Genomic DNA, 137421 nt, shown 5'->3' on the forward strand with positions numbered 1-137421 from the left:
TGTACATTCAGATCATTTGCCCATTTATTGATTGAATTACTTACACTCTTGTTAACTTTTTGATACATCTTGAGTGTAATCCTTTGCCAGATGAGTGCCTAATAAAGATGATATTTATTTTTTTAAAAAAATCAATCTTAGGGGGCTGGAAAGATGGCTCAGTGGTTAAGAGCATTTGTTGTTCTTGCAAAGGACCCAGGTTCAATTCCCAGCACCCACATGATAGCTCACAACCATCGTGGCTCCAGGTTTAGGGGACTTGACACCTTCTTCTGGCCTTGCAAGGTACCAGGTATGCACATGGTGCACATACATACATATAAGCAAAACACCCATATACATGAAATAAAAATAAGTAAATATTTTTAAATGTTCAAATCAATCTTAGGACTCAATAAAAAGTTTTCTTTTTTATAAAAACTATATCAATTTTTCTGGACTCAGGTCAGTGCTAGAGTGCTTGTCTAGTATGCATGAGGTCCCAAGTTGGCTCCCCATGCTGCAAAAACTAAAATCACCAAGTCTAGTAACACTGGCTTAGATATCCACCACCCCCTCTCCCCGCTTACAGAAAGACTTAGTTCATAATGGATCTTTATTTGCTAAAGACACATCTGGTTATGTAAATACAGATGGAATCATTGGTGTCCCAGCTGTAAAATACTGTTTGCCATTTATTTGCAGCAGATAAGAACTCCATCTGGGCTCTCTAAACAAAGCAAAACCTTTTATCTTCTTAGTAGGTTGTTCCCAACCCACAAAAAGAATAATACAAATGATGATGACAAACTCACTGAGTGGTATTTAAAGGGCCAGCTCCCTGCTGAGCTCCTTACACTGTCCCACTCACAGTGCAGAGAGAAAATGATGTTCTGGAGAAGGTCCTGGCTCTGGTTGTACATTAGAGTAGGTGTCCTTCTGGGACATAAACTGAGCAACCCTGAGCAACAAGGGAAAAATAACTGCTATCAGCTTAACAGGTTGTCCTGCAACTTCCAGGAAGCAGAGACTTACTGCCACAACCAGAGAGGACACCTGGCTCACACTTGGATCCCAGAGCTTCAGGCTTTCATACAAGGCTCTCCAAATAAAGAAACAATGTGGTGGGTCGGGAGAAACCTACTGCCACCACCACCGAGAAAGCATCAAGAGACATTCTACCCAGGTAGGGCTCTGGTGTGAGTTTGAGGAAAGAAACGTCTTATGCCTTGTTCTTGGGCAGAAGAAAGTTACTTTAATCTTTCAGCTTTTATATTCAGGAAAAAAAAAAAAAAAAAAAAAAAAGCTGTGAACTTGAGCGCCATCTGTCTCTTGGGTTTCCACTTTCACCTTCATTCCTCTCTATAGAACAATGACACACTTTGTCAGCGCCTATCTGAAGTTTGCTTCTCCATGTTCATGTAGATGCAGTTTTGCTTTGTTTGATTTGGGGTGTTTGGGGTTTTGTTCAGTTTTGCTTTGCTTTATAGTACAGGATTACCTGAAACTTGGTATTTAGCCCAGACTTCCTTCAAACTCTCAATCCCCCTGCCTCAGCCTCCTGAATACTGGCTTTCCAGGTATACAAACTGGCTAATTTTATGCTAGATCCCAAAGAGGAAAATTTTTTTCAATGACTTTCTTTGTTATCCTTGCTTCCACATTTTCTAAAACAGAAGCTAGAAGAGAAATTACCTATCGAGTGTCTTTCTTAAAAAATTAGGTACCATAATCTTGCAGTTGTAGAGGCAAAAATAATCCAAGAAATTATTATATCATCATTTCCCCATTAATGTCTAGATCAATTAACTCTAAGATCTATGATTAAAAACATATACTATTGGGCTGAAGAGATGGCTCAGAGGTTAAGAGCACTGGCTGCTCTTCCAGAGGTCCTGAGTTCAATTCCCAGCAACCACATGGTAGCTCACAGCCATCTGTTATGAGATCTGGTGCCCTCTTATGGTGTGCAGGCACACATGCAGACAAAACACTGTATACATAATAAATAAATAAATAAATAAATAAATCTTTAAAAAAATCACTTATGGCCTATTTCACTTATGGACAGGCAATGGTGGCACACGCCTTTAATCCCAGCACTCGAGAGGCAGAGACAGGCCAGCCTGATCTACAGAACGACAACCAAAGCTACATAGAGAAGCCCTGTATACATGGAAGCAGAATGTTGTATACATAATAAATAAATAAAATCTTTAAAAAACCATATACTATTAAAAATAATCTGGAATATGTAGGGAGAAGTCATAAATTTTCATTTGTTGGAAGCCAGACAAATCGGGTTTTTGTGTGAGTACATGTGTGCACATTAGTGCCACAGTGTTGGTGTGTGTGTGTGTGTGTGTGTGTGTGTGTGTGTGTGTATGCTGGAGGCCAGAGATCAATCTTGGGTATTTGTCCTCGCCTTCCACCTTGTTTGAGGAAAGCCCTTTTAGCTAGCTGGCCCATAGGTTTCTGGGGATTCTCCTTTCTCTGACTCCTATCTCACCTAGAAGTGCTGGAATTACAGACATGGGCTACCATACTTGGCTCCACAGGGGCTCTGGGGATTTGAACTCGGGTCCTCAAACTTACCCAGCAAGTGCTTTGCCCACTGAGCCATCTCTCCTGCCTGATTCTGAAGAATGAGACTTAACTGAGTCTGGTGTCCCTCCAGGAGTTGTTGCTGACCTCAAGATAGGAAAGTGCACCTCTGTGGTCATACGCTCTAATGACGTCATCCCAACAAAGGACCAATGCTCAAACAAGCATCACTTCATTTGCCAGGCTGGTGAGTGATGAAGCTACATCAATTTTAGCTTCAAAACTGACTTCACATAAGGAAAGCACACCAGAGGATTTATTTTAAATAGTCTGTAATGGATCACAGGGTAGATACTGGGATTTCTATTTTTAATTCTCTTTTTAAACTTGTTTTTGTGTGCCTGTGGGGGTGGTGGGGTTGCAGGTGTGCCACAGTGCACATATGTAGGTCAAAAAACAACTCTCCTTACACCATGGGGTTTAAACTCAGGTCATCAGGCTTGGTGGCAGGTGACTTTACCCTTTGAGCCATCTCTTCAGCCTGCAATTTTTTTATTTTCATGCTATTTATCACAAAAAAACCACTGCACTTTGGAGTGAATGATGTCTTCATACATCCCACTGTGTTAGTTGCTACTTGAAGTCCTCTCATGGTTGACTTGATTCAAGTTCAAGAGAAATTGAATTGGTAGCTTTCACTTTCTGAATGTGCACCCCTAGCCTGGTCAGCACTGGGCTGTAGAGACAAAAGTGGGAAAACAAAGAGAATGTGACATGTGAAAATGAGAAGACAAAAGAAGCCATTATCTCTTTTCTAAGATAATCTTCCCTGGAGCTGGAAGATTAAAATGGTCAGTCAGTACACACGTGAATTCAGGTTCCTGTAGAGGCCAGGGGGAGAGAGACATCGGCTTCCCCTTGAGCTGGAGTTATAGACAGGTATGAGCTTCCTGGCATGGGTGCTGGGACCCAAACCCAGCTCCTCTGCAAGAACAGTGTGCACACGTACCCACTAAGCTAACTCTCCAGGATAATTATCATTGTTTGATTAAGTGATACTCCTGGCGGCGGCATCTGTTTTCATAAAGCATTTAGTTGTGGCCCCGTAGATTCTTGCAGTCTTTACAATATCTCAGACAATCTAGACAAAATTTCATTCCACATCTTTTTTTTGCAGTCTCTCACTTTGTAGCCGTGGCTGTCCTGAAACTAGCTCTATAGAACAGGCTGATCTCAAACTTAAAGAGATCCTCCTGCCTCTGCTTCCATAGTATGGGATTAAAGGTGTGTGCCACCATGCCCATCCACTTTACTCTGCTTTTAAAATTTACAGATATGTTCTTATTAACATATGAAGTGTCTGTGACTGACAAAAACAATTCACTGCAGTCTCTTTCTCTGTCCCCATAGAAAGATCACCTTCCTCAAATAAGAACAGAGAAGTCACTCATTGTCACAATGTAATAAGCGCCTGGCTTCAGCCCCTCAGTCTTTGCCACTCTTAGTTCTTTGTGCCAAGCACTTCTACTTTGCCATTGCAGCTCGCTGTTGTTAATGAGGTGAAGGCAGTAAGGCTGACTCCCTCACCAGTCAGCAGCCACTGTTTCCTCTTCCCAAGCTGCCTCCATAATGTTCACCAGCTGTATTAGCATTGTGACTCACCGGTAGTCATTCCGGAAGGTTGCTCAGCAAGCCCACCTCCAGGTTAAAGAGGCAATTTTTAATTCCCAAGTGCTGGGATGACAGGCATGGGCCACTAGGCCCAACCTGAGGCCTAAACTTCTGTGCTTACTTAGACTTGCACATCTCTGACAATTGCAATGGAATTACCTCTTCGATATAGGCACTCTAGTGGGAAATGAAGCAAAACAAAGACTATAATGTATAGAGTGGGCTATTTTTAAAAGACAGCATGAATGTGTGTACTACATACACTCACACATACTTATGAACATAATGGAAAATTTGGCACTAGAGGTTGATGGGTAGGAAGGAAACGGCAGAAAGGGCAGGTCTCTGAACCTACTTTGTCTTATAGTCCCATCACTGGGCCGATAAATGTCTTAGGTAAGTATTGCTGTGTTGAGTGAATCCAAATCCAGATTCTACTAATGGAAAGTCTAAGAAGTAGAACCTTTTAGAGGTTCCTAGGCCATCAGTTCCTCTCCCCTGTGACCGGGATTTGGTGACAGGTCATCTCATCCCCTTTTGCCATGTGAAGCCACTGCTGTCCCCAACTCTGGAGGATGCAGCCCTACCAGACATCTGATGCCAGAGTGCTGACTTTAGACTTTTCCGGCTCACAAACCCAATAAAACTTATTTCTGGTTTGTTCATTCTCTTTTATTTTCTTTTTCTTCTCTCTGCTTCCTTTTTCTTCCTCTTTTCTTTCTTCCTGTGCTGTAACGAAATCCAGGGTCTTGTTCATGCTAACCAAGCACCCACAGCCAAGCCACATCCCAGCCCTAAGCTTCCACCCTTCATAAAGTACTGAGTCTGTGATGCTCTGTCAGCACAAAACAAACTAAAAAGATGATAAAATGCTTAGATCAAGGATTTAAAAAGCAATCCCCCCAAATAAAAAAGATGTGTCAGGGGAAAAGTGAAGCTAGCAAATCTGAACCATCTAATAATTTTCTCAAAATATTTTTTTCTCACGATCAGAAAAGAACCAGAAGAGTGCTCCACAAAGGCAATAAAAGCTGCTGGTTTTTTGTTCTTGTTTTGGTAACAGGTGGCTGGAGCAACAGTGGAGAGCTCACATCTGCCTCCAACACAAGTCAGAGAGAATGCTAACTGGGAATAGCATGGGCTTTTAATACTTCAAAGTCCACCCCCAGTGACACACCTCCTCCAACAAGGCCATACCTCCTAATTCTTCCCAAACAGTTCAAACAACTGGGGAGCAAGAATATGAGCCTATAAGGGTCAATCCAACACACACACACACACACACACACACACACACACACACACACACAGAGAGAGAGAGAGAGAAATAAAGTAAAAATCAAGTTGTCAGCTGCCCTAAGGAGGATATAGAAGGCTCCTAGATGCTGGAGACTGAGTAAGGAAATAAAAAAGAGTCATGCATGAACAGTATTGAATAGACTAGACACACCGCTGATTGCCAGACAGTGCAGATCCAAGCTGAGTAGGATTGTGGTCCTAATTTTAAGTTGAGATGTAGCCATTACAGTTAGATGATTTTCTCTAGTGTTCAGTTTGCATGTGTGAGGAACCTGTGTGTATGTATGTAGAAAATGAAGCATTCCAGGATGTCACTGTTAGGCTGAGAGTGTGGCTCAATGGTGAAGTACATGTTGCCTAGACCATCACAAAAGCCTCTCCTGCCATTTCTGGACCCTGAGCTCTACTGGACCAAGACACAAAACTGAAAAGGAAGATGTTTTGTTTGGCATGTCTTTCATACAAGGAGTTTAATCCTCTGTTGCTCACTTGTTGGCCCAAATAGACCCAATTTTAGGTGTTCAGTAGTGTGCTGTCAGATGTGGCTATATGGTCAGAGAAAAGGGGATACTTCAGAGTCCCCACATTGATATCTAATGGAAATGATTAATAACCTTTGTTTTTCCCCTGCTTGTCCTCTCTCTCTCTCTCTCTCTCTCTCTCTCTCTCTCTCTCTCTCTCTCTCTCTTCTCTCTCTGTGTGTGTGTGTGTGTGTGTGTGTGTGTGTGTGTTGACCATTTGTGAGCTTAGAGCCAATGCTATAACCAAAAGATAAACCTTTGTGTTGGTTCCACACAGATGCCTTTCCCCAGCATGGTGCAAGCAATGGGAAGAATGAGCATGGTGCAAGCAATGAGAAAAATGAACATGGTCCGAGGAGACCCAAGACAAAAAGAGGAGCCCAGACACAGACAAATGTGACCTCAGGTAATGTGTTCTTCCTCTAAGTGTGTGATCCAGATCTCCCTGGAGGTGCCTAGAGCTGAGGTAAATCTGAGCCAAGGAAGCACCTGCTTGAGTCTGCATATCTGATTTCAATACTACAGTCTGTACACCTTTTCTTTCTTTGTGGGGCTGGCAGTCAAGCCTATGGCTCTGTGCATACTAGGCAACCACTTTATAACAGAGTTATACCCCCAACTCTTTGCTTTCAGTGTGTGTGTGTGTGTGTGTGTGTGTGTGTGTGTGTGTGTGTGTGTGTGTGTGTGTGAACCAGAAGTCTCCTTCTATTGCTTTGCACCATATTTTTAGAGATGGAGGTCTCACTCCAAGTCCACCATTTGGGCTAAACTAACTGTCCAGTCAGTTCTGGGGATCCCCCAAGTTTCCACCTCTTAGCACTGGGGTAACAGGCCTGCGTAAGTCTGTACCACCAGGCACAGTTTTTCATGGATTCTCACCTCCGAACTCAGGAACTAGCTCTGTAGACCAGGCTGGCCTCGAACTCAGAGATCCGCCTGCCTCTGCCTCTGCCTCTCAAGTGCTGGGATTAAAGGCGTGCGCCACCACCACCCAGCCTTCATTGCTTTCAAACGAGTATTTTATTAATTCATTGAGAATTCCGTACAGTGTATTTTGGTCCTATTCATTCTCCTCTCTTCCCCCAGTGCCTCCCAGATCAACTCTCGCCTCCCTTTGCACCCTCAACTACATTCCTTTTGTTTTGTTTTTTATTACCCATCAAGTCCCATTTGTGCTGTCCACATACTCCTGGGAGAAACATACACTGGAGCTTGGCAGACCTATTAGGGCCACACTTTTAAAGAAAACTGACCCTCAGAGATGACTTCTCTCTCAGAAGTCATCCACTAGCCATAGTTGCTCAGTTAGGGGGAGGGGATTAAAAACCTTTCCACCTCCATACTAGAATGTTGACTGGCTTGGTCTTGGGCAGGTCTTGTGCTGGCAACCACAGCTCATGAGTGCAGTGTCATGTCCAGAAGACACTGTTCCGTTCCAGTCATCCCTGTCCTCTGGTTCTTATAGTCGTTCTGCACCTGATCCTTGCTGGGTGGTGGGGATGTAGATGCTGGGGGTGGTGATGTAGATGCTGGGGGTGGTGATGTAGATGCTGGGGGTGGTGATGTAGATGCTGGGTGGTGATGTAGATGCTGGGGGTGGTGATGTAGATGCTGGGTGGTGATGTAGATGCTGGGGGTGGTGATGTAGATGCTGGGTGGTGATGTAGATGCTGGGTGGTGATGTAGATGCTGGGGTGGTGATGTAGATGCTGGGTGGTGATGTAGATGCTGGGTGGTGATGTAGATGCTGGGGGTGGTGATGTAGATGCTGGGTGGTGATGTAGATGCTGGGTGGTGATGTAGATGCTGGGTGGTGATGTAGATGCTGGGTGGTGATGTAGATGCTGGTGGTGATGTAGATGCTGGGTGGTGATGTAGATGCTGGGGGTGGTGATGTAGATGCTGGGGGTGGTGATGTAGATGCTGGGGGTGGTGATGTAGATGCTGGGTGGTGATGTAGATGCTGGGGGTGGTGATGTAGATGCTGGGTGGTGATGTAGATGCTGGGTGGTGATGTAGATGCTGGGGGTGGTGATGTAGATGCTGGGTGGTGATGTAGATGCTGGGTGGTGATGTAGATGCTGGGGGTGGTGATGTAGATGCTGGGTGGTGATGTAGATGCTGGGGGTGGTGATGTAGATGCTGGGTGGTGATGTAGATGCTGGGGGTGGTGATGTAGATGCTGGGGGTGGTGATGTAGATGCTGGGTGGTGATGTAGATGCTGGGGGTGGTGATGTAGATGCTGGGTGGTGATGTAGATGCTGGGTGGTGATGTAGATGCTGGGTGGTGATGTAGATGCTGGGGGTGGTGATGTAGATGCTGGGGGTGGTGATGTAGATGCTGGGGGGTGATGTAGATGCTGGGGGTGGTGATGTAGATGCTGGGTGGCGATGTAGATGCTGGGTGGTGATGTAGATGCTGGGTGGTGATGTAGATGCTGGGGGTGTGATGTAGATGCTGGGTGGTGGTGATGTAGATGCTGGGTGGTGATGTAGATGCTGGGTGGTGATGTAGATGCTGGGTGGTGATGTAGATGCTGGGGGTGGTGATGTAGATGCTGGGTGGTGGTGATGTAGATGCTGGGTGGTGATGTAGATGCTGGGGGTGGTGATGTAGATGCTGGGTGGTGATGTAGATGCTGGGGGTGGTGATGTAGATGCTGGGTGGTGTATGCTGGGTGGTGATGTAGATGCTGGGGGTGGTGATGTAGATGCTGGGGGTGGTGATGTAGATGCTGGGTGGTGATGTAGATGCTGGGGGGTGGTAGATGCTATGTAGATGCTGGGGGGTGATGTAGATGCTGGGGGTGGTGATGTAGATGCTGGGTGGCGATGTAGATGCTGGGTGGTGATGTAGATGCTGGGTGGTGATGTAGATGCTGGGGGTAGTGATGTAGATGCTGGGTGGTGGTGATGTAGATGCTGGGTGGTGATGTAGATGCTGGGGGTGGTGATGTAGATGCTGGGTGGTGATGTAGATGCTGGGGGTGGTGATGTAGATGCTGGGTGGTGGGGATGTAGATGCTGGGGGTGGTGATGTAGATGCTGGGGGTGGTGATGTAGATGCTGGGGGTGGTGATGTAGATGCTGGGTGGTGATGTAGATGCTGGGGGTGGTGATGTAGATGCTCCATCTGTGGCTGAGCACTCCACAGTCTCTTGTTCTCTACACTTCAGCCAGTCAGGGTGTCCTCATTAACCTCCATCTACTACATATGGAAACCTCTCTGATGACGCCTTTTTTTTATGCTGAGTGTTTTGCCTGCATGTATGTCTGTGTACCCTGTGCATGTCTGGTGCCCACGGAAGGTGTTGGATCCCTTGAGCCTTGAGTTATGGACAGTTGTGAGCTGCCATGTGGTTGCTGGGAATCAAACCCTGAACCTCTGGAAGAGCAGCCAGTGCTCTTAACCACCGAGTATTACGAGATCATCTGTAGTCTGTAAGGTTAAGATATCTTTATTTAAATAAACACCAGCCAAAGCATGCCAGGGGCAGCAAGGCAGGCAGGCCAGAGAGAAGGGGCTTCCGTGTGCCTTGCAGCCCCTTAAAAACCTATTATGCATCATCCTGACCTCACCTTGACCACACCCTGACAGGCATGGTCAGGCACACCTGTAGCCAGCTTCTAGCAGGGGTGGCTTACTGTCCCCTACAACCGATCTGTGAGGCTCCCTTAGTAAACCTTTAAAAGACAAATTCTTAACTAATCCCTAGAGAGACTTCAACCAGACTCCAGGTGGAGGCTCCATTCACTCTTCTCGTGTCCCCTTAACATGCTCTGCCTTTATCCCATCTTACCACCGAGATGTTAATCCAGGAAAGCCAGAAAAGAGAGTTTGCATTTACTCAATAACAAGCCAGGAGAAAACACGGAAGACAGACTCTAGCTCACAAACTCTCTGAAATGGGCAATCCTCACTCTCAGCCTGACTGGGTTAGGGTATATCTGTACCAGTGTTGCCAGAGAGCATGAAGACAGCAGACAAGATCCACCTATAATGTGGGGCGACACTGTCCCTTGGGTGTGGGGCTTCTCCTCTGGAGAAAGCCAGAAAGTTCTGACCTTCTCCCATCTAATTCCTTATCCTCCACAATGAGACTACTGGACTGGGTCTGCCACGCCCACACTGCAATGATGAGTCCAAATAAATGTCTTCCTCCCTTAATTTGTTTATGGCAGCCACTCTGTCACAGTGACAGGAATAACTAAGACTCACAGTGGGCCCTACGACTTCATCTGGAGCCATTAGCTACTCCTGACCACTAATTGCTGTCATCAGAGCTAGGAGCCTCAGTAGAGAAATGCCTCCATGAGATCCAGCTGTAAGGCATTTTCTTATTTAGTGATCAATGTGGGAGGGCCCAGCCCAAGGTGGATGCTGCCATCCCTGGGGTGCTGGTCTTGAGTTCTATAAGAAGGTGGGCTGAGCAAGCCATGGGGAGCAAGCCAGTAAGCAGCACCCCTCCACAGCCTCTGTATCAGCTCCTAACTCTGGAATCCTGCCCTGTTTGAATTCCTGTCCTGACTTCCTTCATTGATGAACAGCAATGCTGAAGTGTAAACCCAGTAAACCCTTTCCTCCCTAACTTGCCTTTTGGTCATGGTGTCTCATCATAGCAATAGAACACTAAGACACTGCCTAAGAAAATTTGATTGAAAGAACACAAAGGCTCTCTTACAAAGGGAGTCTGTGCTGTTCTGACCCCTGCCACTGGTCCTCTAACAGCCATTCCCTGACTGGCTCTGTAGGCGGTCTAAGCTACCAACACCCCCAAGCTCTGAGTCACTTGGCTGCTTCGGGTGATGGCTATCTTAATGGAAACTGCAGGAGGGGAAAGAAAGCAGTAGTGAGTGGTCTGGGGACTTAGCTTAGTGATAGAGTACTTGCCTATGATGCAGGAAACCCTAAGTTCAACCCCAGCCTCTGATGAGACATGCCAGTAAGCAAGCAATAACGGTAGCCAGATAAAACTTTATAACTGATCTTTTCCCAAATGATTTCAAGTTAATCATGCACTGTTTTGCCTTCTCATTTCTCTAGGAGATGCCCATCTGTCAACCATATGTCACCAGCCTGCTCCTCCTGCTCTTGTGCGTACTATAGTCCAAAGACACGTGTGAAGTACTACCCTCTCCTGTCAGTGGGTCCTGCAAGGGTTTTACAGTCTCTCAGAGTGTGCCAGGCACAGCTTTCTAGAAAGGAAAGCACAGGGAAGAATTGGGATGGGGGTAACCTGAAGAAGGTTCTAGCAACTGGTCCTTGTGCTTTTATGCACATATGGTGACTCCCTCCCTGCTGCTGTGTTGCTTGCCCTTTGATTCATTCAAAAACTTGTGACACCTTTTAGAAACATATGCAATACAATAAAATCTGAAAATCAAAGAGGGAGAAGAGGAGTCAGAGGAAAGGTAGGCAGCAGCTATCAATGCAGCCACCAGAATCTCAGCCTTCTCCCCTTGGTGGTCTGCATGGTGACCTTTTAGGACCTACAAATTGCTTTGTCTCTTTGATCCCATGTTAACTGGAGAAGTGTTTCTAGAACATAAAAGAATCAAAGGCAAATTCCCTTCTTGGCATTTGCCAAGCTGACATCTCTTGAAATGCTGCCAGGAGAAGAGACAATGAAGCCTGAACTGCTGCATTGGGCCCCTCAGCTCTCCAGTTTCTTTGCCCCTCCCTTCCCTGTCTGACCTCAGCACTGGAGCCAGAGGGATCCTGATTGCTGGTATTGGACATGCCCTCATCCCCTCTGCTCAATCCACCCCATCCCCCACCACCTTGCTTTTCTGGCCTCTTGCTTCCTCCTCATACACACCCAGCAGGCTTTGGCCCCCTCAGATGTCTGTCAGACATGCTGGCAGATCCCACTTTTCCCCTGTCCCCACTCTCACCTCTGACTTCCGGTCTGAAGCTCAGCCCTCCTCCCCTATCTGCTTCCCTAGTTGTTCCTTTACAGCACACGCTCAGTACCTGATACAGTTTGTCAGTCTCCACTCCCAGGGAGGCCCTAAGAAGCCAGGCATTAGGCTCATTTTGTTCTGTACCCCCAGTCCTCTAGAACACAGTCTAGTGCATAGTAAGTGTTTAATAAGTTATTGAATGATGGGCGGTAAATCCATTGTCCTTAATGTACAGTGTGGATGCTCCATGCCCTCTGGGAGGCCCAGAGTGAAAACAGAATACTGCCCCAATGATGCTGCACTTAGTAAAACAAGATTCAGCCTCTTCCTTTACATGTTTTTATTTTTCAGTCTAAGACACTGTGCTTCCCCATCCACCCATTTTCCTCGGTACTTCCAAAAGCCACACCACAGATGATAATCACATCTCCAACCAGAAGCTCAAAGGTGACATCAGCCACACCTGCACTCAGTAGCTCATCACAGGTGACATCAGCCACACCTGCACTCAGTAGCTCATCACAGGTGACATCAGCCACACCTGCACTCAGTAGCCCATCACAGGTGACATCAGCCACACCTGCACTCAGTAGCCCACCACAGGTGACATCAGCCACACCTGCACTCAGTAGCTCATCACAGGTGACATCAGCCACACCTGCACTCAGTAGCCCACCACAGGTGACATCAGCCACACCTGCACTCAGTAGCTCATCACAGGTGACATCAGCCACACCTGCACTCAGTAGCCCATCACAGGTGACATCAGCCACACCTGCACTCAGTAGCCCACCACAGGTGACATCAGCCACACCTGCACTCAGTAGCTCATCACAGGTGACATCAGCCACACCTGCACTCAGTAGCTCATCACAGGTGACATCAGCCACACCTGCACTCAGTAGCTCATCACAGGTGACATCAGCCACACCTGCACTCAGTAGCTCATCCCAGGTGACATCAGCCACACCTGTACCAAACAGCCCACCATGGCTTGTCATGACAGAGGTCACCAGGCCTGAATCCACTATTACTGCTGGAAGATCTTCGGCAGACATCACTTCAAGCCCAAATGAAGACTCTCACCCAGAAGTCATCTCCGCCCATCCACAAATGTCATTTCAGAGTACAGCCAATCAGGTAAGTCTGGAAACAGAAGATAGCTGGGTAGCTTCATGACACTGAAAAGCACTTACAGCCCTGGGTATACAGCTCAGTGTTAAAACACTGGCCTAGCATGTGCATGACCCCAGATTCAATCATTAGTGTTTAAAAAAAAATAGTCATGAAAAGAGCACATATATATGTTCTTCTGTCATGACATCTCCAGACTCGTGATTTTTAAAAGCATTTTAATGGTTACCTTGTTACCTCCCAGGAGAATTGTACATGTCTAACCAGTGGGTTATGTGCCCATTGCAGCACTTATTGGCTCATTCTTATTTAGGACTCATATATTCACCACTGGGGGCGAAGAACCTATGCTAGCCACTCCACTGTATCAGAGATGCTAGAGAAAAGGAAAAGTCATTGAGACAGGTGACTAATAAGAATCCCGTTCTCCAGTCCTACTTTTCAAAATGCAAACCCAATGGGGGTCGGGGAAGGGCAAAAGAGGAGGATGGATGGGGGATGGGAAGAGGTACATTAAAGCACAGATAGTAAATACTCAAGACTCAAAAAATTCAAACTGAGTTTATGTGCAGCCTGCCACTCTCCCATCAAAACATTCCATTGGCCCTGATGAAATTCACATGTTCACTGGTCCCAGCAAGGACCAGCCTGCAATAGCTTAAACCAAGAATGGGATTGGTTCCTTTCCTTAAACAAAGAGAAACATATAACAAATATCTGGTAGTGTTTACAGATAAATTACTAGAACTGTTAAGAGAATTTAGAAACGTTCCCCAAGTCCAGATATGTGTTAGAGCTAAGTGTGTAACACAGTCAAGTGGGGTAACAGACACCTGTAATTCCAGTACTTAGGAGGCTGAGGCTGGAGGATTTCAGGTTTAAGGCCAGCCTGGCCTACAGAAATGCTAAGACGTGTCATGATGTGCCCAACTGGTTTCTTTGGGTTTTGTTTTTTAGGGTTTTTGTTATTGTTGTTTTTATTTGGTTTGGTTTGGTTTGGTTTTTCAAGACAGGGTTTCATCTCTGACTGTCCTGGAACTCACTCTGTAGACCAGGTTGGCCTTGAACACACAGGCCTGCTCTGCCTCTCGAGTGCTGGGATTAAAGGCATGTGCCACCACCACCCAGCTACATTTATTATTTTTTTAATTTAAGTGTATTGGTATTCTGCCATAGGTGTCAGATCCCCTGGAACTGGAGTTAGACAGTTGTGAGCTGCCATGTGGGTGCTAGGAATTGAACCCTGTCCTCCTGAAGAGCAGTCTTTGCTCTTAACCACTGAGCCATCTCTCCAGCCCCCCATCCTGGTTTTAAGACAGCATCCAGAAAGCCTAACCTCCACTGGGTCATGGGGTGTCAGCTACAGCTCACCTGTATCTTCACCCTTTCCTCTCTGTACCTCAGTTGTCAAAGCCACATTGCAGTGATTCTCAATCCAGGGCCCTTTTATAGGTGACCTCTCCCACAAAGTCAGGTGGCCCATGAGGATGGTGTGCTTTGACACTAGAGTTATCTATAAGGAGAGAACCTCAATTGAGAAAATGCCTCCATAAGATCCAGCTATAAGGCATTTTCTGAATTACTTATTGATGGGAGAGGTCCAAGTCCATTGTGGGTGAAGCCACCTCTGGGCTGGTGGGCCTAGGTTCTATAAGAAAGCAGGCTGAGCAAGCCAGTAAAGCAACACTCCTCTATGGCATCTGCATCTGCTCCTGCCTCCTGGATCCTGCCCTGTTTGAGTTCCTGTCCTGGCTTACTCCAGTGATGGACTGTGATGTGGAAGTGTAAGCCAGTCCTTTTGTTTGCTTTTAGCCACAGTGTTTCCTCACAGCAATAGAATCCCTCACTAAGACAAACAGGATCATGACCCACCAACTACACTCTTCCCACCTAACGTAGCATCTACAGAATGCAGTAGAGTCTTGGTATATGTCTCTTGAAGATGTGTGTGATAAGTAGGTTGTACTCCAGAACTCAAACAAGTAATTGGGTTTACATGGAAATCGGGAATGGTTAGACTTCAAGTATAGAACCTCGGAAGCTTGGGCTTTCTCTGTTTACTCGGTTTGTCTGGGGAAACGTTGGGAACCTCACCTCCTGCTACAACAGTACTTTGAGAGTTTTCCCTTTTGAACAGGAACTCTTTTCCCCAGTTTTAAGGCTTCAACACGGGACCTTGTACTTGCTAGATAAGTACTCTGTGAACTAATTACTGTAATCTTGCCAGCAACCTCTTCTGCCTTTGGAGAATTCATTCTGTAAGATTCTTACTCATCTTCTCTCATGTATGAAGGAGGTGAAAACCAATTCCACTTACTTGCTTCTCAAAGTAATGGCCCTTTCGGAGCCTGAGGTTCATAAAACTTAGAATGTCACCCTTGGTCAGTGGCCATTGACATAGTATACTGAACTCCAAATGCATGACAATTCTGTATTAAATAACTTTGACAAAATATTATCTTTTAGTTTTGTATTACATGTATTTATTTGTGAGTATGGGAGTGGGGGTGCACACTTGCTGTCCTACTCACATGAAGGTCAGAGGACAACTTGTAGGGATCAGTTCTGTCCTTCCACCATGTGGGTTCCAGGAATCAAACTGGGGTCCTTCAGTCTTAGCAGTGAGTGCCTTTACCTACTGAGCCAAGTCTCCAGCCTGACAAAATCTTTTCTTCCCAACAGGTCACAGATCAGACAGCAGGGAAGTTGATCCCAGAAATACCTGCTGTTCAAGCTCATAGTGAATTCCAGAAAGCTTGTGACATCCTCCAGAGAGTGAGGAACCTCCCTCCAACATTTCCTACATCAGCTCAGGTGATCAGAAATCACCTGAGGCAGCTAACATGGTGGCAGGAAGGGAAGGGAGGAGGTGGAGACTGTGCCATCAGCAGAACTGGCCATCATAAAAGTGCTTGATGGAAACAGTGCTGGGTATCAGCAAATGCAATCGTATCTAAGTCTGAAATGAGTGCCTTTACTGGCGATGGTATTCTCAGAGCTCACTGATCAGGTTACTTCATTTTAAAATGTTTGTTAGGAGAAATCATGTGACAGTAGATGTGCAGCTTGCCGTAGAGACGGTAGAATAGTCTTGGGGCAGACATAGAAATCGGTATGCTCCTTACCTTGCAGATTTCTGCACCCATGCTTGCTTCTTCATTATTGATCAGGCTGCTTCTTATGCATAAAGAGGTGGTAGCATAAAAATTCAACTTCTTCTTTCTATTATTTTACATTTGTAAATACACCACAATAAGCGTGTCTCTGCAGTTTTGGTTGTTTGGTTGGGTTCTTTGGTTTGTTTGTTTGTTTGTTTTTTCTTGAGGGGGGTTTACTTTGTTTACTCTTTCTATTTTGAGACAGGGTCTCCAACTTGATGTGTAGCCTAGGATAACGTGAAACTGTTGATCCTCCTGTTTCCACCACCCCAGTTCCAAGATAACAGATATGTGCCACCATACCCAGGTTATGTGGTGCTTCGGCTCAAGCCCGAAGCAATTGAGCCACCTCACCATTCTGTCTGGGTGTTCAATTACAGAAATAGGTGCTTAGGAAGAAAACCAAAGAGAAGCAAATACAATCATGAGGAAACAACCCATACTCGCCCCTTTTGACCTTGCAAATCCCATTAGTGAGATGTGACCATTGTTCCCTTTGCCCTTGACTGTGTGTGTGTGTGTGTGTGTGTGTGTGTGTGTGTGTGTGTGTGTGTGTGTGTGTGTGTTGTTGTTTCCTAAGTCACAAACATTTTTTAAATGAGTTAAAAGATATACAGGTATTTTTAGACCTTTGGCTTTTTTTTTTTTTTCTCGAAACAGGGTTTCTCTGTATAACCCTGCTGTCCTGGAACTTACTCTGTAGATCAGGCTGGCCTCAAACTAATAGAGATCCTCCTGCCTCTACCTCCTGAGTGCTGGTATTAAAGGTATGTGACACCACCGCCAGCTGATGTCTTTGATTTTCACAGAAGTGTTTAATAAATATAACTTTGAAAGGAAACAACATTTCAAAATAAAAAATAGTAGCACCTACAGTGGGTGTCCAGTATCCATCCAATCAAACTTCCTAACATTTCCTTTTGGTAGTTAGCTAAGTGGTTGGCTGGTTTGGGACAGGGTGTCACTATGCAGCCTGAGCAGTCTTTAAACTTAACTTGCAATCCTCCTGTCTCTGCCTCCTGGATGCTAGGATTACAGGCATGCACCACTACACCTGGCTGCTTAGCCTTTTTACTCCATTTTTTTTTTATGTGAGAAAACCTGCATAAAAGAACTGGTGTTTTCTGTTGTATTTAGAACTTCTTGGTCTCTGTTTTTTTGGGTATCTGGAAACTTTTGATGCTGACACCCATGCCTTCACAAAGAGTCCACCTACTCAGCATTTGGCTGGGCATTGCTCTTTTTCCCAAGTAGCCCTCTTTTAGCTACATTTTGTTCACTTAAACAGCTTGTCTACTTAGCACCCTGAGTTCCTTAGAATAACATTGAACACAATCCTCCCCCATAGGTGGTATGGAATCATATAGTTCCCTTGCCTGCCAAATGGTGATGCTGCTTCTTATAAAATACATTTGAACTATGTAATGGATATTGGTGTGGGGCTAGGGAATAGCTCAGTTGATGAAATCCCTACCCACAAGCCTGAGAACCTGAACACACATCTGCAGCACCAAAGTAAAAGCCAGATGTGGCCCTGAATGTCTGGAAACCTACTGACAGGAAGGAGGTTGCTGGTAGGCTAGGCCAGCCAGTTGATAAGACCCCTGTTCAGTGAGAGACCCTGTCTCAAAAAAACATGTTGGAGAGCAACTGATGAAGACAGGTGACATCAATATGACCCCCAGATGCACTCACACCCACCTGAATATGTGCATGCATTATACACACATATACACATACTCGAAGAGAAGCAGGGAGAGGAGGAGAAAGAAAATATTGAGCTGCTTAGGAGAAGGCACAAATAAGTTTAAACAGTCACAAGCAGCCACATGCGTTTCCTTCCTGGCATCCCTAGGTCAGTGTGGCCCATTTACTCATGGACCTGAGTGAACAGTTGCTGATGATCCCACGTCAGAAAAATGACAGTTGGAACTTCAAAACTCCCGCAGTCACCTGCCCCCTGCAGGATCTTGGAAGTACAATAACGACCAATCAGAAGATTCTTCAGCAAGCCCCCCAGCAGGTAAGTGTGTTACATGCAGGTGGCCTGCTCTGCCAGGAACTCTCACTTATCAGTCAACCACATAGCCTCTCTGCAGTCTTCAAAAGAGAACTCTGCTAGAGAAACTGCTGACTCCTCTCTGGTCTCTTTCTCTACCCCACCAAAGCACAGAGACTACTGAATGCTCACTTAGAGCAAGTGAAACAGACTTAGTAATCATATCATAAACCATCAGTGAGATAGTCAACACCCTTAGCTATTAGGAAAACACAAACTAAAACTAAGAAGTTGTATATAGTGTTATCCCACCATGAGGGAGGCTGAGACAGGGGAATAGCAAGTTCAAGGCCAGCCTGGACTTCATATAAAGCAAGACCTTGTTGGAAAGGGAGAGAGTGGAAAGGAAGGAAGAAAGGGGAAAAGAGGGTGATAGCAATTCACACCAAAAAATATGGGCAAGCCAGGTATGGTGGCACATGTCTGTGATTACAGCCCTCAAGAGGCAGAGGCTGGTGGACCCGAGGGATTCAAGGTTACCCTTAGCAGGACACTGAGTTTGAGGCCAGCCTGAGACTCTTTCTTAAATCTACATCAGAGAAAGAAAGAGAAACAGATGGGCATAAATACTAGCAAGGATGCTGAGAAATTATAACCATTGTAAATTGTTGTGTTGGGAAATAATTCAGCAGCTCCTCAGAGTGTTAGGAATAGTCTGGCTGCATCTCCCAGCAATTCTGCTCTTTGGTATTATGTACAGGAGAGAATTGTTCAAAGAGGATTTTTCAAATAGAAAAAAACCCAAAGTGGAAACAGTCCAACTGTGTGTGATCTGAGGGGTGGATAAAATGCAATACAGTATGTTCACACAACATGAAGGAATGAAGTACTGACACACAATTCACCATGGGTAACCCTTAGGAACATCACGTCACACGAAAAGCCATCTACTGTAGTTTACCTTGAGAAATAGCCAGAAGTATCAGGTCTGTAGATGTCGAGTTGGCCAGTTTATTTTAAGGGGATGAATTTGAAAGCTCAATTGCGGTATTGGTTACATATGTAGATGTAAAATGTATATACTCTGAGTGGGTGAGTTCTACCACATTTGGGAATTTCATCTCAAGAGAGCTGTTTTTATATACTCATCATGCTGCTGAGGCAGAAGCTCACTGGTAAAGTGCTTGCCTGTGCTGCGAGAAGCCCCATGTGCCATCCACAGCTCCCCATAGACTGAGCATACACAGCATTTGGGATGGCAGCAGGAGGATCCGAAATTCTAAGTTATATTTGGCAAAGAGTGAGTTTGAGGTCAGCCTGGGTTACAGGACACCTTGTCCTCCCACCCCACGAAGAGCACGTAACGTGAGAACATTGAGGGGAAACTCGTATCAGGGATGTGCACAGAAGCTCCTCACACTAAACCATCTACAGGGCTGATTAACCAGTTAGAATTTCCGTGATTGTGAGGCATTTGGAATGGTACAAGTTCAGAGCGGAGTTATCTTGGGCCATCATCAGCCCTCTTAATAACCATTTGTTGTGTATATGTGATCTGCCATCTATGTGACCATTGGGTAAATCCTTTGAAATGTCCAAACAGACATGAAATATCCAAACAGCTCCCACTAACCAAAAAGCTGAGAATGCTATCAGACAGCAGCTGAGGCCTATAAAATAGAGTCCCCTAATTTCTTTAACCCACCCATCTCATGTGTCCATCAATGTATTTGAAAACTCCTTCGTTTAAGACTTTGTTCTGTTACTATAAAAACTTCATCCGACTGTCGCCATGATGGAACATGGAATTTGGGTAACCTGAATCTGTGTCCTGAGCCTTGGCCACTCATACTTAACCCAGAATGAACTCTCTCAGTCCCTTTGAGATAAGGGCTATTTCTTTCATCAATATAGGGCAAATACATGTATATATATATATATTTTTTTTCTTGGCTGGCACTCTTAGTTGATGCAAAGTTGTCAGTGAGACTTTGAACATTTCTATGAGGTCCCAAAGTCCATGTCTGCACTGTCCCCTTTCTTTATACCACTATCAAAATCCCTGTCCCCCTTGTCACCCTATTGGTTCCATTTCACTGACAGTCCATGGATCACAAGGAACCTCACTCTAAATGCAGGTTGAAGACATGCTGGAGATGTCCTTGATGGCACTGGGAGAGATCCACAAAGCATTTTGCCAGCAGAGCCTGTCTCCTGAGTTGGCAGTGACCTTGACCTCTCCTGTTGCTACTCTGGTGCTGAGCAGGTTAACTGGCTGGAGGACTGGGGACGTTTCATTTTGGTTTTAACTTTTAGAAGGCATGTAGAGACTGATTTGCATTTCAATTCTTTCAGCCAAAATGTATCATCTTTGCCTCTGAGCACTTATACTCTGGGTGACCCTGCTCCCTTGAGGTTAGGTTTTCCATCAGCAGAAGCACTGAAAGAACTCTTAAGTAAACACCCAGGAGTGAACCTTCAAGTGAGTATGAACTTGACTGAGATGAGGATGAAAATGGTATATGATGACTGTGTGGGAATATAAGTGGAGAGAATACACACCGGCTGGCCCAGATAAGGAAGACTGTGGGCACTAATTTAAATTTCATACTGAGAAGAGAAAGGTCTCTTAAAATTATCTAATAGGGGCTGGGGAGCAATAAAAGGACCCAAGTTTGAATCTCCAGCACTCATATAAATGTGGGCATGGCTGTGTGTGCTCATAACCTCAGCATTGGGGTGTAGAGACAGGCAAATGATGAGAGTTCATTGGCCTGCTGGCCTCGCCAAAACTACAAGCTTCCACTTCAGTGAGAATCCTAGGCAAAGAGCAGCAGAGGAAGATTGCTAGTGTCCTACTCTGGTCTCTACATGCCTACTCATTGCCATAAGCGCTTGCACCCGCAGACTCACACATATGTAACACACACACACACACACACACACACACACACACACACACACACACGCATACACACACCTACACCTGGTATATAGCTAGGTTTGATGGCAGGTGCCTGTTTTCATAGCACTTGAGAATCAGTAGCAGGAGGATTGCTGTAAATTCAGAGTATAGGGATAGCCTGGGCTATATTGCAAGTCTCAAAAAAATCAGTAAAGAGCTTGGGAACAGTAAATAGATATTCGGATTTATCTAAGTTTCTGTGTTGTGATTTGAATTATCTCAACTACTGACAAAGTTGGGATTATCTGAAAAATAACTGATTTAGAAAAAAAAAACACCAACAGCATTGGAGTATATAATACTTGCTTCCTACTACAACAGAGCAAATGTGTGAAAATGATGTTCAGGGTCCTAAGTGCAGCACTGTCTTTCATTGTTTCTCAGAAGCATTACAATGTTTAGCATCCCTTTTTTACTTAACACATTGTTGGGGGATCCCAGCACTTGGTTTATAGCTGCTACCTTGTAATCTGTTGGGAGGCTCCTTGGAGCAATTGGAGAACTAGAATTTGCTTCCTCTGCAGGTAACAGGTCTGGCTTTCAACCCTTTTGAGACTTTGGATGACAGGAACATTGTTGGAAGCATTGGAAATGTGCTACTGAGCTCTGGTTATCAATCGCTCCAAGTTCGTGATTTAATAGAAGATATTGAGGTACAAGTTTCTTGATGGGCAAGAGGACAGAAAGATGCAACAACTTAGCATTTTAGATTCATGTCAGAGCTAAGTACATAGCACACACCTTTAATCCCAGCACTTGGAGGCAGAGGCAAGCTATCTCTGTGGGTTCAAGGCCATCTAGGATACATAGTGAATTCTCTATGCCAGAAAGACTACATAGCAAGATCCTGTTTATTTTTTTTCTAAAAGAAAAAAGGATTCATATCAGAGCCAGTATTTCATTACACATCTCAGGAAGCTTCACACAGAGATAGATCTTACTTAGTCCCAGGAGAAGCCATTTAAAACGGTATCCCCTCCACTAATCCCTGGCATTGTGCTGCCTACTAAGACCCAATGAAGAAGCCTCAGGTAGTTCATTACCCCATCACTACAAGGGAATCAGAAAGGCGCATCTAAACTGGGAGGGTTAACTGTCTCTCTTTCCAGATCATGCTCTGGAGAAATGCCAGCATGGAGACCCAGCCCACCAGCCTCAACACAAGTACAGACCATTTCACAATCACAGTGAATATCACCTCCGTGGAGAAAACTCTCATTGTGACCATCGAGCCAGAAAGTCCCCTTCTAATGACACTGCACCTGGGCTTCCAAGACAAGCCTGACCACACTCTCTTCTACCTCAATACCAGCCTTCCAAGGGACCAGGTGTGGCAGAAAGGTATTGGCCATCAGATGTCTGAAACTTAACTGTTGATGTGTTTTTCTTATTTTTTAATTAGTGAGTGTGAGGTAATTGTAGGTTCACATGCAGCTACGAGATAAAACAGCATGCCCTTTTTTAAACCAGTACTCCTAATGGCTGAGCTACAAGTTCACAACCAGGAAGTGACCTTGACACAATGCACTATCAAGTAGATGTTCCCAGGATTCCAAGCATACACCTCTCTATATACGTGCAGCTTGTTTTATGTAATTAAAGATGGGTTGTGTGATGCATGGAAGGATGTATGCATACATATATGTTTTCTCTATATACATATATAGAGGTAGATCATATATATATATATATATATATGATAAAGAAAATTTTATAAAATGCTAATTGTAGAACCAATGATAAATAAACACTATAAAACTCAACATTAAGTGTAGTTGAAAATACTTATAAACACATTAAGGTAAGGACTGGAACATAGCTCTGTGGTACATCATGTGTTTAATATGACAAGGCCAGGATTTCAACGCTTAGGATGAAAAAAAGTTGAGACCAACTGAAGAAATAAAATTCTAGTGTCATGGTAAATATTTTAGGATTTGCAGGTCATAGGAGCCATTATTACAACTCAGATTGATCATCATGTAAAAGCAAAGATATGTGAACAAATGAGACTGACTATATGTCAATAAAATTTAATTTATAGCTTAATTGATGTGAAGCCCATAAATGCAGACCCTTGACCTAGAGTATTGTCAGTTTGTTAATAATAGCAAAAACATAAATATAACACATAAGATAGTATTATATAATAGATATGTACTTAATTCCACAGGGTAATGATAAAAAAATTACTAGAGTTGTATTTACAAACAAACTGCTTAAATTCCTTTTGTGGTGTTTTTGAAGAAGATCTGGATAAAGCATTAAGAATTTAAAAAAATTCTAGTGCCATGGGCCATACCATATTATTTCAAGCTTAATAAGTATATATGAAATACATATACCAATTTTTATTTTTGGTCTTAGATCCCAAACACCACTGGTTTTTTATTTTATTTATTTATTTATTTATTTACTTTTGGTTTTTCGAGACAGGGTTTCTCTGTAGGTTTGGAGACTGTCCTGGAACTCTTTTTGAAGACCAGGCTGGCCTCAAACTCACAGAGATTCACCTTCCTCTGTCTCCTGAGTGCTGGGATTAAAGGCGTGTGCCACCACCGCCAGGCAACACTGCTGTTTTTCTTTTTTAAAGAAGTTTTTAAAATAATACCAGTAGTTAAAATTTTCTGAGCAGTTGAGCATAAGGGTGGACCTGAATCCTAGCCCTTGAAAGGTGAAGGCAGAAGAATCAAGAGTTAAAAGCTATCCTTGGCTATATAGCAAACTAGAAGCTAACCTAGCCTATATTAAACAAAATTCTGAGAGTTTAAAGAAATAGCTACATGAATAAAATGCCTGATACTCAAGCATGAGAACCTAAGTTTGGATCCCCAGCACCAATGTGAAAGTTTAATATGGACATCCTTGCCACTGGTGGGAGACAACGGTAGATCCCTGAAACTCATTGACCAGCCAGCCTAACTGAATTGATGGGTTCTCATTCAGTGAGAGCAATAAAGTGAAGAGCAATCAAGGAAGACACCCAGAGTCAACTTCTGGCTCCCATATACAAAAACATACATGCACATGTGTTCACACATGTGAAGAAATATATACCCCACACACAAATATTTGGGATACATAAGTGATGCCTAGATTCACTTCACCCACCATGCTCTATGGGTATAACTTTGAAATGTATTGGGAAGTATCAAAGTCATTTAGAGTTGGAAGGACCTTTGTTGTAAGGATGAGGAAACTGAGACCAGGGAGATAAGGTGACTTGTCCTAATCCTTGATGGCCACCAGGACAGAACACAGGGTCTCATGGGAAATCCAGATGCGACTACTGCATTTGCATCTCTCCTTTATCCTTGAATTTGTCACCAAGGTCTTCAGTCTACCACCTCAGAGGGGTGATGGTGTTTTCTTTTCAAATGCCTGTATGTAGTGGGAGAGGAAGCTGTGGAAGGATCAGGAGGCTCCTGACACTGATGTTGTCTTCATCAATCATTCTTTTACCTTATTCTTTGAAGTGAGGTCTCCCAATGAGACCCAGAGCTTGCTAATATGACTAGTCTCGGGGAGCCAGCTTCCCTGGGGATCCCTCTGCCTTCCAAGGCTGGGATTGTAGGCAGGTTACCATATCCACCCAGTGCTTATGTAGCTTCTGGGGAATCTAAACTCTGATACTCTTGCTTGCTTGTTATACACTTCACTCTAACTGCTAAGCTAGCCGTTATTGCCCCCCTTTTTTAGTCTCTTATAGCCCAAGCTGGGCTCAAACTCACTATATAACCAAGGATGACACTGAACTTCTGACCCTCCTGTCTCCATTAAATGCTAGCTAGGATTACAGATTTGTGCCACTATGGTGGGATTATTTGTGCTGAGGATCAAACCCAGCATATATGTTAGGTTCATATGTTACATGGGCTACAGTCCCTTCCTGTCTTAGTCAGTGTTCTATTGCTGTGAAAGACATAACAACTCTTATAAAGTAAAGCATTTAATTAGGGCTTGCTTATGGTTTCAGAGGTTTAGTCCGTTTTCATCATGGCAGGGAGTATGGCAGCATGCAGGCAGACATGGTGCTGAAGAAGTAGCTGAGAGTTCTACATCCAAATCCACAGGCAGCAGGAAGAGAGAGACACTGGTCCTGGCTGAACTTTTGAAACCTCAAAGCCCATAACCAGTGACGTTTCCTCCAGCAAGGCCACATCTACTCCAACAAGGACATACTTGCTAGTCCTTCTCAAGTGTTACCATTCCCTGATGAGCAAGCATTCAAATATATTGGCCTATGGGGGCCATTCTTATTTAAACCACCGCACAGCCCATGCATGATTTTTCTAAAACTCATAGTGCATTCCAATTCATTAGGTCTAATGTGCATGTATCAAAAGAACATGATCCCTTTACTGGAATGGATTTGATGCGGAGTTCAGGATTGTGTTACTGGTCTTTTTTGCACATATTTCTGGTACTAGACTTTTGTCCTCATTTGTAAGGTAATAGTAACAAATAATAGTAGTTGTGGATCTGAAGGGATTTTATCCCATTGGAAGTATAACCCATGATTCTTCTTTGTCCTAAGACGAGGAGTACACATGGGTGCTGACACCAAAGAGCCTGCAGTACGGGATTGGTACCTACTACATTATGGCTGTGGTCAATAAAAGCACAGAGGCCACACAGTATACACCTATCCCAGTCTCAGTGGTAACAGCTGTCACCCAGTGCTATTTCTGGGACCAAAACAACAGGACATGGAGAAGCAATGGATGCCAAGTAAGAGAGGAGTGGGGGGCTCTGTGAAACCTTAGCTGCACCCTCCCCCTTCTCTCCTTGGGGATAGGTCAGAAACAACAGCACCTGAAGGAAAACAAAATCATCCTGGGGACAAAGAGGAGGGAGGCCTTTGGTAGTCTGGCAGGAATGTCTCGGCAGCTGTGGGTTTTTGTTTGCTTGCTTGCTTGTTTGTTTTGGGTTGGTTTTTTGTTTGGTTTTTTTAGTTTTGGTTTTTTTTTTTTTTTTTTGAGACAGGGGTTCTCTGTGTAACAGTCCTGGCTGTCCTGAAACTTGCTCTGTAGACCAGGCTGGCCTCGACCTCACAGAGATCTGCCTGCCTCTGCCTCCGGAGTGCTGGGATTAAAGGCATGCCACCACCCAGCCATGTTTTTCTAATTCTCATCTCAATGCAATTGTAGACAAGTCTGACAGTGCTGGACACTGAATGACAGCAGACAGCTGTAGACAAAAGGTCGAAAGCAGATGTGGACGCTGTTTGCTAAATATGCTGTGGCTAAAAGAAACAAGTCTCCTGCTAGACCGAAGGAAACTTTTCCAGTTGGGAATATGTTATATACAGGGGATGGAGAGGTGGTTCAGCAGTTAACAGCCTCCTGAGTGCTGGGATTAAAGGCGTGCCCCACCACTGCCCAGTTGGCCTCCAGTTCCTATTTATTTATTTATTTATTTATTATATATACAGTGTTCTGTCAGCATGTATCCCTGCAGCCAGAAGAGGGTGCCAGATCTCCTTACAGATGGTTGTGAGCCACCATGTAGGTGCTGGGATTTGAACTCAGGGCCTCTGGAAGAGCAGTCAGTGCTCTTAACCACTGAGCCATCTCTCCAGCCCGACTTCCAGTTCTTAATCCTTCTGCTTTGGCCTCCCTGAGTATGGAGGTCACAGGCATGTGTCACCACAACCAGCTTTCACATCCTTGATCCTGTGGGTGCTGGCCTGATCTAATGTCTACTTCAGGAACACCACACTGATGCAAGGCCCTGGTAATCGTGAAGCTGTTAGTCCAAGGTCTGAGACTGGAGCTGGGCGTGGTGGTGGTTGTGTGTATTGCCAGCACTTGGGAGGCAGAACAGGGAGATCATGAGTTCAAGGCCAACCTGAGATACATAGAGACTCTGTGTTTAAAAAAAAAATTAACTTGGCAAGGAAAAAATGAAATTCTCAAGAAAGCAACTGCCTCAAACGGTAATTTTTAGGTAGCTACTTCTCAGGTACATCCCCCAGCCAGGAGCATATTAAGAAGCAGGTTCTGCTGGGGTGGCTGTGGGTGAGCCAGGAAGTGCCACAATACGTCTGGGGAAACCATGCATTGAGGAGCAAGACTCAAGAGCATCTATGCTCTCAGGACACAAGCATTCATGACAGAAACATCAGGTGCTTCTGCCCCCCTGAAGTGCTCTGTGATGCTGTGTCTTTGAGTACAAGGAGAGAGGTTTACTTGGGACTGAGCAGCCAGGACTTAGCATCATGTGGCAGAATTAAGGAATTAGTCATAGAGGCAATATTTTCAGTGGAGGAGACCAGTCCCATGGCTTCACTTGCTAGGTAAGTACTCTACCACTGAGCCTATGTTATAGGCTTTTCATGTACCAACTAAAACATACATTGATAGCTTCCATTTATTCATACTTACTGGTACAATTTAAAAATACACATTATGAAGAAATGTTATACCATATGGAGAATTACAGGGAATAATTTAAAAGTTCTAAACATACCGTTCAGCTTTCTCAAAGTTATTATTTTTCTAATTCAGGGGGTTTTGTTTTATTTTTTTGTTGTTGTTGTTATTTTATTTTGAGACTAATTATGTAGGGCCTAATTGTGTAACCCAAGATGACCTGAATTTCATAGAGATCCACTTGGTTATGCTGGGATTATAGGTGTAGGCCATCACACCTGGCCTCATTCAGAGTCTTAAAAATAATAAAAAACACTCAGGAATAATAGAAGACACCTATGTATCCCTCACTGTTATCATTCCCTCTTTCCTGCTGAGGGCAGTCTCTGCCCTGGATTTGTTTTGCATACACATTCTCTCTGCACATACTCAATGGACACCTGACAGGTGAGGTGCCACATTAGAAACTAGAGATGCAGCCATTGATGGATCACCATCGAAGAAGATTCCACACATCCAGGGCTGCCAAGCCCAACAGCCTGAATGCAACCCCTAGAGCCTATGTGGCAGAAGGGACGAACTCACTCCGGCAAGTCGTCCTCTGGTCTCCACATATATTCTGTGGCACATATTCATCGTGCATATACACACGATATAAATGTGTAGAAAACAGTCTTCACATCCTTTCCCGACTCAAGGCTGCCAGTGTCTTCCATCTCCTTCCAGGTGGGGCTGCAGAGCACCATTCTGAAGACACAGTGTCTCTGTAACCATCTGACCTTCTTCAGCAGCGACTTCTTCATTGTGCCCAGGACGGTGGATGTTGAAAACACCATCAAACTGCTTCTTCATGTGACCAAGAACCCTGTTGGGGTGTCCTTGCTGGCCAGCCTTTTGGGATTCTATATCCTCTTAGTCACATGGGCGTGGAGGAAGGATCGAGCAGACCTGCAGAAGGTGAGAAGGCTCGGACTCCAAAGGCCATGGTGTCTTGAGTGTGTTGAGTTAGATAGGGGCAAGTAGGCATTGGGGGCCAGGGAGCAGAGAAATTCAAGTGGGGTTGTATTAAATCTTTCTGTGTATCTACTGCCTCAAAACAAAGTAAGTTGTTAGTTTCATTTTGGGAGGAGGCAAGATTGGATCATTACAGGAGTCATGCAGACTAGAAATAAACCAGAAAATACCTGTGATAGGAACTCAACTGAAATCAGACTCTTATTTTTGTTTGTTTGTCTGTTTTTTTTTTTTAATACAGGGTTTCCCTGAGTAGCCCTGTCTGTCCTGGAACTCATTTTGTAGACCAAACTGGCCTCAGAGATCTGCCTGCCCCTGCCTCCCAAATTCTGGGATTAAAGGCATGTGCCACAACTGCCCAGCTATCGAACTCATATTTATCTTCCCTTATACACTAGAAAAAGTTATGCTGAAGTAAAGTATAATTTAACATAACTAGAGCATACAGGAAACTAGTAAAGAATTCTTTTCTGGGACTGGTGACATGGCTCACTGGGTAAAGTTGTTGTCATCAAGCCTGACAAACTGAGTTTGATCCCCACTATACACATAGGGGAAGGAGAGAACAGCAAGTTGTCCTCTGACCTCCCTCCACTTGTGTGTCATGGCACACCTGTGTCCCCACGATGCACATACATAAATAAACACTAAAGTTTTTACAAACTTATTTTCTGTGTCTTGAGACACAGCCTTATACTGTCCCCCAACTTGATCCAAGAAACACATTGTATAACCCAGGCTGGTCTTAATATCACAGTATTTCAAGTGCTAAATTTACAGATGTGAGCCACCATACTTGGCTGGGTACATTTCTTTTAGACAGGGTCTCACTGAGTAGTCCTGGCTGTCCTGGAACCCACTACATAGCTCAGGCTAACCTCGAGCCCACAGAGATCCTACCTGCCTCTCAAGTGCCACCACACCTAGCTATGACTAGAAAACAACGTTTAAGGTTTATTTATTTATTTATTTATTTATTTATTATTTATAAAGTTCTGCCTGCATGCCAGAAGAGGGCACCAGATCTGATTACAGATGGTTTGAGCCACCATGTGGTTGCTGGGAACTCAGGACCTCTGGGAGAGAAGCCAGTGTTCTTAACGTCTGAGCCATCTTTCCAGCCCCTGAAAAAAAAATTAAACAGCAAAATTATTTGGCAGCTTTTTCTTAATTTCTATTTTATATATTACTTATTTTTTTCTTCAAGGCCTTATACACTTAAACAGCAAAATTATTTGGCAGCTTTTTCTTAATTTCTATTTTATATATTACTTATTTTTTTCTTCAAGGCCTTATACACTCTAAGCAAGGGCTCTACCAATAACTACACTGCAGCCTCTTGTTTATACTTGGAAGTTCTAGGAGGTGGAATATCTGTTTCTTATTGTTCTAGGTGAAGTGTCACCAGCTTTAGTAAATAAAAATACAAGACAGGCCATGCACTGGTGACACAAGCTTTTAATCCCAGCACTTGGGAGGCAGAGGCAGGCGGATCTCTGTGAGTTCAAGGCCAGCCTGGTCTACAGAGCAAGTTCCAGGATAGCCAGGACTACATAGAGAAACCCTGTCTCAAATAAACCAAAAAAAAAAAAAAAAGACAGCAGTTTAATTTGTATTTCATATAAACAATAAATGGATCTTTAGTAGGTCCCATGACCCTCATTGTTTGTCTGAAACTCCAGTTTCCCTGGGTGTCCTCTACATTACATACTACTCCTGCCTGAGTGGGAGGGAGGTGGGGGGCTTAATGCCCAAGGCCCATTCCAATGATCCTAAGGATGTTTCATTTTAAAGACAGCCTGGAATTTCAGACCTCATCCCTCTGTTCACTTTGCTGGCCTGTGTGTGCTTGCCTGGTGACACCACCTCACACTGCTTCCCATGGGATTTCCAACACTGCCTCTGAGAAGCCTGTTCCCAGCTGGAGCTCTATTGAGTAGACCTGGCAAGCTCATTGCTTCTGCTCTTCCTGCAGGTGAAGGTGACCATCCTGGCTGATAATGATCCCAGCTCTGCATTTCACTACCTTATCCAGGTCTACACTGGGTATCGAAGGAGAGCTGCTACAACAGCCCAGGTTAGCAGGACCCACGCTCATTACTGTGTCTTCTGCGATGAGGCACACTCTAACTTGGCAGTATCTTGTTGTCCAATAGTGCTTTAAAAGGAATCACGGGGGTTGTCACTGCCTAGTCCGGAAGTGTGTTATGAGGAACCCCCACCCCCACCCCTGACTTGTCTAACTTCCAATAGCTGCTTCTTTCTGCTTAAGGAAAAACCCAAAGAACAGTGTTACAGTACCTCATATTTTATCTTTCCTTGTTCCTCTTAGGTTGTTATTACCCTCTATGGCTCCGAGGGGCACAGTGAGCCCCACCACCTGTGTGACCCACAGAAGACAGTCTTTGAGCGTGGAGCACTGGATGTTTTCCTCCTCTCTACTGGGTTCTGGCTGGGGGACCTGCATGGTCTTCGGCTGTGGCATGACAATTCTGGCAATAACCCTTCTTGATAAGTACCTGCCCTGTGCTGGCTCATTTTTTTCTTTTAATTTTTTTCATTTATTTATTTATTTAAATTTATTTGTGTGTGTGTGTATGTGTGTGTGTGTGTGTGTGTGTGTGTGTGTGTGTGTGTGTGTGTGCCATTCACCTGTGTATGGAAGTTAAAGGACGGTGTGAGAGTCAGTTCTCCCCTTCCACCAGATGGGTTCTGGACACTCAGGTTGAACTCAGGTTGTCAGAGCTGGTGGCAAGTGCCTTTACCCACTGAGCCACCTCACTGTCTCTTGTTTCTAGGTCCCTTGTAGCCTTGGGAGAGACCAGCAAGTTACCACAGTAAACAATAAATAATGCTTTCAACCAAATCATAGCAAGTGGCTGCAGGATCCAGAAACCTAGAAAGAAAGAAAGAAAGAAAGAAAGAAAGAAAGAAAGAAAGAAAGAAAGAAAGAAGCTAACAGTACAGTTGGGGTGTATAATAGAGTGAGGTCCCTCATTCTTATTGTGTCATAACTGTGAACAGCAGATAGCAATGGTACAATAACACATGCCTCTGAAAAGTGCCAACTAGTACTCTGTGTGCTATTGTGTTGCTCTTCTATATTTTAGATATAATTAAAGGCTAAAACACTGTAGTTGAGGGGCTGGGGAGGGAGGTGGCTCAGTGGCTAAATTGCTTACCACGCAAGTGTGACAGCCTGAGTTTGAATCCCTATAACCCACACAAAGCCAGGTGTGGTAATATGCATTAGTCTTCCCAGAACTCCTACAGTAAATGGGAGGGGGAGACAGGAGAATCCCTAGTGGATGCAGCTGAGAGCAAGGGACCCTGTCTCAAACGAGGTAGAAGGAAAGGACTGACACCCAAGGCTGCTCTCTGATGTCCACATGAACTCTGTAGCATGTGCACACAGCATTATGCACAAAAACACACACATTTGAAAAAAAAAAAAAAAGAAAAGAAAATATAGTTAGGAAGAGGATCAACTCTAAGACCTGAGAATCTATAGTTCTGATTTGGCTACAGACTCAGAGGCGATGAGAAGTCGTTAATATAAATGTTTAATATGGATGAAAAAACTGTAAGTGTGTGGGATACTTTAAGGAGTAACAGATCATTATCACACTCGGAACACAGAAAGTCTAAATACACACATGCACAATCTTCTCAGGCAGTAAAGTTTGCAGTCATCATCTTGAGCATGAACTTCCTGAGGGCAGCAGGTGGGACTGGCTTGCCTGCCTATCATTCTTGCCTTGCAAAGCGTTAGTTGCTCACTTGGGTACTCGCTTCAAGTGCAAGATGCCCTCTTATCACACAGCAAGCAGTCAATGCCCACTTCCTAATGGTGGCCTTTATCTGACTGTAGGTATGTAAGCCAAGTGATTGTCAGTGACATGACTGTGAAGAAGACGTGGCATTTCCAGTGTAATTGTTGGCTGGCCGTGGACTTGGGCAACTGCGAGCGTGATGGGGTCTTCACACCAGCCTCCAGGAGGCAGCTCTCTTCCTTCAGGTACAATCGTTAGTGCAGACACTGATGCACACTTAGAAGAATACATCTCAGCTATTTACTCCTTATCGTCTCCCTGTCAATCTCTTGGACTCAAGATTTTGGATTCTTCTTGTCATTTCCCTCCTCAGAACAAAAGAAGTGGCTACAAGAGGCCAAGCATGTGAACTTACATAAAACACCTAAATGTCAAGATAAAAAAAGTGGCCCATAACCTCTCCTCAGGAATGTTCCCTTTCCTCTCCTTGTGTGGGGGGAACAAAAAGCTTCCATTACTTCTGAGAAGCCACTCCTATTCTGTTGCTACAGAAGAAGTCACCCCACCACCAAACATTCTACTTTTGTTACAATTTTGAGGGTCATAAATTAAGGGAAGGGCAGGGCTGGAGAGATGGCTCAGAGGTTAAGAGCACTGACTGCTCTTCCAGAGGTCCTGGGTTCAATTCCCAGCAATCACATGGTAGCTCACAACCATCCATTATGAGATCTGGTGCCCTCTTCTGGTGTGCAGATATACATGGAAGCAGAATGTTGTATGCATAATAAGTAAATAAAAATCTTTAAAAAAAAAAATAAGGGAAGGGCATACCTTGGTAGTGTTCCTTCAGATTGGCTGGATCTGTAGCCATCTGTGACTTCATGCTGGCACCTGCCATAGTCAGCAGGTGGTGATGACGGTCAACCACACAGCACCTACACATGGCTACCCAGCACGGCAACTTAAGGCAAACTGGGTGCTTTGTGACCAGCTTTTCCTAGACTGGCATTTCAGGAGAACTAACTAGTTCCTGTTCTTTGTGACCCCGCTCTACAGAGCTTCCCAGGGAAGAAACAGCCTACCATTTGATGGGAATAGTTCAAGTGAATCTTGAAAATGTATTCAAATTGCCACATTAACTTACATGAACATAAAGTCTATGGTTTGCCTGCCCAGCAAAGGCTATGCAGCTTGACTTTGCCTGTGTCCTCAGTAGTATTTGGTCACATTTGGTGTGTGCTAGCTGGTTACATAGGGTCTTCCTGGGTTACTTTGGCCCAAACTGAAACTCTTTTTTTTTTTTTTTTTTTGGTTTTTCGAGACAGGGTTTCTCTGTGTAGCTTTGGAGCCTATCCTAGCACTCGCTCTGGAGACCAGGCTGGCCTCGAACTCACAGAGATCCGCCTGCCTCTGCCTCCTGAGTGCTGGGATTAAAGGCATGCACCACCAATGCCCTGCCAAACTGAAACTCTTAAACAATGGCATAAGAGACTGGGTAAGATCAGCTTTGAATAGTCATGGTCCATAGCCTGGGAGAGTCTCCCCATGGTTCCTTGTCATTGCAAAGTAGGGAGTTGTTAGAGCAGAGGAAATAAATGACATGGGCTAGGTGACCGATAAGATTTGTCACTGTGCAGGGACTGTCTTGTACCTGACATGTGCAGAAATCCCTTGGACATCTGGAGGTAGAATTTCTGAATTGAAGGATATGCATATTGTGAGACAAAAGGTAATAAGTTGTCACAGTGAGATTCTCATTTCACTCCTTCTTTCAACACTCATTTTCTCTGTAATACCCATTATCGTAGTCTCTTAGTTGGTAAGCTATTTTCATTTGGGGTCTCATAACGTAATCTCCTTTAGTTCTTTGATTTAAAGTAGCTCATTAAAAGTCTTTGTTAGAGGCCAGATGTGATGGTACACGCCTGCCTCAGAGGCTGAGACAGGAGGATCATGAGTTCAAGGCCAACCTGGGCCACCAGCCTTTGTCTAGTAAATACAATGTCTTGGCCTCCCTACAGGCAATCTATTCACTGTCTTCTCCCTATGTACTGCCAGCATGCGCTCTAATTTGTTAATGTGTGTTAAGAACAGCATTTGTTATCACAGTGCTGGGGAACTCAGGTCTCTTTCTGCTCACACAAGCCGTGCTGTGTTTATCTCATTCTTTTTTGGCTCACCCATTGTCTAACAGCTGTAAAATTAAACAGCCTCTGAACATGTCTGACCTTGTCTCCAGCGGAAATGTGCTTTGCTCTGGGTGAACCCCCTGCTGGGTTAGATAAAGAATAGTTTGGGAAATAGGATTTATCCTTCCTGTTCTAAATTTTTACCACAATTCTTTTCATTGTGGGTCACTCTTCTTATCCTATGTGGCATTCAGAATGTCATAACTAAATTCTGAAACTCTCATGTAAATTCTGAAGAGGCTAATAATACTCTGCTGTTCTCTGGTTGTGTTGGAGGCTCTCAGCCATCCTCCGTGCTGTTAAACAGCATTTATGTATTTGTTCTCTTCTCTGTGGCTTATCTAACCTACTTGGCAAGCTCCAGACTAGTGATAGACTCAGTTTCATAAAGCAAACACACACACACACACACACACACACACACACACACACACACACACACAACAGCACACCTGGCTTTTTAAAAAACATGGCTTCAGGGAACCAAACTCAGGCCTTCATCCTTGCAAAGCAAGCTCTTTACCAACTGAGCTGTCTCCTCTGCCTGGGTGGATTCCAGTCCACTAATGTTCTCTTCAAACATATTTGTGTGTAATAATCTTTTTTTTTCTTGAGCATTTTTTTCAGGGTCAGCCTGTTATGAATGAGGCTGGGGGTTCCAGGCATAACCCCCTACAAACACACGTTGCATCTCACAAAAAGAAATCAAATTGGTTTTATTTCTGTGGTTTTCATAGTTTTTATTTCTCTGGGGGAATTTCTTTAGTGTTGGGGGGGGGTTGCTTTGTGGGGGAGGGTTGCATCCCTGGCTGTCCTGGAATTCACAGAACTTGCCTACCTCTGCCTCCAGCCTGCTCTTGTGAAGTTTAGTCAGGTGTTCTTAGTTCTTCCGTTTGACACACTACTTACAGTTCCTCCACACTTGGAATACAGAAGGTAATCAAAATGTGAATTTCCTAACGTATGTGTAATAGAAGTCTACTTTTGAAGAAAAGTAATCTACCAAAACTCGGAGATCATCAAAATGATTTTTTTTTATTTTAAAATTTCATGTGATACAAAAAGCTCATATAGGGCTGGAGAGATGGCTCAGCAGTTTAGAGCATTTGTTGCTATTACAGAGGAATCAGGTTCAATCCGTGGCACCCTCACGGTGGTTCACAGCCATCATAACTCAAGTTCCAGGGGATCCAATGCCTTTTTATGGCCTCTGTGGACCTCAGGTGTACATGTGGTACATAGACATATATGAAGCAAAACACCTATGCATACAAAATAAAATACATAAATCTTAAAATTTGTTTTAATCTCATACAATGCATATTATCTGAGAGCTTGATCAGAAAGGTGTTAAGTAGAGGTATATGTGTTTTGTTGCTGGACAAAACGTGCTTTAGTCTAGGTTGCTTCAAAGTGAAAGCTCAGGCTGGCAGGATGGCTCAGTGGGTAAAGGCACTTGCCACTAAGTATAATGACCTATATTCAATCCCTGGAACCCATATATTATAAGGAGAGAATTGACTCCTGCAAGTCCTCTGACCTCGCACTTGAAGTGACATATAAGCCCCCACACATGAAATTTAAAAATCTACAGATTGTGTCTTTTCTCATCTAATTTCTCATTTTAGACACCTGTTCTCCTCCACTATCATAGAAAAGTTCACTCAGGATTATCTGTGGCTCTCAGTTGCAACTCGACACCCTTGGAACCAGTTTACTAGAGTCCAGCGGCTCTCTTGCTGTATGACACTACTTCTCTGTGACATGGTCATCAATGTTATGTTCTGGAAGACGGGTGGTGCCACTGCCAAGAGGGGTGAGTAAAGCCTGATGTGGGCTGCCTGCAGGAGGTGCTGCTTTATTTGTCTTTCCCTCTTCACTTTAAGGGTTGGGAGCTGAGTCATGGTGTACCTTCATTTGCCTGGCCATTGCCCTGACATTATACGCTAGCACATTCTCTTGGTGCTCTCCCAGCCTCTTTACTGCCATGGACCGCTTTCTACCTCCAGATAGTTCCCACATAAGTAGCTCTAACCCAGGAGGGTGGAAACTGACGCCAGTCTTTCCTTTCAGTTGGTCCATTTGCTGTGACCTGGTCAGAGATAGCTATCAGCGTCCAGACCGCCATCATCCTCTTCCCTATCCATCTGGTCTTTGGACGGCTCTTCCAGTTGATTCATCCACCGGAAACTCTGACCCCGCTTCCTCCCATCCAGGCTACCTGCCCCTCAGGTCTTGCTTGGGAGTCCCCCTCTCCTACACAGGTGGTCACGGTAAGCTTCAGAGCTCATTTTTATTTGTGAAGTACCCTTCCCCTTCTGTGTGGTGGGAAAGCCATGGAGGACTCCTTGGAAGGCTCACACTGCCCTGGTCCCTTTTATGGCTTTCCCCTAAGCCCTGTCCACTGAGTTGTGCTCAGTCATACTCCTAGATTTCCTCCACGGTTATGAACTGCTCCGGAGACTGAGTGTGGGGCAGCGCTTTTAGTTTTTGATGTTTGAGCAAACAGTCCCTCTCTCATTCTATAGTCTCCCATAGAAATGGTTTTGAAGGCACTGTGGGGTAACTCTTCTCTGAAAAAAATTAGAAAATGAAGCTCTGGGTTTCTTTATGCTAAGCACGTGCCCTTGACTAAAAGAAACAGGCTTACCATCTGTAACTGCACCCAGTGCTGGACTAATGCAAGACAGACTGAAACCTCTCAACTCGGTTCCATATCCAGGAATTAAAGGAAACTCTGGGATTCCTGCTCAGGAGAAACACATACCTGCTCTCCGAATGTGAACAGTCTTGGTGGTGTTCTTGTGACATTAACGAGCTCGTGAAGCTTTTCTCTGGCCTCATTTACTCTCACTTAGAAGACCAAGGCTGTCACCAGCAGAGAGAGTCCCCACGGGAAGACGGTAAAGTCCAGATATTTTACTAACTCATCTAGCATCGCCTCCACCCCATGCATACCTCAAGTTCTTACTCATTTTTGCCTTTTGACACAAGGCAATTTAAGCTTATTTAATTTCCTTAAGATTTCGACCTTAGGCTGATAGCTTTGGTCTCTTGACTTCTAGATAATCTGGTGATAAAACTTCAGTACCAGTTGTAAAAATGTAAAAATATGTAGATGCCATATTCTATTGGCTGAACCTGTCATGTCATCTTTTTTTCCCCTTGAGTGGAGAGGTTGTATGATTTATGAATTTTGAATCCAGTGTGGGGGACTTGCTAGTCTAGGCTGCATGTACTGGAGCTCAGGTGGGAAAGCTCAGGAAGGTATTAAAAGTGTCTAGGTCGGGGCTGGAGAGATGACTCAGAGGTTAAGAGCACTGACTGCTCTTCCCAGAGGTCCTGAGTTCAATTCCCAGCAACCACATGGTGGCTCACAACCATCCATTATGAGATCTGGTGCCCTCTTCTAATGTGCAGATATACATGGGAGCAGAATGTTGTATACATAATAAATAAATAAATAAATAAATAAATAAAAATAAAAACTTTTAAAAAAAAGTGTCTAGATCAAAGTTCAGAGCTGTACAATGGTGAGAGGCATCTGCACCCTCAGGAGGGAGTAGTATGACAGGTGCTGGAGCCTGTCTCCCTCAGTACTGGAAATGTTAGCTTTACCGTCACTTAATAAAATACTCATCTCCATCACTGTTCCCTATTTATCGAAATCTCCCATTTGTGAACCTGAAATAAACCCTCAGTGGTTTCTGAAAACCACCACCATTTCTGCCGATACCTGCTCCACGTTCTACAGAGACTGAAATCGCACTTGAGTGCTCTCAGTGCTGCTCAGGTTCAGCAGCCCTGTGACTTCTCAGAAGCAGTGAGCCAACTTCAAAACCTCCAGGAACTCCTGGAAACACAGACTCTTCCCAGGGAGCAGGGGCCATGCAGGTAAGCACGCGGGGCTCTCGTCACTACCGGGAAGCTTCTTCCTGGTGTCTAGCTGGAGCTGATTCCTTCAATTTCTATTCTTCAGGTACTCAACCAGTTTCCCCATCCTGAGCCCAGAAGAAGGGAAGAAGTCCATGTTGTTTTGCCTATTCAAATGGTTGAAATACAGCTGCTGGCTCTTTCTAGGTGTCATTAGCCTGGCTTCAGCTTTTTTTATAACACTTTATAGCCTGGAGTTGAACAAAGACCAAGCCACCAGCTGGGTTATTTCAATGATGCTATCAGTACTTCAAGACATCTTCGTCAACCAGCCAATAAAGGTACCATTGGAAGAAGCTGGAGAAACTGAGGCCATGTGTGTAAACCCAAGTTTTGAAAATTAGTATATAGTAATCAACAGGCAGAGTGATATTTGTTAAGGATCTATGTTAAGGAACAATAGAAAATGACTAGCAGCTAATAGATTAGCATATGTATGGCAGAAAAAGTTGAAGATGGGGACAATTTTTTAAAAAATCAAACATTGTGCCAGGTGTTGGTGGCATGTCACTTTAATCCCAGCACTTGAAAGACAGAGGCAGACCCCATCTCCATGAGCTCAAGGCCAGTCTGGTCTACACGGGAATTCTATGAGTTCCAGCTCAAACATGTGGTGGATGAGATATTGAGGCAGGTAAAGGCAGTTGCTGTCTCACCCCTTAAGTCTAACAACTTAAGTTTGATCCCAGGAACCCACATGAATGAAGGCACACACACACACACACACACACACACACACACACACACACACACACACACACACACACGATGGTAATAACAACATTAATAACAATAAATAAAATAATGACAATAACTTTTTCAAAACCAACAACAAATCACTTTTTTTAAAGGAACACAATTGGGGCTAGAAAGCTGGCTCAGCAGTTAAGAGCACCTGCTGCTTTTGCAAAGGCCCCAGGTTTGATTCCCAACACCCACACAGTGGCTCACAGATATCCATAACTCCGGTTCTGACCTCTATGGGTACTAAGCATATAAGTGGTATACATACATAAACAAAGGCAGAGGACTCATACATATAAAATAAAATAAATCTTTTCTAAAAATTTTAAGAAACATAAAGATTTTTAAATTTTTAACTAAGGAAAAGTCAAAGCACACCAAAGTATAGAAAATAACATATGAATTCTCAAGCTCTGTTACCCAACATCAAAAATTACTAATGATAGCCAGGCAGTGGTAGTGTATGCCTTTAGTTCCAGCACTTAGGAAGCAAAGGCAGGTGGATTTCTGTGACTTTGAGGCCAGCCAGGTCTACAGAGCTAGTTCCAGGACAGCCAGAGCTGTTATACAGAGATGAAACAATATTGGCCATCATTGTTAAAAAGAAAGAAAGAAAAAATTTTTCCAATGATGGCCAATATTGTTTCATCTGTTTTAAAAAAAAGAAAATTCCAAAGTTCACATGATTTTTGTCTGTATATCTCTGAAATTTATATTTCTCTAAATCTTAAACTTTTTAAAACATAAAATGTTATTTTTGATTTAATAAAGCTTGCCTGAGGGTTCAGGATGCAAAGCCAGCCACAAGATACAGAGATCAGGCAGTGGTGCCCAGCAGCCATACTAGCAAGCCATAGAGCCAGGTGGTGGTGGCACACACCTTTAATTCCAGGACTCAGGAGACAAGCAGACGTATCTCTGTTGGTTCAAGGCCACACTGCACTATATGAAATTCATCTGGTCCTAAAGAGAAACAGCTCACACACAGATGATCTCAGCACTTGGGATCACACACTTTTAATCACAGGATTTGAGAGGTATAAAAGAAAGAAGCAACAGGTCTCATGAGGCATTTAGTCTCCAGCCACGCCGAGGACAGGACAGCCCTGTCTCTTTGAGGTAGAGGTAAGAGCTAGTGACTGGCTGCTTTGCTTTTCTGATACCTCAGGCCATCTTTATTACATCATAAATAATATAACACCATATAAAAATCATGAAAGCATGTAAATAAGTTAACAGTTTCTTAACATGAGAATAACCACACAAGGAGTTGTTCAGGTCATTCGTCTGTAAAGGAACCTGAGTTTGATCCCTAGACCCTACATGGTAAAAGGAGATAACTGACTCAGAGAAGTTATCCTGATCTCTACAGGGATGCCATGGCTACAGGCTAATACAAGTGTGTAAATAAATGTGATGTACTGTCAGTCCCCTCCTCCCCTGTATGTATGACATCATTGTCTGGGGCCTTCCAGTACTTGCTCATGGAGTTCCCCTGTGACTCTTGTCTCCAGGTGATCTTCCTCACATTCCTGTTCTCACTGATGTCGAACCAGATGCCATGGCTTAACAAAGACAAAGAACAACATGCCAAGAGAATCGTAGCCCTTTGGGGTAATTCACATAATCCCAACTATTGCTTAATTTTATGAAGAACAAACCATGTAAAGACAGTTGAATTCGAGCTACTTCGGTGATTCTGATTTACTCAGAGGCCACGTCATTTGGCTGATCTCTGCCCAGGAGCCCAGTGTCACAAACTCACACATTATCCCCCCTGGAAACCAGTAGGTCCTCTCAGTGCTTCCATGCTCTGTTCCATCTCTCCTCCCTCCTGAGCCCCAGGCAGTACTTGTACTGCCTGTCATTTCTACCTGAATGCCTTCAGTTAACTCAGACCAAGGTGTCTGCCCGGCCCACACACCCACTCTTGTATATTTTCTCATTTCTCTAAGGAGGAATCATCCCCAACACTCTACACATTAGAGTAGTCCTAAGTACTCTTACTCCTCACACTCAGTCACCAAGTCTGAGGGGCTACAGCCTGTTTTAAAAAAAAAAAACTGACTAAAAGCTACTCATATTACCTGGAACAACATTGCAGACACAGTGTTGAGCCAAAAGTGCAAGATACAAAAATGCTAGCACAACGTTATCCACGCGTTGGCTAGAGAATGTATGTGTGTGTCCCCTATAAATATAGCTGTACAAATGGGAATAATACCACATAGAGGACTATGCGATGGACATGCAGCTAGCAGTTGCTTACTTAACAGTGGCCGTGCTAAAGGCTAGGCACTCCAATCCTAGTGAGGTGTTACAAACTAACAATCTCACTTGAAATGCCTTTCTTGTCCTTATTTCATCTCTTACTCATTTGAACTATTTTCTTTATGTGAAGTGACTTTTTTCAAAGTTCTTGTCCTTGTCCATCTGAAGATCTATGACCTGCCAGTAAGACAAATGTTGTGTGGGGTATCGTTCAGGGTGAGAGTGCTTGCTGGCATACAAAAGGCCCTAAGGTGTGAGTCCCAGCACTGAGAAGAAAAGTCAAATTCCTCTGTGACACCATCTCCAACTTTCTTCGGAGAAATTTGTTTATTTTCCAGTGATTGTATTGCACTTGGCACATGTATGCTAGTAACGTTTCTTTGATTTCCCCTCTCTCTCTTTCTGTACCTCAGTCTCTAACCTTCCCTTTTGCTTATAAATCTCCACATCCTGCTGCTGTGTATAGTCCTCAGACCAGACCATTGTCCCCTCCTAGATTCTTCAGAAGTGTTCTGTGTTGGACCTTATCCCTGAATCTGCATTGAGTAGAACAATGTTCCCAAAGTACACTCCACTGAGTAGAAGCACAGGTATCTAAGAACCCAACAAATTCATTCATTCTATTGAATCTGTTTTTTTAAGATGAAAAGGCTAGGGATGAGCTCAATAGAGCACTTGTCTGGTGTGCATGGGGCACTGCACTGGATTCTCGGCACTGAGAGAAAACCCTTGTCAGTGGGTGGTGGTGATGCATTTCTGTAGTTTCAGCATCTGGGGGGCTGAGTCAGAGGAGATCACCAGTCTGAGGCCAGTCTAGGCTATGTCTGACAACAGAGGCACTGTCAGAAAAGGAGGAGAGAGGAGAACATGCTAGGGTTGTTTCTTTGGTATAGTACCAAGGTTCACACATGGTAGACAAGCACTCTACAGCTTAGCTACACTCCCATACTTGTGCTGAATTTCATTTTTCTAGGAACCACTTTGTAAGTTTGGTCCCCAATGGGTTGGAATTTTAAGAAGGAAAACCCAGGCCCTTTTCCCTTAGATGTAAAGGTGCTGCTTAGACCACATTCTGTCTGCTCCTCCAACATTCTCCAGGAGATGCTCACAGTAGATACTCAACAAGCAACTAACAACCATGTAATGAAATATAACACTTATTTGGCCTATATTTCAATATTTGACAGCAAAGTGTTCTTCATCGGCACCTGGTTTGAGAGATAAGAACAATCCCATCTATACTGCCCCAGTAATGACCAGCTCAGCCAAGCCCCCAAAGGGAGCCTGGAAGAAGCATCTCTTCAAGCTGACTGGTGGCACTCTGGGTATGAAGGGGTGGCGGCAGCATGCACCTCTGTACACACTGTCCAGAGGGGAGGGCAGGGGGGATAAGAAGAAGAACAGAGGAGGGCAGAAAAGTGTCTTTGAGAATGAAATCCAGCGATTCAGGTGATGGGATTGATGGAAAGAACCTGAGCTTCCGATCCTCAGGTTTCACTGAGGTGGTGGTCAGGATCTCCACCTACAAAGGGGAAAACAATATCCAATTTATATACTCCCTGCACTGGGGGAAAGGATGAAATTGCTTTGGAAAATGGCTCGTCTAAGTGCCAGGTTCAACATATTTAGCACCCTATTGGGTCCCCTGGACCAGAGAACAGAGAACAACTCTGTTGTTCTTTATTATTTTCATGCCTTCCCTTTTGTGAAGCCAGAATATGAAAGAGCACTTACCTCTAAGAATCAAAATACAGTATATTTATGGGGGTATTAAGTTTGAATTAAACCTCTGATTATTAGTAGGATGATTCTGGACAAGAATTATATATACTTAATATATGTATACACACATATATGAATATATTTCACACATTGGGTTGAACTATTTGAAATTGTCTATTTCAACTACTAGGTTTTTTGTTTCTTGTTTTTTGTTTGTTTGTTTGTTTGGGTAGTTTTTGGGGGGGGAGGTTGAGACAGGGTCTCGCTATGTAGCCCTGACTGTCCTGGAACTCACTATGTAGACCAAGCTGACCTCAAACTCTCAGAGATCCATATGCCTCTTCCCTCCAAGTGCTGGGATTAAAGGTGTGGTGTATGCCATTATGCCCAGCTCTGTCTTGACTGTTTTGACCTGCAAAAGTCTAAAGTGTAAGAAAAATGAAAAAAGGTTTACATTTCTAAAATAACTGATCATGAATTTTTTTTGTTGTAAACTAGTCCAAATCCTCTTTCTGAGCCTGCTGATGGCTACTGTCTACTCTGCAAGGGACTCCAGTCAGTTTCTCCTCCATCAAGCTATCAGAAAGAGGTTTTCTCACCGTTTCTCAGAAATCAAACTTCTGGAGGATTTCTACCCCTGGGCCAAGCACTCTCTCCTTCCTAACCTGTATGGAGATTACAGAGGTAAGAATGGTTCTGGGGCAGATGGGAGGTGCAATTAGCTCACCTGAACCCCTACTACAACCCATGGAAAACCAGAGAAAGGTCAGTGGCTTCTCAATGTGGCCACATCTCTGTGGACACTTCAAAGTCCCTAGACTCCATCCAAGAAGCTTCAGTTAATGACTCCTGGTAGCCCATGTCATCTGATTTTCCACTGGTACATGTCAGAGGAAGGTCACAGGGATAAGCAATGATCCACTTACAGCATAAAAAGTAACTGCAGAGACCCTGGGACTCAGCCACACACTGAGTACAGGAATATGGTCTAATAAGAATGGTCTTTCGGACTGGAAAGATGGCTCAGAGGTTAAGAGCACTGACTGCTCTTCCAGAGGTCCTGAGTTCAATTCCCAGCAACCACATGGTGGCTCCAACCATCCCTTATGAGATCTGGTGCCCTCTTCTGGTGTGCAGATATACATGGAAGCAGAATGTTGTATATATAATAAATAAATAAATAAATCTAAAAAAAAAAAAAAAGAATGGTCTTTCATGGCATGGGCCTTTGGCCATGTGTGCCATTTTTCCTAGCTCTCTGACTATGTAAGTTTTCTGTGTGCTTACCCAATTTAGTTCCACTAGCATGCATTGAATATCTACAGTCTGCAGGGACCTTTCCTAGGAGCTGATTTAAAATTAAAAAAAAAAGTCAGTTCCAGGTGGTAGTGGCGCATGGCTTTAATTCCACTGCTCAGGAGGCAGACGAAGGCAGATCTCTGTGAGTTTGAGGCCAGCCTGGTCTACAGAGTGAGTTCCAGCACAGCCAGGGTAATTTCTCTATTACACAGAGAAATCCTGTCTTGGGAGAGAAATGGTCATAATGGAGTCTGTGTCCTCAAAGAACCTCACCAAAATAGGCACTGCCAAGCTTCATCCTGCAGCATGTACAAGTGGCTAAAATTTTCTTCCCTCAGAGACACTTCCTATTCACTGTTGGTTTGATTTTGCCAGTTACCCAGCTCTACCATGACATAACTTTGTGCCCTGCTGAGTAAGCCAAATTCTGGGAATCATTTCCATTTGCCTCGGGGTTGGTGGTTTCATGGTGAGATTCAGGACATAGCCTATGTTCCTGAAGAGAATCTGAAGGATATGTTCATCTTAGCAAGTACTTTCAGTTTCCTGAGTGTGCACTTGGTGTGTGAACATTCTTACAGAAGGCAACTCCTACTCAATGTATGGTGATTTTTGTTTATGTACAATTTTGGATGATAACAGATTTAGGTTCAGGGAATATTCTTTGTAATACATAACTCTATGCTGAATAAAATATTGACAAAGTGATTAGAAGCCAAAATGGCAAAAGTTGAGGCCATAGAAACGCTAGTCTTGTCTTGGTCTCCTTGGATGCAGTATAGCACCACAGTATAAAGAACAGACCGAGAGCCTGACACCATTGTGGCATCCTGGGTGGATTTCTCAGCCCTTGCTCTGGTTTCCCCCATTCATTGGGGAGAATCTCAGGCCCTGCCCTATGTGACATATCCATATGCTCAGAACAGTGTCTGGCAGGCAGTACTGACAGAGTAAGTGATGACTGTTACCACTGGGGAAATGGAGCCTTACTATATAGCTACAGAGCTGATACCAGCTACCCAGATGGACACACTGACAAATGCAATAGACAGACCTCAGGATGAAGATAACAAGCATGCCACAGATGGTGTTTATAATCCTGGCACTCACAAGGTAGAGGCAGGATCCTGAATCTGAGGCTAGCCTGGGCTACTATGGAAGACCTTGTTTTAAAAAGAAATTCAGTCCATTAGGCATAGGGTGAAATGCAGCTAAAATCAACACTAGTATGTTTTACCTACTCAATTCTTAAAAATCATTGTTTATGGCCTGCAGGCCAGGCTCATCAGTTTATCTTTTCTGCTCAAGACATTGACATTTGGGAGAGCTATCATAACTAAACCTGCATAGAAGTTCAGGTAATAGATCTTTGTGGGGGTGGGGAGGGGAAACCAGAGTTGCAGCCAGATTTTTAAAAAGCCTGCTGACCTTTCCCATTTCTTACAGGCCATGGTAGGGGTGTTTGGAAAGTAACTAAGTAAATGGTGGAAATCTACAAATATTGTCATGAAATTGGCTTGTCCCCTAATTTATCTTGAGATGTCCATCAGTATATGTGAAGCTGCCTTACTCTGGTTTATTCATTTACTATACAAAAGTCTATTGTATAGATGCACTATAACTTCTATAGTCAATTCCTAGTAATAGCATTTAGATAATCTGATTGTTTTAATACTGAGACTGTTACTATCATTATCTCACACATGTGCAAATATAATTGTGAGAAATTCCTTGGAAAAGATTTGCTAGGTCAAAGTATATACACATTTTTAACTTTTTTTTAATTTCATGGTGTGTGTGTGTGTGTGTGTGTGTGTTGCCTGTATGAATGTGTGTATATTGTGTGTGTGCAGGAGTCTATGGAGTTCGGGAGAGGGTATTGGATCTCTGGAACTGGAGTTACAGGTGGTTGTGTGCCAACATGTGGGTGCTGGAAACTGAACCTGGGTGGGTCCTCTACAAGGGCAGCAACTACACTGAACCATTTTTCTAGCCCCTCTATATAAAGATTTTTTTGTTTAGCTATTCTACCACTCCCCTTCCTTCCTCCAAATAAGCCCCACCTTACTACTTCCTGTCTCCTGTCTACAGTCCTCCAAACCTCTATGGTTAATTTCAGTCAGCTAATGGCTAGGTTGGCCCTCTGACTCCAAACTTTACTTGTCCAAACACAATCAAAATATCACACAACAGATTTTTATTTATTTTGATGTGTATATGTATACAGCATGTGTGCAGAGTTATGTATACCTCATGTGTGCAGATGTCACTCAACTGGGGTGCTGGGAACCAAATTTGATTTTCTAGAAAAGTAGTAAGTGCCCTTAACTGTTGGGCCGGCCATCTCTCCAGCCTCCTACATTTTTTTTTTTTTCAAGACAGGATTTCTCTGTGTAACTGCCTTATCTGTCCTAGAACTCACTCTGTAGACCAAGGTGGCCTCAAGCTCACAAGGAGCCTCCTGTTTCTGATTCCTGAGTGCTGGGATTAAGGCGTGTGCCACCACTGCCCAGCACTTCCTACATTTTTAACTCTAAAAAGATATTGCCAGGATTGGAAAGTTAGCTCATTAGTTAAGAGTGCTTATGATTGCTCTTACAGATGACTCAAGTTCAATTCCTGGCACCCACTTGGTGGCTCACACTGTCTATAACTCCAGTCCCAGGGAATCTAACCCCTTCTTCTGACCTCGGGCGTCAAACATGAATGTCGTGCACATCCATACTCAAACAATAATAAGTCAAAATAAGCAGTTGGTTGTGGTGGTTCATGATGTCTGAAATCCCAGCAGTTGGGAAGTAGAGACCAGCCTAGGCTACATAGTGAGACTATCACAAAAAAAAAAAAAAAAAAAAAAGCAAGGGTTGGGATGTAGTGATCAATCACCAGCACTGAAAAACAAAAGTTTCCCGATTGTGCAGATTGTGCCTACTGTGTCAATAAGTAACCCTGTTAGCAGTACCAGAGTTGCCATCCCACCACTGCACAGAGAAAGCATCTCCAAACTCCACAAGGAGCTCTGGAACAGAAAGGCTTTGCAGCAGCCTGCACTCAGAAAAGACATGTAAGTTACAACTAAACCAAGGCACCACTTTTCACTTTCATAAAGGCAACCCTTTTTCCATTCTTCGTCTTCTCTATATTTTTAAATCATAATGCTGTGAGTCCCCTGTTCAAAATCTCCCAACAGAGACATTAAGAATAAAATTCCAAATAGCTCCCGAAGTTTACAGAGCAGGCCAGCCCTTAGCGACATCTGTCACTTCATCTCCTCCTCCTCTGTCATTTGCTCCACTACAGCCACTGATGCTCCTGTTACTTTCATTAAATACATCAATCATGCCATCACCTTGGGATCTTAGAATTGCTGTCCCCCTGTTGGCATCTACATGATGCTTCAGACTCATTTGAGGTCTCTCCCATGCCACTCTGTCACCTCACAAACACTGCTTCCTAACACCTGAACATCCTGTGTTGCCTGTCCTTCTTGTCCCTCAGCTGTGAGCTCTCAGTGGGTGGGAACACCCTTTTATCCAGTTTGTTCCTGGCACCCAGAACAGGGCTTGGCTCATGTCAGCACAGCAGGTGAGCTGTTGAAGAATGAATGGTTGCCTGGTTTTCCATCTTTTGTTAGGTTTATCTTTGGTGTTGCTGTCTAAACGAGATATTTTATTTTTGCACTGTTGTAAGTGGTATAGCTAGATGAATACTATTATTTTGTGCCAAGTAACCCTGATAAATTATCATTTTAAAGATAATAGATTTTCCATTGATCCTCTTAAATTCTCTACATAATACATATCATTTACAAATTGTCACTCAAGCTGGGCGTTGGTGGCTCACACCTTTAATCCCAGCACTCGGGAGGCAGAAGCAGGCGGATCTCTGTGAGTTCGAGACCAGCCTGGTCTATAAGAGCTAGTTCCAGGACAGCCTCCAAAGCCACAGAGAAACCCTGTCACGAAAAACCAAAAAAAAAAAATTGTCACACAATTTCATTTGTTTTTTTTAATTTATCTTATTCTGTGGGAAACAGATTTTAGTACCTCTTTTTTTTTTTTTAAGATTTACTTATTTATTATGTATACAGTGTTCTGCCTGAATGTATCCCTGCACTCCAGAAGAGGGCACCAGACTATATTACAGATGATTGGGAGCCACCATGTAGTTGCTGGGAATTGAACTCAGGACCTCTGGAAGAACAGGCAGTGCTCTTAACCCCTGAGCCATCTCTCCAGCTCCAATTTCATTTGTTTTTATACCCTTCTTTTTGTCTGACTGCATTAGCTCATGTCTCTAAATGTTTTCAAAGTTGCCAAGGAAGTGTACATGGATTATCTCATTCAGTTAGCAGCAAGACAATTTTTTTTTTTAATTTCTTACTAGGATTTATTACTGATGGGAACTCCTTTCTTCTGGGCAATGTTTTGCTTCGCCAGATTCGAATTCCTAAAAGCATGCTCTTCCCGGCGTCTCTCCATGACCAAGTGAACTCACATCCCCAACATCAGGAGGACAGGGGGAACCATGGGGTTGGCTGGGGTCCCCCTGATACAAACATCACAGAAACGGACAGTATTTGGCATTATCAGAGTCAGGAGTTACTGGGAGGCTATCCCACCCAAGGGGAATTTGCCACTTACTCAGGAGGAGGATATGTTGTGAGACTTGGAAGAAACTCCAGTGCTGCAGCCAGGTGAGTCTGTACCCTGAACAAGGCCTGTCACAGGACAGCTGGACAGCTGGAAATTTGGACCCAGCTGAGACATTCCAACAGCTATTGTAATGCTTCTATACTGTCTCTGGTACTGCTTCTATTTTACACTTCTAAGGAAATAGACCATGTATTTTTTTATTATTATTTGGTGTGCTTGGGTATTTTACTTGCATGTATGTCTGTTCACCACGTGTACAGTGCCCTTTAGAGGTCAGAAGATGATGTCAGACACCCTAACACTGGAGTTGAAACTGTTGTGAGCCACCATGTGGCTGCTGGAAACTGACCCTGGGTTGTCTGGAAAAGCAAGGAGTGCTCTTAACCACTGAGCCATCACACCAGCCCCAGGAACTACATCTTTAAATTTAAAAATTCCTTAGTCAACTTCATTATTGTTTTGTTGACTTGAAAAAAAAAAACAGATTGTTTTTAATCTGAAAAGAGATTTTAGTTTCAATTCTAGGGGTAGCTGAAATCAGGTGAATCTGTCTATTTTAGACACACTGTAATCTTCAAATAGAAATGGAAACATTACCCTTTGTGAACCATGATTTAAACATCAACCCAAAGTTCAAATGCCCAAACTAAATTGCCAAGGATTTGCGGATAATTTAATTCATGAATCCTGGGAATATTTTTCATTGTGAATGAAAAAGTGTAAATTAAAATAGTTGTTTTCTGAGCAGGCAAGCAGGCTCCTAAGCTAAGATGCTTGCCACAAAGCCTGGTGACCTAAGAGAACCCTAGGACCCACATGATAGAGAGAACTGACTCCTTCACGCGGTCCTTTGACCTCCATATATTCACAGTGACACACACACACACACCCTCAATAAATGTAACAGAATTTTTTAAAAAGCTTGTTTCAAAGTTCTAGCAGAAGAAATTGCTCGAAAACAATGTCAATCATATAATGGCATTTATACTTCTATACTTCTTTTACCTCTTGGTACTGGATAGGTGTTGGTACAGAGTATTTAATGTTTCAAATAGTAGTTGATGGAGCTCATGAAATTAATCCTACCTTGCAGATTAAATGCCAAATAGTGTTCCCTCAGTCTCTAACCTTGGTGTGAGCAGGACTGTGAACACCTGGTTTCTAAGTTAACCATCCATGTTGTCACTGTGAGAGTTTGGGTGTTACAAGTCTTGAAGTAGTTTATAGGAGCCCGAAATCAAGCAATGTGGCTTCTCCTGTGGTCTGTGGCAGTGCCAGGGTACTGTCCTCCATGACAACCTTGGATGGAGAAAGTAGATGGCTCTGTTTCCCTGTGTCTCCAGAGTTCTTCGGCATCTGGAGCAGAGGCACTGGCTGGATCAGAGCACGAAAGTCCTCTTTGTGGAACTCACAGTCTTCAATGCTAACGTGAATCTTCTCTGTGCAGTGACCCTCATTTTGGAATCCAACAGTGTGGGTATGGAGGCCTCCTCTCCTTGCTCTGAAACCTGGCTGTCTCAGGTCAGGACAAGGCTTCCTTTACTGATTGTATACCATTCATTCACGTAGATTTAATTAGAATGATTTCTCAGAAGTATGATTTTTTTAAGTCAAATAGTTCAACTAACAGCCTATCTACCTCCTACTCCCTAGAGGCTACTTTGTTTTAATTGGTATTCAGCTTTTTATTATTTGTTTATTTGTTTCAAGACAGGGTCTCTCTACATATCCCTAGCTTTTGTGGAACTCACTATGTATACCAGGCTGGCCTCAAACTCAGAGCTGTCTGCCTCTGCTTCCCAAGTGCTGGGATCAAAAGCATGGATCACCATGCTGAGCTTTTCTGTTTTTTAAAGTGTTGTTTATTCATTGATTTTTTTTAGTTTTAAGTGTTACTTTATGCATAGAATTTAGCTTTTATGCTCATATGTCCCTAACATGTGCACACTTTTCATTTCCCAGTTTTCTTTCTTGCCTTCATTTTTGAGCTTTCACCATTGTCATAGTGGCATCTCACAGATGAATAGATGTTAATTGGTACTTTACCGAAAGTCAACCTCAATCCATCTCCCTTCCTCCTTCCTCCTCCACTTAGAATTGACTGGGAACTTTTCCCTCCTAGCAGCAGAACAAGCAACTTCTACCCTACTCTCTAAATCAGTGGTTCTCAACCTTCCTAATGCTTCAGCCCTCATGTTAATACAGCTCCTCATGTTGTGGTGACCCCCAACCATAAAATTATTTCATTGCTACTTTATAACTATAATTTTGCCATTGTTGATAAATCATAATGTAAATATGATATAGAGGATATCTAATATGTGACCCCCGAAGGGGTTATGCCCTACAGGTTGAGAACCACCATTCAAAATGAACCTGAAGTCTTCCTGAGGTTCTTTAAAGGGTTTGTTTAACGGCCAAAGAAATGGGGTGGAGCTTAAATCTTGAGATTTAGCTGTACAAAGTAAGAAAATTTTGTTCCTGAATGTACTTTCTACCTATCAGGGGTACATCTCAGTTCCAGTGATTCAGGGCTGGTATTCACAAGACTTTTCATAAAATTATGAAAATTTATAAAAAGCATAAGTCTTCACATTCCTTCTGTCCTTTTAGGTCGCATCTGAAACCTTGCAGTCCCTCCTCACATGAGCATCTCTGCATTCGTGGGATTGAGTACTTTCCATTCTCACCCCTGCAGCCACTCTAAGTTGAAAAGAGGAACACCTGTTAATACAGGTGGTAAGCCAATGGCCTGGCCCTTAAGCAGACATCAACCATATATAGTCTTTCTCTCTGCCAACTTTAGTGAAACTGACATTTCTCCATAGCTTGCCGTGATTCATTTAGTGTTCTGAACAGTTCTGCAGGAGATACTGACTAGAATGTGGAGACTGAGGTGTCTGCAACTGATGATTCAGCAACAGTTGGGGTTGCTTTATGAGAAGGAGAAAAGCTTAGATTGATTCCAATTGTTCCTTTTATCAGGGACTTTCTTCACCTCTCTGCAACTCGACAGTCTAACTTCCCTCCAGTCAGAGAGGAGCTTTGCTTGGATTACCTCACAAGTCAGCTACTACCTACTCGTCTGTTACTACACCTTCATACAGGTGAACTGGCTGCCACCAGGTGAACCCTCTCTGGAGGGGACCCATCATGCCATGGTGCTATAATTACAGTTGTTATTTCGGTCCTTCTTCAAGGCCTGGTTTCAGAGCCAGACTGATTAGTAGAATAGCTCACTCAATTCTGGCATGTCCAACACATGAGTCAGTTCTTAGACACAATATTTCATATAGTTTCTCTTTTAAAAAGTATTAATTTTATGTATGAATGTTTTGCCTGCATGTATGTATATGTACCACATGCCCATGGAATTCTGGTGTTGGCTCCCCTGGAACTGAAGTTACAGATGGTTGCTAATTACCATATGGGTACAGGGAATTGAACTCAGGTCCTCTGCAAGAACAACCAGTGCTCTTAACCACTGAGCCAACTCTCCAGGCGCTTTATGCAGTTTCTTAAAGTATGCTGGGCAAAACATACTAAAAAAATAGGAATTATTGTAAACAGTATTTTATTGTCAAACTTGATAAACGATGGAATTTTTAAAGCTTGTAAATTAGTTTAGTACACACAATAGTTTTATAATCTCCAAGAATGATTATTTTGATTAGCCACCAACTCTCCTGTTAGCAGTACCTGAGTGACCGCAGGGCAGCCCCACATCCACAGCCCATGTGCTTTGCCTGCCCAAGTCCCAGGTGGCCAGGCTACTTCTTAGGGGCTGTCCTGGCTAAACGACTGTGCTGTCTTTGCTCAGGGCTGCCGGCTGAAACGGCAGAGGTGGGGATTCCTCACTAGGAAAAGAAACCTTCTAGACACAAGCATAATCCTCATCAGCTTCATCATCTTGGGGCTCAACATGCAGCGCTTTTCTCTCCTTCATAAAAACATGCTGCAATACCGCCGCGACCAAGACAGGTAAGGGACCCGAGGCACACGGAGCATACCTACCTCATGCCTAAGGCTTCCTGATCACTGTCCTTCCTTCTCTTCCACTTCCCCACCAGATCTTCTGTACTCGAATAATGAAAGTTGATACGGGTTCCATAGTGTAATGGTAAGCACTCTGGACTCTGAATAATGAAAGTAAAACTAGAACTTGGACTTGTGCCCGTGGCAGAAAAAAAAAAAAAAAAGCTTTACTAAGACATTTGTACAAGCCCTGCTGAGGGGCTCTGTGGTGCTCTGGTGTCCATGGAAGATAATGTATTTACATTTCAGAGCAAGGGCTTAGAACTGGAGTTTCTTTGTGTGCATAAAGCCTAAGATGAGACAAATATTATCCTTAAAAAGGATACAAACTCGGGGCTGGAGGGATGGCTCAGAGGTTAAGAGCACTGGCTGCTCTTCCAGAGGTCCTGAATTCAATTCCCAGCAACCACATGGTGGCTCACAACCATCCCTTATGAGATCTGGTGCCCTCTTCTGGCCTGCAGAGACACATGCAGATGGAACATTTTATACATAATAAATAAATAAATCTTAAAAAAAAAAAAGGATACAAACTCAGTACTACACAGCTTTCCAACAAGAAGTGGCTGTTTTCAGGCATTTTCTATTCCCCATATGAGACTTTTGAGCACTTTTAGATCTAGTATGTCCACAGCTAAGGGCTTGAGCTCTAAACCCTTTCCAAAGCACTGTCCCAGGTAACTTTATGATGAACTGTCTACACTGGGATAGTGGGCCATGTAGCCCAAAAGGTTGTATGTAGCAAAGCTGAGTGAGCTCCAGGCTGTTGTGTGGCATTTCCTGGGCCAGTGATTCCCAACCTTCCTAATGCTATGTGACCCTTTAATACAGTTCCTCATGTTGTGGTGACCCCCAACCATAAAATGATTTTTGTTGCTACTTCATAACTGTAATTTGCTGCTGTTATGAATCACAATGTAAATATTTTTGGAGCTAGAGGTTTGCCAAAGGTGTCATGACCCATATGTTGAGAACTACTGGCTTAGGCCTTAGGCAACAAAGGATCTGTGGTTACCAACTTGCTTATAGTTTACAGGAGTCTCTCCAAGTAACTGGTTGCTATGATATACAATTACATACTTCACATAACAAAACTGAACTTCGGGACAAATCTCTCACCTCTTCTTATTCTCAGTACTATGACAGCTCACCGGTGTCTCTACTATCACAGAACATAGGAGTAGTAGAAACAAACCAGGATGACAGCACGTCTCCTTAAGCTAACTCTCTGTTTGAGAGACTCAGCACCAACAACAGTGGAGGCTGGTCCTCATATCTAGGATCAATCTGAAGGAAAGAAATCAGCTAGGAGCTGCCTTGAAAGGCTTTTCAAGATAGCTCTCAGCCAAGGTGCCTTTTGTTGTTTTCATACTGTTTCTGGGGCCATGCTAGAAAGAAGTTTTCATTGCAATGGGTGTTTGACCTGGTGGAACTCAGCCGCTAACCTTCTGCTGAGAAAGCCCTGGTGAGGCTGCTGACAAGTGATGGCAGTTCTTGCTTCGTGCTGAGTAATGGCCAGTCTTTCCTTGGTGATAGGTTCATCAGTTTCTGTGAGGCACTGAAAGTGAACTCAGCTGTCACTCACCTCATGGGCTTCCTGGTTCTGCTGGCAACTGTGCAGCTGTGGGACCTACTGCGACATAATGCCCAATTGCAGGTCATCAGCAAGACACTGAACAAGGCCTGGGATGAGGTGGTGGGCTTTATACTGACCATCATGATCCTGCTGAGCAGCTATGCCATGACTGTAAGCCTGAAGTCCAGCATCTTCCCCAAGTGCTGAGTCCTGTCTGTCTGCTCAGAAAAGGCCACTGGACATAAAACCATCAGATTACAGTGGGGTTCAGAGAAAAGTCAGCTAGGAAAGCTGGGTTAAGTCATGTTCCACATTTAATGTTTTTTAAAGATTTTAACTTTTTTAGATTTATTTCTATTTTATGTACATTGGTATTTTCACTGCATGTATGCTTGTGTGAGGGTGTCAGATCCCCTGGGGATGGAGTTGCTGATGGTTGTGAACTGCCAAGTGGGTGCTGGGAATTGAACCCAGCTCTTCTGGAAAAGAAGCCAGTGCTCTTAACCTCTGAGCCATCTTTCCAGCCCTATATTTAATGCTTAAACCCAGATGTTTGTGATATTTCTAAGATACAAAGTGAGGTCAGAGATCAGATAAACTTTGTAGTCATAGTGACTTGAATGGCCACAGGGAATCTCCCTTTTTTTTTTTTTTTTTTTTTTTTTTGGCCATATCAAGAACCTCAGAGCAGAAATGCTATTACCAATGACTGGCCTTTCTCTTGTTCAGTTCAACCTGCTGTTTGGATGGAGCATCTCTGACTACAGGAGTTTCTTCAGCTCCACAGTGACTGTTGTTGGCCTCTTGATGGGGATTTCTAATCACAAAGAGGTAAGACAGGCAGGCAGGCATGACAGAAGCAGCCTCATTTCCTTTCAGGTTCACTTCATGTTTGGCTTAGCAGCTTTAACTGATGGGATGGGATGGTTGCTTGTTAAGCAGCCGCCCACTGCACAAGCTAAGGTGAGAACCTACATCCTTTGCCCTTGTATCAGAGTAACGCCTGTGTAGGACACCACACTACTCACCAGCTATCCTCTTCCCCCCATACCCTCATTCTACTGTCAGAGGACACTTGGCCAGAACAGCACAAGCCGCTGGTGCTCTCAAAGGCAGAAGTAACCAAAGGTAGTGCCAGAAAGAATAGTTCTTTTTACAGTTAACACACATGCTGTGGAATATTAATCTAAGATGTGTTTGCATTTGTTTATGCTGTGAAATATTTGTGTAATGGTGCAAAGATGTGTTGCATTCTTTTATGTTGCATTTAACTTTGTAAATGTTAACTGTAACTGTGAAAACTGTAACTCTGTAAAAGTAACTGTGTTACTTTGCCTGTCTAAAACACCTGATTGTTCTAATAAAAAGCTGACTGGTCAACAGCTAGGCAGGAGAGGGATGCTTCGGGCTTCCAGGCAGAGAGAATAAATACAAGGAGAAATCTAGGCTTGAAAAAAAGAGCCAGGAGTGAGAAAAGGAGGAGAGGAGGATGCCAGGGGCCAGCCACCCATGGAGTAAGAAGGAAGAAAAGATACATAAATAAAGGTAAAAAGTCCAGAGGCAAAATGTAGAAGAGAAACAGGATCATTTAAGTTAGAAAAGCTGGCTAGAAACAAGCCAAACTAAGGGTGGACATTCATAAATAAGAATAAGTCTCCGTGTACTTATTTGGGAGCTACACACACACATCTTGGTGAGTTTACTCCTTCCTCACCCACATAAATCCCTGTCTTCTTATATTACATAGAGGACAAGGTACTTCACAAAAAAAAATATATTTCAGGTAGGTATACTGGTTAGAACATTAAGATAATTATTTAAAAGGCATACAGTAACATAATTTTATAGAAAAATATGTGAACAAGGTGAAGGGGAAACTTCAAATAGGCATCTTCGGAGGAAATGGGTCCTAATATTGAAGGGCTTATATGATCAGGAAATTAGTATAACTAGTAAGACTTGTACAATTAATCACTCTGAAGACCCTTTGTCTTATAGTCAGGGTTTCTATTGCTGTGCTCAAACACCTTGAACAAAAGCAGCTTAGGAGGAAAGGATTTATTTGGCTCACATACCCTCACAGACCTGAACTCAAGCCCTGCAGGAACCTGAAGGCAGGAGCTGATGCAGAGCCTATGGATTCTGCTTACCAGCTTGCTCCTCATAGCTTTGCTCAGCCTGCTTTCTTATAGAACCCAGGGCCACCTGCCCGGAATGATACCACCCACAACCTTCCCACAGCAACCACTAATTAAGAAAACACCAACCAACCAGACCAATGACTTTGCAATGAACACTTGCAAGTAAAGATATATGAACAAAAGGATATACTGTGTGACTCACTGTGTCACAATACAGCTTCTGTGGCAAGATTTTCTTTTTTCTTTTAAATTTTATTTTGTGGGGGTTGCAAGGGCAGAAGGCAGATACGAAGGGACGGAGAGATGAATGGTATGGAGATGCATGATGTGAAAGACACAAAGAATAAATAAAAAGTCAAAAAAGGAAGGAAGGAAGGAAGGAAGGAAGGAAGGAAGGAAGGAAGGAAGGAAGGAAGGAAGGAAGAAAGACAGAGAAAGTGCTCTCCAAGGCTTGCCTATAACCTAACCTAATCTTATGGACGTATTTTCTAAATTGAAGTTCCCTCCTCTCAGATGGCTATGGTGTGTGTCAAGTTGACATAAAATTAGCCAGCATCCCAAAGATGCAACTGCTATTTGCTATACTGTTGTTATGGCTGTAGCTCCATTCACAAGGGGATGAGTCATTGGTTAACAGGCCTTAGTAGCAACAATGAACAGGCCAACACCAAAAAACCAAAACCAAAACCAAAAAACCCACCATTTGTTAAAAAGAATACCTTAAAATGCTAAGTATAGAAACTATCCTAGTAAGGCCTGAATTTACAAAGATCTATGCAGAAAAGCAAAAAAGGACTTAACTATCAGTACTCACAGCTTACAAGACCATAGTGAGAGAAAGCATAGTAAGTCAGTTTCCCTCTTCTTTCCAAAGCCTTGAAAACTCTACCACAGCTGCCCCAGCCAAAAGCCAGTTTTCCTACCTTTTACTGGAAGACTCCCATGTCCAGAGGAGCTTCTCAAATGGCAGACAGGTTTTAGGATCCCTTCTGATATGCTCTTATTCTTCCCACATGTATGTTACTCCAAGCTTCCATGTTTATAGACATATTTTGTTCAGAATTGCTACTTAGCTGAGATTTGTTACTTACCTGGTTTTTCTTGTAGAAGCTGTGGAATCACATTTTAATATCCTTATTCATGTTCTTTCCACTTAAAAGTATTTTCCTTTCAATCTTCTTTGTTTCTTTCCCTAGTTTCATCAGATTCAAACATGTGCTTAGAAATAAATCCCAGATGTTAGCACAGGTTGCAAACTCCAAGAGGCCTTACTGTCTTCCCAGGTTATCGCTCTATACCCAATCCTCGGCTCCTTTCTGGTCCTCACTGGCATCATCCTGATGGGACTTGTGATCATTAATCTTTTTGTTTCTGCCATTCTCATTGTCTTTGGAAAGGAAAGGAAGGCCCTTAAGGTGAGTAACTGGCCCAGCAACTGAACAATTACCTGTCAAGATTTCCTGTAACTGGAGAGCTTAATGATGCTTTAAGACAGTGGTTCTCAACCTTCCTAGTGCCATAACCCCTTAATATAGTTCTTCAGGTTGTGGCCACTACCCCCACCATAAAAATTATTTCATTGCTACTTCATAACTATAATTTTGTTACTGTTGTGAGTCGTAATGTAAATATCTGTGTTTTCCAGTGGTCTTAGGCAACCTGTGAAATTATTTGACCTTAAGGAGGTCTCGACCCACAGGTTGAGAACCACTGGTTTAAGACTACAGGTATAGAGGCACACATCTGTAATTCCAACATCTGGAAGCAGAGCTAGGACTCAGAGTTCAAGGCCAGTCTGGTTTACGCAGTTAGGAGCCCATGACATTACAAACTGATGTGATGCACAGAATCAGTGCATTCCCTTTAGTGGTCTCAGTTCCTTTCCTAGGAAAACAAACTGCCAAGACATAACCAGGTGGTCTCCAACCATTCAGTAGACATTCCCAACATCTCACAGTAAACCATTTTTAGTGTCTTTACTATTTACTATGTATTTATGGGGTAGTTTGTAGGTTATCTTTGGTACTTTCACCTACTCTCGGGTCACTTACTTTTCTCTTTTTGTCTTCAAATACTCAGAAAGAAGCTACACTGACAGATATATTACTACAAAAGCTCTCAAGTTTGTTGGGAATTCACCAGCACCAGAAACCTTCATCTGAGAAGCAGGTTGACAACACTGGGTATTGACCTCTGAGTCTTAAAATGAACTATCTTAATCTCATTATCACCTAGCATAGCTTATGTTTTACTGTATTATTGATAACACTTTACATTTCATACAGAAGTACCACACTTAGTGTTAGTGAAGATTCTAAATCCCATTATCATACCCTAAGTACATAGCACAAACCAGCTACATTGACAACCAGCAGGTAACAGAATGCTCATCACTCATGCCAAGAGTGAGCTCAACTGCAGCTTACTAAAAATAGAGTAGCAGACAAGCAAATTCATAGATGCTACCTGCTCAAATCCAGGAATGGAAATGAGCCCCAACAGCTCCTGATGCCTGCAGTCCTAAGGGAGAGGAAAGTGAAGGCTGGATCTGGCTTGTAGACTAATATGGTCACCTAGGTAAAATATTCTCCACTAAAATCCATTCATTTGACCAACACTAGAGAAAGCAGAACATGAGATCTTTATTAGCAGCCACTGAGCTATGAGACAAATCAATCAAAAACAATGAAGTTGCTTGAAACAGGTATATACAGAAATATTATACATAAGCAAAAATCTCATCTTCCAGTCCCAAAGCTAACCTCTTGGAAGAGTGGCCTTGGCTAAGGAGCCAAGATGCACATAAGTTACTGTAATGAAGAATCACAACCACCCAGGAAAGCAGTGAGCTACAGCCACATGGCACTAAAATTTAAGGTATCAGTTTGTAAAGATTCCCTTAATCATAAAAGTTTTCCAATGAAGAAATGTACCCCTCTTTTCCTGTAGGCTTCCAGATCTCTACCCAAGAGACTTGAGTACTTCTATTAAGGCAACTGGAAGCCCACCCTAAGCTTGGGTAGAGACCTATGCTTCTCTCCTAACATGCTATGGGAAAAAACAAGTTTCTATAGTGCTGCTCTTTCCTAAAAGGGAAACACAGCACTCAAAATAAAGCAAAAGGCCACAGAGGGCTCCCTGAGAATCCAGTAGAACTAAGAGAGAACTTTTCCAAACAAACTTTGCAACTGGATCCAGGTGGAACAGTGCCCTGCAGCAAGGAGTAGTGTGTATGTCAATGAGAGGGTCCTGCCTCCAGGAACCGTGACAGTGGCTTCCTGAGCCATCTAACTCATTTGAGAAAACACATGGTGGCCTTGATTCTCTCTATAATCACCCCCATGCAGAAGGATGCATTTACAAGACAAGGTTGAGACATATCATAGGGTAGTCTCTTCCATGGTCCAGCCATCTTTGGCAACTCTACCCACAATACTTCTCTTCTCACTCCTTTGGGAATGGAATGGCCAGGAGTGAACCAAGGATCCATGTGACAGAAAGACAGGTGAACAGCCACCAGAAGCCAGCCAGAATCTCTAGCTGTTAGTCTCTCATTATCACTAGAGAACTGGAAAGCAACACAATTGGTAGAGCAGCAAGAGCCCCAAGGAAGAGTGCTCAGTGATGGTTAACAGATGAAACGGAATTTCATAGAGATTCACTGTTATAAGGAAGAACTATGCAGTCTCAACTTCCAGACTGTGGATATTGCCTGCTTTAAGAAACCTATGTTTTCTTTTTCAGTTCCTCAAACCTCCGGGAAAGATCATCAAAGTCTATGTCCTCTGATGCAGAGGTACTGGCTCCAGCAGATGCTGTTGGGAGTGTGTCTGGCACAGACGGCAACTCTGGCAGTACAAAGTTGTTGTAATTATCCATGGGTCTGGAAGGGGGCTTTGCAGGAGCTTCTGGCTTGGGTCCTAATTAAACCAGGGCAAACAGTACAACGTTACAAATAGCAGAGAAATGACTCAGTCATCCTTTGACAAAACCACCACCCAAAACCCCACAATCCCTTTTGGCAGAGGACAAAAAAAAAAAAAAAAAAAAAAAAAAAAAAAAAAAAAAAAAAAAAAAAAAATCAAACTGCAAGAGAGGCTCAATTGGCAGAGTATTTGCCTAACATACACAAAGTTCTTGGCTTTACTCCAGCACTGCATACAACCAGGAATGGTGGTTTACGCCTATTATGGCCAGTACTAGGAAGGTTGAAGCAAGAGGATAAGGAAGTCCAAAGTCATTAATACTGATACTATTTGATGTAATGGTCTATTCTGTATAAAGCCTTCCCCCTTCTCTTTCAATGTTGAAGATCAAATCCAGGGAGTTGCACATGCATGGCAAATGACCCACCACTGAGCTTATGGCTCCAGCTTCCCAGTGCTGGTATTAGAGATGCACCACTGCACCCAACTTCTCTAGCAGCACTTCACTTCTTAACTTATTGAACAACGACATAAACATGCTTACTTTATGAAAATCCACCCTTATTGTTTGTGCCTATTTTACCTCTGTGCTGGCTAGTTTTATATCAACTGGACACAAGCTAAAATCATTTGGGAAGAGGGAATCTCAATTGAGAAAATACACCCACCAGATTAATGAAAGAGGCCCAGCACTGTGGGGACAATGCCTTCCTTAGCTAGGTAGTTCTGAGTGGTTCAAGAAAGCAAGCTAAGCAAGCCATGAGCTTTCCTCCATGGCTTCCACTTCAGTTCCTGACTCCAGATTCCTGCCCTAACTTTGACAATGGACTGTGATGTGGAAATGTAAGCAAAATAAACCCTTCCTCCAGTTGCCTTTGTTTATTTGTTTGTTTGTTTGCTTGCTTGTTTTTTGAGACAGGGCTTTGGAGCCTGTCCTGGAGACCAGACTGGTCTCAAACTCAGAGACGCACCTGCCTCGGCCTCTGCTTCCCAAGTGCTAGGATTAAAAGCGTGCACCACCACCTCCCGGCTCAAGTTGCTTTTGATCAGGGTGTTTTATCACATCGATAGAAACCTAACCAACACACCAAAAAAATAGTCTCTTCAAAAAACAGCTAGGGTTGGGGACTGGAGTGATGGCTCAGTGATTAAAAGCTCTTCCAGAGGGTCAAGCACCCACATGGCCATTCACAACTGTCTTAACTCCAGTTCCAGAGGATCCAATACTCTTTTTGGTCTCCAGGGGCACAGCATGCATATAAGCATAGACATAATACAACCATATACACAAAATAATAAAATTTTTTTTTAAGTGAGGGAGAGCTGGAGAGATGGCTCATGCATTAAGAGCACATGCTACTCTTCCATAAGACTCAAGTTCAACTCCTACCACCAAAGTCAAAACCACCTGTCAAGCCAGGCTGCCCCCCCCCCCCCCCACACACACACACACACACACACGGCAGGCCTTTAATCCCAGCATTTGAGAGGCAGAAGCAGGTAGATCTCTGAGTTTGAGGCCAGCCTACAAACTGACTTCCAGGACAACCAGGGCTGTACAGAAAAACTCTGTCTTGGAAAAACAAAAAAATGGGAGGGAGGGGAGGGGGAGAGAGAGGGGGAAGGGGAGGGAGAGGGGGAAGGGGAGGGAGGGGGAGGGAGAGGGGGAGAGGGAGAGGGGGAGGGGGAGGGAGGAGAGGAGAGGGAGAGGGAGAGGGAGAGGGAGAGGGAGAGGGAGAGGAGAGGGAGAGGGAGAGGGAGAGGGGAGAGGGAGAGGGAGAGGGAGAGGGAGAGGGAGAGGGAGAGGGAGAGGGAGAAAAAACCATAACACTACAGCCCCAGGAGGGTCCTCCAGCCTCCACAGGGACCTGTAATCACGTGTACAAACCCACAAACATATACATACTGAAAAATAAAACTGTATCTTTAAAAAAAAAACTTAGGTGACTAAAAATAAAACATAGAACTTGGAAGATCGGGGATAGGGAAAATATTTTGTTTCAAAGTAAGAAGTTCTGAGTTCTGTGTTAGACACATTACACTGAAAGGAGGACATGGACCATGGATGGAATGCCATGACCATGGAGAGAGGAATAGGAAGAGAAGAAGGTTCAGCAGCCGTGAAGCTTTCTGAAACACTCACCAACAATCTGTGCAGAAGAAATATTTTTATCACCATTAATGTCATCAACCTGTAAAACACAGATTGTTACCAAAGGAAAAGATAGTAAATGACATCTCTAGACAAAGTATTGATACTGGTACCAGCTCCTGTGTTTTCCAAAAGCTAAGCTGTTCACCAAAAGCAAAAAAATGTGCTCCTAGGAAAATGCCTCCTAGTCTCTCCATGCTTCCCTGAACCACACAGACACCATGCCAACCTCTGAACTGTTAAGCATAGAAAGGAAACCACACTGTGACACTTTTCAGCTTCCAGGTAAAGCAAACTAGTAAATCTACAAGAAACAAGGCCCTTGATAAAAGATCCACCTCATTCCATGAACAGTTGGCCATGTTTTGATACATGGAATACTAAGCATGAGAAAGACTCAGTTTCAGGAGAAAACACATTAGCTAGAGATGAAAACCACTGGGAAGAATGATAAGCAATCTAAGGATCAGGGAGAGCTTCTTAGGTGAGCAATTTACATAGCAAATTCCATACCAACTTGTTTTCTAAGTAAACCTAAGCTGGAAACAGCTCTCAATGGGTTGGTATGTATATGTAAGACTGGCAGAACACAAGTAATTGTGAAGCAGAGCTGCTGTTACAAAGAGCTCAAGGCATCTTTACTACATGAGCCATTTACACAACTTACCCCAAACCCCCAAGCACTAGGGGACTGCACCTGAGGCCTCCCACATGACAGACATACGCCTTACGATTGAACTACTTCCCAACATTTTTTTACTTTTTATTTTGAAACAAGGTCTTATATTTGTGATCTATTTGCTTCAGCTCCCAAACCTGTGTCACAGGTTTGCTCTTCCTATTTTTTAACTGTAAGAAAATGTGAAACCAATGCTACAGCCCCAAAACAACTAACTGGACACTTTTAGTTAAGTCAAATACCATTACCACTTCCCCATGAGTGTTAAAAACTTAAAAAACTGATATTTTAATAAATATATTCTAATATATTAGAGTGGCCCAATATGATTCTCAGACTAGTTAGTAAAAAAAAAAAAAAAAAAAAAAAAAAAAAAACATATATCTAGATTAAATGCTCTAGTAGGACACTACAACTTTCTTTTTCACATTTTTTTAGATGGGCTCATGTAGTCCAGGCTGACCTTGAACTCCTGATCCTCCAAAGTGCTGAGACTACAGGCATGTGCCACCATGCCCATGAGTACTGTAACTTCCTAGGAGCAGCTCCTTCCTGATTCCTGGCTTCAGTGCTGACATAGCATGCCCACCACAAATGCCACCAACAGTACTCCCCATCTCCAGGGCAGTATGAAAGCAACAAAGAATCCCAAAGCAAGAGCAATACCCATACTAAGTTGATCAAAAGTTTGCCTTCCCTGTTGTTATTATTTTGCTCTCTTCATGGGATTCATTCTCCTGCCGTTTATCAAAGAGGCTCAGGCACTTACAGATTCATACGATGGGGGAGTTGCTGGTATCTGAGGTGGGTGAATGTTAGGGAAGGCCTGGTAAGTCCCCACTGGCAATCCACTGAAATCCGACTGCAAGAGAAAAGCAGTATCAGAAACACTGCTCCCAATTTGTAATGTCTGTATGGGATGGGAAGAAATATGTGTGAATACACACACACTGTATGTATGTATGTATGTATGTATGTACGTATGTATGTATGTATATAAAGATCCTCAAAGGAAAGAAAGGCTCAAAAAGATCACATGTGGTCAGAAAACTACAAGCTTAAAGATCTGCAAGGGTTATTTCTCAAATTACTACATCAAGTGATTCTATGTCTGTCTCCAAAGAAAAAATTCAATCACTTTCACCTTAGAAATAACCTACTGTAAAACCAACATCCTGTCAACAAAGATTTTTCATCCTGGTAATAAAGGGAAGTCTTCATTTTCAGAACCAAAACAAACAAAATTACTGGCATTACTGCAACAGGTACCCATGAGTTTAGTAACCTTTTCCTACCACTATATTTACATTTGTCTACTTAAGTACTTAGAGCAGAAGCCAAGGACTTCCCTCAATCTGATATTGTTCCTCAATACACGTTTGGTTACTCAGCGAATACAAATATTCTTATTGTTCTGTATTCCTGGCAACCTACAATTCCTCAGTGTGTTTATAGAGCCCATATGTCCTCTTCTGCAACATTTTCTAAAGCTTACGTCCATACTATCTTTATATGCACATACTTACTGGTCCCTTTGGCAGTGGATATGAGAAGGGAGCATTTGGAGATGGCATGGGCATGGGCATGGGCATAGGCATGGGCACTGGCACTGTTCCATCAGGTCCACCAACAGGGGCTGTGAACCCGCCCCCGCCTCCTCTTCCAGGACCACCTTTCTTCACATCATCTGTAAATCCAACATCAATAAGGTCTGTCTCCACCCCAGTAGGAGCTTCTGCCTAAGAAAAAGACACAAGCACATAATCCATGTCCACAACCACGTTCCCTAGGAAAGTCTAGGGACACGGGACACGACATACACATAAGCATAAAAGTTGTTTGCTCTGGAGTGCTCACAGCATCAGCAAGCACCTGCAAGAAGAGTGAAGGAAGTGGGGAGAACACTACACTGAATGCTCCACCACAGCCTCAGACAATTCCCCAGGAAAAAAGGAAGTCTACAAAGGTCTCCACGAGAAGGAAGAGGACAGAATGTAGAGAGTTTAAAACTCCCTGTCCTGGCCACATTCGGGAAGAAATTGGAAAGAACACTTTCTTCCACAGAGGGCCAGCTCTGAAGGAACACTCAGGTATGTGAGCTTCCATACACTAACACTCCTAAAAGTGAAGGAAAATGCTGCAGTCTGTCCCGGGGGTGTTTGTGTGCTGGAGGTTTGGTTACCACACCATTAAATTTAACTGTTGAATCATTATATTCAGGACAGAGAATTTGTTGTACATGTATCTCTACACTCAGCTTTTTGACCACTACCTGCACATAGCACAATAAATAAACTATGTAGTGTACTTGGTATTTTTTCAATGTTTGCTCTTTGGGGGCTCACCACCCAGCTCCCACATAAATAGAGACTTATTCTTACTTATAAATGCCCAGCCTTTGCTTGGCTTGTTTCTAGCCAGCTTTTCTTAAATTATCCCGTCTACCTTTTGACTCTGGGCTTTTATCTTTCTCTATTCTATATGCCTTTCTTTACTTCTTATTCTGTTGCTTGCTGAGTGGCTGGCCCTCCTCTCCTTCTCCTTTTCTCCCTCCTTCCTCTCTTCTCATTCTCCTTATTCTCTCTGCCTGGCAGCCCTACTTATCCCTCATCCTGCCTAGCTAATGGCTGTTTAGCTCTTTATTAGATCTATCAGGTGTTTTAGACAGGCAAAGTAACACAGCTGCACAGAATTAAACAAATGCAACATAAAAGAAAGCAACACATCTTTACATCATTAAACAAATATTCCACAGCATAAATGAACATTTAAAATATTCCACAACAATGTAGGTCTTGGGATATTGCTATGTACAAGGGGATTATCAATTTCTTCAAGCTCCATGAAAGGCAAATTTAACATGCTTTTATGTTTCTGTCAAGGCTGTGCATTCTCAATCTCATTCATTAAGTGCCCTGTGAGATTTGCAGGTATATTTATTGTTAAGAAGGTACAAGCTGAACAAAGGCTTACACATTTCAACTCAGCTAGTATAAATAATATACACACACACACACACCAGAAGTCCTACACAGAGACTCATTTTCTTTTGTGCTCTGGTATAAACTTACCATGACCACAGAGTCAGGTTCATAGGGTACATTGTAATTCTTGGCAATTTCAATCAGGTATCTCTCCACTAGGATTTTGGGTGGAGCTTCTACACTCAGTTTGTGCATCAGCTGTAATAAAAGATCATGTTAAGAAGCATCTATCTGTACAACCAGCCTAATCCTAACCTGTTTCTTTTTTAAAAAAGAATTAATTATTCTCATTTTATGGGTAAAATTAGAGAAGATCAGAATAAAGATGAACTATGTTTTTTCCAGTCAAAAGGCACATTACAGGACTCATGCTTTCTTCACACTCTCTAGCTATACATGAGACAGGTACCAAGAAAAGATTCAACATTAATGCCTTCCCCATTTCACTCATCCAACCCTTCTTTCCACTCTCCTTCCTGCCTTCCTAACTCACAGAAGATGGAAAAGCAAGCACCACAATCAGGTGTTGGGCAGGGGAAGATCCAGACTGCACTGCCGGCCACACAGTCATCCTCTGACCTTCACTATACTATAAAATACATCCCTCAACTGACTCAACCATGAGCCTACACAACTCAATCCCCTGCTTGTAATAAAACTACCTCTCCCACTAGGTCCTATTTACCAGGTATGTTCATTACCCTATCATTCACAGTCCCAATCTGGTTGGTCCTGCACAACTTGCCATATTCCTTGCTATATTTAGCACAGAGCTGATCAGCAACCTACAAAAAAGAAAAAGAAAATTATAACAGAAACCATTCCCAGGAACAGCTTCACACTTCTTCCTATCAACATTAAACATATCATTATGACTGGGTTTAAAAAAACAATGCCTATAAAACCTTGGTAAATATACATTATTTATTCATCTATCCAGAAAGCAACAATCTAAGTCCAAACACTATCATTACACAAAATAAATACTATAAATACAACAATGAACTGAGCAAGATGGCATACACCTGTAATCCCATTAACTAGGGAATTAGAAGCAAAAGGATCAGTTCAAGGCTAGCCTGGACTACAGGAGACCTTTTCTCAAAACTCCTCTCCCATCCTCAAAAAATAGTAATTTGATGAGGAACAAAAATAGACATTATTCCTACTTTCGGGGAGTCTTATAATCTCTGTGCAAAATAATAATATTATTAATAAAAATAATCCAATAAAGGTCTACCTGCAGCTAGGTCCATGTATACAAATAAGGTTAAGCAACAGAATAAGCAAATATAACATATAAAGGTTTTCTCCCCACCCCCTTCTTTTTGAGACAGGGTCATGCAATGTAGCCCAGGCCGGCTTCTACTCATGCACTCTTGCCTCAGCCTCCAAAGTACTACAATTATATGCACAGACCACCACACCCAACTAAAAAATAATTTGAGAGAAGCCTGTTAGTGGTGGGATAGCCTTATTCCCAGCACTAGGGAGGCAGAGGCAAGCGGATCTCTGAGTTTGAGACAGAGCAAGTTCCAGGACAGCCAGAGCTACACAGAGAAACCCTGTCATGAAAATAAAAACATAAAATAAAAAAAATTTAAGACACAACAGTTGGCACATAAATCTGCCTTTTAGAAAGTTGTTCAAATTCTCAAAACAATGTTCTATACCATAAAGATCTGAAAAGGAGTAACTACTTAATAAAGCCTATTTCAAAACCAGAAGGTACAAGATACCCAGTCAAATAATCAGACTTTTCTAATATTATCAAAAACTACAGAGGCTGGCCATGATGGCACATACCTTTAATCCTAGCACTCAGAGGCAGAGGCAGAGGAGGGTAGATTTCTGTGTGTTCCAGGCCAACTAGAGTGACACAGTGAGACCTTACATAAAACAAAAGCCTACAGACATTACAGAAATTGCTTGTACTCACTATTTTCAACTCAGCCACTTCTGACTGAAGCCGAGGAGCAGCCCAGATCAGTGTAGACACAGATTCAGCCAGACCAGAATCTAGCTCCCTAATGAAGAAAAAAGAAAAAAAAAAAATATATATATATATATATATATATATATATATTTATCTTTTAAAACCAACAAAATCATAGTTTTTATATCATATACCAGAAGGCCTCCAAACCTATTTCACAAATTATACTGGCTTCTGGTAATTGGCATTCTAGCTTTTCATTTCCCTATTTTGCTTCTGGAGAAACAAAAACTAAGTGACCTGCCCAAGTCCACAAAACCTCACACAAGCTGAACCTGGACTTCAGATTCTGAATCGGACTTCAGATTCTGTTTTCTTTTCACTAATAGGCAAAAAGATCCTTGGGAATGTGAAGTAACCTCTTAGTGTTAGTCTACTGCAGATACATGTAGACTGAGATAGTATTACTCCATTCTCAAATTCCAGATTTGTTTAGCCTCTGAGGCAAGATATCTTACTTCATAGACTGGATAAGGCCAAACCGAGCCAGCAGCAGGTCACAGTACAGCTCCAGGATCTCCATGGCCTCCACAAGGTAGTCCTCCCGGATAATGTGCTCCACACGGATTCGCGCTCGCTCATCCTTTCCAGCGGCCAGATAGTCAGCAATCTCCTTCCTTGCTTTCTGAGCCAGTTCCGCTGGGACACAAACCCCATTCCAGTCACACAGCAGTAATGTACTGGAACCTGGCCAGTAGGCAGACTTCCACCCGACAGAGAAGACTGACAAGATTCTTGATGTATGTAACCTATAGTATCCTAGAGCTCCCTTACACATCTACTCTCATCATAACCGCTCTAGAATTCACCCTACATAGATGAAACTATGACATAGGCTGACACTTCCAACTCAGAAGGGATAAACTAAGTATCCAAGAGGGATTTGTTCCAGGATACCTATGGATACCACAATCAGAAGGCTCAAGTGCCCCGGACATATAAAATGGTACAGAATGGAGAGATCATTTATGCTTAGTCTCCTGTATACTTTAAACCATCTCTAGATTACTTATACTGCCTAATATAAATGCTATGTAAATGACTGCTACAATATATTATTTTGGAATAACAATAAGAAGTCTGTACATACTCAATACATTGGCATTTTTCCCTCTCAATATTTCTGATCAGTGTTTGTCTGAATGCACACATATGGAACCCATGGATACAGAGATTACAAATACAGAGTGGTCAGCATTACATCCTCTTCTGTGGTGGTTTGAAAGAAAATGGCCCCCAAAGGAGTGGCACTATTAGGAGGTATGGTCATGTAGGAGTAGGTGTGGTCTTGTTGAAGGAAGTGACTGTGGAGGCGGGCTTTGAAGTCTCATATATGCTCAAGCCATGTCTAGTGAGACAGACCACTTCTTGCTGCCTGCACTCTCAGCTACCTCTACAGCACCATGTCTGCTTACACACTGCCCTGGCCCACCATGATGATAATGAACTGAACTTCTGAACTGTAAACCACCCAATTAAATGATTTCTTTATAAGAGTTGCCATGGTCATGGTGTATCTTCACAGCAATAGAAACCCTAACTAAGACACCCTGTCTGCAACAAAGTGCTTCAATTTAACTATATACAAGAGGCAGACATGTATCCTAACTGCCAAGCTATATGAGAAAGACTCCATAGTACTAGCCTGAAAGATCCAGCTTGGGATGTTGGTAGCTGGTTTAAAAAAAAAAAGGGGGGGGCCGCGGGTCATGATGGGACACAATACTCACTTTTTTTTTTCTCCAACAGTTTAAGACGATTTATGACTAATCTCAAATTGACTCGTAAGCGTTCAGCTTTGAAGCCGGAGCCCAGCATGCTGTCCTGCTCCTCCTGGAAAAAGTAGCAGCATAATGAAGAGTCCAGATCAGTTCAGGAACTAAGACTACTTACCGGCAGACTAGTAACATAAACCAGAGTGGTTTCTTTCCTTTTCTTTTCTTTTTTAGTGGTGGGAATTGAACCCAGGGCTATGCATATACTAAGCACATCTCTACCACTGAGTTATCCCCTCAGCCCCGAGGGGGTTTTCTAATACAATGACAAGATCTAAACATCTTATTTACATATTATTTTACCATTGTTCAAAGAACTGACTGGATAGGAATAAGTGGATATAAAATCTGAAAAAAAAAAAAGAAGAAATCTGGTGATAGATAAAACTAGTATGTAGGTATTGACCACAGGAGTAAGGTGATTAAAAAGACAAGGAGGTCAGGCATTGGTGACCCACACTTTTAGTCCCAACACTCAGGAAGCTGAGGCAGGCAGATCTCTGTGTGAGTTTGAAGCCAGCCTGGACTACATAATCAGTTCCCAGGATAGCCACAGCTACAGAGACAAACTGTCTCAAAAAACAAAAACCCTAAACAACAAAATAAAGAAGCAGGAAGTATTCCTGTTTAAAAAAACAAAACAACAACAACAAACTCTCAAAAATCTCTTTAAAAAGATCACCAAATTTAAAATGTCCTATGTTAATTTCTCAAATACTGCTTCTAAATTTCAGCCTTTGAGAAAAACTACTGTCCAGTATCACAGAAATATCATTAGCATTTACTCAGACACAAAGAGTTATATAAACAGGAACCTGTTCTATAAAATTCTACTATAGAGCACTATTTACCAAGAACTGCACCGACAGCCGTAACAGTCACCATAACCACCACAGGATGTCAGGACCACTGTATATTCTATTTCAAGACAGGACAATTTCTATTTCTCAATTTTATTTCTGGACTCAAAACTTTAAAACAAAGTACTATCCAAGTATAAGTTAGATCTGACAAAATAACTAAGTTCAAACACTGGGGCTAGTATTTATCTGTGTAAAAAGCACTTTTAGAAGATAACAGTATATACTTCCTTTTATGAAATTGCCTCAAGAAACTGTCATACTATATTGGATAACTTGTATGCCACAAAATAACTTTCATCCATTATGCTGAATTTGTTCAATACGTTCAACAAATATTTATTGATTATGTGTCAGACTCTGGCTAGAAGCTGGAAAATAGTTTAAGTAGAGCCTCTGCCTCTCACAAGAAAATTATATTCTATTGAAGAAAATATAGTTAAAATCCAGCAAGCTATAATAGTGTTTGAAAAGGACTATAATTCTAGAGTCTCTCAATTGGGAGTGACTGGAGACATCTTGCACTGTCATAACCAGAGGGGAAGCTATTGCCAACTAGTGGGTAGAGGCTTAGGATGCCACTAAACATGTTAGAATGAACAAGACAACGTCCTTACAACATCTGCCCAAATCCTCAACAGAGAAACCTATTGTAAATAAATGACCCAAATTCTTAGAACAATCGTAATGAAAGGTTCTCTAGATGGCAAAGCCTAAGCTGGATCCTAAAGAACAAACCAGATACTTGTAGAGTGTAAACCTGGTGAGTGGTACAAGTTGACATCAAGACCCTGTCTCAAACCAAAAACTTCCCACGCACAAGGAATTGTATGTGTAAAATCCCAGGTTCCAGAGAACAGAAAGGTTTCTGAGAGTTACACTCCCAATACTCTAGCAGAATATGTGTTGACAAATCCAAACAGCATCCATAATCATTGGTGACTCAAAGAAATCAATGGTGTTATAGAGTTTAGAGTACAGGGGTATGACCTGGTCAGCCACCTGTTTGGAAACTGGTATAAAAGCAAAAGATAACAAAAGTGGGAGTTGTAAGATGGGGGTGAGGGGCATGTCAAGATTTCTGTTGCTCTTAAGTAGTTTTGGATTTAATTCTCAGCACCAATATAGTGATTTACAACTGTCTCCATAACTTCAGTTCCAGGGAATATGGTTCCCTTTTCTGACACCCAGTCATAGATAATTTTTTTAAAAAAACTGAATGAAACCAGACAAAAGCAATATATTTCCTATTATCTATAGTGTATCTATTCAAATGATCGAAGACAATGTGGTGTGAACCCCAGCTACTTAGGATGAGAAGGGAGGGTCATCTGAGGCCAGCACTGAAGCACACCCAAGATCCCAAAAATCAGAAAGGAGGGGACAGGCTATGAGTTTCACATAAGATCACGGAAACCAAAAGAAGAGAAAGTCCTTTTCAAAATACTGAAAAAAAAAGGAACCATCAATCCAGAAACTTTACATCTGGCAAAAATATCCCTCAGAATTAAAAGTGAAACAAGATATGACCACATGAGGGAAAAATGAAAATGTTTTGTCCTCAGCTGTAGTGATAATATTGTTTATGATCTAATAAAGCTTGCCTGAGATCAGAATGCAAAGCTGGCCACAGTCATAGAGGCCAGGCAGTGGTGGTACACACCTTTAATCCCAGCAGCCACACTAGTTAACCATAGAAGCCAGGCGGTGGTATTGCATGCCTTTAACCCCTGCACTAGAGAGGTATATAAAAAAGGAGAAAGGTCTCAGAGTAGGCAATTAGAACTCTTACCTCAGCCTTGGTAGAGGTAAGAGTTCTAGGGTGGCTTGGCTGCTTTGCTTCTCTGATCTTCAGCTTGAGCCCCAATATCTGTCTCTGGGATTTTACTGTTTGTACAACACTCAGCAGAACTGCTCTAAAAGGACTGCCAAAGAAAGGGCCAATGAGATAGCTCAGTGTGAATGTGCTTGCTGGCAAGCCTAGTGATCTAGGTTCATACCCCAGAACCCACAAAAAGGTGGAAGAAGAAAACCAACTCCACAAAATTATCCTCTGACCTGAACACGCACAGCATCACACATGTCAACCCCTCCAACACATGTAAAGATACAGAAATGACAAATTTGTATGAATAAAGTTAATAGGTTGATTTTCTCAACTCTGTTAAACCTGACAGTTTAGAACAAAACCAGTATTTTTATGGTATTTTCAATATACATAAATGTATATTAAGAAAACCATTACTTAAGGGGAGGAAGGTGAAACAACCTATATAATGGTAAGATTTCTACATTCTACCTAAGTGGATAAACACTGAAACTTAGTCTAAAAACTTAGCCATATGTATCATCTCTACAGCATTCTCATGCATCAAGCACACATGTGCACATGCATGCCCTCACGCACATATACACACACTTTAAAATAAAGATTTTTATGTTAGCTCAGCGGTGGTAGGGCACGCCTCTAATCCCAGCACTCGGAAGGCAGAGGCAGGTGGATCTCTGTGAGTTCAAGGCCAGCCTGATCTACAGAGTGAGTGCCAGGACAGCCATGACTGTTCTGCAGAGAAACCCTGTCTCAAAAACAAACAAAAAGATTTTTATTTTTATTCATGTGTATGCATGTATATGTGTATGTTGTGTATGTCACATGTGAGTGGGTGTCCTCTGAGGCCAGATGGCTCATTGGTTAACAGCATACACTGGCTGCTCTTCTAGACAATCCTGGGTTGGATTCCATGCACCTACATGGTAGCTCACAACTGTGAGGGGAATCTGCCGAGTGAGTGCCAGGACAGCCATGACTGTTCTGCAGAGAAACCCTGTCTCAAAAACAAACAAAAAGATTTTTATTTTTATTCATGTGTATGCATGTATATGTGTATGTTGTGTATGTCACATGTGAGTGGGTGTCCTCTGAGGCCAGATGGCTCATTGGTTAACAGCATACACTGGCTGCTCTTCTAGACAATCCTGGGTTGGATTCCATGCACCTACATGGTAGCTCACAACTGTGAGGGGAATCTGCCTTCTTTTTGGCCTATGAGGGGCACCACACATGCACATGCTACACAGACATACATGCAGGCAAAACATTCATACATACACACAAAAAGAATAGTGGTACATACCTAGATTCCCAGCATTGAGAGACAATAAGTTCTCTCCAAATGAGCTACACTAGTTACAACAGAAAATATAGTAATATGCCCTCAAAGTCAGCCAGGCATTGGTAGCGCACACCTTTAATCCCAGCACTCGGGAGATAGAAGCAGGCAGATCTCTGTAAGTCCAAGGCAAGCCTGGTCTACAGAGCGAGTGCCAGGATAGGCTCCAAAGCTACACAGAGAAACCCTGTCTCAAAAAAAATAAAATAAAAACCCAACAACAACAAAAAACAAACAAGCTGCCCTCAAACTCACTACAATCCTCTGCCTCACCCTTCCAAATGCTAGGCTTACAGGTGTGCATAATACCCACCTTCAACTATTTTTATTTATTCGTGTGGTAGCATGTATTTGGAGGCGAGAAGGAAACTTAGGGGGTCTCCTTCAACCTTATTTCCAAGACAGGGTCTTTCACTAATTGGATACATTGGCTGGCCAGTGGGCCCCCAAACCCTCTAGTTCCTACAGCCCCAGGACTGAGATCAGGCACATGCTGACACCGTCACCAGTAAACACTTCATCATCTGGACCTTCCCAGGCCTTCAGTTATTTCTTTGGTGCCAGTGTCACACACACACAACCAAATAGTATAGCATAGCATCTTGCAAAAAGCTACTACTTGTTATGCTGATTAACTATTAGGAAACTTAACTAATATAATTTCCCTAGTTTAACAATTCATATTTTTTGTCATGCTGGGATGAGGATACTCAGGGTCATATATGCTAAGTAAGTGTTCTACCATTAAGCTACATCCCAGCCAAACAAGAGACATTTCAATAAAAGCTGACACCAGCTTTCAAGGAGTTCACAATCTAATCATCACTAAACAATGAACAACTGAAACATGAAGCTTAATGAATGAATGAACTAGCAACCACAATTCCAACTTTCAGTTTTCTATCCTGCTTATACATAAAGACCCTACTGTGATTCTGTACTGCTATTTGTATTTTTATTAGTGTCACATATGGATCATCAGCCTCACTTAGCATGTTAAGCAGCTGTCAATTCCTCATTTTACTCAAATCCTTAACATAATCAAAACTTAGTTTCTCACCACTCAGCTCCTTGGAGCCTTCTGTATCTATATAAATCTTCATTCTTATTAAGAGTAGTGTAAAGGGGGGGATTTAAGGTTAGTTAGGGGAGGAAAATAGAGACTGCTATGTCAAAAACTGCTCCCAAAATACTGAAGTGACAGTGATCTTGAAACCTCCATTACAACACACACAAAACACCCCAGTCAACCAGCTTTAGAGTCCATAGCTGCAAAGAGCTAAGAGAAAAATGAGACAGTGATCTTGAAACCTCCATTACAACATACACACACACACACACACACACACACACACACACACACACACACACACACACACACACACACACACACACACACACACACACACACACCCCAGTCAACCAGCTTTAGAGTCCATAGCTGCAAAGAGCTAAGAGAAAAATGAGACAGTGATCTTGAAACCTCTATTACAACACACACATACACACACAAAAAACAAACAAACAAACAAAAAAAGTCAACCAGCTTTAGAGTCCACAGCTGCAAAGAGCCAAGAGAAAAAGGAGATGCAACAGTGGCAGAACACACACTGGGAAGCTAGGATGTGCTTTTCAAAGCAACACAATCCAACTCCTTTCAAAGTATTCTTTGTACAGTTTGCCAGCAAGTTTACTGTACTTTAATACTACATATTATAATCAAATATTTGAGGACCAAACCAATCAACTGAAATTTCAGAGCCAAATGGTGGTGGTGCTCCCTTTTAATCCCAACACTTGGGAGGCAGAGGCAGTAGGATCTATCTCTGAGTTCAAGGCCAGCCTGGTCTAGAGAGTGAGTTCCAGGACTGACAAGACTACACAGAGAAACCTTGTTTTGAAAACAAAATACAAAAACAAAAAGACTGAAATTTCAATAAAGGAATCATATAACCAGCAACAATGTGTGAATTCACAACAAAGACTAGGCTTCAGAGTCCAAGCACCTTGGGTTTCCAGAAGGAGTCATCAATACTGGAATGAACAGGCATTATAAAGTATCTTTAACTTTTTATTAAAATATAAACACATAGAAGAAAATTCTCAGTGCCTACATGTTTGGTTGGCTTTACTGGGTTGCTTTGCTTTTTCTAAAACAAGAGTTCATTTTAACCTGGGCTGGCCTCAAACTCATGGCAATCCTGCCTCAGCATCTAAGCTCTGGGACAACAAGCCTGCTACAACCACCCAAAGTTCTTAAGACATTTTAAGTTATAGGTGGGGACTATGCACTATTACCCTTTTACCATTTACAATCCTACCACATTACAAAAACTTTATTTGTATGACTGTGTAACAATTTTCTTTTTTGTTTTGTTTTTGGAGTCAGAGTTTCTCTGTGAAACAGTTCTGGCTGTCCTGGAACTAGCTCCATAGACCAGGCTGGCCTCAAACAGAGAGATCTGCCTCCTCTTCCTAACAAGTGTTGGGATTAAAGGCTCGAAACACCTCCGCTGGACTCCTCTTTTTTTAAAGTGGGACATTTCATGAGGTGGGGATGGGGGTGGGGGTGGGGGAGGGCAGGGTGGAGAAAGGAAAGACAGAGAAGAGTTATTATGTAACAATTTTCATACTAATTGCCTGAACTTTTGACTTTTGTAGCATAGCAAGGATGCGGAAATGCGTGTTACTTTTCCTACATTTGAAACGAGTTAGACAGACTACACTTTGTTTTGCAGTTTTACTTTAAACCACAACAGGCTACATGTAATTGGGACTTCATCCTGAACAGAGCTTAAGTTAAGTGAACTGGAGATTCTATAGGTGCAAGTCTTGTAGAAACCAGAGGCACAGAAACAAAAGAGAAGAACTACAAAAAGTCACGGGGGGGGGGGGTGGAGGGGAGGTTTACTTTTATCAAGTGAGAATGCTAAGAAGCTGCGTGACTTAAAAACAAGGATGCTGTGAAGTTCCCCCAGGAAGGTTTGTAGATCAAAAGAGTTTGAGGGGCATGAGTCGTTAATAAATGTTATCAACTAAGGTTTTATTAAGCTGGGAAAATATGTGCATGAGGAAAAATATGACAGAAACGGCATAGTTGATTGTTTTTCAGGATTGACAGAGTTGTTTTCGTAATAAATAAAACAACTAAACACCACGAAAACTTAACAACACAAAGAAAAAAATTACAATCTCCGTTGAGAGCCGTTCAACATGAGACTAAGCAGAGACCGAAAGCAGCCAGTCTCCCTCTGCGGTCAGCTTACAGTCCTAGTCCCGAGCGAGGTCCGCATCCTAGTTCAAGTGCAAGGTACTGAGTGCCACGCCTGACCCCAGCACCGGGAATAGGAGCGCGGGGAACACCGGCTATCCATGTCTGAGTCACCCCGCAGCGACCGCGGCGGGAGACAAGGCCTGCCCGAGAGTCTCGACCGACTACACGGCAGAGGGGTGTCTCCTAGGAGCCCAGGCCATGCCCGCGGGAAGCGGCGCCGGGGAAAGCGACGCCAGCACCGGTGTCAGCGGCCCCACCTCCTCCCGCGACCCGAGCCCTACCTCAGGCCTGACCCCGACTGTCAGGGGTTTCTTTCTTCCCCGCTGACACGGCGCGGAGGGCAAGACCCCCCAGTCTTAACGACGGCTGGGGTCCGGAAAAGGCGGGGCGTAGGACGAAGAGGTAGACCAAGCTGCCATGGCTACGGAGGGCACGCTCACCTGGAGGAATCCAGACGAGAAAACGGAAGACAGAGTTCCGATTAGCCGCTCGGCATCGAAAATGGCGACTTCCTCGACCTCAGCACAGCGAACTCGAGCGGAGGAATCCACCGGGCGTGTTAGCCACGCCCTCCTTCGCAGGGATTGGCTGCGCGCACAGCACCGGGAAGTGTCTCTGGGAGAGCCCAGCGGTTCCCTCCCTCTCGGAGCCCTAACGTCCTGGGGACTATTTCCCACTGCGGAGGCGCGGGACTTGACTTGTGACACATCTTGCGAGGAATTGAGTCACTTTGCTAGGGGTGTGCCTTGCCATTTGCACGGGGCGCGGTGAGGTTAATGGAGGCCGTTCCTGGAGTTCGTGCCCAATACCCTTGTCCCAGATTGTTCTAGCCCCTGGGACTAGAACCGGCTGCAGGCTGCCTAGCAAACATCCCGGGTTTCGTGCCAGCCCCACTCGCCGGTCGGTCGGTCCTGGGACGAGGGCCTTTGAGGAAAGGCTAGGCGGGATTCAGCGCTGCTGACCCGACTCTGTCCCACGGCCTCTGAGCTACCGACGCTGGCCCTCCCTTCCACTCCCACGCCGAGTCTGATTACTGCCTTACCACGCTATCCGGCCTGCACCTTCACTAAGACTCCCTGCGATCCACCTCTGCTGCCACTTGCTCTTATTTCTGTCAGTATTCAGCGGAAATTTAGGGGCTTAGAGTGAAAGAGCCTTCCAGTACTCTTGCTCTTGGCCCTGCTATAGAGGCCACACAGCTACAAAGACCAAAATTGTGGCTTGTCTTGAGTCAGTCGTAAAACAGGGACTGCGGGTTACCGTGCTACAAGGATTGTATGGATTTGAAAGTAATTGGCTTTTAAACATGCGTTTTATTTCACAGCTCTGGGGTTCCAGAACCCCCAGAATACACAATATTTGGTTCCCTTAAAATGTTTGGATTTTTCCCACAATAAATATTTGCAATATTGCAATATAAATTGTACTGCAACAAGATTATGGTATTTGTTGCTAAAAAATTCTTCTCTGACAAAGACGACCTCCTCCCTAAGTCTCATCAAAGTACAGTGTTATGTAAGTTCTCCCTGACGAACAAATTAGTTTATTGGGCTTATTTACAGAACATAGGTAACAAGTCACCCTACACTCCTGTGAGTGGTCACTCTCCCCCAAATAAGGCTGCCCTGGAAAGTCTTTACCCAGCAGAAATGAGATGGAGCCCACTCCCTAGTGGTCCCCAGCCCCTCTAGACCCTCCCCAGGCCACATGCATGCATTTAGGGCAGATTAGGTGATATAGAGTGCCTGTATACCCAAGTGAGGGTTCCAAGACCCTCCTGCCCCCCTTTCTATGCAAGATCTTTGCCTGTCAGGACAGCTAAATTCCTCAAGGTGACTGTTGTTTGGCTTTAAGGATAGTACAGTATCACAGCATTAAAGAAAAAAAAATAATAACATTTTTTAAAAGGGGCTAATTGCTCAGATTTAAGGTGCCTAGAAACACCAAACCAAAGGTGCAAATGAAGAGGCCTAACTTAACATCAGTGCAACCATGACAGGCTGAAGATTAACAATACCGGGAATAGGCCTTATCTTTACAATAACCAGGAAAGGCCACAAACTGTACCCTGCCAAGGACCAGTAAGAAATGAGACAGGTGGGCATGGTGCCGCAGGCCTTTAATCCCTGCACCGGGGAGGCAGACGCAGGTGGATCTCTGAGTTCAAAGCCAGCCTGATCTACACAGTGAGTTCCAGGACAGGTTCCAAAGCAATACAGAGAAACCATGTCTCAGGGAAGAAAAAAAAAAAAAAAGACAAGTACTAGATTCTCCAGAACGTTAAGAATAGCTTACCTAGGGCTGGAGAGATGGCTCAGAGGTTAAGAGCACCAACTGCTCTTCCAGAGGTCCTGAGTTCAATTCCCAGCAACCACATGGTGGCTCACAACCATCCGTTATGAGATCTGGTGCCCTCTTCTGGTGTGCAGATATACATGGAAGCAGAATGTTGTATACATAATAAATAAATAAAATCTTAAAAAAAAAAAGAATAGCTTACCTAACTTGTATATAGGTTGTCATTTCCTTACAGCAACACCAGTACCAAACCCTGTTTGACAAGATTTCTATTGCCCTACTCCTGACCAATCAGGAGTTCAACCCCCTTCTGAATCTGGAATTCCCCTATCCCCACATCCTTTACTCCTTAAAAACCCTGCCTAAACTGAGCTCAAGATTCTCCTTGATCCAACCACTGTGTCAGGGTGGACAGAGAGTCCAAGCTCGAACTTGCAATAAAGACTCTTTGCTTTTGCATATGAACTCAGATTCCTAGTGGTCTCTGGGGACTCGTGACACTGCATCACATTTGGGGGCTTGTCCGGGATCCACCAGACACACGAGGACCCCTGACCCATGGAGCCTTCAACCAAGTGGTAAGTATCTGTGTCTATCTGTTTGTCTCACTTGGTTTCACTTTGTCTCTGTCTTGCATTGTACTTTGTACTCTGACAAGGCCATTTCTGACTTGCCTGCAAAAGGTCTATAATGGGGGATGCCCTGTGTGCTGTGAATATATGTTCCTCTTATTGGTTGATGAAGAAAGCTGTTTCAGCCAATGGACAGGCAGGATTTAGCCAGGCAGAAATCCTAACAGTGATAGAGAAAGGTAATAGGTGGGGTCAGAGAGTCAGAGAGACACCATGTAACTACTGGCAAAGTAGGATGCCTGGGCATTCTCCAGTAAGCTAAGACCACATGAAGATACATAGATTAATAGAAATGGGTTAATAATTAAGAGAGAGCTAGCCAATATGAAGCCTGACCCATTGGCCAAACAGTTTATAATTAATATAAACCTCTGTGTGTTTATTTAGGACTAAATGGCTGCAGGACTAGGCAGGAGAGAAACTTCCATCCACAGATTATGGACTAGGTAATAACAAATATTACATTGTTATTTTGTACGGAAACATTTTTAATGCAAGAAATGCTATGTGTATAAGGGTAAACTAGCAGCCAAAAATATTGGTAATTGTTTTATGGGATGGCAATGAGTACTTTAGTGTTGTCACTTCCTTTAGCATGTTTTAAGATGTTCAGAGTCAGGGCTGGAGAAATGTCTCAGTGGTTAAGAGTGCACATACTGCTCTTCTATAAGTCCAAAATTTGGTTCCCAGCACCCGTGACAGGTGGCTTACAACCACCTAATTCCAATTCCAGGGTATCTGATGCCCTTCTTTTGGCCTCCTTGGGCACCTGCATTCACATGCAGAGACACAGTCACAAAATTTTAAAAATAATTTGTAAAAGATGTTCAGAGTCATGGGACTGGAGATATGCCTCAGTGATTAAGAACATTGGCAGAGGTCCTGAGTTCAATTCCCAGCAACCACATGGTGGCTCACAGCCATTAATAATGGGATCTGATGTCCTCTCTGGCATGTATATGTGGATAGAGCACCATATACATAAAATAAATCTTTAAAAAATGTTCAGAGTCGGCCGGGCGTTGGTGGCGCACGCCTTTAATCCCAGCACTCGGGAGGCAGAGGCAGAGGCAGGCAGATCTCTGTGAGTTTGAGAACAGCCTGGTCTCCAGAGTGAGTGCCAGGATAGGCTCCAAAGCTACACAGAGAAACCCTGTCTTGAAAAACCAAAAGAAAGAAAAAGAAAGAAAGAAAGAAAGAAAGAAAGAAAGAAAGAAAGAAAGAAAGAAAGATCAGTTCACACAATTGACATCAAAGCATGAAAATTTCTATCTCCCCATGCCCCCGGCGCTACAGTATATAATAGAATGACTTCTTTTAGGATCATTGACATAGTAACCTTGATCAAATCCTAGAAGTTAGTAGATAATTTACTCAAACCTGTAATCCCAACACTCAATAGCTGAGGCAAGAAGATTGCCACGAGTTCTATGTTAGCATGTGCTACAGTGGAAAACCCAGTCTCAAAAATATTTGCAAGCTGGGGACATGAGCATCAGCAGTTCAAGGTCATCCTCCCTACACAGCAAATTTGAAGCCAGTCAGCTATTAAACATGTCATGAAGTTCCATCCTATTTTCAGGACTTATTTAGAAAAGTTACTTCCTATTTGGGTGTCATTTAGATTCGGTAATCACCTTTAGCTTGGGCTTTAACAAAACCCATCAGTCTAATACTGAAGACATGATAGTATCTCAGTTATGAATTGTACTATAAGCAACCAAGTTATTCAGACACTATTTGAGGTTGGAGGTGAGGTGCAGTAGCTCTGTCCCTGGCTCAACCGGCCAGTTTCCCTTAGGAGCCAAAAATGATCAAAAAGTAAAGTGACATACCCTTTCACTTGAAAATCTGGTTTTGTTGTAGGACAGAAATTAACATATAAGATTTCATGGGTTAGCTATGTATTATTTTTTTGTGTAAATCTTTATAATTAGTGGCTGTAACTAAAATCTAACACAGTATAATGTCAATAAAAATTTGTTTCTCACTGGGTGGTGATGGCACATGCCTTTAATCCCAGCACTTGGGTGGCAGACGCAAGTAGATCTCTGTGAGTTCGAGACCAGTCTGGTCTACAAGAGCGAGTTCCAGGACAGCCTCCAAAGCCACAGAGAAACCCTGTCTCAAAAAACCAAAAAGAAAAAAAGAAAATTGTTTCTCACCAACAGGCCAGCTAATAGATAAACATACAAACAAATGAACTTATCAGACCTGCTTTTGAAGAATCCTTCCAGCTATGAATAGCTTTTTACATTGTTAAGAGGTTGGGAAAGGGTAGTAGCTGGGATATGAAGCAGTGACCTTACTTTCCCACAAACCTTAATATATTTACTATTGGGTCTTTTACAGAAAACGTTTGCTAACTTGTACAATAAAAGTATTGCACATTATATAAGAGAAAGATGATGGCACAGTTAACTGCACTGGTTTTGTTGTTTCTGTTTGTTTGGTTGTTTTGTTGTTAAGATTTTATTTATTAAGTATACAGTCTTCTGCTTGCATGTGCCCTGCAGGCCAGAAGAGGGCATCAGATATCATTCAAGGTGGCTGTGAGCCACCATGTGGTTGCTGGAAATTGAACTCAGGACCTCTGAAAGAGCAGTCAGTGCTCTTAACCTCTGAGCCATCTCTCCAGCCCCCTTTTTGTTGCAATTTTAAGACAGTCTCATGTAACCTAGGCTGGCCTCAAACATAATATGTAACCAAGGATGACCCCCGAACTTCTGCTCTTCCTGCTGCCTCCCCCTAAACTCTGGATTACAGACATGAGGAACTGAGTTTAGACCCCCACCACCCATGTAAAATGCTAGTGTAAGTCCCCTATGTCTGTAATCATAGGAAGCAGGTAACAGAGACCAGAGCAGAGTTGGAGATCACTGCCCAAACTAGGTTAGCCAATTACTGAGCACTGTGTAGAAAATCCTATCTCAAAAAAGATAAAATTGGGGGCTTAATTCCAGTTCCAGGGGATCAACACCCTCTCTGACTTCTGTGAGCACCAAACACATATATGTAATGCAGGCAAAATATTCATGCACATAAAATAAGTTTCTTTTGAGTGGAGAACTAAAGAAAAAATCGATGCCAACCACTGACCTCTACATGCATATGCACTCATATGCACCCATGAGCGCACGCACGCGCGCGCGCGCGCGCACACACACACACACACACACACACACACACACACACACACACAAACTATACCACATACATGTGTGTCCACATGAACACACTATATACTAAACACATTCAGGTTTCTCATTTGTTTGGCTTGGTTTTCGTTTTTGTTTCTTTCATTTTGAGACAGGATTTCCCTGTGCAGCTCTGACAGTCCTGGAACTCACTCTGTAAACAAGGCTGGATTGGAACTCAGAGATCCACCTGCCTCTGCCTCCTGAGTGCTGGGATTAAAGGCAAGAGCCACCACCCCCCTGGTTTAATGAACCTAATCATGATAATCTCTCACAAATATGCCTAGATATTTGTTTACATACAGAATCTAAACCCCATTAAATTGATAATCAAGTTTAGCCATCACATGCGATTTCTGTGAGTGTGAGGCTAGCCTGAGCTCTTTAGTCAAGTACCAGGGCCAGCCAGAACTACATGGCAAAACTCTAAAAACAAAACAAAACAAATTAAGATGAGAAGAGAGGGAAGGCTGGGATTACAGCTCAGCTGGTAGATTGCTTGTCTAACATTTATGAAGACTTGGTTTCAATTCCCATCGAGAGACAGAATATTTTACTGCACTTGGAGGCTAGGTTATGAGCTAGCAAGCTCAATCAATCCCTCTATCTCCACATTAGACAGCTTTAGGGTTGCAGGCATGTGTGTGTCCATGCTCAATTATTATGTATGGGGAGCAAAGATTTGAACTCAGATTCTTATGCTTGGACAGCAACTGCTCTTGTCTCCTGAGCCATATCCCCAGTTCATGAATTATATTTCAAAAATATGTTTATTATTACTGAGGAAGGAAGCATGTGACACAGTGGGTGCAGATTTGAGGGGGCAACTCTGGAACCAGTTCTCACTTTCCATCTTTATTTGGGTTCTGGTGATTAAAGCCAGCTTGGCAGGCTTTCACAATAAGTATTTTTACCCACTGAGCCATCTTGCCAGCTCTCATGAACTATACTTTACTTTTTTTTTTAAAGATTTTATTTATTTATTATGTATACAGTCGTCTGCCTGCATGCCAGCAGAGGGGACCAGATCTCATTCAACGTGGTTTTGAGTCACCATGTGGTTGCCAGGAATTGAACTCAGGACCTCTGGAAGAAGAGTCAGTGCTCTTAACCGCTGAGCCATCTCTCCAGCCCTATACTTTACTTTTTAAAAATGTCTGGGTGCCAGGCAGTGGTGGCTCAAGCCTTTAATCCTAGCACTCTGGAGCCATAGGCATCCTGGATCTCTGCGAGTTCCAGGCCAGCCTGGTCTACAGAGTGAGTTCCAGGACAGCCAGGGATGTTACACAGAGACACCCTATCTCCAAAAGCCAACAAAAGAAACAAAACAAAACAAAAACCCTAAGTCTTTGGGGCTGGAGGGATGGCTTAGTAGTTAAGACCACTGGCTGTTCTTTTAGAGGACCCAGATTCAATTCCCAGCACCTACATGGCAGCTCACAACTGTCTGTAACTCCAGTTCCAGGGATCTGACACCTTCACACCAATGTACATAAAATAAATAAGTTAAATAAATTTTTAAAATGTCTGAGCAAGCCAGGCATAGTGGTGTATAGTTTAATCCCAGCATTCTGGAGGCAGGTGGATCTCTCGATGAGTTCCAGAACTGGAACTCCTGCAGTTCCAGGACAGTCATGCATACACACATATTCGTGCAAAAAAATTTAACTGGGATTCTCCTGCCATTGCTACTGTAATGTAAAGCCTTAATGAAATAATTGTAGAAGCCAATACATATAAAATGGATCTCAAGACTGGTAAGGCAGCCCAGTGGTTGAGTTTGTGCTTAGCAGGGACAAGCCATAGGCTTGGTCCCCAATAAAGAAATCAAACAACAAAAGGAAAAAAATGGATTAGGAAGATATTTCAACTCTTACTATAATTGAGATGGAAGAACAATTACTCTGTAAGTATGATGAGAAAGAAATTAATGTATAACAGGCTGGGAGATGGCTCTGTGCTTACTATTCAAAAGCCCAAACCTGAAGTCCAGAGTTCAAATCACAGAAGCAACACAAAACCCAGACATGGTAGCTAAAGCTTCTCTATTCCGTACCCTCCCTGGGGAGACAGGAGGCAGAGACAGTTAAACCTCAGAAGCTCCCAGGACCAGCTAGGTTGGCTTACACAGTAGCAAAGAGTTGTCTTCTGACCTCCACACCTGTGGATGAGTGCTTGTACTCACACACGAACCCATTCACCCACTGTGCCATAGCACAGGTATAGTAAAAATGAAAAAAACTATTACTAATTTAAAAGTCTTCCAGATCTAGAACAACTTTAGGTGAGGAAAAATAAGTGTCTTATTAAATACATCTTTTAAATACTTGATCATAAACCAGAATCACAACACTATGGAGACATTTTAAGAACACAGGAATATTACAAGAATTATTGTGGGACTGGAGAAATGGCTCAGAAATGGCTCAGCGGTTAAGAGCACTGACTGCTTTTCCAGAGGACACAGGTTCAGTTCCCAGAACCCACATGGCAGCTCACAACCTAATGTAACTCCAGTAGGATATCTGACACTCTTTTTTAAAAAAGATTTTATTTATTTATTATGTATACAACATTCTGCTTCCATATATATCTGCACACCAGAAGAGGGCGCCAGACCTCATAATGGATGGTTGAGGGCCACCATGTGGTTGCTGGGAATTGAACTCAGGACCTTTGGAAGAGCAGTTGGTGCTCTTAACCTCTGAGCCATCTCCCCGGCCCCCAATATATCTGACACTCTTACAAATACATACATGCAAGCAAAACAATAAATAATTTTTAAAAGAATAGCACTATTATGATCCCATTTTATCATAAACAGCCTTGTACCCCCTCCACAATTGCTGGGGCATGAATCCAGGTCCTGTCTGTCCCTGAGCCTAAGCTACCCAGCTTTACATAATAATTTAATAACAAACTTAAAACATTTCATTGAAAGCTAACTTCGCCAGTCAGCTATTTTCTTGTTGAAAATGTCAACCATATCAGTTTCAAAGTGATATAACAAGGCCGTGTCGCATGTCTAAGTATAGGTCATCAAGAATTACTGAGGTTTTAAAGTAAATGTTATTTCAGCTTGTATTCTTACACAAAAGTCTAAAGGCTTACTGCATTGGTGAGAATATTTCATTTCCTAGGTATGTGTACAAATCAAATTCTTGAATTTGAAATGTTTTCTTGAATAGCAATTCCTATTGAAACATCCCAGACACAATAAATAATGAATGAATGAGCTGTTTACCTACAACATTGTCAAGGACCAAGATTCTTCAATTCAGCCATTCCAGCACATTCTAAACAAGATATGGGCAATGGCATCTCGTTGGAGATTTCAGGGAAGAATTTGCAAGAATGCTTTATGTAAGCCGGGTGGTGGTGGTGCTCGCCTTTAGTCCCAGTACTCGAGAGGCAGAGACAGGCGAATATCTGAGTTTCGAGAGCAGCCTGGTTTATATAGCGTTCCAGGATAGGTTCCAAAGCTATAGAGAGACCCTGTCTCGAAAAACCAAAAAGGAAAAAAAAAATGCTTTACGAAAATACTTCTACTTGTCATTTTATTAGCAAGAGTCAGCACCCTCACTACCCATTAGTTCTGCCTCTATGAAGCCGGGAATCATAAGAAAACTTGCCTAGGGCTTTCAGAGATTGTTTTACGTAATCAGAAAAACTCTGAGAGGAGAGGCCTAGAATTCCATTATCTATTATGGTAGGAAGCAGAGGCTCACAACAGGGAAGTGACTTGCTCAGTTAACAGACTAGTCAGTGGCCGAGTTAGGACTGAAAGTTGGGCCTTCTAAACACAGGACTTCTCTTTCTGCAACACTCTCTACTTCTCCAAGTGGGAAAGACTTCAGAGGTAGGCTTTGGTTTTCCACCGGAGAATGAGGGGAAGGAGGGAGGACATTGAAACCATCATGTTGGAAAAGTAAACACACCAAATAAATCTAACCGTTTTTCGAGTCTGAGGTTCTGACAGCTGAGCTTAGCCCCTCCCACAGAATCTGTAGCCCCCCCTCTTTGGTTAGATTAAATGTAAGGAAACCTTGGGAGCTGAAGAAGCCCCAGGGCTTGTGGGAATGAAGGCGGCTTGTCACCATGGGGCGGGTCGCTCAGGTTCGGCTACGGAAAGGCGGAAGCCTGCGGTGGAGATGTGGTTGGGGGATGTGGGTTTTGTGGCTGAACTCGACGTTGGTATGGGAAACCAGGGGAGACGACGGCTGAGTGGAGTTCACCCGCCCGAGAGGGGCGCGGAGGGGCTGAGAGCACTACAGAAACCTCCCAGAGGTGCTCAGCCGGGGTCTCCAGTTCCAAGACGAGGGCGGGGCCCCTCTGGAACGCCGGCGATTGGATGCTCCCTAAGTCCCGCCTTCCCGGACCCTTTCCCTGAGGCCCCGCCCACAGCGCCAGGCGCGCGCCTCGGGAGCCGGGAGGGGTCGGGGCGGCGGCGGGAGGAGAGAGGTGAGGTTCCGGCACGCGCCCCACTCGCTGCGAGAGCGCGAACAGCGCGCTCCCGCGGCGCGCGTCGCCATCTTTTTCCCCCTCTGTCCGTCTGTCTGCTGCTGGCTTTGTTCGTCCGCCGCGCCGCGCCGCCCCTCGCCTCCCCGCCGCCGTCCCGGCCCGCAGTCTCCCTCTGCCAGCCGGGGTCCGGTCCCGGAGAGCCCCGGCCCGGCCAGCCCGAGCTGCGGCCGGGGCCCATTGTCCCGCGGTCTGTCTGTCCGGAGGCGGGGCCCAGGGACGCGGAGCGCCGAGGCAGCGGGTAAAGCGCCCCCGCACCGGGAACCAGCAGCCGGTGTAGCTCCCGCCGCCCCGCGCCGCCGTCCGCCTTTTGTCTGCCGGCGCCTGGGGAGGGGTGGGCTCGGTGCTGCTGCGGTGGCTGGGTGCGGGCCTCGCGGGCTGGCGTCTGACAGGCTGGGGTGGAGCTGGGGGAGGGGAGGATGGGCGTGGGAGAGCGGATGGGGCGGGGGGCACGGGCCGTCCTGGCGCGGGCGGGTGGAGGAGCTACTAAATTTAGGTTTCAGAGAGGGCTAAGTGGTTTGAGTGTGGGTCTGAGCCGCCTCGGGAGACCTCTGGCTCCAATCTAATACCTGGGATTTACCTATGCTCCTGCTCGAGAAATCCAGAGGGACCATCTCAGTGTGCACACGAGTTACAGCCCGGATCTTAGAGGATCCGGGGACAGTGAAACGGCTGTGTGACCACCTTTCTTCTCTCCTTTTTGGCAGATTCACATCACTCGGATCGGGCGAGTTTACTTTGCTCCGTGGGAACCTCACCAGAGCTGGAGGTGGGAATGCACCCTCTTTTCTTAAGACTGGCCTTACACACACACACACCCACCCACCCACCCACCCACGTACATACATACAGCTGTAGTGTGCCCTGGAAGCTACATCCTAACACCTGTGGGAGACCAGAGACAAGGATGGAAGGGAGTGGTGCACACTCCCAATACTCTGACTGTGGCTCTGTAGATGACTAAAGTGCTTTTCTCTTTAAAAAGTAGCATCCCTTCTAGGTCTGATCCTCAGTTTAGCGTTCTTCCCATTCCAGTTTCCTTCCAGCTGAAGAGGTTCAGGCAGCTAGCTCTCCAATTACATTCCTAGCTTAAGTTTCACATTTGGGCAGTGCTGAAATTAAAGGGGACCAAGTGACCTTATAGACAACGTACCTACAGGTTTTGTTTTGTTTGTTTTAATAGGGTTGCTGTCTATAAAACTATCCTCAGATATTGTGCTGTTTGGATCAGGCATGTCCTTCCAGTGTCGTTTGTCTGTTTCTTATTTATTTTCAAGGGTTTCCCCCACCTCCAGACTTTTTCTTTCTGGTGGGTGTTTTAATTATTGTGGCTTGGCTTTGTTTTGTGGGAAGGGAGGGTGTGTGTTTATTTTTCCTTTGATTCTTCAGGTGTGAAGTCCCATGAGGTACCATCTGGTCAGTTCCCCATTGGGCCACTAGGAGGATGGAGAGAAACAGTGGATGCTGCTGCATATTTAATCTCTTTGCCTTGTAGCTTTAGTGTTGAACTGTTGTCTTGCTAAAATGATCTAAATAAAGCCTGACTCAAGTGACTTGGCATTCCTGCAAATAGACTTTGTTATCTCTTTCTTAGAGCTTAATTCCTGATCTTCATGGGGGTAAATGTAGATGAGATTTCATTTGGTTTTCATTATACAACAGAGAAGTGCAGGAAAATAGACAGTCTGCATTTCATTGAGCTCTCTACTTTGGGATTCCGTAGACTTAGAGAAAAAGATCTAACGTGTGATATTCATTCACAGCTTGTATTAAAATGTCTAGAAAGAATAAACCAGGTGTAGCATCTCTAAACCCACTAGTCAGAAGGCTGAGGGTCATTTGAGGCCAGGGGTTTAAGGTTGAGGACCAATCTCCAAAAAGAGTAGGGGCAGGAGAGAGGAGAAGACAGAGAAAAGGGACCACCCCCTACACCTGGGGTGTAGCTTAGTTGGTAGAGTACTTGCCCAATATGCACACAGTTCTATCTAGCATGCACAAAGCTTTGGGTTCAGTCCCCAGCCTCACATAAAACTGGGTAAGGAGGCAACTGCCTGTATTCTCTTGAGACAAGAATATCAGAAATTCAAGGTCATTCTTTGCTACTTAACCTAGTTCAAGACCAGTTAAAGATACATGAGACTCATATTTCCAAGCAGGGGAAAAAAGAAAGAAAAACATAGATAATATGTACCCTTGGTATTAGCTATCAGTATGCCACTAAAATTGTTTTTTTTTTTCTATTGTGCATATTAGGAGTTATTTTCCTTTTTTTAATTGAAGGTCTGAAAAGAAGTGTGTTTGGTATGCAGATATGATAGAAGACTGCCTGAAAGCTGCTTCCTTTGCCACTTCCTGTGGAGGCCTGTCTTTGCCATTTGCGGTTTCTTTCTTCTTTTGGTAAGGGGAGGCAGGATCTGATTACAGGTTTGAGGGCCTTTCTAGCTACATAGAAGAGTTAGTTGGATTAGTAGATGAGTCTTCATTAACTAGAGTGCAAAGTACAACTAGTAGCTTCTTAAAGCAATGAACTATGTAATTTCTATGTGTGAGTGCAATTTAAGAAGGCAGGAACTGGAAGGAATTGGGGAATGACTAAATGCACTTTTCACTTTACATTTGTTCACTCTGGTGTCTGTCTGTCTGGTTTTATGGTGTTGGGAATTGAATTCAGGGCCTAACACATGCTAAGCAAGTGCTCTACCACAGTATCACATCTCCAGCCCTCACTCTATCTTTTAAAGAAAAGGCCACAGCTTCTGCAGCTAATCCATTTCAGAGCCTCTTACAATGCTTATGGCTGAACCAATCTTATAGTTAATAAGGAACCTTTGGGCTTAAGAATTTGCCTGCTCCTTTGTCAGAGGGGCAGGTGCACATCTCTGCTGCTCTTCTATAGGGAGCATTTCTCTTATTCCTTCTTGGTCCCCTTGCTACATAGCAGGATTGAGAAAAGGCTATAAAATTATGATCTTTACCACCTCTCCAGAACATATGAGCAGGGCCAGTTGGTGTTCCACATTGGAAAACTGAATTAGCACTCTGCAATGTGGTTGTAATCTACTCTTCTGATGAGAGCCTGTCTTAAGTGGTGGAAGTTTGACTTGCTCTGGTGCCATCATGCTAGGTGCCTGGTAGTGTGTCTGCATTGCAGATAAGTGATACCTTTGTTACCTCTAAGCACTGTTTCTTAGAAAATCATCTAGAGGTACAGATTACAGGCCTTGGTTTCCAGTTGCACATGTGACAGATCAGCTGCTACAGGTCTTTGTCATGCTTTTGCTTTCTCTCACATCTATGGGAGTAATCCCTTTAACCCATATTACTTCTAACCTCAATTGCCTGAATTTGCATCCTTTTCTGTCCTGTGATCTTGACTGTGACCACTTAGTAGTAGTCTGGATTCCAAAGACAGCTTTAGAGAATTCTCTTTAAGTAGTCGCCTCTTAAGCTTCTTAGGACCTTGACACACTGGGTTAGAGATTTATTTACTTTTTTCATTTCATTAACTCAGTTATTTATGTCTGGTGAGTTTTATATTCTCAAGGTATTTTTAAGGTCTTTGAAATTTCTAATTTTGTAATTTCTAGGGAGAATAACAGGCTAACAGTATCTTTTTTATCTATTTTTACTTTTGCAGGTTAGCAGCCTACAAGGGGGTAGTGACATTTCCAGTGGTGAAACTGGGAAAGACCAGAGCTTTTGTATCAGGGAAACATGTCCCGTAGGAAACAGACAAATCCAAATAAAGTTCACTGTAAGTACTGGGCTTTGTCCTCTGGAACCTGGGAAGATGAGGGTCAGAATGAAAGAGAAACCTAAATTTAGGGTGAGAGACTCACCCTCCTTTGTGGAAGAAAGAAAGGGTTAAAGGCTCACATATATGGATTTGAAGTGTGATGTCTAACTTGTCTAAGGGGTATGTGCATTATTCATTCTTAATATTATATTAACAATTACAGGAAACTTATTTTGTGAAAATATTATGCTAAGTGTTGGGGCTATAAAACAATATAACTAAACTGTAATGCAGCTATAAATAAACAAAGAAGAAACACACAAATACAAGCTAGTATATGCTATATGCCTCAGAGGGGTACTATAGACTATGTATACCACAAAAGTTAAAAGTAGTTAGGACAAGCCAGGCAGTGATGCCTTTAATCCCAGCACTAGGCAGGCAGAGGCAGGTGGATCTCTGTGAGTTCAAGGCCAGCCTGGTCTACAGAGGGAGTTCCAGGACAGCCAGGGCTGTTACACAGAAGAATCCTGTCTCAAAAAACAAACAAACAAAAAGGTAGGACAATTTCGCTGACTGCTGTAGCAGTAGAAGGCTTGATGAAAGAGGACCTAGACCACAGACTTTAACAAGGCCTCAGAGGGTGAAAGGTGGATCTGGACAAAAGAAAGGGAGTGCATGTGATCTGTTAGAGAATAAGGAGACTTTTTGCAAGCAGAAGTTTTATTTGTTCAAAGTCACAGGTTATGTAACCTCAGGGTAAGACACCATCCAGCTAAATTGCCAACTTGTAAAAAAGACTAAAACAAGGCTTAAGCAATGAAGAAAACCATCAGCAACAGAAAGCTGATACAAATGTAACTGGACAAGGAGTCCAAGTTCCAACCCCATCAAGCAGCAGAACTTGGAAGCTTTGGTCACATGGTTCTAGCTTTAGAGTCAAGGACATAACAACAGGGGTTGTGGAATCTCCCTCAGCTAAGGAAAGCTGCTGAGGCTAGTCGTGTGTCAGGGATGTCCCTGCTACATATTGAGAAACAGCTACAAAAAACAAAATCAAAACAGGGCTGGGGAGATGGCTCAGTGGGCAAAGTGCTTTGTTGTACAAGCTTGAGGACCTGAGTTCAGATCCCTGAAACCCATGTGAATAAAAGTAAAATAATAGCCGGGCGTTGGTGGCACACGCCTTTAATTCCAGCACTCGGGAGGCAGAGGCAGGTGGATCTCTGTGAGTTCTAGGCCTGCCTGGTCTCCAGAGCCAGTGCCAGGATAGGCTCAGGACCTCTAGAAGAGCAATCAGTGCTCTTAACCTCTGAGCCATCTTTCCAGCCCAAGACTTTCTTTTTAAAGTAATAAGTAAACAAAAACATTGGAGAGGATTGATTATGTAAGAAATTAAAATGACTGAAATTTTATTGAAAACAGTGTGACCAAAGACATGACAGCTTTGACATCTTAAATTAATAACATTGGGTAGCAACCCTTCATATAGCTACACAGAGAAACCCTGTCTCGAAAAGCCAAAAAAAAAAAAAAAGTAAAATAATAATAATAATAATAATAATAATAATAATAATAATAATAATAAAAAAAAACCTTAGGGGCCAATGTTATGGTTCAGTGGGTAAAACATACACCTACTTTGAAGGCTGATGACCTAAGTTTGATCCCTAGGACCAGCATGGTGGAAGGAAAGAAACAACTCCTACAAGTTGTCCTTTAGCCTACATGCACACTCAAGTATGTGTTTACACACACACACACACACACACACACACACACACTCTACATTAAAAAAAAAAAAGCTAGGTATAGTGGTATGAATTTCTAACCCCAGTGCTGGAGGAGGAGGTAGAGACAGGAAGATTCTGAGGACTTGATGGAAGATAGTCTAGCTGGCACAGCAAGCTTCAGGTTCAGTGAAGTACCCTGTCCAAGAAAAATGAGATAGAGAACAATAGAAGAAGACATTGACCTCTGGCTTCTAAATACATGTGCATACATACATACATTAACATACATACAGGGCTGAAGAGATGGCTCAGAGGTTAAGAGCTCCAACTGCTCTTCCAGAGGTCCTGAGTTCAATTCCCAGCAACCACATGGTGGCTCACAACCATCTGTTATGAGATCTGGTGCCCTCTTCTGGTTTGCAGATATACATGGAAGCAGAATGTTGTATACATAATAAATAAATAAATAAAATTAAAAAAAAAACATACACACAAGAGAAAATAGTTACTATCAGATTTGGGATAATTAACACTTTCCTATACTCTGGGTAGACGAGCAGTCTACATAGTAGTAGGTACCCCTACCACCCAGCTACAGTTCCACCCTGTAAGACTTTCTTTTTATTTTTTAATTTTTTTTAAAGGTTTTATTTATTTATTATGTATACAACATTCTGCTTCCATGTATATCTGCACACCAGAAGAGGGCACCAGATCTCATTACAGACAGCTGTGAGCCACCATGTATGTGGTTTCTGGGAATTGAACTCAGGACCTCTAGAAGAGCAATCAGTGCTCTTAACCTCTGAGCCATCTTTCCAGCCCAAGACTTTCTTTTTAAAGTAATAAGTAAACAAAAACATTGGAGAGGATTGATTATGTAAGAAATTAAAATGACTGAAATTTTATTGAAAACAGTGTGACCAAAGACATGACAGCTTTGACATCTTAAATTAATAACATTGGGTAGCAACCCTTCATATACAATTATTAAGTCCCTGAAATGTTGAGTAAGATAGAACCGGTTGAGTGCTTCCAGTTGTTATTCTGGGACAGGTCAATTTGCAAAGCTGCTTAAAATAAAGGTGAGTGATTTAGAAGTGGATGTTGAAATCAGGTGGAGGTGGCTCATGCCTTTAATCCCAGCACTCAGGAGGCAGAGGCAGGTGCATCTTTGAGTTTGTGGCCAGCCTGCTATACAGAGTGAGTTCTAGGACAGCCAAGGCTACACTGAGAAATCCTGTCTCAAAAAAACCAAAAGAAAAATAAGTGAATAAATGAATAAATAAATAAAAATTGATGCTCAAACAGATGTAGTGTTTGTGCCTGAATGTAGAGAACAAAGTAGGTATCTCCCATATAAATCCACCACTACAGGGTGCCCCAGAGATAACTGAGGAAAGCTGCTTGTAGTGTGACAGCACAATTGTCGTAAAGCTAGGGAAGCAGCAAAGGCTTCAGTGACCTGTGCCTATGTCTTCATAGCTTATATCCATTAGCTACATCTGCTCCCACCCACAGACAGCCAAAGCCAAAACAAACTGGGGCTGGTACTGGAGTTGGAAAACACACAGACAGATAGGTCTTGGAGGATGGGAAAATATCTATCCATCCATAGTTGCAGACATGTTACCAGACTCAACCCAACTGAACTTTGTACTGTGTAGAGTGGATGAGGCTTCTCAGACTGTGAGTAGTGCGCCCCCCACCCCATTAACAGGTCCTTTACTGTGGGACTATGAACACAAATACTCAGATGCACCTAAAGAGTGAGCCCTGAGGGAGGAACTGTTTTCAGTGATATATTGGGCAGAGATAGTCTTATCAAGTGATAGGCTAAGTTTGGTCAAAGAAAACAAAGCACTAACATCTGCTGGTTTCTGAATCCCTTTTATTTATTGATGACTTGGGTACTGAAGCTGATCCTATCCTCTTCAAAACAATACCTTCTCATTGTTCATGACAACAATGACAAGTAAAGGTGGGTAATTCTAGTTTTTTGACCACTTGAATTTCCTCTCATCTCTCATAGAGCTAATCGGACATATTAAACTTAATGCTGCTTGTGTATTAATAGTAAATATGATGGATTCAAAGTCTAGATTTGCATTTGAGCAGAGAAGTGAGTTTCATTACTTCAGCCTTCTGGAAAGAATAGGTGGCCTGCAGCTAAAATCATCCCAGAGGTAGGCCGGGCAGTGGTGGCACAGGCCTTTGATCCCAGCACTTGAGAGGCAGAGGCAGGTGGAACTCTGTGAGTTCAAGGCCAGCCTAATCTACAGAGGGAGTTCTAGGACAGCCAAGACTGCACAGAGAAATTCTGTCTTGAAAAACCAAAAGCAAAAAGAAAAGCAAAAAGAATCCCAGAGACTGGCCTATAGCTTGATGGTAAAATGCTTGCTTATGAATGATCTATGTTCTATCCCCAATACCAAAAAAGAAAGAAAGAAAGAGAAAGAAAAGGAGGAAATATTTAAATCTCACTATAAAACTAGGGATGTAGCTAGTTGATAGAGAGTGCTTGCCTGTCATGAATAAAACCCTGGATCAACACAGCGATCCTTGGCTTCGTAACAAGTTTGAGCTGGTGTGAACTGCTTGAGACCCTGTTTTTGTTTTGTTTTGTTTTTTTAAATCTTTAAATTTTTATTTATGTGTATGGGTATTTTCTTATATGTCTGTGGTACCACATGCATGCCTGATGTCCACAGAGGCCAGAAGAGGGCATCAGATCCCCTGGAACTGAAGTTACAGTTGTGAACTGTTGTGTGTGTGGGTGTTCCCATTTCTCCAGCCTTGAAACCCTGTCTTAAAAAAAAAAAAAAAAGACTTGCATGGTGATAGCCAGGCACTATTTTAGCACACACTTTGTTTTCATATTTAATTTATCCGAACAGCCCATTCCCATCTCCTTAGAAGACTCAATGCAAAATTTTAGAATTAAAAATCCAGAATTACTCATTATAGAGAAATTGCTACTGGACTGAAACCTTGTGTTTTAGACCTTCTGCTATACCTGCTTTTCCATTTCTCCCCTTTCTAAGTACAAGTCTGTCAACTGTCTGGAGAATTTGAATATACAGTTCTTTGCATACTCCTATTTCATGTGGTGGAATCAAGGAAGCCACCAAGAAGAAGGCTTTCCTTAAGACACTTTTGCTTTCAGATTACAAGATACCAAGCCTGGAAAGCTTCAACTGAAAGCTTTTCAGAGATGAAAAGGTATCAAGGCCTTTCTTTTCTGAGAAGCTTTGTCTCAGTTCATTCTGCTAGCACTCCTGGGATGTAGACAGCACCTGTGTTACAGACACTGCCATCTGAGAGAGCATCCGAAGAACCCCTCTCCCAGTAATGCTGCTTTTCTGAACAGGCATATGCTCACTTAGAGAATGTTCAACTGTGTGATGTCAAGCAGCCCAGAATTGCATTTACTAAACTGTACTAAGGACCTAAGGGGTAATAAAAAAGCAAATCTTTGTCCTTCTAAGACTTTTACCTTGGTCTTTTCATCTTTTTCCAAACTGGCTTTCACGGCCTTGTTCTTCACTAGCTCTTTGCATTTCATAGCAAGTTTAAAAAGACAAAAAGGAAAGAGAGAGAAGGGAACCCGGATATTATTGTGGACCCTGGCTATTAATAGGCAGATAAATGCCAATATTTAATAAGGCAACATAATTCTACATTTAAAAATAGGTAACTCTAGAGCATTTCTTAATCACTAATATTTGGGTGTATCATACTTTAATTAACATGTATAGCATTTAAAAAGTTTTACATTTGTTTGTTTTGTGTAGGGTGTAGGGAGGGCATGCCACAGCACACACATGAAGATCAGAGGACAGCCTCCAATCGTGAATTCTCTCCCTCAACCATGTAGATTCCAGGAATTGAACTCAGTCATGGTGAAAAGTGCCTTTACCCACTGAGCCATCTCACTAGCTCCAGTGTAACATAATTCCTAGAAGCTTTCATTACTTTCTCTCGAAAGGATAATTCTAAACAGTTGAATTTGGAGATTAGGTAAAAGTGACTGCTGGAAAAATCATTGAAAAGATTCTTAGGAAGTTTGATTAAAATCCCCTTTAAAATTTAAAAATTTTATGGTACTATTTAAAATAGGAACAGCCTGAAAGAATAATATTTATTTTAGGCTTTCCCATAGTCAGGAATGGAATAAAAGAGTAGGTTGTATTTCTACACTACTAAAAATAATAATAATAATAATAATAATGTATCCCAAGTTCCCTAGCTGGGATTGCCAGCAAATGTCTTAGGGAAGTCATTCTGGAGAGACTCTATTCTCATCTGTAAAGGTCTGAATATTTAAACTTAATAGACAAAACTAAATTCTGAGTTCATGTTAATAAAGGTTAAACTGTATAACTGGTTCATTTTGAAAGATACATCTAGTCGGTGTTGGTGGAGCACACCTTTAATCCCATCACTGGGGAGGCAGAGGCAGGCGGATCTCTGAGAGTTCAAAGCCAGCCTGGTCTACAGAGTGAGTTCCAGGACAGGCTCCAAAGCAATACAGAGAAACCCTGTCTCAAAAACCACAAAAAAAAAAAAAAAAAAAGGAAGAAAGATGCATCTGTTTTAGATATCTTTTAAAACTTAATTTAATTTGTGTATGGTATTTTGCCTTGTATGCCTGGTTTCCATGCCAGAAGTGGGCATTGGAACTCTTGGAACCAAAGTTACAGATGGTTGTGAGCCACCCTGTGGGTGCTAGGAATTGACTTGTGTCCTCTGGAAGAGCAGCTAATGCACTTAACCACTGAGCCATCTCTCCAGCCTCCTTTTAAATGTCTTTCTACTGGTACAGTGTGACAGAAATGTGATAAAAACAATTTTTGATTCATTCCTGGGCATGTTATAAAATCTAAGTTTCCTTACAAAGCTGAAGTGTTATTGATGAGAATTAGTGACAGTAACTGACATTTTCAGTACATGCCAGTATATAATTTATTCCTTAGTGCCAGATTGGTCCAAAGACATGAACCAATCTAGAGGAATTCAGTAACTGTTGCAGTTGGCCATAGTTTTGTTGTTTCAGTGGAATCAACAAGGAAAAATGAAATACTTTTGCAGAGAAGGAAGGGGAAAAGCACTCTGTACAATTTACTTTTTGCTTTCTTTAGCAGTAACTTATAGCCCATGTGTTACTTTAGAAATTGTAAACACATGTTGGCCAAGGTGACACATACTTTTAATCCAACTATTCAGGAGGCAGAGGCAGGTGTCTACTTATGAATTCCAGGCCAGCCAGAGAGCTACATAAAGAGACCCTATCTCAAAAAACAAAAACATGTGAACATAGTCTTCAAGTAACTTATTTTTCCTTTTCTTGAGTTCTGTATACCTAGGAATACACTCTTAACACTCTCCACCTCCATTCTTACCCACAAGATGAGTCATAATTGCCATAATGTCAGTTTCTCTAATCCAGGCATGATGACTCATAACAACAGTATCAGAACTATATTTTTCCTTTTGTCATACTATGGCCTTGAAAACATTTCAATATTTGAATTGTTGCATGATACGAAGATAACACCAGTACTATGATCAGAGCCAGTCTCATCACACAGAGACCTACTGTAAAGCCCCTATAATATTGAATTTTATACCTCCATTGGCAGCACATGGGAAGTTTGGATTTTAGGGAATAGTGTTATAGCTCAGTATATTTTTAGCATGTATAAGACCCTAGGCTTAACCCTATCACAAGAGAAACAGACACTAAAGATGAAGAAAAGGGACCCAGGAAAGACATATAATTGTATAATTGTACAAACTTCAATACTTGGTTTCACCATAGACCTTAGATTTCTTCTGTTTTTAAAAAATGTTTTATGTTTAATTATGTGTTTGTGTGTTTATGTACATGTGAGTACAGATATTTGTGGAGGCCAGAGGTGTTGTTTTCCTTGGAACTGGAGTTTTAGGCAGCTGTGAGGAACTAAACTTGCAAGAGCAATATACATTCTTTACTGCTGAGCCATCTCTCCATCATCCCTGGTTATCTTCTTAACAACACATAGGTAGTATGGATATATGGTAGGTAGGTAGGAATACGTACCATATAAAGAATCAAAGTGAGGGGACCAGCAAGATGCTAGGTGAGCAAAAGTGCTTGTTGTATGAGCATCACAACTTGAGTTCAATCCTCAGAATCCACAAAATTGTCTTCTGTCCTCTGTATATTCACCATGTACATCTATGCCTCCCCCCACACAAATAATAAAGTAAATTTAAAAGAGAGAGAATTAAGATGAGGACTATATAATACTTATAAAGTCTGGAATAGCAAGTGTCACACAATAACTATGGTTGTGTTTAGTGCTTAGCATATTGTAGTGCTTAAGGATTATTTGCTGAATGAGTGACCAAGTAAATCATTTGGAGCTGACCCCCTCCTCAATTTTTACACTGACCAAGGAACAAGTTCCACATCATTGTCTCCCCAAACTTAGCCTGTTTACTATCCTTCCCCTTTTCAGTAGGAAAGATCCTGTTCTGTAGTCAAATATCTCACTGAAGCTTTTGATTATTCTCCCTTGCTGACTGGGGAATTGGGCCTGTAGTTTCCATTCTCACTGTGATAAGAGAAACCTAACTCTCTTTTCTCTCTATGCCTAGTCATTTGGAAATTAAAAAGCACTCGAAGGTTAACTCTCCAATAACATGGATCTGGGGCAAAGCTCATGAAAAGTAAATGCAAAATCAGGGATGGTCTAGGGTTGCTGGATACTTTATGCAAAAACAAAGGCCACACAGACCCAAGGAGACTTGGATATGTAGTATTTGTTGTAAGTTAATTGATGTGTTTCAATCAAGGATTAGTTTTAGTGTGTTAGAATATTATCTGCTCTCCCTTTGCTACCCATCCCATCTGTTACTCAGCCAGTCATGTTTATTATGGCTAATTCTGATAAACATTAGAGAAAGGCAAGAAGAATGTCCAGAACGTCTTGGACTGAATGAAAAAGATGGTATTGGAGGTTTATTAGGGATTACCTGAAGCATTTGTGTATAGTCTGAAATAGAATGAATTAGGCCTGTGATGATGTGAGGTTTAGAGATTTTTTGCCCCCTTTATTGCCCTGCCTTCATCCCATCCCATCACCTCTTCTTACCTCTATATCTCCCCTATCCTGATGGAAAGTTGCAAAGAATTGTGATTCTGCAGTTAAGTTTGTAAAGTTGTAATTAATCACCTTTTCAAGGGCTGCAGAGATGGCTCAGTGTTAAGAGCACGGACTGCTCTGCCAGAAGACCTGGGTTCAATTCCCAGCACCCACATGGCAGCTAACAGCTATCTGTAAATCCAAGATCTGACACCCACACACAGACATACAGGAAAAACACCAGTGCAAATAAAATAAAAATAAAAATAATCAGCTGGGTGTTGGTGGCACACACCTTTAATCCCAGCACTCGGGAGTCAGAGACAAGTGGATCTCTGTGAGTATGAGACCAGCCTGGTCTACAAGAGCTAGTTCCAGGACAGCCTCCAAAGCCACAGAGAAACCCTGTCTTGAAAAAACCAAAAAAAAAAAGAAAAAAGAAAAAAAATTAAAAATAATCATCTTTTCAAGGGTCAAGAATAAGGAAGATTTAAGATAGCTTACTGCCCAGGAAGAAAAGCTACACTGTTGGAGATAGTAGCATGACTTGGAGATGAATTAACACACCACAGGGTATCTGCCTGTCTCCTACCTTTGAATGGTCTGACCTTCCAAATAGTTTGTCTAGGCATGTACTGCCCAAATGGTGGCCTGACTGTTTTTCCTTGTGACCACCAGGGGATCAAGTATTTGCTGGGCTAGAAGAACAAGCCCGACAAGCCATGATGAAAACAGATTTTCCTGGAGACCTTGGCAGTCAGCAACAAGCTATCCAACAACTAAGAGATCAGGACTCCAGTAGCAGTGAGTTCTGCACCTTCTGGTAATGACTCAGGGCAATGGGAGAAGAACTAACAGAGTGTATGTTCTGGGATTGTGTGTGGGGGTTGGGAGGAAGTTTTAAGAAGATGTGTGTGGATCCCCGGTGTCTGAATATGTTTAATCAGAGAGAGAGAGAGAGAGGGAGAGAGAAAGAGAGAGAAAGAGAGAGAGGGAGGGAGGGCAGGTTGGCTTGTCATTCTTGTAACTCATGGACTCTAGTAATTGACATAGTGCCATATACAGATAGGTTTGTGGTGGTTGTAAAATAGGACATTCTAATATAGAAACAGTTAGTGTTAAAGCAGCTCATGGGACAGGTAAAATAAAAAACAAACAAACAACAAAAATGGGCTGGAGAAATGGCTCAGCTGTTAAAGGCTAGGCTCACAACCAAAAAAGAAAAATATTCCTTTGCTTTAGGTCTATTTATTACTAAAATACAAGAGTGTCATTGAATTCTTGCTTGAGGTCGTAGTTTTAATGTTGCATGGGTTTTCTTAGTGATGATGTTATGTAGCATATAAAAATGCTGAAGTCCAGGTCTTCCCACATCACACCCTTTACGAGGTCAAAAAATATGTATTTAGTATTGCTGGGTGGTGGTGATGTGTGCCTTTAATCCCAGAACTTAGGAGGCGAGAGGCAGGTGGATCTCTGAGTTTAAGGACAGACTGGTCTATGAAGCACATTCCAAGAAATGAACTCTAGAATTTCTAGAAACCCTATGGGACACAGCACTTTCTTAACAGGTAGGAGTGGACATCTGCAGACATCTAGTGGCTACTATTCCAAAGAGTTACACCATACTTCTTGACAGCATACTTTAAAGAAAAGTTCCTGACAGAGATGTTCAGATAATTGACAAGTTACAAAAGTGTATTTTATTCACAGTGCCTTAGACTAAGCCTACAAATGTTCCACACTGGATGCTGGTAAGAAAATATGGTATGATCTAATCTGTGCCAACCCTTCATAATTGAGATAGACGCAAGTGAAATAAAGCTTTAAGGAAAACATACCATACTCTTCAGCACCCAAATATAGTCTCCCACATGGCAAGCACATCCAATATAGACACATACAGCCACCAGCAGATGATCTGGTAGGAATCTGTCAATAAAGGAAATTTAACCCAGTTTTATGTAGAAAGAAATGATTTTGTACTGTGGATTTAAAAATTATGCAGAACAGTAGGGAGATGAGTAGCACTGTTAGCAGGGAAATGTGAGTCCAACTGTACATGCAGAGCATGGTGAGACTCTACTGACAGGGAGTTTAGAATCTAAGCAGGAATGGGAGGGCTATCCACCGGTGACTGACAGCTTCCCTGGGTGTGGCTTCCTCTGTGATCTTTAAAGCACCCACATTTGTTATTGTGGGGTTTTGCTCCCCCTCAGGCTTTTTTCCCTCTAATGTACAGATGACAGGCAAAATCAGCTCATACATGCCATGCAGATTCATTAGTCACAGGTAGATTACCCCACAACCACATGCTTCCCTCCCAAACTAAAACAGACCCAGTTTCTCATGTCTAAAGTGAAGAATGATACTTCCCTCCACTTCTTTCACTTATTTTTTTTTTCTTTTAGTTTTGCAAGTCAAGGTCTCTCTGGGCAACTACCGCGGCTGTCATGGCACTCGCTCTGTAGACCAGGCTGGCCTCAAACTCACAGAGATCCGCCTGCCTCTGCCTCCCGAGGGCTGGGATTGAAGGCATGCGCCACCGACGCCCGGCTCTTTCACATTTTTTACCCATTAGATAAGCCAAAGAACCAACTGAAACACTAGATTTATTTAGTTTAAAATGTGCATTACTAGTAGATTAAGAACAAAGTGGGGCCGGGTAATGGTGATGCATGCCTTTAGTCCCAGCACTTGGGAGACAAGAGACAGGCAGATCTCTGTGAGTTCAAGGCCAGCCTGGTCTACTGAGCGAATTCCACAACAGCCTCCAAAACTACAGAGAAACCCTATCTTGAAAAAATAAAACAAACAGAGTGGACAGATGAGCATAAGTAGAAACAGGCAGATCTCTGAATAGAGTTCCAGGACAGCCAGGACTATACAGAGAAACCCTTCAGTGGGGGGTGGAGGTGCGGGTGAGGTGGAAGCAGAGTAGGCACTTAGGAAGCTGGAGCAGGGAGGATCATGCACTTCAAGATAGCCTTTGTTGCACAGTAAAAAAAGAGAAAGGAAACCAGGATAAACTTGAACACCTTCCACCCTTACAAATATAAACTGCCCAAGGTTGGTTGTTATGCTAATTCCATTTTTCCACTGTAATATACAGCCATTTCCCTATAAACTGACACAATTTTAAACTAATTTATTTTTATATTCTTATTGATAAGAGGAAATAAAATTTTATTTCTGGAAGTGTGTATTGATGTTTGCTGTGAGAGAAGAGATTAGTGGTCTCGGGTAGAATTGTCTGTGACAGCATGGAGAAATTGTGCAGGTGACTATAGAGACAAGTAAGTAATAAAGTAATAAATCAGGAAGAGATATTGCTAAGTCAGATTGTGTGTTGTGGGAATGAGTTTGGTGTGATGTGCTTAGGGAGGTACAGTCTCAAGTGTAAGATATTTGAGAACCATAAATAATTATTCTGCTAGGCATGTTGGGAGACAGAGACAGGAGAATCAGAAATTCAGGATCATCCTGAATATATAGTGAGACTGAAGTCAGCCTGGGCTACATGAGACCTGTTTCGTAAACAATTATTTTTATGGTAGTTACTATTTAATGGCTAGTTACCATTTCTAGTGTAGATTTGCCTTACATTTTCCTTCTAGTGTGTAGGTGGCATAATGAATGGCAGTGATAGCTGGTTTCCATTCACAATGATTTGTGCCCACTAGCACCTATGCAAACTGTACAACCTGAAGTCTGAAAATGTTTTTTTCATTGTAGCTGCATAACCTGGAGTGAACAGCAGCTTAGGATGTATTCCTGTAAAACTCAGAACAAGTAACCAGTTTATGTGTTCCAGGTGACAGTGAAGGTGATGAAGAGGAGACCACACAAGATGAAGTATCTTCCCACACATCAGAGGAAGATGGTGGGGTAGTCAAAGTGGAAAAAGAATTAGAAAATCCAGAACAGCCTGTTGGTAGTGGGAATGAAGTAGTAGAGCATGAGGCAAGTGGCAAGCAGTCCTCCTCTCAACAGTTTTCTTTTCCACCCAACCCTTAAACCGGCAGAAGCTCTCACTTCTTTCCAAGCAGAACAGCCACCTTAGCAAAGTGAGAATTACTCTAAGAGGCACTCTGGGTTGTGCTTTCAGGGCTAAGTCAGAGTCAGTGTCCTTTGGAACCAGCTTTCAATTATTTCCTGAGTATTCTTGCAAGGAACATGCAGAAGGAAAGCTAACCCTGTCCCAGCAGGGTCCAGTCTCCTCAGGGTAGAAAGCTTGGAAAATGTAATTCCTTTTAAACAATACTTTATCCTTCAGTCCATACTGGGAAGTGAAGACTAACAGCCGGTATAGGTCTTTATTGAGAGGGTGGGGCGGGAAGAGACTGGTAAGGAGTCTTCATGACTTGCCTGTTTGGTGGATTTGCAGGTCACAGAAAGCCTAAATTCTGACCCCTTGCTTGAACTCTGCCAGTGTCCCCTCTGCCAGCTTGACTGTGGGAGTCGGGAGCAGCTGATTGCACATGTGTACCAGGTATAGAATGGGGAGGGGGAGTTCTGGGACTGAGTGCCAGGAGTTTAGATTTCAGGTGCTGCAGTGACCTTTGCCTCTGGCAAAAGCAGTTCAGGTTGTTGGTTCTACTAGAACTCATTTAGAACATCTTCAATAATAATGGTTATGTATTGGTTAAATAGGTTCTGAGTTCCCAGACAGATACACTTTGTAGATTAAGTATCATGACCTTGTTTTCCTAAATTAATACATTCAGTAGTGAAATAGAAACTGACCTCTGCTAACAATGATGACTTTTAAAGGGGGTAGGGCTAACATAAATGGTAAAATGTGAGCCAACAAGGCACCTGCCACCAAGCTTTATGACCTGAGTATACTCCCCAGGACCCACACAGCAGGAGAACTGATTGCTACTTGTTATCCTCTGACCTACACACACATACTGTGGCATGTGCAGGTATACTACAGGCACACAAAATAAATAAAATGCACAATGACATATTTTGAGGTGCCAAGGAAAACAGACCTTTCCACCCTAATCCAATTAAGAGTGTACCTATTTATTCCTAGTGGTCTGTATTTATGAGACATCACTACACAGGACAGCCTAGGTTGTACCAAGCTTTATAGATTGTACCTATAAAGACAATTGGTTCATTAGAAGTATTTCTTCAGCCTGGCAGTGGTGCTGCATGCCTTTGATCCCAGCACTTAAGAGGTAGAGGTAGGTGCATCTCTGAGTTTGAGGCCAGCCTGGTCTATAGAGTGAGTTCCAGGATAGCCAGGGTTATACAGAGAAACCCTTTCTTGAAAACCAACAACAAAAAAGGAATTTCTTCAGAGGACTGAGGAAAGGCAGGGCATAATACCTGTTACATACTACTACTACTACTACTGCTCCTATCCAGCTCCTTCATTGTACTCTTAAAATGCACGTGTAACTACACAATATGAACCAGGAAAGCCAAAACTATCAAGAGCATGCATCTCTCTCAGGCTCTAAAGCACTCTGGAACCCCATTATTCTTCAAGCCATTCAGTATGTCCCAGAATATGGTCAGAATTCATGATAATAAAAAATGAGCAGTGGTCTGAATGGCTAAACAAATAGTTGCAAGTCTCTCATTCTAAGGGAAAAAAAAGGAAAGGGTGCAGATTGTCCTGGAGGTAACACAAAATTAACAGGTTAAGGCTTTGTTTTACAGCATACTGCAGCAGTGGTGAGTGCCAAGAGTTACATGTGCCCCGTCTGTGGACGGGCCCTTAGCTCCCCAGGGTCCTTGGGTCGCCACCTCCTTATCCATTCGGAAGACCAGAGGTCTAACTGTGCTGTGTGTGGAGCCCGTTTTACTAGCCATGCCACTTTTAACAGGTTAGTAGAATACCTAACCTTGTTCTAAGAGCAAGTTACTGGGTATAAGATGCTGTTTTCCCAGGTTAAAAGAAAGACTAGTAATAAGTAATGCAAAAGAGCTGATAGAACAAATCTGGACATACAAGTAATGAGACCAGGAGATGATAGGCTAGGCAGTATGCACTAGATATCTCTCAAGGGAAATGAATTGCTTTTCTTTACCTATCAGAGTATTTCCAACTAGAAAGTGATACAGAGACACGCAAGAACATTCATGATAAAGCAAGCAGAAGTTGCAGTATGCTGAGAGAATCCTGGTGTGAGGACACACTGCCGTGCTCTAGGAAGACTAAAACACTGTCCTCATCGCATTGCCTTGGTTGTACAATACACAAGCTACTTTTCCTTGTGGGCATTGCCAGGTAGAAGGAGGTAAAGCAGAGAATTGTACCTGCTTGAAGGAAACCTCCACCTCCAGGCCCCTTCATACACACAGTAGGCCCAGCCCTGCTCAGCACCTACAAGACACTGCCTTTCTGGCTTTGCCTTGTAGGGGTTATTCTGGGTAGGTTTCAATGGCAGGTGGATCAGTTGCTAATTCAAGGTGGGCCTTAAAATTTAGTAGACATCCTAGTCTGAAGAAGAGAAGGGGTCTTCCAGGCATTCAAACCAACCCTCATAATAGTGGACTTGGAACAGTTTGCCTAGTGGTTATGGGATAAGTCATTTACCTGGGTACCTGAGGCTTGCTACACAGAAATACTAACCATCAAAAATCTTGGCTTCCCAGTGAGAAACTTCCTGAAGTACTTAATATGGAATCCCTACCCCAAGTCCACAGTGAGGGCCCCTCCAGTGCTGAAGGAAAGGACATTACCTGTAGTCCTCCAGTATACCCTGCTGGAATTCTGCTTGTATGCAACAACTGTGCTGCCTACCGAAAGCTGCTGGAAACACAGACCCCCAATGTACGCAAGTGGGCCCTACGTCGACAGAATGAACCTTTGGAAGTACGGCTACAACGACTGGAACGAGAACGCACAGCCAAGAAGAGTCGGCGAGACAATGAGACCCCAGAGGAGCGGGAGGTAAGACGCATGAGGGACCGTGAAGCCAAGCGCCTGCAACGCATGCAGGAGACAGATGAGCAGCGAGCTCGCCGGCTACAGAGAGACCGTGAGGCCATGAGGCTAAAACGAGCCAATGAAACCCCAGAGAAGCGGCAGGCCCGACTCATCCGAGAGCGAGAGGCTAAGAGGCTCAAGAGGAGACTGGAAAAAATGGACATGATGTTGCGAGCTCAGTTTGGTCAGGACCCTTCTGCCATGGCAGCCTTAGCAGCAGAAATGAACTTCTTCCAGTTGCCTGTGAGTGGGGTAGAGTTGGACAGCCAGCTTCTGGGGAAAATGGCCTTTGAAGAACAGAACAACAGCTCTCTGCACTGAACCACACCCTCCTGCCTGACCTCCCACCCACTCCAGCCCACAGGGATCAGTGCTGCTGTCACCCAGGAGGCTACAGTCCTTGCTGCCACAGGCAGGCCCGGGTTGGTTGCAGGGAAACCTGTGCACTCTCTGCCTGTGGGACCATGATGGGGTCAGGATGGACCCAGCTCAAGGCAGCTCTAGACAAGGGAGCAGGCACTCCAGAAACCTGGACTCCTCAGCCCATTGTGGCAGGCCAGGGTTATGGGACTGTAGGACCCCAGTACAGTCCATGAAGCTGTGAGAGCAAATAAATTAATTTTATCTTTACTGGCCCTTGGCTCTTTTGTCTCATTTCTGTTTCATCCAATGAAGTGTGCTAGGAGAGAACTTGATGGGAATTTTCAGCTAGTGACTTCTGGTGGCTTGTTCTTTTTTCTGAAGCAGAACCCTCAACCTAGGCTATCTAAGCAGAGGACTATAGGTGAGATCAAGTCAACTGTGATAAAGACTAAAGCAGAACAACACCCACTCTTGCAGTTTGACTACCATGCTATGGAGGAGATAAGAGCTGCTCAATTTCTGTTTCTGTGCTGATACAAGAACAAGCATAGAACTTTCCTTAGCTTGCATCAAAGGTTATGTACAGTCTGGATATTTATAGATTTTGAGGTCCAGAAGGATGTGCTCTAGTTAAATTGCTGCCAGAAAAATAACTATGCCAGGAATGTGGACCTTTTCCAATGTAACAGACATTTGGACTCCTCTCCCACCTATGTAGGTCTAAGGCTGTTTTAAAAGTGTCAAAGAACTCTCAACAAACTAGAGTTAAGTTCTACCTGATGGGCTGGAAAATAATCTTTTAAGAAATACATTGAAAAATTAAATACTTAATTGATCCAAATGCTTTTCACAGAGCTCCATATTTCAAGTAACTGGATGCACTCTGTCCTAAGGAATACTTTGGCACTTTACGTGGCTATGTTATTTCCACAACCTTCAACATTAGTACAAATTCAGGAATTAGATTCAAAACCCCAGCTCAGTGGTTGTTTGCCTAACAGGCTGGGGCCCCCAGGTTTGATCTCTACCATTGCAAAAACAACTAACCAACCAAAACCACACAACAAGCCAGGTAAGGTGATGCATACCTTTTATCCCAGCACTTGGGAGACAGAAACAGGTGTTTCTCAGAGTTTGAGACCAACCTGATCTACACAGTGAGTTCCAGGATAGCCAGGGCTCTATAGAGAGACCCTGTCTCAAAAACAACCAAAAAATCCACTGTACCATTACTGTGTAACTTGAGCCAGTTCCGTTAATTCCTGCCACCAAATGGTACTAATAATAGCAATAGAGGATTGATAATGCACTTAGGATAGTTTGTTGTACACGGTAAATAAGTACATTCCTTTTTGCTATTTACTGGTGGCAAAATTTCTAAGTCAGAAGCAGTGGCTATGATTGGGGTTACTTCAGCAGTGTGTGGCAGTATGTATGCCAGAGTAAAGGACCGGTGGAAAGACCAGCAGTGAGGACACCTATAGGTCCTACTGATTGATTCTGCCAACCTTAGTCTACAGGTAGATTTCCCAAACTCAAATCCACGCCACGGTTCAGGTAACTCCCACCATTTGCAAAGTTTACCAATGACCACACAATCTTTAGTCCAAGTGATCCTGCCCAATGGCCACCCATCAAACTGAGATAGGAAAAAGGCGCAAACACCAAAAGGAAAAGCTAGTAGTTTATATAGATTGATATATAGATATATAGATATTGATATATATTGTGTTTACATAGTCCACAAGTTAAATGCAGGTATCCATAAGAAGAGCATTAACAATAAAAATACAATCTGTGTGTAGCCAAGTACAGAGACTTAAAATGGTAAAACAGCAAAAAGGATCTCACAAAAGTACAAATATACAGTACAAATTGATTTATTTAAAACAGTTACAAAAAAGCACAACAAAATAGAGATTATCCTTAGAATTATTAATGCTTTGTTAAAGATCAGGTAGGATTAGAGGGTAAGAAATGGTATTGGGTGGGAGGAGCACCTGACTAGTTCTAAGGCTTTAGTTACAATGCAGTTGATTACATATTAATTCAGCCATTACATACTGGGGATAGTGGTTGGGGGGATCAGTAATTTATCTACAGGGAACTCCTACACAAATCAGATCCATCCAGACCTCCCCAGTGCCATCCTTCTCTACTCCTTAGGACCCTAAAGCCACCTGGATGACAAAATTCCCATCCTTTCTCCACCCTATTACCTATTCATATATTCTTCCCTCCCCTAAGGTGCTGTGCAAGCTGAGAGCAGTCTGCTCTCTGCAGCTGGAACATATACTGTTTTGGCTACAGGGATCCTGTGTGACTAGGAAGTATGTAGAGGATAGCCGTATTTTAATACTTAAAGTTAGCCAGAGTAGGGTCAGTCTCTTCCCCAATCCAATTCACTGAGTGCACATATGAAGCAAACGAGGGGTCCACCCTGCCTTCAGCAATACCAGCAGCTCACCAACCCTCACAGTTTACAACAACACACCAAGTCCCTGGCAGGGGGTGAGGTGGGCATAAAACCACTGTTATCTGCTCTCTCTCTCTGAAGTACTTAAGACCCCCCTAACATAAAGACAGCTAAACGCTTGCAAGTCTGACATTAGGTAAAGGCACGTGGGCTGCTGCCACACACACTGCAGACAGGAACCTAGTCTGGGGCCATCTTTACTGCTAGGCGTTTGCAGTGGAATGGCTTTGGGATCACAGACTGTTGAGTTTGCAGTCTACTAGGGGAAGATCCTAGGCTTAACAGGAGAACTACTAAAGAAACCTTTAATGTGAAAAGTGCATTTATTACTATTATTCCCGCTGAGGAGGCTCAACAGGGCAAGCCATACCACCTCTCCCTCTGCCCCAGGAACTGTGCATAGTCTGCAGGTAAGGAGAGAATGCAACCAACTCTAGCATCAAGGGCCAATGTTACCCTAGGCCCAGACCAGGCTTTCAGTCCAAAGATGGATCCTAGAGTTGAAAAAAAAAAAAAAAACAACTAACAGCTGCAAAGACCCAGATGCCTATTTTATTATTGCATAATGTGGGAGACCTTTCCAACCTTGGGGAAGCTAGAAGGTGAAGGCTTCCAAGCAAAGGCTAACAACATCCATCTATAGTAGAATTCAGCTCTTCAACTGTAGTGTATAACTTTTCTGATCTAGAAAGTACTATAGCTTCAGTGTAGTTTAGTAAACTTAATCCTAGGAGGTCAACACACCTCTCTTAAACTTGGCCTTTGTCCTGTTTGCTTCTAGGACTGTGACCTAATCTCCCATGGCCAATTCAATTAATTCAATTAATCTGGTTATCTTTACAAAAAGGCCTGACTGAGCCTTTCCCAATGTTTACCTTCAGCTCATGCCAGTGTGACCACTCAATATGCCTACTCAATGCAGGTTTAAATCATGCCACCATCCTGTTCACTTAAAATGCCTATGATACCCACTGGTAAAGGAAAAAAGAAAATTAAACCCAACTGGAGGAGTTATTTTAGCTAAACTTCAAACTCTTTCTCAACCCCAGAATATGGGGCTAGATGAATGACACCAGGATCCTGGCTCAAGCCCTAATGTGGTTCCTCTTGTTTTGAAATAGGCTATAAAGTACCATATAAAGAAGAGAAAAAACAGTCTCTGGTAGGACCTGCTTGTTTCTCCCTCGAGACAGGCAAACTTTTGGAGCCAATGGGCTCCTGACAGCACTGAAGCCACATCTTTTTAGATCTACCAGCCCAAACACAGCATGCAGACCATCCCTATTCAACACTACTGTGCTACACAGTAACACTGGCAGAGCACAGGTTAAGAATGGACAGGAGCGATAATGGGCAATAGGCAGGACAGGGAGCAGACAACAGGAGTGGCTAAAGCAGCACAGACCCAGCCCATGGTGTTAGAATCAAATGGGACCCTAAGTGTAAAGAGGGGTCAATCTAGTCCTTCTCTGGCTCCTCCCTCAGGGACAAGCACTCAGCTCTGAGGGCCCAAGCCCCTTCCCCACTTCCTGTCTTGAGAGGGATGATCTAAATCTTCAGATTACTAATTACCCTTTACCAAGTTCCCTTCTAAATTGGCATATGCACTTCTGTTCAGTTTTAGAACTTTCTCCAAGTTCTGGGAATGTCCTATCACTGCCCAGTCCCCAAAAGCTGACAGCTAACCACTGAAATGCTCACTGTAAGACACCTCTCTTACACACTTAGGGTAAGGGTAAGCACTGCCACAGCTCTGACAAGCATTCTTTTCAAGGGGTGCACATTTCAGGGAAGGTAGCTCTCAGCTCAGCAAAAGCACATTACAAATGCATGGCACCATATTAAGGGAGTTGCTATCATTATTTTATCAGATAGGGATAGAAAAGGAACCACAGCAGATAGGTCAGTGCCCAGTTTGTCAAAGTCCTCAACAATTTCTTTTTTCAGGATTCAGTGAGCATTACCAGGCTAGAAAGCTACAATTAGTCTTAGTAGAGAGTGATTTAACTTCAACTACAGTCAGATGCATGCTGACCCCACTTAGGAAGCTCAGTGGTATCCCTGGTAGACATTTCTTGAGCATCTACAGTGCATGTCACAAAATTCCCATGGTGAACCTTCATGGGAGGAAGGGGGCTTTTGAGAAATACATGCATACAATAATCCCTAGGAATGAGTTGTTCATCAAACAGTCAGAGAGGAGAGGCCTTCTCCTACAGCTCTCATTTGAGAGAATTCCTCAAGACTCAACCCCACAGGCCCCCACTGTAGGAAATAAGCCAGAGAAGCAGCAATCAGAGAATGGGGGCAAGAGAAGGGAAAGGACGTGATCTCCACTGCATACAAGGATGGTGTCTGACTGACAAACTCAGAGACTTAAGTACTTGTCGGGCCAAACAGCTTTCTTAGGATGCTCCCCTGAAAGCTTGCCGACCAGGTATTTGCTCTTAAGGTCTGAAACAGAATGTAGGGTTTGTAGCAAGCCAGCCAGCTTCTGTCACTCTGTTCCCAAGGAGAACAACCTTTAGCACCTGAACACTAAGAATGACTCCATTCTCAGAACTTCCCCTCCCCCCAGGAGGTAGGTAAGATTATTTATCCCCATTTGGCAGCTGGGGAGGAAGTGAAAGAGCGAGAGATCACAAGACTTGCCTTAAGTTTTGCTCATACCTCAGAAGTGTGGGACTCCTGATGATAGGATGGACAAGCCTTAGCCAGTCCAAGTCTATCTATGAAGGAAATGCCACAATCATACTCTGGGAGAAGTTTAACTAGAGAACTGGGTGGACAATACCCTGAGTTGCCTTCAAGAGTCTAAAGAACCACACACTCCCCCCTTAAAAAAAATTAAACACACACACACACACACACACACACACACACACACACACACACACACAAAATACTCAACCACCTGAAAGTTGGCGGGGGCGGGGGTCGGGGTGCGCGGGGGGAGGCTCTAAATCTTAATATCCAATGGAATCCTACACTCCAAGTTGACACTCCAAGTTGTGGGTGAAATGTGGGTTTAAGAAATATGGCAGCAAATATAACCCAGATAGAAAATACTCTTTGTAGAAGAGTCCACCGCCACACAAGGAAACATCTGCTAAGATGCTACAAGGACTATCGTAGACTTTTAGAGCTGATGGTGGAAGGGCACAGCTTGGAGATGCCAATTGCTGAGAGGCAATGGACTGAGATGGGAAGGGACCAAGTAAAACCACTGGAATGGGAAAACCCAGTCTAGGGCATGGTTTCTTTTTTGTTTCTCCATTATGTTGCTGCCAGTGGAAGGGGACATGATTTTGAGTTTCTAAATATAAAAATTATAGCTGATAGGGAAACCAGAGACCCTTATACACCAAAAACTGGAGGTCTTTGTGGACAAAGGCAGTGCAGCTACACGTGAGGCCCAGATCAAGACACCATGCAGAGGTCGGGGCAGCAGAAGGGTGGGAGAAGCACAGGCACTTAGGCACAACATAGACAGACAATGGAAGAGTGTAGGTGCCTAGGGGAAAAGGTCCTCCAGGTCTCTCCAACATTACTACTAGAGACTCAGTGAAATGTCAAAGCAGGCCTGACATGTTGAATGGGAGTTTCAATAGGTTAGCCTCCTTTCAAAAGCCTTGCCTAGAGCCCATCATCTAGCAATCAGGTCTTTTCTCCAAAACCCCCGATTGGGTTCCTGGCAAGGCAGTCCTTCATTCTCAGCCCTGAAGGTATTTCTCCTCTCTCTTCTGGCCCCTAAACTGCTAGAAAGCCTTACAGAGGAATGGTGAGGTGAGATGGGAATGGGCAGAAGCAAAGAATCAAGCAGAGTTCTGTAGATCATGGTGCTCCCCCACCCCAAACCCAGCCATAAACATCTGTAACAAAATCACCCTTTAAAGTGCACGTCTCTTACAAGAAGAGTTCTGGGTGGGAACCTTCTCATTTTCAACCATTGAGCCTCCTGCCCTCCCACCACAAAAGGGGGGAGGGAGAAGGAAAAAAGAAAGAAAAACAGTTTTACTGCTACTATAAGCTGTGGATCATTTTTGGCTCTTTCTTTGCTCCCTCTGCCACCTGCTCCCAAAGCCTGTACTTTCCTTTGTAGGAGCCAGGAATGAGTAGGAAAAAAAAAAAAAACAGGGAGGCCCTGATTTTGGAATGTTTCTTATCCTATGTGCACTCCCACCCTTTCTTGCTCCAAGCCTGCTCTTCCTCATCTCAGCACCCCCTAGGGCTGTCCTGAAAGGATGCCATGGGGTAATTAATGAGCAACAGATCCTGCTTTGGGAGGCTGTCTTCATGCCTCCTATTTCCCTCAAATCTCACTGCCAAGAGAGCCTTTCTCTGCTTGGCATGTGCAAATCCTCTGGCTGCTCATGGTGAGGCTCACCTCTGGGGATAAAGCCCCAGTCCTGGGCTGGGAAAGAGGTTCATTTTCCTGCATTGGAACGCCCTTCAATGGACAGCTTTACCTCCTGTGGAATGAAAGAAGGACGGAGCAGCACAGCCCGTGCCTCCTCCCCTTGCATGCTGTATCTTTGGAAGCTTGGGGCTGGCCAGCAGGCCTGAGCACCAGGCTCAGGCTGGGAGGGCTCTCCCACCCGGGAACCCTCTCCTGAAGATTGGATCTTCCCCTCGCTGTCACATAGGTCTCTAGGCCCCAATACTGTCCTCTCAGGCCTTTCTCGGGGTGTACCCAGCTGGCCTGGGGGAGCACAGCTGGCCTGAGAAACTGAGTTGCTGTTCAAGCTCTGTAAACTGATAGAGATGCAGACATCTCCCACCTGTAGCCGATGACAGGGCAGAGAGAAGAGTTGTGCAGTCCGCCCAGGGCTGCAGGACGACCAACCCTGGCCATATACAAAAAAGGGGTGCTCAGGGGGCACCTCAATGCTCACTTTGCTCTGCTGTTCACCAACCACAAAATGCAGCATAACAAATCCAGGCCACTGGCTCTCCTGAATGTCCACGACTGTGCTAGAGTCAATCTTCAGCCCCCCACTCACTTCGGCACTGCGCACAAAATCCTGGGTTTGGAGGTCCTCTACCCGCTTCAGCTCTCCTGTAGCCAGCTGAATGATGGCGCCTTTCATGAAATGGGAGGGCAAGTGGGAGGAGGTAACGGGAGGTGGTGTTGGCTCCTTGTCTGGGAAGGTGGCTCTGGCCTGCATGTCCAGACTTGATGCCACCAGGATCTCTGAGCCCACAGGCAGTAGGCTAGGGTCAGTTCCAGTGGGCACCAGGTTGCCATTGGCTACAACCACTGCTTTGGGTAAAGGTCTGTGTTTTACTGGTTCCTGATGGGACTGAGGATAGAACACACGGGCCTGATTTTTCTCCACCAGTTCTGTAGGATTCCTGGCTGACCCTCGTCCCTCACCCTGATGGTCAAGGGTGTGATGGGATAGGTTAAGAGGGCTGGGTTCATCTTTCCTCTGAGCTGCCACCACACGATAGTCCTGAGAAGCTAAAGTGCCAACTACCCGCTGGACCTCAAGGTCGGTGTCTGGGGTCCCTCGGTGTGCTGGCGCTGCCACCTCGACTCGTGGAGTCTGAGAACCTGAAAACAACTGTCCATCCACCAAGCATTCTACCACCGGCACCATTCCTTGGCCTTCACTCTTGCTGCTGGTGGAATCAAGGGCTTCACTTTCTCGTCTTACTACATTTCGCTCTCGCTGTCTCTGTCCATTGGCAGCAGTTGCTTCCAGAGCAGACTGGCCCTCCTGAGGGGTAAGTACAGGGCTGGTACCTGCTGTTGGAGCTTCATGCAAGGTATATCCAGCAGGTAGCCTAGACATCTGATAATAAATGGGCATCCGGCCTGGAGCAAGATCCAGTGGTTGAGTATTTGAGTGATGTGGTAACTGGCCGGGTGGGGAGGTGGCAGAGGAGGATTTGTTAAATGGCTGGGCTGGGGATGCTGCCTGGGGGGGAGGAGTAGCTTCTTCTGCTAGGAGTGAGGCATATGGCACAAAGTGTGGAAGGTGACTGGTGGCAATGTTGGCAGAAGGAGAAAGGAGGGGACTAGGTAGGAAATTAGGTGGCACAGCATAAGGAAGGCTATAAGGAGACCCAATAAACTGCAGTGAGGTGGATGGGAGCTGAGCATAGTGGACTGGGGGATAGTGGATTCCTGGATGTTGAATCAGTGAAGACGCTACATTAAACGTGGGGGGTAAGGGGCTCATGTTCACAACAGATGGGAGGCCAGTTGGTGAAAAGGTGGCAGGTGGCACAGCCACCTTATACAGCATGCCATACTGATCTACTGTCAGACCAGTGATGGCCTCAGTTCCATCACCCCCGAGGCTGACTCTGGCTCCCGTCTGGCTCTGCCCAGCCACCACGACCCCTCGGGGCCATTCAGAGGCATCACTGGAGGGTGTGTGGTTTGTGGAGCAACTGGTAGTTCTCCCCATATCCTCGCTGGTCACAGGGAGGTCTCGTTTCTTTGGTGGAAGGCATTCCTGACTCCTCTCATGAACAGGTTTCATATTGCTTTGTGGTGTTCCTGGAGCCTGGATGGGGTTTGCTTGCTCCTTGGGGCATCAGAAGGGGCTTCTCTGTGGTTTCCCTGCACCCTTCTCTGCTGCTGGCTGAGGTGCCCACATCTGCTAGGGAACAAACCAGAGGCAAAGAAAAGTAATGCAGGCTATCAAGTCAAACAAAATATCAAGAATTGCACCCAAGGAGAAAGACGTAACAAAGGAAAGTGGTGAGAAAAGGAGGCATGAGAATAGGAGGCTCTCTCTTCATTTGTTAGCCTAAGAAAAGCAAAGACCAGCCAGGAAAATCACAAAGCACAAAGATTTACAAGGATGAACACTTAAGATGCACAAATAACCTGAGGGTTCCATGACCTCTTCACTACCAATTTCTGGGTTAGTCATGCTTTTCATAAGCATTCGTCTTTGTTGCTCCTTCCTAAATTTCTCCTTTTGTTGTCAAAGACTAATGTGCCATCTTCTTTCCCTGAACCTATGGCCTCATTCCCCGGATTAATGTGGGTTATGATCTCACAATCTCCTATCTCTTCTACCCCAAGACTGGCTACATTCATGTCATGAGGTGCTGAGGTTTGCTTGTCTCTTTATTATTATTACTAAACCTTGTTCCAGCCGGGTGGTGACAGCAGCGCACGCTTTAATCCCAGCACTCGGGAGGCAGAGGCAGGTGGATCTCTGTGAGTTCGAGGCCAGCCTGCTCCCCAGAGCGAGTGCCAGGACAGGCTCCAGAGCTACACAGAGAAACCCTGTCTCGAAAAACCAAAAAAAAAAAAAAAAAAAAAAAAAAAAAAAAAAAAGAAAGAAAAAGAAAAAAGAAACTTTACATTCCAACCTGGATCCCATGAGGAGTGATTATTTTCACTTGCTCTATAGTTTGTTTCTCCTCCATCCCCTCTAAAGGGCAACCAAACAATTTAGACTTCACACACACTTCTCTTTCCCTACTCTCATTAAGACTTCCTTTTCTTTGTATTATCACTTTCAATTTGCCTTCTTTTTCCCCCTTTGTTTCTTTTGCCAGTGGCTCCTTATTCACAGTAGGTCTGCTTTGGGTATTCAAAAGATTCTGGTTCCATTTCTCCTCACATGTATGTCAACTTACTATTGGGGGGGGGGGGTTTCGAGGCAGGGTTTCTCTGTGGCTTTGGAGGCTGTCCTGGAACTAGCTCTTGTATACCACACTGGTCTTGAACTCACAGAGATCCACTTGTCTCTGCCTCCCGAGTGCTGGGACTAAAGGCATGCGCCACCACTGCCCAGTTCAACTTACTATTTTTAGGTCTTATGATTCAGAAGTTTTCTCTCCCCTTTCTCTTATTGTCAATTTTTGTAGTCATTTTATCCTCTGTCAACAAGCATCTTTTTAGAGTCCCTGTGATGGCACATACATATAATCCCAACACTTGGGAGATGGAGTAAAGAGTTCAGGAGAGTAAAGAGTTCAGGAGTTTGAGGTCACCCTTAGCTACAGAATGAATCAGAGGACAGTCTAGGCTACATAAAAACCTATCTCAAAAAGAAAAAAAAGTCAGAAAGCATTTTTTCATATGAACATGTCAATGCATATGAACATGGCCAATAATTTTTCCAATCAGGCTAAATTCTGTTCTGTGTTTCCACTGTCACATGCCAAACTTTTTCTTTCTTTCTTTCTTTCTTTCTTTCTTTCTTTCTTTCTTTCTTTCTTTCTTTCTTTCTTTTTTTCCTGCAACAAGGAATCCTAAGTGCTTGTATTACCTGAGCTTCTGGTGGTACTTCTGAGCAGCTGTAGTAAGTGTCCTCCCCTCTGGCTTGGGAGTCTAAGGGACAGAAACAAGGATGCAGTAAGGAGTTTGTCTGATCTCTCATCCTCCCCAGTGACAACATGAAAGATAATTCTAAAACCACCAAAAACCAGCAAAGTCCATGAGCTCTTGCTTCATTCTCACCCAGAGTACCTAGGAAATTGAAAGGGGAAAAAAATTTGAAGGCCATTAGATGGCTCAGCAGGCAAATGCACCTGCTACCAAGTGTAATACCCTGAGTTCCGTCCCTGGGACCCACATTGTGTAGAGAATTAATCCTGAAAGCTGGCCTCTGGCCTCCACACACAAATTAAAAACAAAACAAAAAGAAGAATGAACAAATACTGATTACGCTTTAATTTTTGTAAGGTATCTCTGGGAAGAAATTTCCATGTGTCACATTTTATTGGTTTCTTTATCATCATATTCTTTATTCTCTACCTTTATTCTACTCCCCAACAAGTAAACTTATTTCCAATCCAAATTTTGCTTAAACACACAAATGAAAATGAAAGACTTAATTCTGTTTGCATGTCAACAATGAGAAGCAGGGAGTTTCACCTTTATTAAAGGCCTATGAGTACACAAATCAGATTATTTAAATAAGAAAGTTGGCACTAGAGGAAAAGAAAATTATTTATGTTTCTGGGGCAGAAAAAGAGGTCAAGGGGGAGTTACTCAAAGTGAAAGCTATATTAACGGATTTTCTAAGTAAAATTAAAAGGGTGTGTGTGTGTGTGTGTGTGTGTGTGTGTGTGTGAAATTTTCTAAGTGACAACCTCACACTACTGAATGAAATGTGAAATAAAATGAAAATACCTCTTTGAGTCTCTATGTAGCAAAAATGGTGAACAAAACTATTACCAAGCTACCAATATCTGAATTTCACTTGCCAGAAAATCAATAATTAAAGAACATGGCCTTTCAAGATGCAGCTCAGTAGCATGCATCAAGCCCTAAGTTTGGTCCCTAGCATCACAGACTGGACATGGTAACCCTGAACTACATTCAAGTATACAGTAAGTCACACAAATCAGCCTAAGTTCCATAAGACCTCCATCTCGAAGGGAACACCAACACAAAAACAAAAAATGGGCCATAAAGTCTTAACAGAGTTAGCACTGTTGACGAGTTCTGAGAAATTACTGCCTGTTCTGTCCAAGTCACACAGAATACTGTGAGCCTTGATCCAATTGAAGGTGACATTTACCTAAAGAGTGGCATAGTTCAAGAGTACACAAAAGGTGGAAATGTGGACGAACAAATTTCTAATGACACAAACAAATCACAAATTGGGTACAAATCATGCATTCATTCTTCATCAACAGTTTTTAATTGAAAGCACCCAGCTTTCCCCTTAACTCCCAAAATGATGGTTGCTCTCTGTAGCTAAAATAGCTAAGAAAACCTGTCTCTGGGTCACCAACGAGTTAGCAAGCACAAGATAATGAAAGGACAGAAACAAGCAAAAACTCTAAACCCCTTACCCCCCCAAAAAAGAAGACCCAGGCTGCTCACCGGGTTCCCACAAAGCAAAACATTTGAGAATCTGAAACCTGGGTGTGGGTGTATGGAGCTGCATTGGAGAATTTCTCATGGGAAAAGATACAACTTGTGAACCCAACTGAGCTAAGGGGCAAGGAAGCCGTTCAGAGACCTGCCAAAAGAGAAGAGAACGGAACTCCTCTTCGTGCCTGGATTGGAATCAAGAGGTTGCACACTGAGACCCAAATTTTCGCTGAGGGAAAGAGGTGCTCCCCACAAAAAGGGAGCAGCCTGGTAGAGATCAGGGGTGATGGCTTTTGATGATTCCTCAATCCTTGTTCCGACAAGGGTAAGGCCTGAACTGAGCCATTCTACGTTTAGAAAGTCGGGGGTCGGACATCTGGCTGAGGCCAGGCCCCGCTGGCGACGCTTCCTTGTTTGGGGGCCCCTTCCCGCCCTGAGAACTCGGACATCCTGGCCCGCGGGGACAACACCGCCGGAGTATCAGGGCCTGAAGCCACCTTCCGGGCCAGGCGGGAAAGCAACGTCTAGTGGACTGGGCACGGCCTCTTTCGCTCTCTCTGCCCGCTGTTTGGGGGGCCCTCGGCCCGGTGAAGCAACGGGCTTCTAGGGGGCCCTTCCACCGGAGCTCCGAACCCAGGCCCGCTTGGCCTTAGGCCAGCCTGGCGGACATCACTCCAAGCGACACTCACCGGCCCATTTCACGGAGCTCCCTGGACTTCTCCGGCTCGTCCCGGAGCCGCCGCCACCGCGGCCGCCGCCATCCCCGGCCCCGGAGCCGCCCCACACCCAGCGGCCCCCCCCAGCCGGGCGCCCGGAGATGGCGTCAGCGCATCCCACCCCCGACGCTGAGAAATGACGTCACGACCCGGCCAGGGAGCGCCGCCTACCTTAAAGAGGAGGAAGCTGGCAGCCTGCCCATCATGTCTAGCGCCCCCTTTGGTAGGAAAATGAATGCCTATTCCTCTGAATGGGTTTAGTGAGTAGGGAATGTCTCCTTGCGTCTCCAGGCCCGGATTTCCTAGAGAAGTTTTCACAAGCCATCACCAGAAATCCAAAGGTTGCCCCTGGGGAATTCTGTTTAGGAAATCCCAGAATTTACTGGAGTGGAAGATGGAAGGGTCATTGTAGGGTCAGGGTGCTACAGCTGGGCTCACACCTATTCAAAGGTGAAGAGCCTTATAAAGTTAGAAATATCCCAAAGTAGATTCTGTGCAGGACCTAGGGGAGAAGAAGCAAGTACTGGAGACCTCGAAGTGTGTAGAGAATGAGAGGAAGATATTTGGTTTGGTACAGCAGAATGCAAGTTGGTTTAGTGAACAGAAGGCTTGGCTACTGATCTGAAATACTGTTACCTATTAATTCTAGTTCATGCTTGAATGAAGTTTGATTGGCTTAAGTGAAAACAAAAATGAATGGCTGATTGAGAATTTGGAAGGTTGCTGATAGGAGAGGGGCAGTTTTTTGTTTGTTTCTTTTTCAGACAAGCTCACAAGTAGCCCAGCTTGTTTTTAAACTCACTATGTAGCTTAGGGTGAGCTTGAACTCTTGGTTTTTTGAGGCAGGGTATCTCTGTGTAGCTTTGGAGCCTATCCTGGCACTCGCTCTGGAGACCAGGCTGGCCTCGAACTCACAGAGATCCGACTGCCTTTGCCTCCCGAGTGCTGGGATTAAAGGCATGCGCCACCAACGACCGGCTGAGTTTGAACTCTTAATCCTCCTGCTTCTGTTGCTCAAGTGATGGTATTTCAGGTGCATTTATTACCTTTCTATTGTGATAAAATACCATGACCAAGGCAACTTAGAATTTATTTGAGCTTAACCATTCCAGAGGGTTAGGAGTCCACTGTGGTGGGAGAGCATGACAGGAAGCAGCGGTCAGAGCAGCCGGAGCAGAAGCTGACGGCTCACATCTTGAACTGCAGAGAGTGAACTGGGAATCACATGTGGCCTTGAACCTCAAAGCTTGCCCCTAGTGACACACTTCCTCCAGCAAGGCCATATCCATGAACCTACCTTAACAGCGCCAAGATTCAAACATCTGAGCCTATAGGGGAGCCTCTCACTCAAACCACAACAGGCATACACCACCACATTTGGCTAATGCTTAATTCTGTGTTCAGATTACTGTTAGACCCCCGAAAACTCAAGTATCCGGGGTCTCAGGCCAGGTTCGCGGTCACCCCAATCACCAGGCGGATTCGAGAGCTTGCTGCAAACTGCACGAGGCTTTATTGTAATTTAACGAGCTAACCCCATGTTAGCTCGGGTCTTTCACCCACCTGCCATGGCGGACGGCTAGAAAAGACGGCTCCTACAGGCTCCCAAAAGATCTTATAGGGCAGCGTAAGGGGAGTGTCTAGGGTTACGCACAGGCTTACGCACAGGCTCACGATTGGTGTGCCTCCAGGCTTGGAGGGCTTGCCCTGTGTTGATTGGTCAACTGGTTGTTATGGCTCATAGGCCCTCCCAGGGTGGTTGCTATGCTCTCTACGTCATTGTCGTGCGCTTGTCCATAAAGCACACCCAGGGTCGTAAAGCATAGCGCCACCAGCGAACTTCTGATTGGTTCCTTGTCACAAGACAGGCATCTGACCTCTAAGTGACCAAGGCAGGTTTATGGCAAGCACGTATTCGGCTGTTATGGCTGCCAAAAGGGAAGCCGGTTCCTTCAATTACAACTATACTGAAAAAGTGGTTATGCATATCTTATAAAAACAAATGGAGGAAGCCGGGCATTGGAGGCGCAAGCCTTTAATCCCAGCACTCAGGAGGCAGAGGCAGGCAGAGCTCTGTGAGTTTGAGACCAGCCTGGTCTACAAGAGCTAGTTCCAGGACAGCCTCCAGAGCCACAGAGAAACCCTGTCTCGAAAAACCAAAAAAAAAAAAAAAAAAAAAAAAAAACAAATGGAGGGACTAGAGAGATGGCTTAGAGGTTAAGAAAATGGCTGTTCTTCCAAAGGATCTGAGTGCAATTCCCAGCAAGCATATAAGCATATGGTGGCTCATAACCATTTGTAATGATATCTGATGCCCTCTTCTGGCCCTTATGAATACATGCAGGACACTGTATACATAATTGATGAGGGATGTTCTTTTGTTAAGAACTTCATTTACACATAATAAATAAATCTTTAAAAACAAAACAAAACAACAACAACAAACAAATTGAACAGGAAAAAAGCTGGGGGCTTGTAAAGACGATTCTGAACTGGTTTCTTTTTCACACTCTTTTCAGTAACTGTTCAATAAATAGCTATTGTGTTTGTTTGTTGTTTTTAAAGTACTAGTTAGGGGCTGGAGAGATGGCTCAGCGTTTAAGAGCACTGGCTCCTCTTCCAGAGGTACTGAGTTCAATTCCAAGCAACCACATGGTGGCTCACAACCATCTGTAATGGGATCAGATTCCTTCCTCTGGCATAAAGGTGTACCTGCAATTACAGCACTCATCACATAAAAACAAATAAATAAACTTTAAAGTACTAGTTGGGGGATATGCTCTAGTTAGTAGAGTGCTTGTATAGCATCCATGAAGCCATGGATTCATTCTCTAACACTATATACAATGGGGCATGTTGGTGCATGCCTATCAACCTAGCACTCTGGAGATAGAGGTAAAGAGGATCAGAAATTCAAGGACATCTGGATGACACTAAAGAAAGCCCTGATACCAAAACAATCAAACAACAACAAAAGTACACAGATAACATACAATACACATAGGAAGTACAAATATTAGCTGACCCTTCAGCTAGTGTTGAGTCCCTAATGTGTGGCTGTCTGATTTTTTCTTTTCTTTTTCTTTCTTTCTTTTTTTAAAACTACTTTCGCTACTAAATGAGTGGAAGGAAGATGTAGAAAGAACTTCCAAAAAAGTCAAGCCTGGTTGCCTATAATCCCAGCACTTGGGAGGCTGAGGCAGGATTGGTGAAAGTTCAGGCCAGTCTGGGCTACCTAGTGAGATCTTGTCTCAAAATAAAACAAAAACTTTTCAAATATTTTGGGAAGTGAAAAAAATGTCAAAAATATATAGTATATTATCATGTATACAATGTTAAAAGATACACTGTAGTTATTTATGTATAGCTACAAAGAAACAAAAGGATACATACTGAAGAGAAAGTTGCAACTGGACTGGTGGTCAAAAGGAAGAAAAGCATCTTTTGTTACTGTTGGAAATATTACAAGAATATTATCTTAGGATAAAATGGACATGCCTATGATCCCGATACTTGAGATGTGGAAGCAGAAGTATCAGGAATTCAAGGTCATCACCAGTTAACAATAAGCTTAAAGCTAGCCTGGATTTCATGAACCACAACCCATCAAAAAACAAAACAAACAAAAAAAACCAAATACCGAGGCCGGGCGGTGGTGGCGCATGCCTTTAATTTAATCCCAGCACTCAGGAGGCAGAAGCAGGCAGAGCTCTGTGAGTTCGAGACCAGCTTGGTCTACAAGAGCTAGTTCCAGGACAGCCTCCAAAGCCACAGAGAAACCCTGTCTCGAAAAAACCAAGAAAAAAAAAAAACCAAATACCTAACTCTGTACGTGTGTGTGTGTGTGTGTGTGTGTGGTAAGGGTGCTGGGAACTCAACTCCAGGCCTCTTCGAGAGCAGCAGTTGTTTTCGACTACTAAGCCATTTCTCCAGCACCTCCTTGCCAACTATTTTGCCCCCTTTTTCCTTTTTTTTTTTAAAGCTCTTATCTTTTAGCTATCTCTCTTCAATCTGGAAGTCCTTCATTTTCTTCCTTTGGGTTTTCCATTGCTGCTGAGGATTTTTAAAGGTATTTGGGTCATGTGGGGACTGAAAAGTTGAACTTCAATTTGTTTTATCCACTTCCAATTCCCTGAATATTTATTGAATTCCTTTGTTGTGTGAAGTTGGAATTCTTATGATGGGAGAGCCTCAGTTATTGTGGTAGAAGTAAACAAGAGAAAACCTTGCTATGCTGGTTATTCCTCTCCCTAAGCCGGCAGGAATTTGAAATCTACACTGGCTACCTAGTTCCTCTCTGATCTCTGTACACCTGCAGCACAGTCAGAGGAAGCTCAGAAATCTTCCCCAAATTTGTGTGACAGTAGGGATTGAACCAGAAAGAACACTGCTTTTTGTTTTTTTTTGTTTGTTTTTGAGGCAGAGTTTCTCTGTGGCTTTGGAGGCTGTCCTGGAACTAGCTCTTGTAGACCAGGCTAGTTTCAAACTCACAGAGCAGAAAGAACACTGGTAACTTGGGAAAACATCCACGCCACAGGAGGAGGAGGTGGTTTAGATGACCCTTTCCACATTGTCACATCTTCCTTTTTTTATGTCTTAGGATGTAAAGCATTGTCTTAGGAAAAGAACTTTATCTTCAGACACTGATAACAGAAATAACTAATCACAAACATACTCTGAGATATTTAGTGAGTATTTGTGCCTGGCATTAGGTTGTTTTTGTTTTATTTTTCAAAAGCTTTTCTCATTGTCCAGATACACATATGCAGTCTTCAAGTTTCTGTCTCATCAACTTTGACATGTATCGTGGTTTCCTTATGCTTTTTTATGTCATGTGACCTCTCCAGATTCCAGAGGGGATTTCTCTTTCAAATTCATTAATAGTTTATTTAGGAGGTCTTATAATGTTCACTATAATCTATTTAGGGGAAGGGGCTCTCTCTCTTATGTCTGTTTCCTCAGATATTTACCTAAGACTCAATGTTTTTGTCCAAAACAAGATGCAGAACTCTCCAAAGTTGCAGTAAAACACTGATGAAAACGTGAGTGTTGGGTTGAGGCAGGAGGATTGCCACCAGTTCAAGGACAACATGGGCTATCTATGAGTTTGAGGCCAGACAAGGCAGCATGACAAGATACTATCTCCAAAAATAAGCAAACAAAACCAAAAGAATCCCACTGATAATTAGAATACACTGAAGGAAACCTCACCTTAAAATAATTATTACAGGTCAGAGTGTGTCATGTGACACCTTTAGTTCCAGCACTCGGGAGCACAGGAGGATCTCTATGAGTTCGAGGCCAGCATGGTCTACAGCATGGTCAGTTCCAAGCTGTTACATAGAGAAACCCTGTCTTGAAAAACAAAACAAAACAATAAAAAGAATTCCTTATGTGGAGTTCTTTCAATGAATGGAGTGGATGTGGCAAAACCATAGTTTCTCAGAATAAGCTTTCTTCTTGCTGTAGGAGGCTTGCTCAATGAGATGATTTCTGGGCTGCAATGCCTTGGAGTATAATCATGTCCAGCTGATTGCCTGTGGGTTAATTTACAACAGGTTATCAATTGCCTGAGACTCCTTTGGAGTGGGGAGGTTAAGTAAATATTTCCTGCAATCCTGAAAGCTGCCTCTGGGTCATTGTGAAATCCCCAAGGTGATATGTCTTCCAAGACAACACTTAGAAAGTTTGGAATTTAAAGGATGGCTTCTGGCTTTCAGGAATGTGCTAGTTGCTTACTAAGGTGATCCACTTGTTTCAAAGGTCTCTACAGATTGTTTGGTATCTTGACTGGATCAAAGTAAACACTCTGGTTCTAACAGTCCTCTCCAGTTTTGTAGGATATTGCCTTTGGAGAAAACATTATAAAGGGAATTCCTGATCTCTCTGTATTATTTCTTTTCTCTCTGTATTATTTCTTAGAAGATGGGAATCCCATGTTATCTCTAATTATCTCAAAAAATAAAGTTTAACTTCAAGTTTCCAAAGGTTTAAAATGTAGCATGACCGGATTCCTGGGCTTCTTCCCACTGGGATGGAACCTTATCATCTGGTTAGTCTTGTCAGAGTCACATTAGCTGCTGATTTTAAGCCCTGAAGACAAATTTTTCTCCAGTGGCTTCTTAGCTGTTAAAAAAAAAAAGTTGCTGGGCATTGGTGACACACCACTTCAATCCCAGCACCCGGGAGGCAGAGACAGGCAGATCTCTGTGAGTTCGAGGCCAGCCTGGTCTCCAGAGCGAGTGCCAGGATAGGCTCCAAAGTTACACAGAGAAACCCTGTCTCAACCCCCCCCCAAAAAAGTTATTCCTTCTGCCAGGTGACAGCATATACGGTGCTACACTCATGAGCAAGGACAGTAAGGTGCCTTTCTTCCTGTCAAACTTATTTTCTGTTATCTCCACCATTTCCTCATTCCAGTGCTTCACACAAACCATTAACCTCTCATTTCACAGAGCAACTTAGCATCTTTGAAATAAATATTGCACTTAAATGGAGTTCTCTGGCTCTTGCAGGCTAGTAAGCCTAGCTACTCAGGCTGAGACAGAAGGATCACAAGTTCAAAGCCAAAGTGGGCATCTTAGGAAGACCCTGTATCAACAACAACAACAAAATGTCAGAAGATATGGTTCAGGGAGCCCTAGATTCAACCATCTGTACCACCAACGGAGGAAAAGGCTGTTCTCTGCCCAGTAAGATAGTCCTATCATCACCTGTTGATAGGGAGGCAATTTTAAACTCTAAACCTGATTCAAATTTATTATTATTACTTATATTTTATATGTATGTATTTTGCCTGTATGTAAGTATTTGCATCGTGTGTATGCAGTGCCCAAGGAAGCTAGAAGAGGGTATTGGAACATCTGGAGCTGGAGTTATACATGAGCCACCATGTCGGCATTAGAGACTGAACCTGGGTCCTGTGCAAGAACAATAAGTTCCCTTAATTGCTGAGGCCTCTCTCCAGACCAGGTTTTAAATATTTTTATTACATTAAATCTTATTTGCAGTTTATATGCATGGGTGTCTTGCCTGCATGTATGTCTATACACCAAATGCATGCAATGTAAAAAGGCTAGAAGAGGGTTTGGATCCCCTGGAGCTGTATGTACAGAAGGCTGTGAGTCACCATGTGGGTGCTGAGAGCAGAACTTGGGACCTCTGTAAGAACACCCAATGCTCTTAACCACTGATCCATGGATCCAGCTCCTTTTATTACATTTTTTTAAAAAAAGCTTTATTTATGCATATATTTTATGTGTATGAGTTCTCTGTCTCTATGCACACCAGAAGAAGGAATCTGATCCTACTACAGATGATTGTGAGCCACCATCGTTGCTGGGAATTGAACTCAGGTCCTCTGGAAGAGCAGTCAAGTGTTCTTAACCACTGAGACATCTCTCCAGCCCCATTTTTTAAAATTATTTTATTTATTTACTATGTATACAGTGTTCAGCCTGCACCCAAGAAGAGGGCACCAGAACTCATTATAGATGGCTGTGAGCCCCCATGTGGTTGCTGGGAATTGAACTCAGGACCTCTGGAAGAGCAACCAGTGCTCTTAACCTCTGAGCCATCTCTCCAGCCCTCCAGCCCCATTTTTATTACACCCTAAAAATTTATTTTCTGTGCACGTGCTGGTTGGTGGCAGGAGGCATGCTAAGGCACACAGGTGGAAGTCAGAGGACAACTTTCATAACTTGGTTCTCTCTTCACCCTTTGGGTCCTAAGGATTAAACTCAGGTTGCCAGGCTTGGTGTTAAGTTTCTTTACTCCATTGAACCATCTTGCCATCCAAAAATTATTTTTAAAAAGCATTAATAGAGCTGGGTGTAGTGGTACACCCCTTTGATGCCAGGAATCAGGAGGCAGAAGCAGGCAGATCTCTCTGGGTTTAAGACCAGCCTGATAAAATGATTTTGCATAAGAAAAAAAAAAAGACCAGCCTGGTCTACTTAGTGGGTCCCAGGACAGCCAGAGCTACATAGTGAGACCCTGTCTCAAAAAAAAAAAAAACCCAAAACAAACAAACAAACCAAAAAAACAGCAAAAGCATCAGTATTGTATTTCTATGTTATATGGGCAGGCTGGGGTTATAGGCATGCACCACTGTGCCCAGCTCTTTAGCCAGATCATTCAGATATTTAATCATAATTTAGACTCTTCCTGTTAAGGTACATCTCATAACTTCATGTTTGCATGATAAATATGGGGGGAGGGTCACAAAATTGTTTGGCTACAGTAAAGTGTTTCTGGATGTGCATTGACTAAAAATTAATTCAAGAAAGAGGGGTTTACTGAATCTCAGGTGTTTCTGGCAGTGCTGAACTGTGTTGCACCTCATGATTTCATGGTAGTTTTGATTCTGAACATGTAAGCACTTTGGACTGGAATGACATCATGCCAAGCAATGCCAGAGAACACTACCTGAAATACCCAGGATCAGCTTCAAGACTGTTGTATGTTATGAACTGCCGAGCTTTTATCAGATATACATAATTTTCTGCCCTTATAGAAACACTACAGCTTAATTATGGGAAACAAGGACAATATTTTTCAAGTCCAGAGAGACAGCTCAGCTGGTAAAGACACTTGTTGTCAATCCTAAGACAGGAATTTGATCCCTTGAAGGTGGAAAGAGGAAACCAACTCCTGCGAGTTGTGCTCTGACCTCCACAAGAGTGTCTGGGCACAAGCATCCCCCACATACATACAAACAATAAATAAATGTAATAAAAATTACTGCCAGAATTTCTTCTGCATCTAAACATCAAATTAGCATATAGTTGTTTTGTATTGTGTTGGAATGTTTGGTTTTATTTATTTATTTATTTTTGGTTTTTCAAGATAGGGTTTCTCTGTGTAACAGCCCTGGCCATCTTGGAACTCACTTTGTAGACCAGGCGCTCCTCGAACTCATAGAAATCCTCCTGCCTCTGCATCCTGAGTGCTGGGACTAAAGGCATGAACCACCACCACCTGGAAGAATGTTTGATTTTAAAAATTGCTGTTTGAGCCGGGCAGTGGTGACACACGCCTGTAATGCCAGCACTTGGGAGGCAAAGGCTGGTCTACAGAGTGAGTTCCAGGACAGCAAGGGCTATACAGAGAAACTTTGTCTCAAAAAATCAAAAACAAACAAACAAACAAAAATTGCTGTTTGAAGGGGCTAGAGAGATGGTTCAGTGGTTTGGAGCCCTGGTTGCCCTTGCATAGCACCCAGGTTCAGTTCCCCACACTCACACGACTGCTCAGAGTTGCCTTTAACTCCAGTTCTGGGGGACCTAATACCCTCTTCTGACTTCCACTAAGACAAGACAGACATGTGGTAAACAGACATACATGCAGGCAAAACATTCATATAAGGGCTGGAGAGATGGCACAGTGGTTAAGAGCACTGACTGTTCTAGAGGACCTGGGTTCAATTCCCAGCACCCACATGGCAGCTTCTGTCTGTCTGTAACTCCAGTTCTAGGGGGTCTGACACCTTTATACCAATGCACATAAAATAAAATTAAACAAATTATTTTTAAAACTTCATATAATAAAAACCAAGACTATTTTTACTCATTTTTTTCTGGTTTTTTTTTTTTGTTTGTTTCTCTGTGGCTTTGGAGGCTGTCCTAGAACTAGCTCTGTAGACCAGGCTGGTCCTGAACTCACAGAGGTCCACCTGCCTCTGCCTCCCAAGTTCTGGGATTAAAGGCGTGCGCCACCAACACAGAGACTGACAACTAATCAAAGTGCAGGGGATAAGTGGTGTGGAGTGCTCAGCCCCAGATGGAGGATCTACATCATCTCCTCCCCGAAAAGTTCGGGGCACACAGAAAGAGGAGGTGCAAAGATTGTGAGCGCAGGGATCTGGGAGGACCTCTGTAAAATAGTGTCTTCTGGACATGACAGGGCCATTTCCACTCATGAACTTAACAGCTGTGGCTGGTTGAACAACATTTGCATAAGATCAAGCCAGTCACCATTCCATCTCACCAGGCCCCACCCCTAGCTGAGAGTTATTGGCTACTGAAGGCTGCTGGGAAAGAGAGAGTCCATTTTCCTTGGGAGTGTAGCCATAGTCTAGAGTATAGCCCTATATGCCCATGTGTGTATGAACAACACTAACTGGACTCAGTGGATTATAAAGAAGAGGAAGAGGAGAAGAAATAGTAATGGAGTTGGGAGGCTGGTGTGGGACAGTCTGGGGGAGTCAGACTACATTGTATACGTGCACGAAAATCTCAAAGAATGTATAAACAAAATAAAGAGAAACGTACCTGTGAGGTGAGTCAGCAGATAAAGACATTGACAGTGCAAGCCCGAAAACCGAGTCCTATATCTGGAACTCCCGTAAATATGGAAGGGGAGAACCAACTCTACAAGGTTGTCCTCTGACTTCCACCTACACTGTTTCGTGTGTGTGTGTGTGTGTGTGTGTGTGTGTGTGTGTGTGTGTGTGTGTACATGCTATATGTGTACACGTGTACACACACACAAATAAGGAAGTATTTGCTGCTGGGGTTGCCGACTTATGTCGCATAAAAAATTAATTAATTTGGGATTGGAATTAGGGCAGATTTCCAACAATAACTGAAATGTCGATAAATATACTTCTGCCTGTTTTTTCTTCATATTAATGCAAATCAACATTCTTAACATTGATGATTATGAAATCAAAATACCATTCAACTCTGAAAAATGTGGAAGATGTTCTATATCCTACAGTACCAAATAGTTGGCTATAATTTCATTCTTTCTTTCTTTTTCTTTTACTTTTAGTTTTTCAAGACAGGGTTTCTCTGTGTAGCTTTGGAGCTTATCCTGCCACTTGCTCTGTAGACCATGCTGGCCTTGAACTCACAAAGATCCACCTGCCTCTCTCTGCCTCCTGAGTGCTGGAATTGAAGGCGTGAGCCACCAATACCTGGCTTCATTCTTTCTCTCTTTAATAATTATTTAATTTTATTTTATGTGTATTGTATGAAGGTGTCAGATCCCCTAGAACTGGAGTTACAGACAGTTGTGAGCTGCCACATGGGTGCTGGGAATTGAATCCAGGTCATCTGGAAGAGCAATCAGAGCTCTTAACCACTGAAGCCATCTATCTCTCCAGCCCTATAATTTCATTCTTTATGCAAAAAGAAAAGTGCATATCCATCCCCTTAGAATGTAAATTTGCTTCCACTTTTAATGGATAGTGAAATTACATGTATCCAAAATTTGTTTTAAGATACATTTCTTTATGTTTTTAAACCAGTAAATGTTTGATTTATGTATCTGTTTTATAGTTAGAGTGGCATAAAAATTTCTCGGACAAAAAGGGGTTGTGAGTGGAGAATTTAAGCTTTGATTACATACTGGAGAGCAAACCTAGGGGTCTGGTTCAATGGTGGATCACTTTCACAGTGTGCTCGAGGTCCTATGTTTAATCTCCAGCATCAAGGTGCAAGCATAGGTGGAGAGAGAGAGAGAGAGAGAGAGAGAGAGAGAGACAGAGACAGAGACAGAGACAGAGACAGAGACACAGAGAGACAGAGAGACAGAGATGATTGGTTAACATGTGCCTAAGCAAGGTGCCCCCAAATAAGTGAAATTTAAGCAAACTAAGTAGTATTTAATTTTGGTAACATGATCAACAAGGAAAACATTGATAGTTCACATAACATTTGTAAATTTTGCATGATTATGGCACTGGGGTACAAAAACCAGGGTTTCATAGATGCTGTGTAAGTGGTCTGCCACTGAACTAGACACCTAGAAGCAGTACTTGCAATTTTTTTAATTTTTATTTTTAATTTTGATGTATATGTATATCTTAGTCAGTGTTCTGTTGCTGTGAAGAGACACCATGACCATGGCAACTCTTACAAAAGAAAGCATATAATTGGCATGTGCTTACGGTTTCAGGGGCTTAGTCCATTATCTTCATGGCAGGGAATAGGGTGACATGAAGGCTGGCATGGTACTGGAGACATAGTTGAGAAGTCTATATCTGGATCCCGGCAGGCAGGAGGAACAGAGAAACCTTGGGCTTGAAATGGGCCTTTTAAAACCTTAAAGCCCACCCCTAGTGGCACACTTCCTTCACCAAGCTCAGGGGCCATTTTCATTCAAACCACCACATTCCACTCCTTGGCCCCCATAGGTTTGTAGCCATATCGTAATGCAAAAATGCATTTAGTTCAACAAAAGTCCCCATAGTCTATAACAGTCTCAACACTATTTAAAGCCCAAAGTCTGTTTTGAAACTCAATGCAATCTCTTAACTATAACCCTGTAAAATCAAAATAAAAAAGCAGATCACATACTTCCAACATACAATGGCAGAGAATATACATTACCATTCCAAAAGGGAGGAAAAGGAGCATAGTGAGGAAATACTCAATCAAAGCAAGACAAAAAAAACAGTCATGCAAACTCCAAACTTCTTTCCATGTCTGACGTCAAAGCACTCTTCAGCTCTCCAACTCCTTTCAGCTTTGTTGACTGCAACACACTTCTCTCTCTTGGGCTGGTTCTACTCCCTGTAAGCAGCAACACTTGGCAGGTATCCCACAATGCCGGCTTCTCCAATATCTTGGGGGTCTTTGTTGAAATCCAGGATTCACCTTCATAGCGTCATGGTCTTTCTGGGCCTCCATGTAGGGTTGCCCCTGGCACACAGCCAGTCTCAATGGCTTTTCTTAGCCACATAGGGAGACTTCATAAACTTTTCGTGAATTCTTGTCTCTAAAACCAGATACATGTGGCTAAAGCTGACAAGTTCTTCTGCTTGCTGGAGCTGGAACTTGGCCCCCTTGTTCAAATGCATTTGCATCAGCTTTCTGGTTTTTTTGTTTCTTGTTTTTGTTTTTAGATCTGGAACTCAGAGATCTGCTTGCCTCTTCTCCCAAGTGCTGGGGTTAAAGGCATGTGTCACTATCACCCAGCCAGCTTTCTGGTTTTAATGGTTTCCTTCACTGCTTAAGCTTTGTTTTAATTCATTTAACAAGTTGGAATTTAGCTGGGTTGGGTCTTGTCCTTAGGTCACCACTCCCTTTATTTCACTTAGTATCTGGCTTTTGTTTAAACTTTTTTTTTTTTTAATCTCCTTCAGCACTGGACTTAATTCCATTCCACTTCCTGATGTGCCTTTTCTCCTCAAACTGTACATTTTGTATTATTCCTTTCTCAGTTTGCTCCTTTTCATTATAGATCTGTGGAAGACTGGCTACTAATAACCATGTAACACAGTCAATATTAGGCTATTTTAAAATCTCCTTTACCAGCTGGATTGTGGTTGTGGGGCTGCCTTTAACCCCAGCACTCAGGAGTCAGGCAAACAGATCTCTCTGAGTTTGAGGCCAGCCTGTTCTACAAAGTGAGTTATAGGACAACCAGGGATGTTACACAGAGGAAAGCCTGTCTCAAACAAACAAACAAACAAACAAAAAATAAACAATCAAACAAAAAGAAATCTCTTCTACCAATGCCATTAATCCAGAACTCTTCAATTTAGCTTCAGGTAGATTTTTTTGAACAAGAGCAGAAATCAGCTGTGTTCTTTGCAAAAACATCCGAAGAACAGTTTCTAGGCCAGTTACTAATATTCTTCACCTCTAAAAACATTTGATTGAGCTGGGCTGTCATAATCTATATTGCTCTCAGCACCACTGTCTTCTATGCTTATAATAGTATGGCTCATTAAGCCCCTCCACCAACAAACAGCACAGTCAGGCTTGTTGCAGCAATACTCTGCTCCCTGGTGTTAACTTCTGTCTTAGTCAGTATTCTATTGCTGTAAAGAGACACCATGACCATGGCAACACTTATAAAAGAGAGCATTTAATTGAGTCTGGCCTACATTTTAGAGGCTTAGTTCATTATTGTCATAGCAAGGAGCATGGGGGTAGGCAGCCAGGCATGGTGTTGGAGAAGTAGCTTAGAAGTCTACATCCAAAACCATAGAAGGAACCATAGTAGGAAGAGAGACTCTGGGCTTGGAATGGGCTTTTTGAAACCTCAAAGTCCACCCTGGGACATACTTATATACCTCATAATCCTTTCAAGTAATGCCACTCCTTATGAGTTTATGGAGGCCATTTTCATTCAAGCCACCACAATGTGAGTGTAAGTCACGTATGTGCAGGTGCCTGTAGAGGCCCAAAGAGGGCATCAACTTTCCTGGAGCTGTAGTTACAGGTGTTGTGAGCCTCCCAGGTGGGTACTGGGAATCAAACTCTGGTCTTCTCTCCATCTCTCCAGCCCACATGCTTGCCAGTTCTAAAGTGTATGTCTGCATGTTCTTTCATTTGATCTCCACAAATGAAATCTAGAGGCCCATGCTAATATCCAGATAAATATTATTTTCTTTTTACACATGAAAAAGTTGAAGCATTGAGTGTAAGAACAATTTAAATAGAACGAATTAGTCCTGTCTTACCTAAATTTATCCTTTTAAAGGGTAGACAATATTCTTGACCTTTATATCACCAGGGGTCTGTTTTATCACCTGGGCACATATTACATGCATGCTAGCATTGGGGTTGTAATATCGACTTAGTATTTACAGGAAACACATCTAGTATGATTGTGATTTCTTTTCTCTGTGGTGTCTAGGGAAAATGATTTGCCTGTTTTGGTCTCAGCTACACTTGTTTCCATGTATTTGGCTTTCTGTTTACCTTGGATTCAAATGACAGTCAAATGGTGAGCATCGCTTTTAGGGTTCGGTGGACAAAGTATATCATTAAGAGACTCAAAGGGGACAGTGTTTGCTAGCCAGCCGGTGTAGCCAAAAGACCAGCTCCCAATTCAGTGAGAGAACCTGTCTCAAGGAAAAAAGTGGAGGGGCTGGAAAGATGACTAGCTCCAGGAAATCCAACGCCCTCTCCTGGCCTCTGTGAGCACCAGCATCCACTTATGCATACATATACACCACCACCTACCTCCACATCTGTACACCGGTGAGCATACCTGAACATGTACACACATACCCACACAACAACAACAACAACGCACATGTATATAGACAATAATAAAATGAAAATAATAATACAAACCTCCACAGGTGCTACTGGAATCACATGGAACGGCATATATGAAAATGATAAATATGAACGCACAATATATATTCTCCTCTGTCATTGAAATAGCAAGTTGTCACTGACCTATACACTCAAAAATAATCTCTTTCTTTACAAAATAACAAATGTTTACCATGGAATATTTTAGAAAATAAAGGTAATCTGAAAGGAAAAGACCAAGGTGTCCTGTTACTCTTTCTAGAATGGTATCCTCCAGATTTCTAGGGCCTCAGAATCACAGGAAGTACTTGTGCTCCACCAGGAGGGAGCTCAGTTGGTAAAGTTTCTGCTGCATGAGGATTTGAGTTTTGACCCTCAGAGCCACAGTAAAATCCATGAGCTTCTATAATGCCAGCAATGGGAGGGCAGGGAGATCAGCAGATCACCAAACTCTTTAACCAGCCAGCCTAAACAAATCAGTTGCATGCCAAGTATAGGGGCACAAGAATAGGGGCAGAGAACAGCTTGTGAGTGTCTGATCTTCCCTTCCACTGTAGATTGTGGGGATGGAATCTTGGTTATAAAGCTTGTGTCTTTTACTTGCTGAGACATCTTGCTTACCCTTTATCTAAATCTGTAGCTAGTAACCTCTGGAATTCTTCTCGTTAGATTCTTAGGTACACAAACAGGAAAGGTATCTTTCTGAATCAAGTTTCAAATTCTGAAAGAAGGACCAAAGACTTCCCTTTTCTGAGCATAGATGTCACTAGTAAAACAGAAGTTAGGCTTGGAGTAGTCACAGCAGCATGGGTCACAGGAATCAGCTACCCACCAGCCAGGCAGAAAACACTGATGTGTGTTCATTGCACGCTGGCATTTTGAGAGAGATCTTGATCTTGTTCTATTTTTTCCACAATACCCTTCAGGGAGTAATTAACCTGCAGACGGTTGACTACAAACACTGAGGTCTCCTTAAGGCACCCAGGGCACTTACATGGCAACGGTCTCATAACAAGTTATTCCACACACTCTGGGCATCTCTGAGCACTTTTGGTTTTGAAAAAGTTATGCAAGTGGGAAAAATTTGAGGATCATTAAGTAAGTTGAGCACATGAGAACATTTCCCGGCAACCCTAACATGTACTTTGTTTTCTGCAA

At 43.2% G+C, this 137421-nt stretch overlaps 4 protein-coding genes and 1 long non-coding RNA gene across 20 annotated transcripts; 2 read left to right on the plus strand and 3 right to left on the minus strand.

Annotated features, from left to right (window-relative positions):
- The first annotated feature begins 12314 nt into the window (after window positions 1-12314).
- Pkd1l3 (polycystin 1 like 3, transient receptor potential channel interacting) lies at window positions 12315-59091 on the plus strand. Its single transcript, XM_035442666.1, is given in 28 exon segments — window positions 12315-13059; window positions 15736-15867; window positions 18067-18234; window positions 20349-20476; window positions 20566-20692; window positions 21700-21828; window positions 22285-22516; window positions 25713-25906; window positions 28276-28506; window positions 30539-30640; window positions 30896-31073; window positions 32434-32581; window positions 36154-36350; window positions 36599-36798; window positions 37248-37428; window positions 38227-38419; window positions 38505-38739; window positions 40717-40816; window positions 42661-42798; window positions 43694-43879; window positions 48881-49190; window positions 50493-50626; window positions 52135-52256; window positions 52970-53130; window positions 54721-54931; window positions 55490-55591; window positions 58185-58316; window positions 58981-59091. Coding segments are annotated over 28 exon segments (5208 nt in total). The 5' UTR covers window positions 12315-12333.
- LOC118238594 lies at window positions 50112-56201 on the minus strand. Its single transcript, XR_004769279.1, has 2 exons — window positions 53164-56201; window positions 50112-51852 (listed from the first exon to the last, which is right to left on the minus strand). It is a non-coding gene; the product is annotated as an uncharacterized LOC118238594 (long non-coding RNA).
- Window positions 59092-59523: 432 nt separating the features above from the next.
- On the minus strand, window positions 59524-78303 carry Ist1 (IST1 factor associated with ESCRT-III). 9 transcript variants are annotated; one of them, XM_035442669.1, is made up of 10 exons: window positions 78158-78303; window positions 70369-70471; window positions 69097-69361; window positions 68582-68669; window positions 67344-67427; window positions 66730-66840; window positions 65185-65397; window positions 64428-64520; window positions 62971-62977; window positions 59524-60821 (listed from the first exon to the last, which is right to left on the minus strand). In XM_035442669.1, the coding sequence occupies exons 2-10, from the start codon at window positions 70454-70456 to the stop codon at window positions 60628-60630; spliced, it is 1143 nt and encodes a 380-aa protein (XP_035298560.1). In that variant the 5' UTR covers window positions 70457-70471; window positions 78158-78303; the 3' UTR covers window positions 59524-60627. The 9 variants fall into 9 exon arrangements, 8 of the variants coding, with proteins under 8 accessions (XP_035298560.1, XP_035298558.1, XP_027261770.1 ...); XM_035442667.1 differs by having other exon boundaries at window positions 62971-63019; XM_027405969.2 differs by having other exon boundaries at window positions 69097-69277; window positions 78158-78302.
- A 9959-nt stretch (window positions 78304-88262) lies between these two features.
- Window positions 88263-108545, plus strand: Znf821 (zinc finger protein 821). 5 transcript variants are annotated; one of them, XM_027405978.2, is made up of 9 exons: window positions 88263-88305; window positions 89070-89131; window positions 90643-90759; window positions 92000-92116; window positions 101640-101765; window positions 104776-104924; window positions 105349-105453; window positions 106638-106804; window positions 107577-108545. In XM_027405978.2, the coding sequence occupies exons 4-9, from the start codon at window positions 92077-92079 to the stop codon at window positions 108229-108231; spliced, it is 1242 nt and encodes a 413-aa protein (XP_027261779.1). In that variant the 5' UTR covers window positions 88263-88305; window positions 89070-89131; window positions 90643-90759; window positions 92000-92076; the 3' UTR covers window positions 108232-108545. The 5 variants fall into 5 exon arrangements, with proteins under 5 accessions (XP_027261779.1, XP_027261781.1, XP_027261777.1 ...); XM_027405976.2 differs by lacking the exon at window positions 88263-88305 and adding an exon at window positions 88464-88603; XM_035442672.1 differs by lacking the exon at window positions 88263-88305 and adding an exon at window positions 88706-88724.
- On the minus strand, window positions 93915-121370 carry Atxn1l (ataxin 1 like). 4 transcript variants are annotated; one of them, XM_027405975.2, is made up of 5 exons: window positions 121238-121370; window positions 118993-119054; window positions 115645-117360; window positions 102803-102893; window positions 93915-94027 (listed from the first exon to the last, which is right to left on the minus strand). In XM_027405975.2, exons 3-5 carry the CDS (start codon window positions 117241-117243, stop codon window positions 93990-93992), a joined length of 1728 nt encoding a protein of 575 aa, XP_027261776.1. In that variant the 5' UTR covers window positions 117244-117360; window positions 118993-119054; window positions 121238-121370; the 3' UTR covers window positions 93915-93989. The 4 variants fall into 4 exon arrangements, with proteins under 4 accessions (XP_027261776.1, XP_027261775.1, XP_027261773.1 ...); XM_027405974.2 differs by lacking the exon at window positions 93915-94027 and having other exon boundaries at window positions 102642-102893; XM_027405972.2 differs by lacking the exons at window positions 93915-94027; window positions 102803-102893 and having other exon boundaries at window positions 109944-117360.
- Between the last annotated feature and the right edge of the window lie 16051 nt (window positions 121371-137421).

Source organism: Cricetulus griseus, chromosome 3 (genome assembly GCF_003668045.3).
Source record: "Cricetulus griseus strain 17A/GY chromosome 3, alternate assembly CriGri-PICRH-1.0, whole genome shotgun sequence".
NCBI lineage: Eukaryota > Metazoa > Chordata > Mammalia > Rodentia > Cricetidae > Cricetulus > Cricetulus griseus.

What these genes read in the sequence shown, in the direction of transcription:
- Ist1 (XM_035442667.1), bottom strand. Translation starts at nt 70,456, where the DNA reads ATGCTGGGCTCCGGCTTCAAAGCTGAACGCTTACGAGTCAATTTGAGA. An exon ending in TTGGGACTGTGAATGATAGG is followed by an intron (nt 66,841 to 67,343) that starts GTAATGAACATA and finishes CTTTTATTACAG; the next exon opens with CTGATGCACAAACTGAGTGT. An exon ending in TTCTTCTGCACAGATTGTTG is followed by an intron (nt 60,822 to 62,970) that starts GTGAGTGTTTCA and finishes TGGTTTAATTAG; the next exon opens with GACCCAAGCCAGAAGCTCCT.
- Znf821 (XM_027405978.2), top strand. Translation starts at nt 92,077, where the DNA reads ATGTCCCGTAGGAAACAGACAAATCCAAATAAAGTTCACT. An exon ending in AAATCCAAATAAAGTTCACT is followed by an intron (nt 92,117 to 101,639) that starts GTAAGTACTGGG and finishes TGTGACCACCAG; the next exon opens with GGGATCAAGTATTTGCTGGG. An exon ending in AGATCAGGACTCCAGTAGCA is followed by an intron (nt 101,766 to 104,775) that starts GTGAGTTCTGCA and finishes TATGTGTTCCAG; the next exon opens with GTGACAGTGAAGGTGATGAA.
- Atxn1l (XM_027405972.2), bottom strand. Translation starts at nt 117,243, where the DNA reads ATGAAACCTGTTCATGAGAGGAGTCAGGAATGCCTTCCACCAAAGAAA.